The 130,745-nt window shown below is 40.7% G+C and overlaps 2 protein-coding genes across 4 annotated transcripts; one reads left to right on the top strand and one right to left on the bottom strand.

Annotated features, from left to right (window-relative positions):
• Positions 1-11,200: 11,200 nt before the first annotated feature.
• On the top strand, positions 11,201-43,849 carry SNCB (synuclein beta; the record flags this gene model as incomplete). 3 transcript variants are annotated; one of them, XM_081317082.1, is made up of 5 exons in its annotated part: positions 11,201-11,330; positions 33,254-33,295; positions 34,130-34,248; positions 37,539-37,628; positions 43,767-43,849. In XM_081317082.1, the coding sequence occupies 5 exons, from the start codon at positions 11,210-11,212 to the stop codon at positions 43,797-43,799; spliced, it is 405 nt and encodes a 134-aa protein (XP_081173208.1). The 3 variants fall into 3 exon arrangements, with proteins under 3 accessions (XP_081173208.1, XP_081173206.1, XP_081173207.1); XM_081317080.1 differs by lacking the exon at positions 33,254-33,295 and having other exon boundaries at positions 11,210-11,330; XM_081317081.1 differs by lacking the exon at positions 37,539-37,628 and having other exon boundaries at positions 11,210-11,330; positions 43,767-43,799.
• Positions 43,850-60,381: 16,532 nt separating this feature from the next.
• Positions 60,382-101,928, bottom strand: LOC308663345 (glutamate dehydrogenase 1, mitochondrial-like; the record flags this gene model as incomplete). The annotated part of the gene is made up of 11 exons (XM_081319687.1): positions 60,382-60,498; positions 60,733-60,795; positions 61,679-61,894; positions 64,223-64,303; positions 66,445-66,582; positions 67,128-67,265; positions 89,458-89,637; positions 89,889-89,983; positions 91,512-91,575; positions 97,775-97,830; positions 101,904-101,928. The coding sequence occupies 11 exons, from the start codon at positions 101,926-101,928 to the stop codon at positions 60,382-60,384; spliced, it is 1,173 nt and encodes a 390-aa protein (XP_081175813.1).
• Between the last annotated feature and the right edge of the window lie 28,817 nt (positions 101,929-130,745).

Raw genomic sequence — 130,745 nt, 5'->3', positions numbered from 1 at the left:
CTGCAGCTGAGTACTGAGCTATGGATTCAATCTATAGCTCAGTTCTAGCTGCAGAGATCTTGCAGAACTGAGCTATGGACTGAATACACAACTTGATTCTTGGCTGCAGTGGCCTTCTGGAAAGACCTGTGACTGAGAAATGCAGGCCTGGCTGCAGAAGACACTGCAGAAGTGGGCCAGCGAGGAGAGGTCTGGCTGCAAGGTAAGTGGGTGTGGGGCATGTAGGGCACCTCCACACCCCCACCCCCACCCTAGCTTGCCTTTTAGGCATGTGTCTCGCCCCAAAACTAGGGCTTATCTTTGGGGTAGGCCTTACTTTTGGGGAAACCAGAATATAAAGGCAGGTTGGTGTAGTGGTGAAGATGGTGCCTTAAAAACCAGGATGCTTCAGCATGACAGTCAGCAGGGTGAACTTGAATCAGTTGCTCTCTCTCAGTTCAGCTTACCTCACATGATTGTTGTTGTGAAGAAAATAGGTGGAGGAAGGAGTATTAATTATGTTCACTGCCTTGAGTTACTTATAAAGTAGTAAAGGTAGAATAAAAAATGTAAATAAATAAATAACAAATAAATGGTTAATAGTTTTCCAAAATAAAGTAGACCTTTCAATTATGCAATCAATAAAATCCAGCACTGAACTAATTAATCAGATATTCAGGTTTCTGAAAAGAAATATATAATATTTATATTTATATATAAATATATTTAAATAGAATATAATAAATAGAAATATACACTTGAAAAACAGTGTTCAGTGTTTTGATTTGGCACCTATTTTATATGGGCAGGGTGATTGAAGTTATTTATAAACTGCATGAAAGGCAATAATTCAGCTAGCAGAAAAGATAAGCTTCATTCATTTCCTGCATGTCCTGCATCTTTCTTCACACACACATTCACACACGCACGCACAAACGCAAGCACACACACGTATTCCTTGCCAGGAAAAAAGTGCAACCCTGATTTCAAAAATACAGAAAAAGCAAAAAATTTTCAAAGGCTGTCAAATTCCAAATAACCCAAACTCTTCACTGATAAATTTAATATACAGAAATAACTTTAAAAGTATAAAGCTTTATTGTCATTTGTTTATACAGCAGGAAATAATTTTTAAAAAGTTTCTAGTTTCTTTTGTTTTCATAACCAACAAATGTAGCTTTAGGTTGATTTCTTCTGATCTTTTGAGAACCAGCTCTTAACTACAATGATTAGATTCATACACTGTGTTAAGTATGCTATGATTTCGTTTGGCATATTGTGTGAAATTGGCATTGTGTTTCATAATTATATTTATGGCTTTAGAGCAGATATGTCAAACTTGCGACATCATATGACATCGCGCTACGTATTGGGAAGGTTTTGCCATTGCCGGCAATGGGGTGGGCACAGCTTCTGCATGACACATCTGGCCCACAGGCCAGCAGTTTGACACCCCTGCTTTACTGTTTTGCATCAATAGCAGTAGCACTTAGACTTATATACTGCTTCATAGAGCTTTATAGCCCTCTCTAAGTGTCAGCATATTGCCCCCATCAATCTGGGTCCTCATTTTACCGACCTCGGAAAGATGGAAGGCTAAGTCAATCTTGAGCAGGTCAGGATCAAACTGAGGGCAGTGAGCAGAGTTAGCCTGCAATACTGCATTGTAATCATTGTGCCATCATGCTTCATCAATCCAGGCACTTGAACTTATTAAACAAATTATAGTTAAGGAAACACAGAGATATTATTACAGGTGACCCCTACAAGCCTAAGTCTCGGTAATCCACCTACACAGAGAGAATGCAAAGCAGCTGATTTGGGACTGAAACTGAATCAGTGACAGAAAATGTAATATCATTGAGATTCATGCAAGCTTTCTCAGATAAACACCCCAGGAGATATTTTAGATGGAGAAGTCAGAAGTATAGAAAAGAAAGGACAGAATTATGTAATAGAGAGCAAATCGGAAATGCAGATAAAGCATTCGAATATATAGGAATGATGAGAAAAAGATAGTAAGAAAAGATTATACAGATCAGTGAAGAAGAAGCCTTAAATTGTAAATGCTTGGAACTTAAAGTTTAGTTTAGTTTAGTTTAATTAAATTTTTATACCGCCCTTCTCCCGAAGGACTCAGGGCGGTGAACAGGGCATATAATAAAAATACAAAAATACAAAAGTTAAAATAGAATTAAATTAATGCCCAAAATAAAACAATAAAATATACAAATATTTAAAACCCTAAATTAACTCCCCATCAGGCCAGGCCAGCTTGTTCGAATAAGTGGGTCTTTAACCCGCGCCAGAAGGAGCGGAGATCCGGTGCCATCCGGAGCTCAACCGGCAGTTGATTCCACAAAGCCGGGGCGCCCACAGAGAAGGCCCTCCCCCTGGGGGCCACCAGCGGGCATTCTCTGACCGGAGGCACCCTGAGGAGGCCCTCTCTGTGGGAACGCACAGGGCGGAGGGGAGTTGACGCCGGCAGCAGGTGGTCCCCGAGGTATTCCGGACCCATGCCATGTAAGGACTTAAAAACCATCACTAAGACCTTGAACCTCACCCAGAAGACAACCGGTAACCAATGCAGCTCGCGGAGCAAAGGTGTAACATGGGAGTACCGGGAAACTCCCAAGACAACTCTCACGGCCGCATTCTGTACCAGTTGGAGCCTCCGAGTGGTCTTCAAGGGAAGCCCCATGTAGAGAGCATTGCAATAGTCAAGACGAGAGGTCACGAGCGCATGAGTGACCGTACACAAGGCATCCCGGTCTAGATAGGGCCGCAACTGACGCACCAGGCGAACCTGAGCGAAAGCCCCCCTAGTCACGGCTACTATATGATCTTCTAAGGTAAGCCGCGAATCTAGGAGGACTCCCAAGTTGCGCGCCCTATCCACGGGGGGTAAAGACTCACCCCCCATAAAGAGAGATGGAACATTTTGAATGTCCCGGGATGCCGGAATGTACAGCCACTCAGTCTTGTCAGGGTTGAGTTGAAGTCTGTTCCTCCCCATCCAGACCCGAACCGCCTCCAGGCAACGGGACATCACAGCGAGGGCATCACTGGGGTGGTTTGGGGTCGAAATAAAAAGTTGGGTATCATCAGCATATTGATGATACCCAACTCCAAAACCACGAATGATCTCACCCAGCGGTTTCATGTAGATGTTGAACAGGAGAGGCGAGAGAACCGACCCCTGAGGAACTCCACAAACGAGAGACCTAGGGGCCGATCTCTGCCCCCCTGCCAACACCGACTGCGAACGTCCCAGGAGATAGGAGGAGAACCACCGAAGAACCGTGCCTCCCACTCCCAATCCCCTGAGACGCCGCAGCAGGATACCATGGTCGATGGTATCGAAAGCCGCTGAGAGGTCTAATAGGACTAGGACAGAGGAACATCCCCTATCCCGAGCCCTCCAGAGATCATTCACCAGAGCGACCAATGCCGTCTCCGTGCTGTACCCGGGCCTGAAACCCGATTGGTACGGATCCAAGTTGTTGCAGAAGCGAAACAGGAATCCATCTGAAGATATGAACACCCTGGAAGCGCAAACATCATGATGGGACAGAAAATAAATCAATGCTACAGCCCAATGTTTCTCATGCTGGCTGGGGAATTCTAGGAGTTGAAGTCCACACATCTTAAAGTAGCCAAGACTTAGAAACACTGCTATAACATCCTGAGATGTGTAATGTATTGGGCTTGTCTTGTTAAAGGAACACCATGTGGGTTAATTGCTGGAAGGTGCTTGAGCAGGGAAGCTGGCTAATGGCTCCCAGCTCCCCAGACAACCTGTCTTCAGCACTGCTATTGGTTGCCTCTAGGGCAGCAATAGGTTGCTTTAAACCTATTGGCCGCCACCTAGAGGCCAGGGTATAAATTGCTGCATTCGCAGCCCTGTTTCTCAGTTCAGATCCTGCAAGCAATAAACGATTATCTTTGCTGAACTCACTCGCCTCATCTTTGTCATTAAGCAACGAACCCAGTACATAACACTGGTGATGAAGGTGGGATCCTGCTCCTCCAACTGAGCTGAAAGTCACTAGGGGAGAGGAAGCGCATGCCTGGTGGGAGAAGCTATTCCCCCCCCTTACGGTCGGCTAGCACAGCCACGCTAGCAATGACACACCCAGAGGACCAGTCCCTGGGCAACGGAGGAGCAGGATTCAAAGACGCCAAGCACCAGCTGCGAAGACCAGCAGAAATGGCCAAGGTTGGAAAGCTGAGAGAATTCAACATTAAGCAGCCAGAAGAGTGGCCCTCGTACCTGTCCAGGGTTGAGAACTACCTTCGAGCGAACCAGGTCGCCGAGGACAGACTGAAGGCTGCCATGCTCCTCTGTGTGTGCGGCCCAGCAACGTTCAACTTAGCAGAGAACCTGTTCACGCCAACGCCGTTGGAGTCCGTATCCTTTGTGAAGAAGAAGCTCAGAGAACATTTCCAGCCCAAGCTGTCGGTGATCGCTTGGCGCTATGCTTTTGAGCAAAGAATACAGCAACCAGGTGAAACCGCAACTGAGTACATCGTGGCCTTGAGGCAGGCCGCACACCTGTGCCAGTTCTCCGACATCGAGGAGACACTACGAGACCAGCTTGTCTGCGGTCTCCGCAACCAAGAGCTACAGTAGAAGCTTTTCGCCAAAGAGCTTTTGTCTTTTTTCAGATGCACAGAAGGAAGTCATGGCGAACAAAGCCGCCGCCAGGGCCATACGAGCCTTTCGGTCCGCCAAAACTGCACAACGCAAAGAAGCCATCCACCGCGAGGATGCCAAACACACAGAAGACCCCGAAAACGACACAGAAGTCGACAAGTTACACAGACAACTCGACCAACAGCATCGCAGCAACAAGCAACATGAGGCCACTTACAAGGCAGTTCCCTTCCTTAGATGTCCAGGTTGTGGTGGCCGCCACCAATGCTTGGACTGTAGGTTCCGGACAGTCACGTGCCAGGCCTGCAGGAAGACAGGCCACATCACGTTCATCTGCACAGGTCACCAGAGGGACCGGCCATCGAATCGCCAGTCGGAAGATCCGACCAGGAGAGGTACTGGGGCCCCGGGTCAGTACAGTGTGGGGTTTTGCTCCAGCAGCAGAAGCATTTGCCATACTGGGGCTTGCCGTCCAATTAAGCCGAAGTATAGACTCCAGGTGGAGTTGCAAGGGGTCCCCTGCGAAATGGAGTTGGACACAGGCTCCGCTGTTTCTATTATTTCCCTTGAAACATTTAATTTCGTTTGTAGTCGCAGTAAGAAATGGGCCAAGCTGAGGCCTTCTGACATTGTACTAACTGATTTTCAGAATGCCAGAGTCACAGTCAAGGGTGAGGCCACACTAGCCGTTAAATTTAAGGGGTTTTCAGGGCACCTGGATGTTGTCGTAGTAGGGGGCCAGTGAACGAGCCTGATAGGACTCGATTGGTTTGATGCACTAGGCACTAGTGTTTAAATTACATTTTTAACAAAGGCAGTAGAAAAAGCAGATGAGAGAGAGAGAGAGAGAGAGAGAGAGAGAGAGAGAGAGAGATGTCCAGAAAAGAAAATGACCCTCCCAAGACAGCCCATTTCTAACATGTTTGCTGTGAATAAGTCAGGGTAGATATAGATCTTTTAATCAGTTTGCTGAATACCTTTATGGATAAACCAACATTCAACAGCTTAATGGCTCACATCTCTTTTGCTCAGGCAGACAACAATACTATGTTTGGGGCAGTGTTTGATGTATCTGCCCACCCATATAATTAGTAAGTTGCTTTGGTTTTAAATTCCTGTCCTCATAGTCAAGCATGTTGGTCCCTCACTATACTATCTGCAGCTTTTTCCTGCCTGTCCAGAAACAAACTATTTCTTTTTTTTGGGTCAAAATGGACAGCAAGAACCCCCCAACAGGTTCATTCCTCCAAAACATCTGCTTTGTTTAAAAGTACCCAAACAGTGGTACCTGGAGATTCAGAAGAGGTATTATTATTATTTCCAAACTTCTGAAATTCATACATTCAGACAGATGAAACAGAGCTACCTTTAAGGATATGCAATGCATCTATCCTAGCTTCACCACTCCAGAGTGGAACAGAAATCAATATACAGGTTTTTCAAAGAGCTCACAATATGTATCTTGTTTCAGAAATCTTTATAATAACAACTGCCCCGATGGATGTCTGAGCAAGCAGAGAAGAGCTTTGGCCATTCTAAGCCAGCATGATAGCATTGCAATTGTTAGGACTCAGACTTATTTGTGTACATTTTCCATGAACTTGCAGTTCTTTCACACATTGTACATTGCCCCAATTGGACACAAAGCTCCAAAATGTTTCATGAATTTATTTTTTTATTCCTATAATAATGTCCCATTCCTGTGTCCTTCATTTGAAAGTCTTATATGTTCCTCTATATTCATTGACACTTGTATTCATTCAGGTGTTCCATGATCTAATCTCAGTTTCTTCAGGAGAAAAAGCAATGCAAACCCCCTAATAGTAATGTCTGCTTCTTGTAACTCAAGAAGTAAATTTTTCCTACAAATGGAGACTCAGCATTAACTTGTTTTCAACACTTTTCTCCATGGAACGTTAACCCATTCTCCTGTCAATCATGTCATCTGCAATCCAATATGGTACAAATACATAATGCAGAACAACAACTATCAAAAAGCATGAATTACGTAATTCATTTATTATAAAATGTGCTCCTACAAATCTGTTATATTACATCTACTCAGTGGAGTATAATCTTTTAAATTTTACATAAAGTTATAACCATATAAATTGCCTTAAAAAAAGTTACTAAACGTAGTTTCTGGCTATTATGTCTTTATATTTTTATGTGATTATAGATACATGTATACATAATGTAAGGTAACTCTTACGAACTCTAGATCTGAAGGCACTGTGAAAGAATTCCAATGGCTGCTATGTGTTACATGTAAACCTTATTTATAGTGGAAATCAAAGTTTATTTATTCACTGTATTTAGTGTCTTTTTTCTCCCCCCTGCATGGTATAGTACAGGGGTGTCAAACTCAATTTCATTGAGAGCCGCATCAGCATTGCAGTTGCCCTCAAGGGGCTGGGTGGGCGTGGCCTACTGGGTTGTCGTGGCCTACTGGGTGGGTGTGGCTAGAGTGCGTATGGCCTACTGGGTGGGCGTGGCTAGAGTGCGTATGGCCTACTGGGTGGGCATGGCCAGCTCTACATCGTTCACATCAAGGGTGCCTATGGGGGCCTGGGCAGGAGTGGGACAGATCTGAGGGTCTCTGGCAGAAGGAGGGTCTCTGGGCCAGGGCCAAGGCAGCGGGGGCCGTTCCCTCACTGTTTCCAGGATGGCTTCGCGGGCCAGATGAAACCACTTTGCAGGCCGGATCCGGGCCCCGGGCCTTGTGTTTGACATGTCTGGTGTAGTAGATTTAAATTATTGGGATTTGATGGGGGGATAAGAGGGATGGCTTCCACCTGCCTTTTGTTTTGGGAATGGAGTAATATTTGTTTCCATCCTGGTAAAAACCGGCCCCCACACTCACAAACATATACTGTATGATATACATATTTAAATAGTGATACATTCAATATATATCTAAGCAGACCAAAATCTGTCTAATGGGACTCTTCTTTGCTCTCCTTCGTCTTGTGCTTATTTTCATGTGTTGCAAATACTATCAAGATAGTCTCTCTAGCCCCCAGAGCCAATATACAGGAAGGTGGAGGAAGAGAAGAATCTGTTTCACTGACAGATGCCAATCTCTCTGTATTGACCAAGGTTATTGGTTTAACCATCTAAAACTGACCCCAGATTATTACAAGATTTTTAAATTTAGCAACATTCTTACATTAAATCTAAAATTTGTATTAATTTGTCAAATGGGATCATTGTCTTCAGATCTGTGTATTTATATTCGATTTATATAGTTCTCATCTCAAAGAAAGTGGCTGTGAACAGCAAACAAACAAGAAACAGCAGAAAACCAACAAAACATCAAAATGAATAGATAATCAGCAGCCAAGATAAAAACAACAACCATAACTTTTCTTACTTTGGACACATTATATGAAGACTCAGCTCTGTGAAGAAAGCTGTAAGGCTGAGAAAGAGAAGAGGATAATCAGAAGCAAGGTGAATGGACTTAGTTACAGCATCAATGAAGGGATGCGGTGGCTCAGTGGGTTAGGACGCTGAGCTTGTTGATCAGAAGGTCGGCAGTTTGGCGGGTCGAATCCCGAGTGCCGCGTAACAGAGTGAGTGCCTGTTACTCGTCCCAGCTTCTGCCAACCTAGCAGTTCGAAAGCACGTAAAAATGCAAGTAGAAAAATAGGGACCACTACGGTGGGAAGGTAACAGCGCTCCATGCGCCTTTGGCATCTAGTCATGCCTGCCACATGACCATGGAGACGTCCTCGGACAAGCACTGGCTCTTCGGCTTTGAAACGGAGATGAGCACCGGCCCCTAGAGTCGGAAACGACTAGCACGCATGTGCAGGGGAACCTTTACCTTACAGCATCAATAAGTGCACTATTGGAGATCAGGGTCAAAGTGTGATGGAGAAAGTCTACCTATGTGGTTGCTATGAGTTAAAACAAACTTTATGGCACTTAATCATATATATAAATATTAATATGTGTGTATATACGTAGAATAGAATAGAATAGAATAGAATAGAATAGAATAGAATAGAATAGAATAGAATAGAATAGAATAGAATAGAATAGAATAGAATAGAATAGAATAGAATAGAATAGAATTCTTTATTGCCCAAGCGTGATTGGACACACAAAGAATTTATATATCCAGCTATGTACATTTTTACTTAGTAAATCCTATGAAAATCAAGGTGACTTTTCAGGTTGCATTATGAAAGATCTTTATATGACACAATTTTTTTTTAAATTCCATTTATATCCCGCCCTTCTCCGAAGACTCAGGGCAGCTTACAAGCTTAGCAGTAGCCTTCATTCTATGTATATGCCTGCTTATTAGGGCTTTGACACACACCCCAAAAAGTCAGCTTAATTGCCCCCAACAATCTGGGTCCTCATTTTACCTACCTCGGAAGGATGGAAGGCTGAGTCAACCTTGAGCCTGGTGGGATGCGAACCTGCACTAATTGCAGGCAGCTGGTGTTACTTAAGGAGGCATTAGCCCACTGCTCCACCAATTTGCTTGTTCCAATAGGCCAATCAGATGCCAAGGAAGGAATTTTTTTTTCTGTCCTGAAGGTCAACCACCTCCTGAAGCCTATGTAGACTTAACTATGCCTCCTGCCTCCCTCAAATGTTTACTCTCACCTTCTTCCAAGTGGCAGGGCAGCTTTTCAGTCCAGACTAGCTAGCCTACGGCTTCTTAGCCACACTAGAATCTACTTAGGTTCAGAGCCTAGAAAAAGGCTGGCTTGACCAGGCCACTTTCTAAAACCTCCTTTTCTGAGCTAAATCAATGCCTATTTGGACACTCAGACAAGGCCTGTGGTTTGGCATCCCGCGGCTGCTTTCTGAGCTCAGGGTCTGCCCGCCTCCCTCTCTCTACGCCAGGGGTCTTCAAACTTGGCCCTTTGATGACTGGTGGACTTCAACTCCCAGAATTCCTCAGCCAGGCACGCCTGGCTGAGGAATTCTGGGAGTTGAAGTCCACCAGTCATCAAAGGGCCAAGTTTGAAGACCCCTGCTCTACGCGGTATCTAAGAGCCGCCACCACCACCACCACCCCGCTAACCTCTCCACGGTGCCCCACCCCTCGGCTCTTCTCATTGCTCGAGCTCCTTCTCAGCGAAGGGGCAAGAAGGTCTGTTTGCCTTCTTTCCAATCTATCCCCGGGGTCAAGTCACCGGGCCGTAAGGTAGACCGGGGAGGGGGGGTGTAGGGGGGGCGGGGGGGGGGTCTTGCTGCTGCTGCTGCATCTGGGCAGGACCGAGGGGCGGGGAGCCCCGATTGCGTGCTCTGATGAAATCCCCTCGCCGGCGGTTATAGGGAGACGGCGGCTCATTGCAATATTCAGCAGCGGTAGCCACGGGAGGCTCCGCCTTTCGTCTGCTCGCTCCTCTCCGCCTCCTCTCCTCCTCCGCCTCCTCCTCCCCCCACCCACCCCCCACCCCACCCCAGCTGCTCCATGGCAGAGCTGCCCTGACTCCCCCGCTGCACCGCGCCGCCTGCCCAACGGCCCCGCCCGCCAAGCCGCTCCGGCCCGGAATGATCTGAACCCTCCGACGGACACGCAGCCGAGTCCACCGCAATCGCCGATCGCAGGTGAGGGGCGCCTCGGCACGCTTCCTTCCTGCCCGCCCGCCCCCAAAGAGCCTGGAGCGTCCGCTTGGACGGGGGAAAGGACCGGGAGGGGGGGGGGAAACGGCAGGTCGGTCATAACGCTGGCCCTGAAGGTGAAGCCCAGGCTCGGTCTCTGCGCAGAGGGTGGCCATCGCTCTCCGGCAAAAGCCGAGCCTTTCCTCCGCTTCCTTTTGGAAAGCGGAGCCAGGAGGACTTTGATCGGTGTGGGGAAAAGGAGATGATGGCTCGTGGTCTCGGGGAATTCTTTTCCACCAAAAAAAAAAAACCAACCCGCGGCCATTCCTTTTGACTCTCCCCATTTCCTCCTCTGGTTTCAAGGACGCGGAGTCACCCCCTCGTTTTCGCCGTCTTCTTCGTGGGCGAAAAAGCATCCTCGCCTGCGCGCGGCTCTCCGTGACCGGGAGCGATGCTTTTGAGGAACGGGGCTGGAAAGGGGTGGCTTTCCGCCCCCGCGGCTGCAACCCCTGAGTCAGGCGAGGTAGGCCAGATCTAGGATGGCAGATCAGGGCGAGGGGGACCAGCTGTTGCAGCAGTGATAACTATCACCAGACTTGTTGAATTTTTTTTGGGGGGGGGGCGAAGGTTACCCTTCCCTGAGCGACCAACCTGGACTCCAACAATGGCTATGGATGTGCCCAGACTTCCCCACCCTCCCTTCCGCTCCTCTTTTGGAGACCCAAGAGAGAGACGGTCTCCTGTCTGTTCCAGCACACTTCCCTGGCAGGAAGGTAGTGCTTGCAATGAGATATTGCTGAAGAAGATTATGAACGAGGTGTTTTTGTGACTACTGTACTGTGAAGTATATAGAGCCTGAGCTAGTCCCCATCTCTTTAAAGCCTGACTCACCCACCACCATCCCCATCCCCGATCATCTTATCCTCACTGGGAGCAGCAGCGCCCTTTGCTGAAGCCATCTTCCACCCCGTGTCTTGTCTCCGTGCAGAGCTCAGTGCCGGGATGGATGCGTTTATGAAGGGCTTGTCGAAAGCAAAGGAAGGGGTTGTTGCTGCAGCAGAGAAGACCAAGGAAGGGGTAGCAGTGGCAGCCGAGAAGACCAAGGAAGGCGTGCTCTACGTTGGTAAGGTTGCTGCAGGCAAAGCTGCAGAGCTGCCCCTCTCAATATGCGCCCCCCCCCTTGCAGGGAAACAAATCTGCCAAGCAGAGAAGAAGGATTAAATAGGAGGAGGAGGAGGCAGGCTTCCATTGGTTAGGGTTTTATCATTATTCTAGTTGATTTTTCCAAAGTGACAAGTGGCTTCTCTTCCTCAATAATCATTTCTGTATACGGAATGATTATAGATAAGAAACAAAAAAAAGAGTCCAATGGTATGATTCCTTTCTGAGCTTTCCTGTATCCAGTCTTTGTGATTGCCTTCAGTATCCAAAAGATTTCATCTTTTAGGATTCACCTTTACCTATGAGATTATGTTTGATTTCCAAGTAATTATCAATGTGTGTCTCCTTTTCTTTGTGATTGATCAGATTTCTCATCCAATTAAGAGACACAGGTTGAATGCACTGGTTTATTTAATTTGGGTTTAGTATGTTTTGCGAACCCAACCTTTAAAAAAAGCCTCTCTACCTTTTCCTTCATGGTTTGAGGCAGCTTCAGTTCTGAGATGTGATTCCCTTTCTGTAAAGATGCAATTCCAGTCATGAGGTGAGTGTTCTGGAATCTTTCTGCTACTCCACACATAAGATGGAATGCTTTCATTCTGCAGGGGGGGGAACATTGGGGTATCTTAAGGCTTAAGGCTATATAGTTCCTTGGGAAAAAGCAGGGATGTGACTGCTTATGAATTCATCTTAATGTTAAATTTCAGCCAGTTCGATAAATTCACCAATGAGCAGCCATTCCCAAAACACTTGAATAAATCATGCCTCCACTGATATTATTGATTGAGATCCATTCCCAAGTTCTTCATTCCAGAGATTCATCTATCAACTTCTCATCTTCATTCCATTTTGTCATTCATCATCCTAGTGCTGACTCACAACCTTCCTGTATATTTGCTTTTCTTCCTTGTAAAACTAAGCTCAATAAATAAAATAATCATCGAATGAGTGCAGTTGTAACTAATTATAATTGTGATGTCATTTGCAAAAAGCAAGGCAACAAAAACCTTCAGCAAGACCATGAATTTCAGATAGTCTTTGACTTACAACCATTCATTTAGTGACCATTCACAGTTACAACAACACTGAACAAAATGACTTATGGCCATTTTTCACATGAACATTACAGCACCTTTGTGGTCACGTGATCAAAATTCAGATGCTAGGCAACTGGCGTGTATCTAAGATGGTTGCAGTGTCTCGATGTCACATGATCACCTTTTGTGACCTTCTGACAAGCAAAGTCAAGGGGGAAGCCAGAGTAACTCAACAACAGTGTTACTAACTTAACAACTTCAGTGATTCACTTAACAACTGTGGCAAGAAAAGCCAAAATTGGGGCAAAACTTACTTAACAACTGTCTTGCTTAGCAATGGAAATTTTGTGGTTGTAAGTCAAGATCTAGCTGAACCAAGGTCAAAAGGAAAAAATTTAAAATAGTAATTTATAACAGCTTTTTCTCTGATATATTTACAGAAAAAAAATAATGAGAGAGAGAGAGAGAGATGTGAATGAATCTAATGCTTTAAATCAGGAATTTAAATTAGGGAAAAAAACCAGTTGTAATAAACAAAAAAAAAGCAATATGATGTAGACCCTACTATCTCCTAGCTTGGATACATTCCATTCAACTCTTTTCTTAATTTGTATTCCTTGGCCAATTAGGAATTTGGCCTTAACTTGATCAGCTCACAATCCAAACATCAAAGGCAGACAATAAAGTTGATTCGAGCTAAATGTGAATCCAGGATTCCCCCCCCCCAAAAAAAACCTCTACATTTTGCCAATCCAAATCATAAAAACATCTCCAACTGTGATCTGCCATCATGGGGAGTACTAGGCACCACTTAAGAGAAATGCTGGTTAAACTCTAGAACGATAGACTAGCAATGGCTATTAGTCTTTATAGCCGTATAATATCTCTTGAATTGCAAGCACCAAGTTTTAAATTCCAACTGTTCGAGAATGGTCAATCAAATTGGGACAGATCGTCCTGCAGAAAACCGAGTTACGAGTTCACTAAGATTTTTTGGTACATAATCAGCTGGTCAGTCAGTCAATCAATCAATCGAGTAATAGTGCAAAACAACTATACTAGCCCACCTAATGTGTGATTTCTGAATATATATTTGGTTAGCCACTGCGTGCCACAGGAGTAGATTCAAAGAGCCCTTCACTGATGCAGCTGTAGCTGCAAAGACTTCACCTTGAGAGAGAGATGGGTGGTCTCTAAATTTTTACACACACACACACACACACACACAACAAATATTTTGTGCATTATTTACACATACAATAAAAATAAGAATACACAATGGTGTTGTCCTGTAATTTTTTCCATCCTTGTGATCGAAATGAATTAAAATATAATTCCCATATTTCCTGCCAACATGGCTTCCAAACCTTGTGATTGGAGAATTTGTGATTGTAGTTATCTTGAAACTAGCTCTGTATGAGCCTTATATTTTTTTCTTCAGCTAAGCCATCATTTTTGCTTTGTTCACAAAACATGCTTTCCAGGAGTTAACTATGCTTGTTGTAAAACTAATCTGGCTTTGCATGATCTGCTGAACACTAAAATAACCAAACAAGGATAAAGGAGAATTGATTAGGAATATGGTGTGTCTTGTTGAGAAGAGCCACACTCAAGTAACATTCCTTAGCAATATGCTAAGCCCCATTTAATGCTATTTCAGCTCAGCTTCATCCTCACTGGCCAACATCAGGCAACACAACTAAGCAAGCAACCATATTTGTAGATTTGCAACCTTTTTGATATAGATTCTGGTGGTTTCATATGACTTGCCTGTCAACACTCAACAGTTTTTTGTTTTCATAGTTTTGTTAGTCAAACTGGAGGATCCATTGTCCTGGATAGTGCTCGAATGAGAGACCACCAAAAGGCTGAAAACTAAGTGCTGCTACAAAGTCCAAAAGGCATCTTGAAAGAATGCAGTGCTCTCCCATTTCTGCACAGTTCCCAAGACAACTAACTGGATATGTCTGGATAAAATCACCAGGTCTTGAGCTCTGCTCAAAGTAGATTTGACTTTTATTTTATTAAAAATAAGCTAAATTCATATTGAACCATGAGTTGTGGCACATGGCTTCTCCTTGCTACCCATGTTTCATTTCTTTCCGTGCCCATATACATTGAAAATGGAAATGGAAATAGAAGAGAAGCCAGAAGAGAGAATTAATTTCAGGATAAGCCTCCCTTCAGGATGCACATAACATGATGAACCAACCAGTGCACTTTGATCTTTGTCTATGGCAATCTGTCAAATCCTCAAAGAAGGCCAGGTGAGGAAACATATACTACAAGAAGTACTTGAACTCAGCTTTATTGATTTAGGATACACCAAGAGAACCTTGAACCCCCAACAGTATTTTCTCCATCCCTCCTTTAAACCAAACAGAGTCAAGACACAGAGTTTTGAGTTTCTTTCTCATGCTTTCTGGTTTCTTAGGTTATGTTCATATTTTGCTAATGGTTTCCACATAACTTCTTCGGAGTCATCTCTGTGGTCCATCTGACCTCAAAAGAAAATAGAGGGCCAAATTGCACCTTAGTTTAGTCTCTTATGAATGTAGCCAGGATACCAACAATTCCATATTTGTCCTGCCTCCTGGCTCTCTCTCATTCTTCATCTTATTCTCCCTATTGAGAGAACCTGAGATTAGCTAACTGCCCCTTTCCCCATAAGTTTTTTTCCTCTGCTGTGACTTTGCATTTGACTTTAAGCATAATGTGGTTTGTTACACTGTAGCTTGCATAATTTGGAACCCAACTATTGGAGTTTGTAAAGCCTAACTTATGGATTTACATAATGTGTGCATATGTGGTAGCATGTATAGCTCTATAGGCCTTGGTTCATCCCTTCCGCCAAGCCTTTTCTGAGGAGATGCCAACAAAATGTATCCAGGCACTATCTGTCCTATTTCTCTCTTTCTTTGAGTGACAGGCTGCTATATGGATTGGTGTTGGGTTTTTTTGTTTGTTTTACTGTTTTTGTGCTATATATTCCCAACCTTTTGGGCACCAAGGACTGGTTCCATGGAGAGAGGTTTTCCCGTGAACCAAAGGGGTGTGGTTTCATGTGCTGCCTGCAGGCCCAACAATCTGGGCCCTCATTTTACTTACCACGGAAGGATGGAAGGCTGAGTCAACCTTGAGCCAGTGGGAATTGAACTGCCAAACTGCTGGCAGTCAGCAGAATTAGCCTAGAATACTGCATTCTAACCACTGCACCACCACAATGGCAAAGCACTTCTGAAAATCTTGTCAAGAAAACTGCAGGGACTTGTCCAGGCAGTCTGAGAATTGTACACAATTGAATGGAAGAAAAAAATAGCCACCTAAGCTGATCCAACAAACTCATATTAAAACAAACTATGGTTTGTGCATCCAGTCGAAGAAAACTGCTAGATTCTAGAATGCCATATTTTCATTTTTAAAGTTACAGCCCTGTAAGATCAAAAACCCCTTCATGGATTACTGCCTTGTCGTGGCGAAGGGGCTTGCGTAATTCAATGAAGCTATGAGCTATGCCGTGCAGGGCCACCCAAGACGGACAGGTCATAGCAGAGAGTTCTGACAAAACGTGATCCACTGGAGAAGGAAATGGCAACCCACTCCAGTATCTTGCCATGAAAACCCTATGGACAGTACCAAAAGGCAAAACGATATGACGCTGGAAGATGAGCCCCTCAGGTCGGAAGGCGTCCAATATGCTACTGGGGAAGAGCAGAGGGCTAGTACTAGTAGCGCCAGAAAGAATGAAGCGACTGGGCCAAAGCCGAAAGGACGCTCAGCTGTGGATATGTCTGGTGGTGAAAGGAAAGTCCGATGCTGTAAAGATTCTTTCTCCATAGGAACTTGGAATGTAAGATCCATGAATCAAGGAAAGCTGGACGTGGTCAAACAAGAGATGACAAGACTAAACATCGACATCTTAGGTATCAGCGAACTAAAATGGACAGGAATGGGTGAATTTAATTCAGATGACCATCAGGTATACTACTGCGGGCAAGAATCCCTCAGAAGAAATGGAGTAGCCTTCATAGTCAATAAAAAAGTAGGAAAAGCAATACTGGGATACAACCCTCAAAATGACAGAATGATCTCAGTTCGAATCCAAGGCAAACCATTCAATATCACAGTAGTCCAGGTCTATGCCCCAACCACCAGTGCTGAAGAGGATGAAATTGACCGGTTCTATGAAGCCTTACAGCACCTTATAGAACTAACACCCAAAAATGATGTCCTTATCATCATGGGAGATTGGAATGCTAAAGTAGGAAGCCAAAAGATAACTGGAATAACAGGCAAGTTTGGCCTTGGAGTACAAAATGAAGCAGGGCACAGGCTGATAGAATTTTGTCAAGAGAATACGATGGTCATAGCAAACACTCTTTTCCAACAACCCAACAGACGGCTTTACACATGGACATCACCAGACGGTCAACACAGAAATCAGATTGACTATATGCTCTGCAGCCAAAGATGGAGAAGCTCTATACAGTCAGTAAAAACAAGACCAGGAGCTGACTGTGGCTCAGACCATGAGCTTCTTGTTGCAAAGTTTAGGCTTAAATTAAAGAAAGTAGGGAAAAGCGCTAGGCCAGTCAGGTATGAATTAAATCATATCCCTGTTGAATATACAGTAGAGGTGACAAATAGATTTAAGGAATTAGATCTGATAGACAGAGTGCCTGAAGAACTATGGACAGAGGTTCGCAACATTGTACAAGAGGTAGCAACCAAAACCATCCCAAAGAAAAAGAAATGCAAGAAAGCAAAATGGCTGTCTGAGGAAGCTTTGCAAATAGCTGAGGAAAGGAGGGAAGCGAAAGGCAAGGGAGAAAAAGAAAGATATGCCCAATTAAATGCAGAATTCCAAAGAATAGCTAGAAGAGATAAGAATGCCTTCTTAAATGAACAATGCAAAGAAATAGAAAAAAACAATAGAATAGGGAGGACCAGAGAGCTTTTCAAGAAAATTGGAGAGATGAAGGGAACGTTCCATGCAAAAATGGGCATGATAAAGGACCAAAATGGCAGGGACCTAACAGAGGCAGAAGAGATTAAGAAGAGGTGGCAAAATTACACAGAAGAACTATACAAGAATGAGCTTAATGTCCCTGATAATCACAATGAGGTCGTCACTGACCTCGAGCCAGACATCCTAGAATGTGAAGTGAAGTGGGCCTTAGAAAAGCTGAGCAACAACAAAGCTAGTGGAGGTGACAGTATTCCAGCTGAGCTATTCAAAATCTTAAAAGACGATGCAGTAAAAGTGCTACACTCAATTTGCCAGCAAATTTGGAAAACTCAACAGTGGCCACAGGATTGGAAAAGATCAGTTTACATTCCAATTCCAAAGAAAGGCAGTGCCAAAGAATGTTCAAACTATCGCACCATTGCACTCATTTCTCATGCTAGTAAAGTTATGCTTAAAATTCTACAAGCTAGACTCCAGCAGTATGTGGATCGAGAACTACCAGAAGTACAGGCAGGATTTCGAAGAGGCAGAGGAACTAGAGATCAAATTGCTAACATACACTGGATCATGGAGAAAGCTAGAGAGTTCCAGAAAAACATCTACTTCTGCTTCATTGACTATGCTAAAGCCTTTGATTGTGTGGATCATAACAAACTCTGGCAAGTTCTTAAAGAGATGGGCATACCAGACCATCTTATTTGTCTCTTGAGAAACCTATATGTAGGCCAAGAAGCAACAGTGAGAACTGGACACGGAACCACTGATTGGTTCAAAATTGGGAAAGGAGTCCGGCAAGGCTGCATACTGTCGCCTTGCCTATTTAACTTATATGCAGAGCACATCATGAGAAAGGCAGGGCTAGATGAATCAAAAGTTGGAATTAAGATTGCCGGAAGAAACATCAACAACCTAAGATATGCAGATGATACCACTCTAATGGCAGAAAGTGAAGAGGAACTAAAGAGCCTCTTGTTGCGAGTGAAGAAGGAGAGTGCAAAATGTGGGTTGAAACTAAACATTAAGAAAACCAAGATCATGGCATCTGGCCCTCTCAATTCCTGGCAAATAGATGGGGAAGAAATGGAGGTAGTGACAGATTTTATTTTCCTGGGCTCCAAGATCACTGCAGATGGGGACTGTAGCCAAGAAATTAAAAGACGCTTGCTCCTGGGGAGGAAAGCCATGGCAAATCTAGACAGCACACTAAAAAGCAGAGACATCACCCTGTCAACAAAAGTACGTATAGTCAAGGCTATGGTCTTCCCAGTTGCAATGTATGGCAGTGAAAGCTGGACCATAAGAAAGGCTGAGCGCCAAAGAATTGAAGCCTTTGAACTATGGTGCTGGAGAAGACTCCTGCGAGTCCCTTGGACTGCAAGGCGATCAAACCGGTCAGTCCTAGAGGAGATCAACCCTGACTGCTCTTTAGAAGGCCAGATCCTGAAGCTAAAACTCAAATACTTTGGCCATCTAATGAGAAGGAAGGACTCACTGGAGAAGAGCCTAATGCTGGGAAAGATTGAGGGCAATAGAAGAAGGGGACGACAGAGAATGAGGTGGCTGGATGGAGTCACTGAAGCAGTAGGCGTGAGCTTAAATGGACTCCAGAAGATGGTAGAGGACAGGAAGGCCTGGAGGAACATTGTCCATAGGGTCGCGATGGGTCGGACACGACTTCGCAACTAACAACAACATAACAACAAGATCAAAATGGAGATTAATTGACTAGAAAAATGATCCAATTTAGATGGATGTGGAGTTGGCAAGACACATGATAATTCATTTTTGAATTCCTGTTAAAATTGCTATTCTTTCCACCCCACCCTATAGATTTTAAAAGGAAGCTAGAATATTCAGATTATTAAGGGATTGGATAATTGATGCTGTGGTCTAGCATATGTCGCAGCCAATTTATCTGCTTCTTTGTGAAAGAAGAAATCTTTCTTATAATAAAACCCTAAGATATTGATGTCTTTCTTGAAGTCTTTTAAATAATATTTATTAAAAAACCGAGAAGTCCTGGCTTCTTTAACAGGTTATGAAAAGTCATTATCTAGTGGAATGATATAGCAGACTGACCAACTCATGACTTGTTGATGTTCTGAACAACAGATCCTTCAGTATCCTGATACAGAATATCATACTGATGGAACTTGATCCAAAACATTTCTACCTTTCCCAATTCCATTTACAAACATGTAGATCTTAAAACCACAACTCTCAGCTGTAATAGTCTAGTTCATTTATTTTCAAATTGTAGGAAGAATTGCAGATTGTGTGGTGTTCCAAGGGAAAGAGAGGAAACTGTCAGACTGGTGGAAATTTCCTCCAAATATGGCTAAGGAAAGCGAAGGTAGAGAGAAATCAGGTTAGCAGGGAGATGCAGAAAAATGTTTCTGTATTTGCACGCAGAAGCTGTTTTCACATGTGGAACTGGGTTCAATCATCGGTATAGACTCACCTGTGAAAAAAGTAGTTTGTATCTGGGTAGCTGCAGGATATTGGTTTAAGGAGTTCATACTCATGTAAGTAGATTGATGGGATGCTGGATTGTACCACTTGCAACTATAAATGTGATTATGGAGTCATTTTTTTAAGAATGCCCCTCTTTATTGAAGAAACAAACTTCCCTTCATGTACTAATTTTTAGCACACTGAAGTAGCATTTTTCCTTGAAATGCTAGCTTTCTATACTCAAGGAAGTTATATTGGTATTCCCCACCTATCAAGCCATTCTTCTATTTCTTTTCGGCTATAGGCCAGGTCAGACCAGGCCAGGCCTTTCTCAGGTATTTGTCCCAGAAGGAACAATTGTTACAATCTTGTGACCATTTATACAGTTAGTCCTTAATTTACAAACATTCATTTAGCGACCGTTCAATCTTACAACTGAAAAAAAATTATTTATGGCCGGTTCTTGCACTTACCACTTTTCCAATAGCCACATGGTCATATGATCAAAATTCAGACACTTGGCAATTGGCAAGTATTTATGATGGTTGTAGTGTTCCGGGGTCACATGGTCACTATATGTGACTTTCCCAGCAGGCTTCCAAAAGCAAAGTCATTGGGGGAAGCCAGATTCACTCAATAACCAAGCAATTCATTTAACAAATGCAGCAAAAAAAAGTTGTGAAATCAGGCACAGTTCACTTAACAATCACCTCACTTAGTGATGGAAGTCGTGATCTCAGTTGTGGTTGTATGTTTAGGACTGTCTGTAGGAATAAGTCCCATTGAATACAGTGGAGCTTCTAATTATGCATACTTAAGATCAGGCTGCATCTATTCTGCAATTAGTATTTTCTCTGGCACCCTCTGGAGGTCTTCTATGACAGTGATGTGTGGTTGGAGTGGAATGGGACAATTCGCCACTGCCAACTCACCGTGAGACAACTAGCCGTGGGACAATTGAACAATACAATTTAATTATTTTAATTTTTGTCATTCACATTTCATTCTGTCCCTTCTTTTGCACCCTTTCTTTTCCAAAATTTCTTTGATATTAGTGCAACCCTTGTCCTGCAGTGAGTTGCCCATGGTGAGTTGGCCACGAGTTGTCCTAGACTCTGGCTGCAGAGCAAAAGTATGCTTGCTCTCTGCTTTTTCTAACGTACTGTTTGAACATTCCTCACTATACATTCTACAGTATAGGAAAGCTGTATAACAGAATGCCAGGTTCTGAGTTGCATGTGGAGATAATGTACTGCAGATGTTTGTCCTCCAGCACATGGCATAGAGAGTCATGGAAAATGGGTTGAAGGTGGAATTAAGTTGTTTAAAGACTCTGATTAACAAGAAAACCTTTTGTTATAGAAAATCCACCCTGCTTGCCAGTAATTAATTACTGTAATTAACTTCTGCATGTAAGCCAAATAGTAGAGAGAAAACACCATTTTGCCACACCTTTATTTTGTTGACTATATGAAGAAAAGGTTGCTTAAATAGACTTAGGGTTTAATTAATCTGTGTAGACTGTGAACGTGGGCTTGACTGGAAGGCTAGCGATTGTATAACGTGGTGAGTACAAGAATGAAACGGGAAGGTGGTAGATGCAATGGAAAATAGGAAATCAAAAATTGCACTCTACTGCTTTTGAGGACAGTTTCCCATTGCTTAGATCTGCTTTACATTTTTTCTTGGATGTTTGACCTTGTAGTTGGCTGCATCAACATGTTTCTTGGAACAGGCCCAGCAGAGCAAGCAATCCACAATGCTGGAAGTCTTGGACCCTTTTCATTAATTATCACTATGACCATTTTGTAGCTTTGGCATATTTTATTGGCAAGGAATTTAATATCTTTTTCCAGATCACTAATTAAAGGAAAACACTGAAGACCACTGGGCCTACAACTGATCGCTCTGGGATTTTAATATAAGTACTACTGCTTTCTGCATGCTTAATAACTGAACTGTAGTTTATTGATCATTGTAGTGCTATTTCCTTAACTGGAATGCTCCAAGAAAGCAAGTGGGATCTCTTAAAGCACTCAGTTATAATAATTACATTACCCTTCTGAACTTGTCTGTGAGTTCAAAGAACAGCTGGCAGATGAACAGGTAGGGAAACATGAGTATTAGGAGATGAGATGACTAACAAATTTCTCTAGTTGTGCCAAGTAGATACAATAGAAGAACAAAACACTGAACGTTTTCTGTACTGAATATTCTGATAATTTTTCCAATCACAGATAGCTCTGCTATGGAGAACAGGGACAAACATGTTGGAACAGCAACTTGTTCCTGCTATAATCTGAAACAAGAGGATATGGGAATGGATTTCTGTTAACTTAATCTGCTAAATGGTTCACCAGATTTGTTTCGAGGGCTCCATCATAGAATATGGATAACTCCCTTGACTTCCATTAGGTTTCATGCCTCTGCCATTTTTTAAAAAAAGTTTAAATTAAAAGAATGAGGAATCTGCCATTCTACACAGTAAAGTACTAATCCTCTGGATCACCTTGATTTCTAGGAATATTTATTGGCTTTCTTAGAAAATAAGAAGTAATGGGCATCTGCAGTCCTGTCCCTAGTTTAGATGTGTGCCATGTAACAATAACAAAAATCCAAAAGTATAAACAGGGTGTGTCCTCCAATAGCAGGAGCTAGAGAGTGGAAGGCAATATTCATTATGTTGACAGGCCAGCAAACCCTGCCTTGCTGCTGTAGTCACCATTTTCCTCACATTTCCAAAAAGCTGGGAAGCCAAGTTCAGTGGCATAGGGTATTGGTGATTCCATCACACTGAGCCAATTGGAGGATTTATGTGTATTTGATTTCTATGTTGCCTTTCTTCTCTGGGAATAAAGGGTCCTTGGTGCTCTTAGTTTGGTAGTTTTTTGTGCAGACGTTTCATTACCCAAACTAGGTAACTTCATCAGTACTAGCATGGAGTGGGGTTTCCTTACTAGCACTGATGATGTTACCTAGTTTAGGTAATGAAACGTCTGCATAAAAAGTACCAAGCTCAGAGAGCACCAAGGACCCTTCATTTCAATCCTGGGCTACAAATATTCTTCTTTATCGTTGTCTGGGAATACTTAAGGCAACTAGGAAAATAAGCAAAACCCCCAATGTTTAAATATAATTTAATGTATTCAGTCACTTATCAATTAGAATGCCTGTTTATAATTTTTCTTTTTTTAAATACCGAGAGTAGGGTTTAGCTGCAACTTTGACGATTGATGTTCCTAGCCTGATAAACATGCAGGAGGAAGCCCTCTCCCACATGCCAGAGATACATGCCTTTGACAATGGGGACCTCTTCAGAAGGACCTCTCCCATAGATCTTAATAGCCAGACAGATTCATAATAAAAAAGATGATTCTTTAGTCAACCGCTAAGCCATTTAGGGCTTTAAGGCTTAAATTGTGCTGGCAAGCAACTGGTGAACAATGCATATTATTCAGTGCATGCATTATACAATCCCTATGCCTTGCGCTGTATTCTTAGTAGCAGCTACTGCATTGTGCATCAGTTGCAATTATTGGATACTTTTAAGGATAGACATAGGTTGACTTCAGAGACAGCTGTTAAAGGAGTAGCCCAAGTCAGCAAATCTGTATTCTTTCAGGAGGAATGTAACCTTATTCAGACCAGCTGCAGTGTCATTCCCCAATCTGTTTCTTATAAACTAATGGTGCCCCTGTCTTGCTCTGGATTTATTTCAGATTGTTTTTGCTCATTAAACATTTATCAAACTTCACCAATGATCAAGCATAGTAAGGAGCAACAGAGCTGAGTGTTACCAACACACTGCCCAAGAGGTTTTGTTGTGCTCCCAACGAGACAAGGCTGAAGACTATTAGGAACTATATCTGCATTGTATTCCAAGAAACAAAGCAGGTAGTTGCAGTTTTTGAGCAAACAGAAACAGTAGTTTGAAATTTATACCAAGCCAGACTTGAAAAGCCTCATATTCTCTTACAGTAGATCCCCTCTCTATTCCTCACAGTGTCCATTGATAATTGATGCTTGCTTATATATTCTACATCCTCACTTTCCTCTTTGGCAAATCCATTATTAGAATGAAATTTTGTAGCCTGAGAGATTTCATTCTCCCTAATCCAAGCCAGGTTGTTGTGTGAACCCTCTAAGTCTGGGTTTGGGAGTAGTTGTCCTAGCATGATGTGGTCTATTTCATATCTGAGTGTTTTAGCTTTCTGGAAACCACCCAGAACGATTGTGTTTGGTGATTGGGTAGCCTTAAAAATTGAATAAATAAATAAATGTCGATCTTGAACCAAGTGGTTGTGGCACTGTCCTGGACATTGGGATAAGGGTAGAAATTACAAGCACACTTTAAACACTGGATATTTCTATTACTTTCCCATTAAATATGGATGTGTTGGACTCTAACTTAAACCATCCTTAGCCTGCATAGCCAGAAACACGTTGGCTGGGTGTGGTAGTAATTGTAGTTTATTACACACACTGGTGTACTGTGTTTGAGAATGCTTTCTTATTCAATTTGGACTTCTGGGATTTCAAACAGGGACTGGACAGTTATCTATCAGGGACAGTGTAGTGAATCCTGCAGTTGCAGGTGGTTGGACTTGATGATCTCTTAGGTCACTTACAACTCTGTGATTCTATAATTTCATCTAGTAGTTCCTATACATTTTTAATATCTTCATAACCACAAGTGTTAAGAAGTTGAATTCCATGGTTCATGTATCGGCAGGCTTTTAAGCATCCCGTTAAGCATCTATTCAGGAACAAATTACATTTTATTTTAAATGTGTCTTTGCAAATTGAGGGAGAGCTTATAATGAACAGGATCAAAGCAGGCATGTACAGAGAATGTAATGTCTTTCTTTGTGAGAAAAGTTCTTCTGAGGCAGGTATTTGTTCTGAAGAATAGGCAGAAACTGTATGTTGAGTGCAAAGAGGCATGTAACATTGCATGCAGCTTAATCCCAAAGCCAACTTCAGGCTTTCATATAAGAATGCATCAAGGGACTTGGGATGAGGCCAGCTGCCTCTTAGCTGATGGCTTGCATACTTCATAGATCATACTTCATAGTTCTCAAGACAGCATCTTCAATGCACACCTTTACACCATGGGGATGGAAGTGCTGATTAGCACCTCTTCTACTGTAGTCCATATGTAGTGAAAGGCAGGCCCCTTTGATTGTAGGTGAGTTACATCTTTACTTGGAAGTTGCTAGGATGTGGAGCACCAAGGGCTAGTTAGCAAAGTTAACCCTGTGCTCACTTGTTCGGAGGTGAAGGTCTGAAGAGGACCGGTTTCCTTATTTCCGGGAGCAAGCAGGAAAATACTGTGATACTTTATTCCAAATATGGCACTTTCTTTTAGACAGCTATGCAACTGGAAAAATATCTACTGACCCCGAGGAATAAAACTCTGCGTAAATGAGACATGCCCCAGGAGAATCTCTTTGGAATGGAGGTTGTTTACATGATCCCAGCTCACCCCCTTTGGCAGACAGAGAAGGTGTGTGAATTCCATGCCTATTGCTTGGCCTCTGGGCAGTTGCATATTTGTTTTCTGTGCCAAAAAGGGTATCAACTTCTCCAGGGAATCACCGGCAAATTTCCAAAGCGAAAAAAGGAAAAGAAAGCTTCCAAGTCACCTCTTTTACTAATTATATCATTAAATGGAAGCACTGCTAGTAGACAAAATCTCTAGAAACTAACCTACTCCCCTCCCCACTTAAAAAAAGAACAACAACAACAACAAAAAACCCCTGCTCATGTCAGTGATACTTCGGATGATCACTGCATCCAGGCTGTTTCCCATAGGACAGGGGTCTTCAAACTTGGCCCTTTTATGACTTGTGGACTTCAACTCCCAGAATTCCTCAGCCAGGCACACTGGCTGAGGAATTCTGGGAGTTGAAGTCCACAAGTCATAAAAGGGCCAAGTTTGAAGACCCCTGCCATAGGATCTGCTAAAGAGTGAGCTGATAGTTGTTTAGCATGCCAATGAGATAGCTTCCTCGTAGGGTCCTGATCTTCACAGACTATACCTATAATTAATGTAGACATGCCTCTATCCTCGTTATGGCTCGTTATGGAATTCACTGTTGGGAAGAATGTGGTGGCTTTTGGTGTTAACTGAATTTTCAAGGGCTGGTTGGAAGGCTGTGCTGCCAGCAAAATACAACTTCATAAAACTGGCACACATTTCTTGTAGTCCAGATAAATGCAAGGAGCCTGGCAAGAGGGAAAGAGCCCAGGTTCGCCTGGTGCGCCAGTTGCAGCCCTATCTGGACCGGGATGCCTTGCGTACAGTCGCTCATGCGCTCGTGACCTCTCGTCTGGACTACTGTAATGCTCTCTACATGGGGCTGCCCTTGAAGACCACTCGGAGGCTCCAACTGGTGCAGAATGCAGCCGCGCGAGTTGTGCTGGGAGTTTCCCGATACTCCCATGTTACACCTTTGCTCCGCGAGCTGCATTGGCTGCCGGTTGTCCTCCGGGTGAGATTCAAGGTGTTGGTAATGACCTACAAAGCCCTACATGGCATGGGTCCGGATTACCTACGGCAACACCTGTGGCCGGCGTCAACTTCCCTCCGTCCAGTGCGCTCCCACAGAGAGGGCCTCCTCAGGGTGCCTCCGATCAAAGAATGTCGGTTGGTGGCCCCCAGGAGGAGGGCGTTCTCTGTGGGCACACCAGACCTGTGGAACCGCTTGCCGGTCGAGCTCCGGATGGCCCCCGACCTTCGCTCCTTCCGGCGCGATCTAAAAACTTATTTATTCGATCAATCTGACCTGGTTTGATGGGTTAGGGTTAGGGTTTTAATATGGCTTTTAATTATTGTTTATATTCGGGCATAATATTTAATTGTTCTTTTAACTTTTGTATTTCGCTTTTATATTTATTGCCCTGTACACCGCCCTGAGTCCTTCGGGAGAAGGGCGGTATAAAAATCGAATAAAACTAAACTAAAAACTAAAACTATGGGTGATTCTGTGTATATCAGATGCGTTGTCTTGTTTGCTGCCACATGCTGCAAGAAAACTGATGGAGGAGAGCGTCAATTTTGGCATGGCTCACTGACCAGTGAAATATGGTCACATTGGAAGAAAACATCAACTGCTTGTTGCCTTTGAGGAAGGCCGTGGAAGCCCACAGCAGCCCAAGACATTTTGCTGCCTGTTGAAAGTCAGTCCTGATACAGTTTTTTGTGCTCTTGAGATAGCAGCACCTTCCTTTATTCCTACCCGCTTTCTTTTTTTTTAATAATAATTTTGTTAAAGATTGCAATTGCAACAGTAGAAACTAATACAAACTGAAAAAATAGAAGGTACAGAGAGGGAGAAAAGAACAAAGAGAAAGAGAAAATAAAAAATAAGAAACAAGAAAAAGGAAATATATAAAGAAGTGACTTTCAACCTGCATCACAAATACAATCAATTTTAGTAACTCATCACCTCTTAAAATACAACAAAAGTTTTCTTCTTTCCATATCCCACTTTTTATTTATAGGCAAATCCAGAAAATCTAGTCATTTCAGTTCCGTTGTCCATTGGGAGAGTTACTAGAGAAAACAACATATTATTTACTTGATCAAATAAACCAGCTTTATATTCCTTCCTTTTACTTCTGATAATCTTGATCTCTAGTCCAAATAATGTCCTAGAACAGCTGCCCCCAGCCTTTTGGGCACGAGGGATGGGGTCCACATAGAGAGGTTTTTCCGCCAATCAGAGGGGGTGTGGTTTAGTGTGCTGCCTGCATCCCATGGATGGTCTTCGCTTGTTTACGCGGCCCAGTTTCTGGCATGCCATGGACCGGTGCCATGGGTTGGGGATCCCTGTCCTAGAAGTTGAGTTCTTTTCATTATTTGTTTCTTCTCAAAAAAATTCAAAACTTTAACAAGCCTCTTTTGTAAAACCAATATACTAGAAAAATTATCCTTACCACTCTCTTGGTTTGTTATCTGTATCTCTCATTTTAATTTTTAAGACAAGCTGATTTATTTGTATGTTCAATCCAACATCCTTTCCCATGTCATTCTCATAGCCTATTATTCTTAAATCCACTTTCAAATCAGTCTCAATCTTGTCAGTTAAAACTTGTTCCCCTTCCATAACATCTTTTAAACAATCTGTCCATACGGGCAAGCACTCTTTTATTTATGGATTCATTGTTTAAAAATATTGTTGACTATTTCCAATATTTCCAGTATTATTCCAATATCCAAAAAGATATTTATCTGGCTTCATTCTATAATTGTAAATTGAATTTGGGTGTTCTTCTTTAATTATAATATTTAGTTCCTGTAATTCTCTATGTGTTCAAGTTTTATTTTTAAGACAAAACCTTATTTGAGTCGCTGTAGATCAGTAGATGATTGAACATCAGGAAGTTGTGCCCAAAGTGATTGCCCCTCTTAGAGGAAGGCTTCACTTCTCATAGAGGAAAACCTTGTTTCACTGTATTTCCCACATAGCAGTTAATGGTGAAACCTCTTAATACAAGATGGAACGTTTCACATGGTTTTAAAGTAGGAGCAACTTTATACAGCTTCCCTCACTGTGAGGGAAGCAGTGAGGGAAGCTGTGCATATTGGTAACTTATACTGTGTATGCATATTAATAACATATTGCAATTAAAAGATGGAATATAATACTTAAGCCAGGAATAGGCAACTTGGAACTCTCAGATATTTCAGTTACAATACACACAAATCTTGATTGTTGTCCATAGTGACTAGAGCTTATAGGAATTTTAATATACAATATTTAGCTGGTGCCCAATGTTACCCAATGTTTAGTTCCTACCTTAATTCTGCGCACCCTTATGACTCACCTTCTATGCAAGCTACTATCCCTCAGTACACTCTGACTAAGATTCTGACAGTCCTGAAAGAATCACATATTTTGCCCTTTTTTTCATTTACCTGGCATTTATTAACATCTCACAGTGTGGAACTTCTGCTTCATCCTGGAAAATGTAACAGAAAGTAAGCTCCATAAGCTCTTTTGGATTCTTTGGTGTGCAAGTATTTATTTATTTATTTATTTATTTATTTATTTATTTATTTATTTATTTTATTATATTTGTATACCGCCCTTCTCCCGAAGGACTCAGGGCAGTGAACAGGGCAATACATGTTAAAAAACAAGAATACAAAAGTTAAAAAAGATTAAACAAGATGCCCAAAAACTATAACAATAAGTTAAAATACATAAAAAACAATAAAACCCAAACCCATCACCCATCAGGCCAGGCCGGCTTGTTCGAACAGGTAAGTCTTTAGATCGCGCCGGAAGGAGCGAAGGTCGGGTGCCATCCGGAGCTCAACCGAAGATGGTTCCATAAATCCGGCGTGCCCACAGAGAATGCCCTCCCCCTGGGGGCCACCAGTCGGCATTCTTTGATCGGAGGCACCCTGAGGAGGCCCTCTCTGTGGGAGCGCACTGGGCGGAGGGAAGTTGATGCCGGCCGCAGGTGCTCCCTGAGGTATTCCGGACCCATGCCAAGTAACAGTTTTTATGTCACATAGTTTTTATGTCCCAATCTTGACAAGCAATCAGTGGAAGGTTTTAATACTATAGAAAAAGCTGTGCATTATGGAAGGCATATTAACAGGGCATTGCTTCTCACCGCTTCTTAGCCTCTTGGGTAATTTGCAGATAGACCTTCCAGAAAAATAACAGAATCTGGGTTTTACTATTATTCAACACTAACACTGATTTAATGCCAGAGCTCATGGAATTCCCTAATGGACTTGAAACGGACGAAGCTTGTTTGAGGATAGAAAAGAATATAGTTCAGCATTTTAACAATCATGAAGGGTGTATGCTGTACTATTAGAAAGGCAGAGCATGCAAATTTCAAATAGTATTCCCTTTAGAATATTAAAGAAACATTCTTGGCTTTTGCTGATTTTTCAAAGAAGCCTAAAATAACTACAGAAGGGCCCTATGTTTCAAGAATGGAGTACTAAAGAAGCGGGGGGGGGGGGGCAGAGATATAGTTACTATAGTTACTAAGGATATCTGTGCTTTGGTTTTAGTGCATGAAGCTCAAAAGCAGAATAGCTGTGCTATGTCCATGATCCATGCCTTGAGATTTGGAAATTAATTCATGGGTAGGAAGATTTTGTCATTGATTCCTAATAAAGTCACAGGATTTAGTGATTTAATTTAATTTAATAATTTAATTTGTATACCGCCCTTCTCCCGAAGGACTCAGGGCGGTGAACAGGGCAATACATAATAAAAAACAGAATACAAAAATTAAAAAGTGATTAAACCATTATGCCCATAATGATTAATACATATTAAAATTAAAACTATTTATAAAAACTCAACCCCATCCCGTCAGACCAGGCCAGCTTGTTCGAAAAAGAAAGTTTTGAGATCGTGCCGGAAGGAGCGAAGGTCGGGGCCATCCGGAGCTCGACCGGTAAGCGTTTCCAAAGGTCTGGCGCGCCCACAGAGAACGCTCTCCCCCTGGGGGCCACCAATCGGCATTCTTTGATCGGCGGCACCCTGAGGAGGCCCTCTCTGTGGGAGCGCACTGGACGGAGGGAAGTTGACGCCGGCCGCAGGTGTTGCCGTAGGTAATCCGGACCCATGCCATGAAGGGCTTTGTAAGTCATCACTTGAATAAGCACTCATAGTGCCACTGGCTGATCTAGCAAGGGGGAATGAATAGTGACAAAATATTACAATCTATGAGTAGGAAAAATGAAATATATTTCTTCATTTTTAAATATTTATATCCCCTGGAGACTGCATTTCTAGATGGCATACAGTAATTAAGAGGCATATTATTTGAAGACAGACAACAGGGATTCCTCCCCGAAATGAATCATATTTATGCACATTTTGTGATACGTGCATGCATATGGGTATAAATACAGTGATTTCTGGAATACTCTTAATTTTATCCATGAGGTTCTAGGAATAGCTAACCCAAATAAAGCCATTAGCTGGTCTTTGTTATACTGGACAGTTTCAAGACCGCAGAAACTGATATACAGTAAACAGCGTCATTGTTGAGTATCTTCTGTGCACAACTGAAGTAAATCTTGGCCATATATAATAATACCTTTGAGTCAGTTTTGACTACAGGTGCCTGCATGGGAAGTTTATGTAATTTCCTAGGTGGCATGTTCAGATGTGCTTTGCCATTGCCTTCTTCCTGGGGCTGAGAGGCTAAGAATGCTGACAGAGGAGAATATTTGTAGTTCAGGGTTGAAATGAGTGTCCTTGATGCTCTCTGAGCTTGGTTGTTTCCTTGCAGAAGTTTCATTACCCAGACTAGGTAATATCATCATGCACCGATGTTATCTAGTTTGGGCAATCAAACGTCTTCAAGAAAACTACCAAGCTCACTGGGTGGGAGTGGCCCATCTGGCTTTCATGCCTAAAACAAGATTAAAACTCGGATTTCCTGCTCTTAGTCTGCATTGTAACTACTTAGACCAGATTGGTTAATATGGAATTAATTTTCTGAGTTTTCACAATATACTGATAGCAACACAATTGGCTCATATTTTTCTTTTCTGTTAGCCTGTCTAGATCGCCATTCTAGCATCTTATTTAGTAAGTCAGCAGTATTGCCACTTAAGAGTTCTAACTGATTTCCTGCTGGTTCAGTTGTATTTGATCTTTTCTCTGAATTAGTTGTAATGTCAGATATCTGTCTACACAAATTATCCTATTTCAGACCCACATTCAACAGGTACAGCTGCATTAGGTCTACAATGATGACTCATGATTATACAAGAACTCCTAAAGCACTGAAGGAGATACCAAGTAACTTAGCTTTGTTTGTTTTAGAAAATTTGAATTCTGTTACCGTGAAGAGAGTTTGGTTAGTGCCTGTATAACTTTTGCTGAGATGGCAATTCTATATTTGGATTGAACTATTTTATATTGTAGACCAGGGATGCCAAACTGCCGGCCTGCAGGCTGGATACATCATGCCAAAACTGCACCCACCCCATTGCTGAAAAAAAAAGTCACGATACATTGCGAGATGTCACGTGACATTGCGGGTTTGACACCCCTGTTGTAGACTAAGGCAGATGAGTGAATTTTCTTTACAGCACTCACTGTAATTTATGCAAGGAACTAGATGCTTGGGGGGGGAATGTGTTCTGGTATAGCCCTCTCACATGCTAAGATTAAAAGTGAAAAATTTGCATAAAGAAGTCTGAAGTGGCATAGCCTAAAGTATCTTCATGATCATATTATGCAAATTTTAGCTTTGAGAAAGTTGTTAATTTATGAAACAAAATACTAGTAACTGGGTGCTATTAGAATATGTAACATCTCATATCCCCTCTTCCTGCCTCATTTCATAATAGCCAATGACTGCCTTTTTACAGTAATTTCACATGACACACTAAACTAAAAATATTGGCTAACAAGTATAATTAGCAACCATACTTTAGCCCTTTCCCACCTGACACACAAGGTGCTTTAAACAAAAATTTATGGCTTATGTGTCATCTAGACCTTGAGTATAAGATGCCCCCAGACAAAATGGACAGCACATAAATAAGTCTCTTATTGGACACTCAAGCAGACTAGTACTATAGCTTTGAAGCCCCAGGTTCAGGCAATCCATTTACAGTAGGAAGAGAGGCTGGCTGGGAAATTCTGGGAGTTAAGGTCCGCACATCGGAAAGTTGCCAAGGTTGATACACACTGCCTTAGATTATCCAGAAGCACAGAGGAGCAGAGAAGCAACTCTTCCTTTCATCCTTAACTCGTAACATTTTCATATAACGCAAGGCCCAATGCTGCCCTTGCCTCATCTTTTTTTCACTACCCGCCTTAGTTGTAAAAGTTTCATAATGTGATGCACATATTTAAGTACCTGCTCCCAAATGTTATGATAAACTGTCCAGAGGAATGTTTGTCCTAATTGGTTGCTTGGAATTAGTTAGTCCACAAATTAGCAACTGACAGCTTCTATATTTGAGGGAACTATTGCAAGCATGATTTCATTGATTGATTGATACTAGCCATCCAATTTATAAAATGTGGGGGTTGGGCAGAGATATTTCATCCCAAGGTCTCTTCCCTCTGAAATGAGTCTCTGCCTGAAGAACTGGGATACCAAATTTCTTTCCATGTTTCCTTGAGAAGGCAACTTGAAAAGGGCAAGCTAATGTGTGTAGAATGAATAAAATGCAAACTGAATTTAATATATTTGTCTGTAAATGCTACAAGATTTGTGTTTCGCTGTAAGAACTCATATGGCTACCCTTCCAGAAACTAGATAAATGTCAAATCTTATACTTTTTTTAAAAGGAAAGCTATTTCCTGGAGAAAGTAAAATGTGGCTAGAAATAGAATAAAATGAATTGCTTATCATTATTTCCAGTGAAATGGCATACACCTGTCTATTGTTAACTGTTCATTCTTTCTGTCTCTTTAGGAAGTAAAACTCGGGAAGGTGTGGTGCATGGTGTGACCTCAGGTAATGTTTATTGCTGTTTCTCTTCTCCCCCAACTTTAATCCTGAATGGATAGCTGTATTAAAACATTGACAAGTCAATAAAATAGTGATATTGTTAAAATCTCTCTCATAACTAAAGCTGGACAAAGTGTTCTAACTACTTGTCACCTGTTGGCAAAACTGCCTAAAAGGACTGGCTAAGATACAGTGGGTGTGCAACTTGACTCAGCTTGACAGACACACCAGGCTTTATATCTCATGTCAAAGGATACATTTTAAAATTGGGCTGAATTAGGACACATCTATGAGGGGAAGATTCAGGAATTTTAATAGATGGAATGGCTGCTTTAAATTACAGCAAATCTTCAGGCAGTCATTTTATAGCACACGTTTATAATTCCAAAAATGCAAAACAACAACCCAACAATCAGATCCAACACAAAACTACCCTTTCCCCCCCACCCCAAAGTTTCACTCACTTGGGGCAAGGTTTTCACTTGAGACATATTGCATTCCTGCTAACAGTCCAAGTGGACTTGAACTGGAGAGCAAAATAAGTGGCTTGCTTAAAACGAGACAGTGCACACTGAAGCAGTGTAGAGTCCAGAAAAGACATATGTGCTGCAGGAAGAAGATAGACTTAATAGCGATAGCTTTTCTTCCATGGCCTTATAGGCTGTATCATTGTATTGTAGTTGTACATCTTCACAGTACTGCCAAATTATATTCCAAGTCAACATCTTTTTTCTTTAGCCAAGCTGTGAAAGGCCACACATTGTGCATCCAGTATAATGAACTGATTGTATGGTCTCATAAGGCTTAGAACTTTTTCTTTCTGTCTTCTGATTTTCATAGTTGCTGAGAAGACAAAGGAGCAGGCATCACAGCTGGGTGGAGCTGTCTTCTCAGGAGCTGGCAATATTGCAGCTGCCACAGGACTGGTCAAGAAAGAAGAATTTCCCACTGATGTGAAGGTAGGCCTCCTGTACCCTTCAGGTGGCTATAAGAGCTGTTAAGAATCATTCTAGAGGCGGAAGAATTTCAAAATTACCATAGAAAGGAAGGATAGCTGAGCCCTAATAGATCTGAGTGGCATTTAATATTGATGTAAGATCTGTTACTTTAAATTCCCCAAAAACTGAAGTTTGGCTCTGTTATGAATTTAGGCTGCATTCTTATTTTGGGATGAGGACCTATTAGGATGAGCAGGGGGGGGGGGGGAAATGCAACAACATTCCAATAATTTTGCATGATAGGATACCTTATTGCTTTGGATGAGGATTATACCTATAACCATGGTGTGCAGGAACGAGAATGCATGTATACAAGGAAGTGTTTTTGCATATATGGGTTATGCAGTAATATATTAACACAGTATGTCTGCAAATCTCTATCCTATCAATTGTACATACTGTAAAAGGTGGTGATATTCGTTTATGTCAGCCTGACAGATGGGTTTTTTTATGCTTCATTTTTATAACTTGTTTGATGAATGTATACATTTGAGCTGGCATGCGGCCAGAAGCCCAACTTTGTGCATCTTGAGGCTGAGAAAACCAAACAGTATTACAGAAATTGTCTGGCTGCTGCAGGACTGCCAATCTGAGGGGGGAAAAACTCTCAAATCTTGCAGCTGAGCTGCCAGTGAACCATTTGCTTCCAGCTTAGCTTAAAATAGCAACAGCTGAAGATGAAAATGAGGCCAGTGCATTCAGGCAGGAAGAGGCACTCTGCTCTACTCAGCAAGGGGGGGGGGGAAGGAGCCTGTGAAGTGTGATGTCGGACTGCCAATCACAGGGCTCTTCCCAACAGCCATGTTGATGCTTTCCTTCCATCCTTGAGATGGGAAGAAACAATGTCATTTAAAAAAATGTGGGCCCAGAGGCCTACCTGTTACCACAACCCTGGAATGTTATTGCTGCTTTCACAAGAAGCAGTAAGGTTACTTTCAGGAGAGCAATTGCTTAGCAGTGAGAGATAGAGAAGCTGGCAGGCAAAAGAGGATGGAGTGGAGTGGGCAAGAGAGGCTGAAATCAGTATGAGGGAAGGGCAGCAGCTGTTGTTAAGCTACCTCGCTGAGCAGACAGTGGCAAAGTGGTGGCTGTAGCTTTCCAGATCACCTACGAACACTTGAGGTGACACAGAAATGAATGCAGCATTTATGAATTTGTAAACAAACAAAAAATGTGCCATTCAAAAAACAAACAAACCCAGGGATTAAGACTAAAATAATTGTTTCTCCTATAACTGATACTTTACCTATGTAAAGAGCTTACAAACGGGAGTACAGACTTCAGAGAACTGCGCTGGGTCATTCACAAGACCAGTATTCTCTTGATCCAAATTGCACATGTACCCAAGAGCCATCTCGGTGGCTGCTACAGTATAAGAAAAATGGCCCTGGAGGCCTGGAACACAGCAGCTGGATAGAGAAGATGGCCCTGGAACCAGAGCTCTGCTGGTTTCTGATGAATTTCTTCTGTGCAGCTGGAATCTCTGCATGGAACAGCTTGGTTCTCCGAGAGAGAGTGGAAAACTTGTCCTCATAACAAATCGATGGGCATATATAGATGAACCCATAGAAGTGATGCTTGAGAAGGGGGGGAAAACCCTCTGGCCCATATGCCAAGCATGATTTTGTGTACTTTGGTCATGTGCTTTCTCACTGCCATTTCACTAAATAATCCTAAACATCTTAGCCATTTATCACAGAGAGCATTTGAGTCCCCCGATCATTGTGCTTAACCTCTTCGGTGCTTTTTAAGCTTTCTCTCTGCACTTTAAAAGTGCAACTGGAACTGTATACGATAATCAATATGCGGTTGAGCCATACAAGTTTATTAAAATGTTGAAACCTATTTTCAGTTCATTTCCCACTGATCCCTATAATGGAATTTACCTTTTTTTCCACATCTTCTGCACATCTTCCTTGAACTAGGGCCCATACTGTTTTTTTCTCTTTAGTTCACATAGGTAATGTGAAATTTGCATAGGGGTGGGTGGCTTGTCCAATGTACAAAACTTTATATTTAACAGTATTTACCACTTGGTTAACCACTCGTGTAGTTTTAAAAGATGCTTCAGGAACTGTTCACAGTCATTTTTGGTTTTTATCCACCTTATCTGCAAATTTAGTGAGATCCCTGCTCTACTACTAAATAAAGATAATTTACGAAGAAGCTAAATCAGCACTGATCTTAATACAAATCCTTGAAGGACTCCAGTTGAGAAAATTGCCCATTTATTCCATAGTACACCCTTTGATGAGGAACTATAGTTTTGGCAGGGTTACTTCCATGTACCTGCTGGCACTTTAAACAAAAGTCTAAAATACCGATGAAGCGGGATTTACCTTTGTAGAATCCATGCTAATTTTTTTCAGTAGGGCTTAGTTGTTTTTTCTTTTATTATCCTATCTGCCCGTTGTTCAGAAAATTAATGAAGCTTAATTGCATAATGAAGATATCAGTTCTGTATCTTTTTTTAGCAAAAACAAATGCAAAGCATTCATTCATTCCAGATTCATGCAATCTTATATCTTCCTTGAACATCCCAGTGAAAAGAAGGATGTGACTGGCTAACATTGCCAATTCATAAGATAAGTGGAATACCTGCTGATTACTATTAACTGCTCTAAATGATCTTCCGTCATACAATAACATATAGGACTACAGAGTACATCATTCTATCAAACAATGGCAGGGTTTGCATAACATGTTAAGCTATGTGATTGGCTAGTTTGAGAATTAGATACTATAAATCCAGCCAGGGTTGTTAACATATAATTCATGTAGGAATCTAAACATTTCCAGTAAACCATTGTTAACATGTTTGGCATGTCCTGCAAATACAGCCATTACTTTCTCCGGTGTCATTATACCTCGTTACCTAGTCTTTTAGTTTTGTTTTTTTTTTTAGTTGCTAAGTACGGTATTTTTCAAATATTCCTGTAAAATATATGTTGTCTATGAAATTTTGTGAGAGTATAGTTTATGGAAAAAGAGGCAGTCCAGGAGCGGGAACTGTGAGAAGCAAGACTTTCAGAAAGACTGATTATAACTTTGCTTGGGCATTTACTCTTACAGTTTTAAAGATTGTTTTTGCCCCAATCTAGTAATTAGATACCTTTCTGAAATCCATGTGATGCTTGTTCCTTTGTTTGTTTAAGAAGTTTATTTTTTGTTTTTTGTGGAAACCTTCAGAGGACATATTGGAAGTGCTCTGGCAGAAGTAAGTAATATTGGCTGTCATTTTTCATTTGCAGCCTGAGGAGGTTGGTCAGGAAGCAGTGGAGGAGCCCCTGATAGAGCCACTGTTAGAACCTGGCAGCGAGAATTATGAAGAGCCACCGCAGGTGAGTGGAGCAGAATTAGAGCAACCTGATCACCAAGTAGGAATAAGGAATTCTAGGGAACAAAGAGGTTTAGCCTTCTATCTCCCCACCCAGGGATGCGGGTGTATACGCTAAGAGTACATCTTCCAAGTAAAACATGAAGGTCATCCTAGCTGTCAAGCTAAAGCAAGCAGGCACCTATATCAGGCAAAAGCAATATAGGAAGTCACTGGAGGCAGTAACAACAATCATTTCATAAAGTGTAGGAGAAGGCAATGGTAAACCCCTCCTGTTTCACCAAGAAAATCGCATGTCTTGACAAGATAAAATGACTGATGATACACCAGGCTAATTAGATTTACTCAAGTCACTACTGAAGAAGGGCTGAAGCTCTTTCAGAGTACTAAACAATATTTATGATGTGGATTAAATGTTTCCAGGCTTTTAATTGCTGATACTGTTATAAAAGGGGGAAAAAATCCTAAGTTATAAACACAGAATTACAGTAGGAACATGGCATATACGAAACATAAATGTGGAAAAGCTGAACAGTTAAAAGGTGAAATTAATCAACAGTGACATCTTAACACAAAACTGAAACAGACTGGAATTGGGAACTTTTAGTCAGTACATCATGTTTACTATTCGGGACATGTAAAATAAAAAAAACAGCATTGCTTTCATAATTAGGAAGGCTATAGCAGAGACAGTACTGGGGTATAATGAGCAAATGAACAAAGAATACAAAGTAGACCATGAACAACTCTTTAACATGATGATTATCCAAGTTTATGTTCCAACTACTGATGCAGAAAAAGAGGAGACTGGTGAGTTTTATGGTCACGCTGAATCTGAAATCAATAGAACATGTAAACAAGATGTGCTGCCTTTGACCGGAGACTGAAATGCCAACATTTGAATCAGTGAGGAAAACGTTGCCAGATTTGGAAAGCAGAAATGAAGGAGACTGATTTACCAGTTTCTGCCAATCCAATGATGTCTTTAATGATAATGCATTGTTTAAACCAAATTGACACCTCTATACGTGGAACAGATCACAAACTGCTCACGTGCAAATTCCACAGGAAAGAACAAAGCCAACCAGCTTCCACAGTATGATTTTGAGTTCATCATTTGCAAGAATATTAGGAATTGCTATAAAGTCCTAAAGCTAATCGAACCCCTCCCCAGAGAAAATGTGGGTTGAAATCAAATAAATTGTTAAGGATGAAAAGAGACTGTCAGACTTAACAACTTCTTCATCCCCAGTTTCTTTCCCTGTGATAAAAAGTTTTTTGACTCCGGAGCAATTAATCTGTCTTGAATTTGCTTCTCTTGTTTAGTTAAACTTGTATTGATCTGTGGTTTTAGAATAGCATTTTTTGTATAAAAATCTCATAAGGTATCAGGAGTCATTTTTCTTCTTTGTGCAAATATGGAATTTATCCCAAAAATGTGTTAATCCTTGGGAAATCCCTGCATCAAAGCTTTAAGGTGTCTTTCAGGATCTCCTTTTTTGAAATCTTCTGAGATGCCTCTGAATTTTAATTGCTGAAATTCCAATATATCTTTTCTATTTCTTGGCACTTTTGCTCTTAAGACTTCCAACTGTGAGATTTTATTGCTTTCCTTTCAAGCCTTTAATTTGTATAACTTGAACATTCTTTGCAATATTCCTAATCTCTGTTTTAAAGTCTATTCTCAAATCCTCAATTTGTATTTTCAATCAGTTTCCATATCCTCCATTTTATTCATCCCTGTTTGTGGTATTTAAAGTTTTCATTCAAGTCCTGATATTTTGATAATGAGATGGGCAGGATATAAATATTTGAATTTCTAGCTGCTTAAACATTTGATGGAGCATGTCTGAATCCAATTCTTTTCACTGCCCTTCTTCTTTTTCCTTGTCCCCTTTCTTTCTCTGTATGTTATAAAAATATCTACCATACACAGTATTTGCTTATTAGATCTCTATATCCAACCACTATTGTTTCCAGGTTTAATTAGTGAATCAGTTGGTGGAATGGGATGGGATAGGATGATAAGTTCTTGCTCTTATTTTTTTATACAATTTTTGTTTGACCAACTTCCAATAAACATTCTGTTGTAAAACTTTTACAGTACTTCTATCTCATCCCTTTGCCAGTAGTCAGTCTTTCTGTATTTTATACAGGAAAATAGGAGAAATAGCTGAAATGAGACACTGCTTTGATATACAAATGCTCAAAGGCAGCTTACATCTAGTCTGTTGTTTAACTGTCATTGTTCTCCATCAGTCACAGGCATTCACAGAAGTAGATCTAACTGCTACATGAGCTCAGTGGAATCTGTTTCTCCAGTATTTTCAGTTCTGGAGCACATCTTAGTTAAAGAAGGGTTTGTCCAGCATAATACTGCTGTTGTGCTGCAATCAATTCTTCTTTCCTCTTCTCCTTTTGTTCCAGCATTGGAACTGTTGTGAAAAGTAGTCAAAATCATTGTATTTGTAAAATTTCATGAAGAGAAGTAGTTGCCATTATAAAATTCAATAGAGGGGAATGGAGATTATTTAAATCTTTCTGCCAAAGAAAAGAGAGGGGGAAAAGTGGGTGTGTGCATGGGAGTTCACAATGTTGGAAGTTGGCATTGAAAAAATGTACTTATATGGGTACTAGATAATAAAAAAATATGGGCTGGGAGAGACCAGAAACCACCGGGCTATGCTTTCTTAGCTTAACCTGTGGCTTAAGACATCTAAGGAATAATAAAAACACCACAGACTTCAAAGTAGGGAGAAGACTCCTGTCAGGAAGCCACCAATGCTTATACTGCAACATTAAACCAAAATTAACTGCAACCAAAATGGGGAAAAAAATAGTATTAATCATTAAATCTAAATGGGATTCTTTTAGTAAAAGGACAATTTCCAATAAGCTCCAAACATATCAAGCTGATATTGTTGGTTTACAAGAAACAAATAAAACAAGACCACACTGTGTTAAAACAGAAAAAGTTATATCAAGAATATACAGCATCTGGGGGGGAAAAAACCAGAATAGTAATTTATCTTAATTCATCTTCTTAAGAATTATTAGAAAAACAAAATAGGATAAAAATGGGCAAATTTTAATCTTGAAACTGAAAAAAGACAAAAAATTAATTCAGAAAACGTGTGTATGAAAACAAGGTTTACAGTATATCCTAATAGAAACTGCGGAGGGTATAATAATCGCTGTTAGAAACATGAAGAGTGCTACATTCTAATTTAGTCAAATCAGCTAAGAGGAAAAATGAAAGAAGGAAAGCTCCAAGAAAAGTCTTCTGGTATTTAGATAATTTTAATATGTGTGCGCACACACACACACACACACGGAAAACCCAAAGAAACTTCACTCTTACAGATCAATTTCTTTATTGAATATGGATTATAAGATATTGACTGAATGCATCTGTGAAATGATATACTTAGATCAGAAAGGTTATATTTCAAAGAGGAAGATGATGAATAAATTTATTATAAACACACTAGGATATATCAACCAACATTAAAAAAAACCCAGCAATAATATTTTCTGAAGTAGACAAAGCCTTCAACATTGGGAATGAGGGTTTTGGGGGTTTTTGTTTTAGATCATAGGTGTCGAACTTGCCACATCATGTGACGTGTTGCAATGTATCACAACTTTTTTTGCATTGCCAGAGGTGAGGTGGGCACAGCCTCTACATGATGCAACAGGCCTGCGGGCTGGCAGTTCGACACCCCTGTTTTAGGTTAAATGAACCCCAGTGAAAAATTCAAAATTTGGTGGAGAGCATATATCAACAAACTCTGAAGATTGTGGCAATTGCAATACTCTCTGCAAGCTTCTCAATATGTAAAGATGCATGGCAATGAGGTCCACTTTCCCTTTTACTATTTGTAAATTGTTTGGAAGTCCTAGTAAACATCATCTAAAAAGATAAAACAAATAATCAGAACCTAAATTCAAGGAGAAGAATACAAGATGAAATGCTATGCAGATAACATAGTATTAATAATTATACAACCACAAAATCCGTACAACAGTGATGCAAGTAGTTAAAGAACTTGGCTGTTTCTCTAGATATGAAATTAATGAAAAGAAAATTAAGATAAGGCATTTAACCTCTAATGAAGAAGACTGTCAAATAATAGACTGGCTATGAAATAACAAAAGACTTAGTAAAATACCTAGGATTCTACTTGACAGGATGTAATAAGATATTTCAAAACAATTACAACAAATTATGGAAAGAAATAAAATAAAACATGGAAAGTTGGAAATATCTAAAACTTTTCTGGTTAGGCCTCACTGCAATAACAAAAATATACTACCCGGTATTTTTTTTTAACTTCAAATAGCACTGATTGCAATTTCAGAAAGAAATCTGCCAGGCTGAAAAATAACAACTAATTTATATGAATCTGAAAAGATGTATTCATATGACAGTGTTTGTTCAAAATGTAGGATCTCTAAAAACAAGTTTAAGTCCAGCATCGCTGACAAACAGTTTTCATCCCAAGGGCAATTATAGCAAAACTGATTTAATTACATATGCTAACATGACATATTGGACTAGAAAACAGATTAAAGACACAAGAAGTGTTCAAAGAAGGAAGATATTTACCATGATTAATATACCTGCTAATAACTGGAAAAGTAAAAAAGTGATATCAAAAAAGGATGGACCCTGAAAAGATGACAGAATTTGAAATACAAGTTTGAAAAGCCACCTGATGATTTTTACCTTCATTCTTGAATATTAAAAAAAAAATAACTATATGCTTGAGAACTTAAAAAAATTGGAAATAAATGCAAAAAGCTAAATAAAACTCTGAGCCAAGAAAGTTATAAACAAATTAAGGTACCAGACAAATTTGCAATGTTATATTTTACTATAAGACTTTGGAAATAATTATATAAATAATTGTGTGAAAAATTGTTTTGTCTTTCCTAAGTTGTAATAGAAATTTGAGATTTTGCAATTTCAGAAATTGGGACACTAGAAGGAACTAAAGTTTCCAGGCAGAAAAGGAAAAGAGAAAAAAGTGAAAGTTTGCCTTTTATCTTTGGTTAGTAGTGGAATTTACAAAATGACACAAAACTGTATGACATTTGAAATAGTCCAGATTTTTCAAGAGTGGGGTCAGAAATTAGCACCTATAATATATCAGCAACGATGTCACCTTCTACGGACAGACCATATCCCTAAGAAGTTAATAAAGGAATAGCACATGTGAAAGAGAAGCCTCCAAAGAGATTTACAGGATAACGAGGAGAAAATTTTTTTGCTTGATGTAGAAATATTAGAACTAGAAGTACTGAAAAACAAAAAAGAAAAAAGCATGGATTATAAAACAGAAAAGACAACTGAAGTAGAAACACAAATGACAAGCAAGAGAATGACCTGACCTTTTACTGGATATACAAAACAGAATGGTTACTGCATTGAAAAGTAAAGTGTAAATACAAATGATTAAACAAAAAAGAATGATCTGGATAATGCCTTTTTATTGGATTTACAAAAGAGGTTTACTAACACTCAAAAGAAACCTTTTGGATGAGAAAAGGAAAAATTGAAAAGAGATATATCCTCTAACATCTGAATGAATTAAAGGTCAAGATTGCTAGAAGTAAAAGGAAGGAATGTAAGTTGGCTTGTTCGACCAAGGTTAATTAAAATAAGGCATATGTTTATAAAGCTCTGCTAACTTTTTAGGGATGTTTTGCTAACACTAGGACTAAAAAGTTGATAATTTATGGATTAGCATATAGATAAGGATGGATTTTGGGGAAAAAGAGATATTTCTAACCTTATGGGGTGGTTATTAAGTTTGCTTATACTTGTGGTGGAGATTAGAGAAAATAACTTCTTTAAATATAATTTTATCGTTTTGTCCTGCATTTTCCTTTTCTTTCTCTTGAATCTTTTCTTCTTTCTTTTTCTCTCTTAGTTTGTATTGGTTTATTCTATTGTAATTTTGTAAGTAGGCAGTTCTGTTGAGTAAACCATTATAATTGATAGGATAGGGACTGCAAGTAAAAAGGAGAAGAGTGGATTTGTAGGGCAAGCTTTTCTGTTATCTGATCTAGAGCTGGGTTATTTTGCCTCATGTCCTTCTATTATCTAATACAATTAATGTTTTCAATTTCTTTCCAGGAGGAATATCAGGAATATGAGCCAGAAGCATAATGGCCACAGCTGTTCCCGACACTTCCACCAGCAGCACAATAACAATAATTTCTTCTACCCTATCCACATCCATCTCTCCAAAGGAAGGCCTTGATGCAGATGGTAATGGAGAGAACCCCCATACCCCATCCTGTCATGAGTTCTTCCTCCAATTCTGCTCCAAGAGACTTCATCAGGATCAGTGTTTTATGTATTGTGGTCTTTAGCGTTAAAGAGAAAGAATACTGAAGACAAACCCTGACCGCAGTGGTTTGTGTACGTGTGTACATTTCAAAGCCCAGCCTTACTGCCTGACTCCCTCCCAGTGAAGTAAGGCCAGGCTTCATGTGTCTGTAAGCAGCATGTTGTATCTTCTGTTTTTCAACAGAGCATTCCATGTCCTTGACTGGGTCCTTGCACTGGGCCCACTGTACATTTGCTTGCACGTGAATCATGCCAACTCCGTTCCGTTATCATTGGAACTTTTTTAAAAAAAATATCTCTGTCCTGGTCATGTAAAAGAGACTTCCTGATTTTAACGGTGCAAAAGTTGTGTCTATGTACCCTAAACAAAAGCAGCATCTTTCCTTTCCTGCCCCCAGCGCTCTGTATATTTTGACTGTGGCATGGACATATACATTCCACTGTCGCTGTGTGTGCAATCCTGGGTTGCTGCCATTGATGCAGCTACCCATCTCCATGAATAAAGCCAGTTCTTGACTGTGGCTGTTTTTCTGCTTCCACGTGGTTCTTAAGTCAAGAGGGGGAGCAGTTATCCTGTGTTTTTCTGAAAACAAGGTAATTTTCAATGGGCCAAGTGTCCACATTGCTGGCTTTTCAAGGCTTTGAAAACAGTATAATTAATGTCTAAGGGATAAAACAGATATCTGACAAACTAATACAACTTCAGTGAGTTTTTTCCAAATTAAAGTATAAGCAATCAGTAACCAAAATGGAACCTCCATTGGAAATGCTGAACAGGTGATACATGTTTTTTCATCCTAGATGAATAAGCTAGAGGTTTTAAAATTGAACAGCCAATATTATATCTATCTCTTATTGTGCAGCCATATTTGAACCAGAACTCTATACTGTAGTGTACATGATTTAAAAAAATAAAACTATAAAGGTAGAAAAATATAGAAAATACATAGAAAATAGTCAAAGGACAGAAATATCTTTCCTGAAAGGTTATATATAGGGTTTAGAGCCTTTAGAAAGCAGGCAAGGAATATAATTGTACATGGTACAGAGAAAATAAAAATATTTTTTTCTCCTCTTATAAAATTAGAATCTAGGCACTTCCATTGAAGCTGATTTGCAGGAAGCTGAAAACAGATACAACATACTTTATAAAATTTGCTGTCACAAGATACAGTGAGAGTAGTTTAGACTACTTTTTAACACAAATTCATTGGAAATGTATCACTAGCTATCATTAAGCCATAAAGCAGCTTCAGTCCCATAAGCCATCAATAGGGAACCATTATCAGAGAAGGAAACTATTTTGATTATTGTATTTATTGGCTTCTCAGAGGCATCTGATTGGAGACAGAATGCTGTACTAGATAAGCCATAGATCCAATCCAAGAGAGCTGTTGTATTCTTAAGATATACATGTCAAAATATACATACACAAATACCCCTATTCAGCCTTAAAATATTAGGGCAACACTGTTTTCTGAGATAATAATTATTAGAAATTAATACAGTCCGGGTAACACCAAGCCTGCTCCTAAGTAGTCGATCTAGTAATCAGATTCCAAAACAGTTCCACTGCCATTAATTAAGAATAATACTATTCATGTGACTGATGAAGACAATATGTAATAAATCTTGATTAAAAGGGTATTTTATGTACTTTTTAGTGGGAAAATCACGCTTCAGAAAAACTGCCACAGGGCAGAAAAATGTGTGCCTTCCACTTTGAAATGCGAGAAAAATTAAACAGTCTTTTTAACCACAAAATCTACTTTTGTGGCTTGAAATCCCTACCAATTTACCTACCCAATATCTGAATAGTTGCTGAAAGATAAGAAAAATATTGTAGCTGCTAATTTCCATGTTATTTTGTTAAGTTATAAATGGCTTAATAATTGTGCAGTTTCTTATTACAACTTTTATTTTAAAATCAGTACCAATCCTACATTGTCTCTTTCCTGTGATAAAGCTTTCTCGATAAACATTTCAGTCTCTTCTAATTTGTCTATTTGTCTTACATACCTACATATCAAGATTACAGACCTGTTATCCCTAAAGCTCTTAGAATGATGGTTCTATGTTTGATATTTTAAGATACATTACTTTGTGTAGCAATTCTGAATTGCCCTTTTGAATCCTGTATGTTCTTTTGCATTTTTAACAGATGCCCACAATTGTCAAGAAAAATATGTATTTCCTGCTTAATTAATGACTCCACACACAATAGGACAGCATGCTATGCAATTTGTCTTGCACAACTTTAGCCCCTAGTATAATGTCACATCTAACGCCAGCAATTAAACTACTAAATGAAATAGCCACAAGGTTGATTACAAAATGATTTCATAGACTATCAACTTGAACTTTGATTTACTAGCAACAAGAAAAAATAATTTAATCTATTCATTCAGAATGTGACCTATTGGAACCTATTTTCTTGCAATTTGTTAAAGCTCAAAATATACAGCAAACAAAAGAACTAGAAAAATATGTTGTTAATAAAAGTTATTGATATAATTAATGGATGAGATGGGAAATTTGTGGCAGCAAAATGGCCCATGTACCAAAGTTCTAATTTGAAGAGGTAGGTACCAGACTGAATAAACTGCCAGGATGATGCCTCAGTAATAAACCTGAGATTAGGTTACAATAATCCCAAAGGTTGCAAACCCAACAGTATTAACTAAATAATTAGTGTTATAAAAGTTACCCCTCAGCGAATTGGAACTTACTATTAATCAATATGTAAATAAAAGGAAAAAGGATTTTAGAGCTGCATCAACAGAAAAGAGGCAATGGGGAACTATATACATGCACTTATTAAATTGAGAAGTTTCAGATGCTATGAATTGCAGATATTTCCAACAATCGCATGAGTATATGTAAATAAAGTTGTCATGAGTACTATACAATACTATCAAATAGAACTTATATTTCCCAAAGCAGAATTGGCCTCAAACTTCACTTTGAATGAAGTAATGGAAGTAAAAAACATTGGTCTCCATCTGTGGAAAAAGCTCAGTTGCTCCCATGCAGAAGATATGCTTTTATGAAAAATGGTAGTGAATGATAGAGAATTGGTCTGGAGAAGGAAGAACATTATTTAACAGAGGTTATCAACATCACCCATGATGATAAAGATTGACACTTGAAAAAGTGAAGCAGTTCCCAAATGGGAAGGTACCCCTAGTCCATATTTAGCAATCACAATTGAGACCAGCACCTGGTTGCTAAGCAAAGCAGTTGCTAAGTGAAACTGCAACTGTACTTATGACCTTCCTTCAGCTTTTGTTTGCTGTACAGACCTGCAAAGATCACAAATGCAAGGACTGATCATAAAGTTTACTGGATTGTTGCACTCTACTTGGGACTGCCCTTGAAGAGCATCCAGGATCTTCAGCTGGTGCAGAATGCAGTTGCGCATAGTTATGTGTGCCTCTAGAATGGCACACCTTACATCTCTGTTCTGCAAGCTGCATTGGTTGCCAGTTTGCTTCTAGGTGCAATTCAAGGTGCTGTTTTTGACCTTTAAAGCTCATGGTATGGGACCAAATTATCTGAGGGACTGTCTCTTCCTGGTTACGTCTATATGCCCCACAAAGTGCAAAGCACTTGTAGGCAGTCCTTGACTTACAACCACAATTGCAACCAGAATTTTGATCATTGACAAGGTGGTCATTATGCGAGTCATGCCTGATTTTATATTTTTTGCCATGGTCATTAAGCAGATCACTGTGGTTCTTAAGTGAATCATGCATTCATTAAGTGAATCTGTTTTCCTCCATTAACTTTGCTTGCTGGAAGCTGTCTGGGAAGATCTCAAATGACAATCATGTGACCCTGGGACACTGCAACCATCTTAAGTACATGCTGGTTGCCAAGTACCAGAATTTTGATCAGGTAACCACAGGGGATGTTCTGGTAGTCATAAGTGTGAGGACCACATAAGTCACTTTTTTCAGTGCCATTGTACCTTTGAATGTTGTTAAGCAAATGGTTGTAACACTTGTTGTAAGATGGATGTAAGATGAATGGTTGCATAGAAGCATAGCACAATAGCAGACATGCATTTTGAAGCACAGTAAGTTATCTTGTTCTATTCTAATAGCGAATGGTGATCTCAACATGGGAGATCCACAACAGCTGTTTTTTATCCTATGCCAGGTGAAGAAAAAACAAAACACAATGCTGTCTGAAAGGAAGGGCTGCACACGCTTGGCGGTTGACAATCTGGAACAACAAATTATAACATAACTTATAATATTGACCTTTGGCATTGTCAGTACTGAACACTGAAATGCCTTCACCATTACATTTTTATGCAAGAAGTAAGGTCTATCCCCACCCTTCTGGCCTTCAGGAAATGCCTTAAAACTTTGTATGTATGCTGGTTGGCATAGGGCCCTGAAGGAGGAGCTGTTGGCTGGAGGTGGCTAGTAGCCGCCACTGTAGCCATCACCACCACCTCTCTGCTTCAAACCCACGGTTTTTAAGTTTGTTTTGATCTCTTGCAATTTTAATCAGCATGATCATTGTTTTACTTCCATATGTTTTATGATGTTTAAGCCACTGAGGAGCATATGAATTAGGTAGATATATAGAGATAGATAGACAGATGGCTGTGTTATCATTAACTTGTCTTCAGATGACATGGGACATACAATTAGTACAGGTAAGCCAACAACAACTCATTGCTCTGGACTATTTGATATTTAACCTCTCGCATGTGCGGGGGAACCTTTACCTTTACCTTTATATTATATTCATGCACTCAATTCAGTTGTCACAATTAGTTAATGACATCTGCAAGAAACCACAATAACACACACGTTAATTAATAGTTGCAGCTGCTAAGATCCAATTTCAGATGGAGAGGACGGGGACACATTGGTGGGGGGGGATCTGATGTTCTCCCATTGGGTCTCCAAGCTAACTGGCAGAGCCAAGTCTTTAGGCTGTTATGAAAGGTCAGGAGGGTTGGGGCTGGCCTAACATTGGGGGTAAGATGTTCCAGAGGCAGTTGCAGCAGCAGAGAAGGCCCTTCTCCTGGATGCTGCTAGCTAGAATAATTGGGCTAACGAAACCCACGTCATGTTTCCTCTGCCGGCATGGATGGGATGGGCCAATCCCAGTGGGATGAAACAGTTCCTCAAGTAGCCTGGGCCCATGCCATGCAGGGCTTTAAAGCACCTTAAATTGCACCCAGAAGCAGACTGGCAACTAATGAGCTCATGGAACAATGGTGTTACATGGGCCATTCTTTAGACCCCAAGAATTGCCCAATCAGCTGCACTCTGCACCAGCTGTAGCTTCTAAATGCTCTTCAAGGGTAGCCCCACATAGAATGTATTACAATAATCCAACAGCGAGATGACTAGGGCCTGAATGTCTGAGCTCAGGGAGTTCTGGTCTAGCAAAGGCTGCAACTGCCACACAAGCCGAAGCTGTGCAAAGGCTCTCCTAGCCACAACTTCCACCTGCTTTGCGAGTCCAGGAGAATCCCTAAGTTGCAGATCAGATCTGTCTAGGGTAGGACCATCCCATCCAGAGTCAAAGATGACAAAGTCCCTCATCTTGGGACCCCATTCAGTCTTGCAAGAGTCCAGTGAAAGCCTGTTGTCCCCATCCAGGTGCCCCACAGCCTCCAGGTAGCACAAGAGGGCAACAATAGCATCACTTGGGTCACCAGGAGTGGAAATATAGTTGGGTACTGTCAGCATACTGTAGATACCTCAACCCATGGTGATGCATGATCTCAACCAGCGGTTTCACGTACATGTTAAAAAGGAGCAGAGAGAATATTAAGCACTGTGGCACGCCACAAGACAGTTACCCAGGGCCCGGATCTCTCAGTACCTAGTCACACCAATTAGGACCAGCTTTGGAGAAAGGAGTCAAACCAGTGCAAAATTGTGCTGCCTAGCCCATCTCCATAGTTGACCCAAAAGAATACCATGGTTGATGGTATCAAAAGCCGTTAAGTAAACCTATTGCCCGCAATTAGTATTTTTTGCCAGAAACCAGAAGTAAATACTGGGTTTTGGCAGAAAACATTGTAAACTGCAGTCACGACTACAGGATGCTGCAAACAGCCAAAAATATGGGCCATTTGCTAAGCATTCAAAATGAGATCACGTGACTGTAGGGGGGAACAACATTGGAATTTTGAATCCAAGTTTTAAGTACCCTTTGGGGGGAGGTCCATTGTAATATCTAATTGTTGCTAAGCAATCAGTCATAAGTCGAGGACTACCTGTCTAGGCAATCAACTGATAGGTGGCAAATGTAATCAGGTCCTCAATCCATTGAATAAATAGAGCCATACGTTTATCTTTCCAATGTTGCAACATCAGTCTTTTAGACATAGCATGGGTACAGAGAATCTATTTAAGTTCTCCAGTTGTCAAATTCCATATACTACATATATAGTTCAAAAGAATATTATTGTCTGAAAATTTTAGCTTTTGTTGCACATGACATTTATATAATCCACTACGTTCTCCCAAAACTTGGTAAGTGTAGGGCATTGTAAAAACATGTTTTAAAGAAGCATTATCCTTATTACATCTCCAAGAAAGTGCTTTTTTGACATATCTTTTTTGTACAAATATAGTGGAGCTCAATAGCCATAATTTGAGGCCTATTGACATCCTTGCTATCAAATTTAATTTTACTGATATTACGTTATTGAGTTATATGCTTTGGGATACACACATCTCTATATGTTTAATGGATTCAGTAGAAGTACAGAATTGGTATTACTTAAATGGATGGATAATTCAATTTTTACCTATTGGGATCAATTCTTATTTGGACAAGTTAATAGAATAATCTGTTATGTTGCTAAAGGTATCTATCTATCTTTTGCATCAAAACTGGTATAGTAATATGAGGGTTAGAAATAACAAAAGAATGTCATCTGCAAATAAAACCAATTTATATTCAATATGAATTATGTGCTATTCAAATCTCTGTATATTGTCTAATAGCAAAAGCCAAGGGCTCCACATAGATATTAAAAAGCAAGGGTGAAAGTGGATATCTTTGTTTAGTTCCTCTGAATAATGGAAGATGTCATTAACCTTTACTTTGTATGTGGGCAACTCATATAATATCTTAATTCATTTTACGAATTCCAAAGGGAATCAGAATTTATTTAGTAAATAGTACCTTTTAGGTATTTTGTTATACGTTTTTCAACATCTAATAATAAAATTACAAATTGTTATTTATTTTTACTCAAGTCTATAACTATGTTGTCTTCTAGTTACATAGTTTATATAAACTATCATTGAACATTTTTAAGTAACAAATGATCACTTGCTATAATCTATTTGCTAACACTGCTGTTAAAATCTTTGTATCAACACTAACCAATAAGATTGGATGATAATTAGCACATCATGTGTGATTTTTACCTGCTTTTAGTGTAACTGTAATATAACCCTGTTTAAATACTGGTGATAAAATTCTCTTATCAAATATCTCTTCATACACTTGACAAATTTTTGGCACCAGAACATCTATGAATGTTTTATACCACTTGATAGGGAAGCCATCTAATCCTGTTGTTTTACAGCTTGCCATTTCAAAAGAAATATTTGTTTAGTGTCTACCTTAGATAGTGAAGCACATAAAAGTTGGTTTTGTGTAATTTAAATGTGGCAAATTAATTTTATTTTTAAAGGCCTCATATATCCTCATTCAATACATCATCTGGCTTATTATATAATTCTGAATAATGTTCCTAGATATATTAATATTCTATACCTCTGACAGGACTGATTTATAGTTTTATGAAATATCATAAACCATCCAGAGATCGTACATGGTTGAAAACTTCAGATTGAAAAAAACCATCCGGTTTTCATAAGATTAGGGATCTCCTGAGAGACTGACAGTTTTGTCATAAGAAGCATGCTCTAAATAATAAAAATAAGGCTAAAGAAATAAATATTACAAACCAAAATGTAAACATCCAACTCCACCCCATTAGTTTTGAGTGGGGTTCCATCTCTGTAGATTTTGGGGAGTCCACATATGCATGACGTGGCTTCCCCAGGGTAAAGACAGTAGTATTGTGGCATTGTCCTTTAGTAGTTGCAATAAATCAATGACCTTTTTCTTTTAATTGCTGGTGGGATCTCTCTTCAGCGTCTCATATGTGGCAGCATCCTTCAGAAGACTGTTTACCTTGGCCTTGTAATCATCTGTTTTCAGGATAACTCTAAATCTTCTTTTATCAGCTGGCAGCATGGCACAACATAGGAGAACAAGCCCATCAGGACAAGATTCAGCAGCCCATCTGAATTTAAAAGACAAAGGCCACTCTTTCAAATACAGCAAAGTCCACATTCTGGGCAGAGAGGACCACCGGTTTGAAAGAGGGGTCAAAGAGGCCATCTATGTCAACAGAGGGGGAGAGATATGACATCATTTATCTCCAGTCTACAACACAGTCCTTTCAACAGTTCAAGAAGGCTCCACACCCATTTGCACTACTTAGGTGACCCTGATGACACAGATAAGCCTCCAGGGGCTTCAATGACTTGCTAAAACAATGCAAATGACCAGCTGTCTGCAAGGAGTATAAATCCCATTCCCAACCATCCAGTCAGAGCTGAAGAAGCTTCTTGGATGAGAATAAAATGTCTTCAAGAAAAACAAGAAAGTCCAGTTGCCTCATGAAAAAAGCTTTGGGATAATCATGACCTGGATGACTGAGAATCTCCATAGAAATATCACAAGGAAAACACAAACATAAGAGCTACGTACATGTAGAACAGGTAAAAATAGTTGGCATGAATATCTCTTTTGCTTATTCTTTTTTAAAATAATATTTTATTAATTTTCCAATTTTACTTTTAAGTATTTAAAAAGCAACGTGGTGGCTGGGTTAATCAATAGTTCGATAACAAAATCTTTAGTACAAATCTCAAGTTACAATATCAAATATTTCCTCTTTTCCCCTTAACATCTAATATCTCACATTTAAGCTAATACAGTTCTTATTATATCAATTCAGTAAAAACATTATTACATTTATCAATAAATTTTTAGCTTATACATATCTTAATTACTTTTTACATTCAATCTTCATAAACAATCCATATCCTGCTATTATTTTTTCCCAATTTTTAGTTTTCCATCAATATTTCAATTTAATCTTTGATATTTATAATTTTCAGGCTTCAGGTAACCAAGATTTCCCTTATAGAACAGAATCTAATAACAGAATCTAATATCCAAAATACACATTTTATCTATTTGAATATAATCTTGTTCTATTTCCTAAAAGTTATCTATTTCCCACCATATTAAATCATCTACTTAATAAAATATCCCCTTTAATAAATCAAAACTACTATATATATTGCCTGGGTTACATCAAACATAGTCATAATATTTTTTTTGTTTTGGGTCTAATTTTTAAATATTAAACAGATAAAATCTGTATTTTCAATTAATTTCCAAATATTTTAAATCTAATGACCAAAATTCCCCTTATCTCAACTTCTCCTTTCAACCCTCTAATTAATGATATAAAATCCCCTCTAATAAATCAAAACCCCAATTTTCTTCAGCCTTATTCTGGCTTTCTTCCTTTGCCAACTAACCTTCCATATCTGTGCTTTTAGATCGTCAAATAGATCTCCCTCTATTATTATATATGTTATTTGAAATAAAGACCATTTAATTGCCATTTTTTTGGAAGGGCTAGCCCATTTGTATTCATTAAGTTGTCTCCCTATTATTCCAATTCCCCATGATTGCCCTGATATGTTTATCTTCCATTCAATCTGATCTCCTTTCTCAAATTTCTTCTGATTTATATAGAAAGTCTTTCCATTTTCAGTGTTGTCACTCCCTTTTCCTGCTTTTCCATTAACTGTATTTGTTGGTCAACTGAGTCCTCTGTCTTAATATTTGATTGTTCGACTTCTTCTTTTATCTTCTGCGGTTAGTTCTTTGGTTGTAGTCAGTGCTTGGGTTTGTGTATCTAAGCTGGAATCTTGTTCTTTTACGTTAGGTCTTATTTTATCACAAGCTGAAAGAATGGTTTCATGTATTGCTTTCAACATGAAAAGGATCTTTTCCTGGTCTTCATCTATATTCATTTAATAATGTGTTAGGTTGAGGACTTTAAAATCAGATGTTAAAAATAATTTTATAACTAGGTATGGGACCTCTCTTTCACGTGTTTATAGATAGTCTTTATAGTAGAAGTCATTTGTCAAGAAAGATTTTATAGTCCAAGGTATTTCATCATCTCATGTAGTAACCAATATTCCTCAAATAAAGAGATAGGAAGGCAATTCCCCACATATAACTCTGAAAGTCAGTAAAGGTTTACATTCATAGTTCAAATAGGCCAGTTATGCCACCCAGCTGTTCTCTTTACAGCTGAGTTTCTCACAGGTGGTGCCAAGGTCAAAAGAGTCTTATCTAAAGTCTGGGCTTTGCCAAGTCTCTTTGATGAAATAACAAGTTGTAATACCAAACCTCGCCACAAGATGTCACCAATGCCGTTTAAAGTTTTTTAAGTCCAAAATTTTTATAATCCTTTTTCCAATTTTATTTGTTTTTTGTAGTCTCCAATAAAAATAGGGAAAATTTTGGTCCCCGAGTTTCAGGAACATATAAATCCAATTAGATTAAAGCTGTTCTTTTAGTGCTTTAATTCCCCTGGGCAGTCAGTCGCCGCTTTTCTTAGAGGGTGGGATAGAAATTCCTTTCCCTCTCTCCTTACTGGGGGAAAGATACTGTACTTCGGGCAGCTTTTACAGGAAAAGAAAATACTTAGGTTAAAGAAAAGATCGGATGTCACCCAGATTCATCCGCGTTGCTTTCAAAGTGCTTGGTAGTGAGTGATGAGCCATATTACTATGGCCGGTCTTTCCTCCGATGGTTTGGAGGCTTCCCCTCCTTGCTTGTCGCCCCTACAGGGTGACTTTCGACCCTTTCCAGGGTCTCCCGGCGGAGCGAAACCAAACGCAGAAGATGGAGCTCGCCTTCCAGCGGCCGCAGCAGCCGCGATAGCAAACCAGAAGTCTCTTTTGCTTATTCTTATGAGCTGAACTAAACCCAATTCAAAGCTTGCAAGTAATAGAAATTAGATATACAAACACACAACATGTTGTTCCATGTTCCATTAGTCTTAAGGCACCTCTTCTGTTTCGTTGTTTAAATAAATCATCCTTCTATTCCAAGCAGATAATGTCAATGCTTAGCAAATGAAATGATTCTAGAGACAATTCCTCTTAAACTAGAGGGAGAAACCTCAGTCAATAAAAATAATATCACCATCATCTGGTTGTCATCTAGGTTTTTGTAGCCCAGATCTGGCAGCAATAATGAAATTCTTTGCCCCATTAATGAGGAATTCAACAGCCCCTTTAAAGTGTTCCCAGCATATGAAAAATAAATTCCAAAACGGCTATTTTATCCAATTCAGATGTGATTTCTGGTCTGCTCCCCAGCTTCAGCTCACACACTGTTCTGAAGCATGGCTTCTAAAATGGCTTACAGACTGATGTTGTTATCGGAGGATCTTGAGGGATGATTCTGGGACACTTCCTAATCCAGGAGGGCCAAATAAACAAGAGAAAGCCTTTTCCTTTTGTTGCTGAGTTGGAAAAATGACAGTACAGAGAGAGTAGACTCTCAGGGCATGTCAGTTGCCGGCCATGTCTTCAACGGAAGACAAATAAGACAATAAGCTGTGCCCTTCATTTCTGAAGGCAGCCAAAAGAAGGGTGAAGCACTTTTTCTTTTGAAATATAAGGATAAAAATTGTGGCTTTTAATTTACTACTTTTAGACTTGTAGTGGGTGGTGTTGGAGAAAGAAAGAAAGAAAGAAAGAAAGAAAGAAAGAAAGAAAGAAAGAAAGAAAGAAAGAAAGAAAGAAAGAAAGAAAGAAAGAAAGAAAGAAAGAAAGAAAGAAAGAAAGAAAGAAAATTTCTTGACCACTAGAGAGAGCTGAAGTTAAACATGAAGATGTCTATCTGAGCTGGAATCTGTTATTAAAGACATTAAAGACATATTTCAAAAGTCTACACGGAAAATCAAATATACAATAAACTCTCCACGGTTTAAAGATGTTAATGATACAGAGGAGATTAAAAAAGATTATCAACCCACTGTATTAACTATATAAATGCTGGATAACACAAATAACCTAACTGTATCTTATAAATCTGACAGCAGTTTCTATTATGATGATGATTTGAATAAAAGCTTTCCAGTGTAACTGAAACAAGAGTGTCAAATAAATTTACAACTCTTAAGAGTAAATTTTGGGATTTTTTCCTTATGGACATCAACAAGGTTGAGAATTTTTGAGAAAGAAAGATATGACTGACATCTTAGAGATGGAAACTTTACAGGCTGAGAACTCCTTGAAAAAAAGTCACACACTTGTGAGGGAAATAAAATTCATTCTATGAAGACAATCTGGAAGGAGTGACTTAAATGTAATGATTTAATTAGGGTGGATTTTTATAAGCTTTGCTATATGTATTGAAGGAAAGCATTAAGGTAGCTTTGTATGTATACAATAAGTTTGTAAATGTATGTCCTCTTGTGTGTTTTTTTGTTCCTTTTGTAATACTATGAAAGCCCTAATGTAGTTTTGTGTTTTGTGTTTAAAATTAAGGGTTTTTTGTTGTTTTGTTTTCATTTTTATATACGTATATTTGAGTATTGCTTAAAGTTAGTAAAATATCAAAACTAGGGAAAGTGTTTTCTCCCTTTAGAGTTAAAAAAAGATTGACTCTATGTAGAGGATTCTTTTAATATGAATTAGGATAAAGATTAATGAGTCAATAGAGGTATATATTATTCCCCACAGCAATGAGAAGCATAGATGGTTACACTACCCTTTTATCCAAAGATGAGAATATATTTAAGCTAGCTTCTATTTTGAAACTTGGTGCTGGAGAAGACTCCTACGAGTCCCTTGGACTGCAAGGCATTCAAACTGGTCAGTCCTAGAGGAGATCAACCCTGACTGCTCTTTAGAAGGCCAGATCCTGAAGTTGAAACTCAAATACTTTGGCCAGCTAATGAAAAGGAAGGACTGAATGGAGAAGAGCCTAATGCTGGGAAAGACTGAGGGCAAGAGAAGAAGGGGACGACAGAGAATGAGGTGGCTGGATGGAGTCACTGAAGTAGGCATGAGCTTAAATGGACTCCAGAAGATGGTAGAGGACAGGAAGGCCTGGAGGAATGTTGTCCATGGGGTCACAATGGGTCACAATGGCTTTGCGGCTAACAACAACATTTTGAAACTGCATCCAGATTTTGTACTTGCAATGAAAAAGAAAATGAAAACTTGGTTTTTGTTAATCAGATAGATTTGTTGTTATAGAACTAGTTTGTACATAAAAAAGGTACAAGTTTCCCCCGCACATGCGTGCTAGTCGTTTCCGACTCTAGGGGCCGGTGCTCACCTCCGTTTCAAAGCCGAAGAGCCAGCACTTGTCCGAGGACGTCTCCGTGGTCATGTGGCCGGCATGACTAGATGCCAAAGGCGCACGGAACGCTGTTACCTTCCCACCGTAGTGGTCCCTATTTTTCTACTTGCATTTTTACGTGCTTTCGAACTGCTAGGTTGGCAGAAAGTTTGTACATACTGTTGTGTAAAAGCAAAAAGTTGTGACTGTAATGTTATCTTCTACTGTGCTAAAGAGTCGGAACTTGGCGCCTTTTTCTTTTCTCACACTATCTTCTTTCTTTTCCCTTCCATCTTTTTCTAATTTTCTATTGCTTTTTAAATTTCTCTTTGTGTTTTATATTTTGATAGACCCAATAAAAAATTTTTGAAAATAAAATGTTCCCAGCATATAAGGTAGTAGCATATTATCAAACACTATAAAAATCACTTGCAATGCTGATGGACTGACTTTTGCCGTGTGATTAAAGCCTAACTTTAAAGCCAATGCTAATAGGCCACAATTTTTTAATAATAGTGAAAGATGGAGAAGCCTACATGTCATCACATGGCTTATTTTTCAATATTATTATTTTTTCTCGAAAAACCTTTTGCTCTAAGGTTTTGAGCAGCATGTACTGAAACCTGATATAACAAGTTAACAGTCTAAAGCTGCTGAGGCTTGTCAGACTTTGTAATCAACCTTTCCAATTCTGATGATAGACATGATACCAAAGTTTCCACTAACCAAACTTATGATCATGTTTACAAGAACAGCTACTACAAAATATTTATACAATCATTTTTTACATATCTGACTTTTTATACTCATCTCATGCTTGAGTTCTAATAACAGCTCAGTGTTTTCTGAATTGTTTATACTTAGTGTGCAACTGCAGATGCAGCCAAATTAAATTAATTTTAGAAAAAATAAAGCCTGCCCAACTCATTAAGTCCACAATATATTTGCTGGAACATTTACATAATCATTTCTACTGTCAAAGAACTAAACATTCTTTTCCAAGAGAATATGGTTTTGTGAATCTTTTATGCTTTTTGGTATCAAAGTTGCCTTCAAATGTAATTCCCTCTGGAACTCAGTGCACTCATAGGAAAGCTAGAACTTGACTTGAATATTTAACATGCCTTACTGCAGCCAAATCAGCCTGAATGAGATGAAAAACAATTTCTACCAAGACAGACACCAATTATACAGTATATAGTGATAATGCAAGGTTAATTTGACTCCCCCCCTTCAGCCTTCCTGTCACAAACGATTACCAGTACGGTATCTGCCCCTTTCTTAGGCTTATCTTTTATGGCTATCATCGCAGTCTTTTTCCTTTCCTATTCCCAGCCTTTCCTTTTCCCTCCTTGCTAAAGTCAACCCTGCCCTCTGGTGGCAAAACTCTTTTTATGATACTGAACTTTTTATGACCAAAGACTACCACGGCAGATGTCAATGAACAAACAAATTATGAGCCAGGTGGGAGAGATGTAAGTACCTATAAGTTACTTAGACCTAATTGGATATGACCTATGGGATTCCTGCTGATAACATTTACAACTGGGATGTGATTAGCCAAGTGCTAAAACATGGGGTGACTAAATCTACAACCCTTAAGGAATGGAATTACTTCAAATGCTTTGCATACTTTTTACATATTACAACTCTGCTCATTAAATTTGTCTATGACAATGTTACATTAGATAGTAATCTTTTCAACTTTATTAAAACACTTTAGGATGCCTTCTAGCAATTATAACTGTGGCATTCTTAAAGCAAAAGAAACAATGACTCACATTTCCATTCTGTTTCCAAAGTCACTTACAACTATTGTCTGTCTGTCTGTCTGTCTGTCTATCAAATTTATTCATTAAATCTTTAAAAGTCAACCTCTTGTCTAAGGGCAAAATATCTGTGTTTGAAACAGGTTCCTCGTTTTTGCCCATTGCTCAATGTTGCCCATTGAGTCACAATTATAGAGCACAGAGCTGCCTTGTTTTTTGCCAAGTCCTAAAATTCACTAATAATAAAAGAAGTAATTTCTGCTGTTGCTTAGAAAAAGAATGGGCAAATGTGCATACAAAAGTAACTTAACAGGTTTATCAAAGTATATTATAGCCTACTATAACATTGTGAACCAGGTTCCTTAACTTCCATTTATAAAGAGATCTTCCTGCTGTTGCTAAACAGAGTACAATTACATAAAGGTGTTTGCCCAGCTATCCAAGGCAGAATTTTTTTTCATTAGTCCTGCCACAGCCACACATCCATTCAGAAATGTGACTGGAAAGACTAACAGAATATTATCCAGATATTTGGATAGACCTTTGCCATCACATTTCCTTACTACTGTACAATATTCCATCAGTGTTATTCAACAATGCAATGATACAGTCCTTTGAAGGTACAAGTTACAAACTGCAATTTAAGTTGCAAGATCTTGGGAATACATTGTATATAGGAAACAAACTACAATGAAGATACAGCACAGAACACCAAGTATATAAATACTGATTATATGTATGATATTTAAATTTAAAATAAGGTTTATTGCAAGGAATAAACTTTGTCAGAGTCAGAATATCAAGTTGACAACTTAAAAAAACAAAGCATTAATTCGTAATAAATCTCATCTACAGAGGTCACAAAACAGATAGAAAAGTGTTATCACAAAAACCAAAACAGAGGTAAGAGTTGGGGACAAGTGAAATAGCAGCAACACAGAGTTGCATAAAAACAAAGCACCCACCTGTACATCAAAACTCAACCTCAGAAAATAATAATAATTATATATCAGAAAGTCTGTGAAAATGAAAAGAATGAGAGAAAAGAGAAAAATATTCTGTAACATAACAGCAATATCTAGGTCCAGCTTAGAGGTTCCTTATCTTCTAAAGTAATACATACTTTTTTGTTGTTTGTGCTTTTTAACCAGCAGGTTAAAGGCCAGCAGTGGGTAGCTTCAGTAAGTGAAACTTGCCTCGATATAAGTCTTAAAGATCTTTTCAATGGCACAAATATAGGCAGCTGTTCTCTGGTCTAAGCCTAGATTATACTTTGTCGCTACACTCATGATTTGCTAGAAAATAACATAGAAACATAAGCAATGTGGTCTTAGTATTCTGATCTGAAACCAAAACCTAAAAAATAATTATTGAATAAAAATGGTACCACTGCAATAATGGCAACTATTTCAGTAATGCATGATTGGATATTACAGACATACAAGGATCAAGTAAAAAGTCTACCATATGAAAAACAAAATGATCTTTTTAAAGACAGATGTAGAGAAATGCAACGCAGAAACACCTACCCTGGCTGAACGTTCCATGGTGAAAGCTAGTCCAGAGTGAACAATATCCTTCTCTGAGGCACCCTTTAAAAAAAATACAAGCTTAAGAAAAATACTGTATATCGTTCTATTTCTCTGTCAATACTTAGATGTGATTATTTCTCACTTATTTTTGCAATGGATTTGCAATTATGAGTCGTAAAATACATAGACTATACTATTACCAACCTAACTTATCTCAGGTCATTGATGTGAGAACAGTCCATGGATGCTGGCTTACAACTTGAGACATAACAGAAAGCTCTTTTCTTATTGCATTGGCAGGCTGTTTCAGAGGCCTTCTTCTAGATCAGCGGCCTCCAACCTTTTGGGCACCAGGGACAAGTTCTGTGGAGAAAGGTTTTTCTGCGGACTGGAGGGAGTGTGGCTTTGCGTGCTGCCTGCATCCTATGGATGGGGCTTCGCTTATTTGTGCAACCCTGTTGCTGGCATGCCGTGGACTGATACCAGTCCATGGACCTCTGTACTAGATAATGCTATTTGGGCAAGGGCCACCCAGTTGAATTACCTGTGGTAACTAGGTCTTCTTTTATGCCTGTTAATTCCAAGAAAGTGGATAAGGGGCTTTCTAGGATGTCATCCACCTGCAAGTTGGATTCTTGCCTCTCCTGCCTTCTTTGGTTAACTGTGATGGGGTGGGGTAGGGAGTGAGTTTGTATCCTGGATCCAGGAGATGGTGAATGGTTCCTTATGTGAAGATTCAATGCCCTCATCACTGGAAAGAGATGTTGGTTCCTTCCATTCTTGGATCTATAGGTTTTAGACAGCCACCATCCAGTCTCTTAACATTTTCTTTTGGATGAAAGTTGTGTCTTCATGAGAAATAGTGCCCTAGACATCTTTCTCTAAGAGAATGCTCCAAAAAGGAAGGGAAGGGGAGCAAAGGGGAGTTAAATACATAACTTACTGCTATTCTAGCTTGGAATTCTGCTGTGGGTATAATAGGTATACTTCCCCTGCTTTTCCCAAATTTTCTCTCCAGACTTTGTTGCACTGACATCAGCAGATGGTAGTTAGAATCACGCTCATATTTGAAAGTAAGACGCCCATAGCTGACATGGTTGAGATTCTTCAGCCATTCAAAAAAGGAAACTGTCACACCACCTGCATTTATGTACAAATCCTGCCATAAACAAACAAACAGTTTCAGTTACTTGATGCATTCTCTGTAAGAGAATATGTTACAAATTCATAAATCCATTTAGAAAAGCAACACAAAAATTTAAAAATAACAAATTCATATTGTTGCTTGAATTCTACTTCCTGAGAATAAAAATGAATTCAGGCACCTATATTATGACACATTATTATCTTGCAATGTGGAAGATAAGAGTAGCCAACAGAAATTTATTTCCTGTGCTGTGGATGAATGATAATGTAGACTTCAGAAGATTAGCAATTTGCCCCTTCCCTTCTTATATCAGCAACAATGTTTTAAGGTACTGAACAATTTGAAGTTACAATAATATTAGGAAGTCAGCCATTCAGAGCCTCTAAGTAAGTAAACAAATATATTACATTATCACTAGAATTCTGGTCTTTAAGGATAAGGAAGAAACTATAAATTAGGGAGCAAAGGAAGCAATGGTAATATCCTAAACTATTAAGAATCATAGTTACAGAAAAAGAAGTAATTCCAAATGTTAGTAAGTGGCCAGAAACCAGTTACAGACTTCTCATTTTATTCATACTTGTATCATATGGTAGGTTTCAAGTTCTGTAAACTTCTGAATATTCACTGGTCCCTAGAACAGAAATTACTTCCTGAATTGACCAACTGAAAATATTTTAGGTCAAATGAATTATGGAAAGCCCCTAAAACATGTAGTTTAGTATTGTCTGGTCAAATACAGCATGACGGCATTTTCAGCAACACATTTTAGGACAATACAATGAATACACCTTGCCCACAGCATAGCAAGGGGATTGTACTATTCTATCTCCACCATCAATTTAAATAGATCCATTTGATCCTTTTATTCCTGCCTTATTAAACAAACATTGTACACTGAGCCAAAGTTTTCAATGAACTCTTTCTTAGGGTCCCAAGAACTCTTTCTTGTTTAATCATCACACCTTCACGTAATATATCAATTAAATGTGCCTGTTAGTCACCTCTACTATTTTCCCATCTGTTCAGTTTGAAAAATAATTTCTTTGAGATTTCTCTGCTCTAAATAATTTACGTATATTGTCTCTGAATATGGACATTTATGATGTCCATCTCAACTCCAGAATCTTTTAAACACAGAACTTGGGACCCCAAATGTAGCACTAGTGTCTTTCTTCTCATTTGTAAGTGCCCTACTTGAGCAACTGAATTATTATTGGGGGAGGGAGAGGAAGTTTCCTGCAAAGCACAATTCCCCATTTAATTTTCACACCTAAGAGGAAGACTCCATAAGCTTACTTAAAAAATAAAAATATATTGCAACCCAATACTGTATTTTAAAGTACACACTCCTTAGAAAAAAATAAAAATAAACAGAGATCATATAGAAAATCATAAAAGAATAGAGAAGTTCCCAGCAGACATTTTTTAAAGAATTCTCTTAGCATGTTCTCAAAATTTCATACATATCCTCAGCTAAAAAAATGTTGCTGGTCCTTGATGCATGCCTACTTCTGATTCATATCCTTCAGAGACTTCACTATTTACCTTATTGCACAGTAAGGATACTTACTCCTGTATTCAGCTATGGTGAAACTCAGTAATGAATCTAAGATAACCTTGTCATTAACAAATTACTGTGCAGTCCCAGTAAAGGTTTAGTAAACTTTTTTGAAGTTCATATAACATCTAACTTTTAACATATTTTTCCCCTAAAAATCTGAGAAATGCTGTTATTATTAACACAGTCTAGGTTAAGAGAAGTGGATAAAACTTCCATCAATGGTTAATTCAGAAATTCATTTATTTAAAGTATTCAGAACTACAGTAATAAAAGGAGCAGTACAATGTATCACCTCAGTCCTAACACTAGAGGATTTAAATATTCTTTATTTCACTCCAATGGACTACAAATATTTATATCCCACAGGACAAGGTTATGGCATCATGGACAAGGTTTTAATTTTACAGTACATATTCAGGCTAATTTATAAAAAAATACAACACAAAAATAAATGTAATAAAATAAAGCCATCAATGTATTTCTTAACCTCATTTTGCTGCCAAATTCAAAATTAGGAATTAATATACAAGCAGAGGTAACATTCAAAAATCCATACAAAAAATATGCAAGTTGCCTTGCGTATTCAATTTTTGTTACATTGCTCTGGGTATTTTCAATGTATTGTAAAATTCAGTCATGTTTAACTGCATTCTAAAAGGATTGTCCAGTTTTCCAAGGCGCTACAAGGTGGAGAATGCCCAATAGCAGTATATATGCTAAAGGCCCAAATACCAGAGCAATGGGCATTACTGGAGCCAACAGACCTGCAGACATACCGGAAGTACAAGGATTTTTCTCTGCAAAAAGATGTCATGAGCATCTGGAGTTGTGGGGCCATTAGCACCTTCAGCAATAATCTGTGAGGCACGAAACAATAAAAGAATAAACCAGAATTATCACAGCTAAAACACAAACTCAAGTTAATTATATGTGATATGAAGTAGTTCTTTGTCTTATCTAAATCTCCTGCAATTAGTTTGGTTGGTTGGTTTTACTTTATAATGTTTTGAGATGAGTAAAATGTTTCCCAGTCTATTTTTTCTAGGTCATGAATGATTTTACATACTTTGATATCTTTCTTCATTTGCTTTTTTATAAAAAAACTAAAATGTCTGTAACATTAAAGGAAAATATTTGTAGCTCAGGGTTAAAAGGAGGGACCCCTCATGTCTGTAGCATTCTAATTTTCTCTCATCATGCAACTCATAACTATGAGTTACCTCATGCATTTTTACAAGAGTTAAAGGCAATCCTCAATTTATGACCGATCACTTAGCGACTGTTCAAATTATAACAGAGCTATTTATGATCTGGTTTTGAAATTACTGCCACTACAGCATCCCTGCAATCATTCGCTTTTACAATTAACTGCAGGGATGCTGCAGCACCCCACCCTGCCTATCTCCCCCTCATTCCTCCCCAACGTTAACTCCACGGGCCTTAGGCCTACTTCTCATCCCACCAGGCCCATACCATCTTCCCTCACCCATGCACTCATCTTTGGAAGATATCTGGAGTAACAGATAACCCTTGTGATAGGGAAGGAAGGTAAGTTGCCCCACTTCTCACTGTCCCCGGCCACATGGCTCCATCCTGGAAGTGGGCGCCAGCAGTTACAATGAAACAGCAACTGAACCATCCATGCCAGTGGCTTTCCTCCCACTGGTGGCTTTTCCTACTTGATTCAGTCTTTGCCCATCCCCCATTGCCAGGGATGGGTTTAGCCTCCCCACCCGCCCCACTCGGAGCACCGATCCTACCAGTCTGCAGTTGCCAGGGATTTTGGTCTACTGTCCAAGGGACTATCAATTTAAAAAAAAGAAAAAGGAAAAAAAATCCACTGAAGTCCACATGCTGATGGGGAAGGGTTTTAAAGGAGAGGAGGGAGTCACACATGTACACACGCATGCATGCACACATACACATATGTCTTAAACATTGCAAGAAGGAGAATTCCAAGCTTCTTTCTTGCCTCTGTGTGTTGGTGCATTGTCAAAAGAAGTCTCCCTCCTCTCTTTAAAATATTGGGCTTTAAAGAAGGCGAGTGTCAGGTGTAGGAAATCTGGAGTCAGGATAGAGATCAAAAACACTAAGAGTTTATTCCATGCAATCTACACACAAGAATCTGATCTAGAGTTTGAGTCCTACCTTAGCTATGAATGCTGGCTGGATAACCTTGGGTGGGATACAAATAAATAAATTAAATTCAATATGAATACATCTCAAACATTGCGAGAAGAGAGGAAGAGAACTTGAAGTTATCTTCTCCCTTCTTGCAATGTTTGAGATGTTTTGGTTATAAGTCAAAGGCTACTTACGGTATATATCCTTTTTAAAATGCAGCAACAAGAATACATAGTGCTCTATATGCAGACAGTAAATATTTCCATGAGGGCAATTAAATGTTTTTAGTTTTATTTTTAGATACTTTCTTACTGATCCATAACTGGGAACTTACTATTTGTCATAGGCACTGCATATTGAGTTGTCTTCTTTACTGAGTTCAATACAGGTAATCCTCAATTTACAACAATTCATTTAATGATCACTCAACGACACTGAAAAAAGTGACTTATGACCGTTTGTCACATGACCATTGCAGCATTCCCATGGTCACATGATCAAAGTTCAGATGCTTGGCTACTGACTCATATTTATGACAGTTGCAGTGTCCTGGGGTCACATGGTCCTGGGGTCACCTTTTGCGACCTTCTGACAAGCAGTCAATGTGGAAGCCAGATTCACTTAACACTGTTACTAATTTAATAACTGCAATATTTGCTTAAGAACTGTGGCAAGAAAGTTTGTAAAATGGGGCAAAACTCACTTAACAAATGTTTTACTTAGCAACAGAAACGTTGGGCTCAATTGTGGTCATAAATTGAGGACTACCTAGTACATATTTTTACCATCCAATAAACCAGTCCTCAGATTTTTTTTTCTTACTGGAAACAAGACTGATGTTTATGAGGCAAAAACAACTGTCTCTAAACAATACCTTTGCTTGGACACGATGAGCGTTTGCCTTTGTGAGCTGTTTCTCAATAGCAGCCGGAATAAGGATATCACAAGGTACCTCAAGGGCACTGCCCTCAAGTTTCTTAGCCTTTGGAAAACCAACAATGGTGCCATGTTCCTGGAATAAAAATTTCAGTTAGCCAGTCCAAGAAAAAAAAAGACAGGGAAATATATTTTTCTACACTATTTAGTAGTCCAGCTGTGCCTGAAACAGGCTAGGGTTTATCTGCATTGGATTATTTATAGAGAAAAAAACTTACTGGTATCCCCATGTTCAAGTAGTCTTCCAGTTACAACCAAAAGTGAGCCCAAAATTTATGTTGCTAAATGAAACATTTGTGAGTTTGCCCCATTTTACGACCTTTCTTGTCATAATTGTTAAGTGAATCATTGCATTAGTTAATTACATGGTTAAGTGAATCTGGATTTCCCACTGACTTTGCTTGTCAGAAGGGTCGCAAAAGCTGAACACGTGACTCCAGGACACTGCAACTGTCATAAATATGATCCAGTTGCCAAGCATCTGAATTTTGATCACATGACCATAGGGATGCTGCAATGGTTGTAAGTGTGGAAAACAGTCATAAGTCACTTTTTTTCAGTGCTGCTGTAATTTTGAACAGTCACTAACTGAACTGTTTTACATTGAGGACTTCAACATACTTGCTTGTAGTGTTGCAGTTCATTGGAATCAATTCCATTGATGTTATAGATGGCACCATCTACTTCTTCAACACATATACAGCATGCTCCATATCGCTGCAGGTATCGCATTGAATGAAAACCCACACTGCCAAATCCCTGTGAAGGCAAAATTGAAAAACATGGAGCAAAGTTTTAGTCAGCAACAAAACACACATACAGCATCCTGACTAATAAAGATCTGCTTCTGTTGTGAATGTTCCCTTGACAGCTGACAGAACTCAGACACCCCCAATATATATTCTCTCTGGAATATTGTAAACAGCTCCAATCTATATCTTGGAATAGAAAAGAGCTGGAAGGGACCTTGGGGGTCTTCTAGTTCAGCCCCCTGCTCAAGCAGGAGAACCTGTACCATTTCAGACAAATGATTGTCCAGTCTCTTCTTAAAAACCTCCAGTGATGGAGTGCCCACAATTTCTGAAGGCAAGCTGTTCCACTGGTTAATTGTCCTCACTGTTAGGAACTTTCTCTTTAATTCAAGGTTGCTTTTCTCTTTGATCAGTTTCCAGCCATTGTTTCTTGTCTTGCCCTCTGGTGCTTTGGAAAATAAATTGACCCCCTCTTTGTGGCAGTCTCTCAAATACTGGAATATTGCTATCATGTCATCCTATTTCTTCCTAGCCAAACCCAGGTCCTGTGGCTATTCTTCAAAGATGCCCTCCACTCCATTTTCTGATAGCCAATGGGATTTACTCATCTCTCCTCAGATCTGGCTTAAGTTGAAATCTGAAAGCAGGATTTTCTAAGTAATGCAATTGGCCTGAAGGTAATATCTATTCCAAAGGTGATATATTCTCTAGAGAAATTATTAGCTTTTTCTTATTGTACTAGATTTAATTTCTTTTTCTTTATGGTTTTTACTTTTGTTGTCCCCCTTACAGTATTTTCCTATGGGAGATACTTCTAAGCTACTCTCTGTAATTTCATATTTTAATTCGCTCATCACTAAATGTTTTCCATATGAATACTTAAAATTAACGATAAATATTTAGCTTTCCTCTTAAAAATAAACATTAACATTTATTTACCTCTTGTGAGACTGATCTATCTCCAAAAGAAGGAGGGCTCATTTCCCCAATCATACATTTAATGCTACAGTTCTGGAGATGACTCTCTCAAACTTATTTCATTGTTACTCAAGTTCTTGTTCTTTTACTTCCCCATCAAGCACACAAACAGTAGGATCCAACACAACAGTGTTGGGGGTTGAAAAAAAGATACCAGGCAAACACATACTCTGGATTACAGGTGTCAGCAGCAGTAACTAACAAGCAGTTACACTAAGGCAGAAAGGTAGAATCAGGGGGTCTATAGGAAGATTTCTGGGAAAGGAAATTTGAGACCTCAAATCTTTCACTCTAAAAATACAGTCTCGCTGATAAAGCTGCTTATTAGGCATTTTAGAGTTGATTGTACTATTGTGTATTAGACATTTATCCAGGCAGAATTAGTCAAGCTGAAGAATAATTACATTTGTAACAAAAATCCGCAAATTAAGAATGTGCTTTCCACCCCCCCTCCCGATTTCTAGCCTGATGCCTTATTACACCAAACTGGCTCTTCTTGCATATATGTGTGCTTTTAAGTCAGCACTAACTCTTGATGACTGCCTAGACAAATCCCTGCAGTTTTCTTGGCAAGATTTCAGAAAAAAACCCTACTTGTCAGGCATTTAAGAATTGATTGCCCTATCTAAATACATTAGACATTTATCCAGGCAGAATTAGTCAAGTTGAAGGATAATTATATTTTTAACAATCATGACAGGTTTAAAAATAGACTTTATTTTTTCATTTCATTTTGAAATATGTTTCAATTATTCTATTTAGCTTTCATTAAAAATGTTTTACTGAAACTGGGTATTACAAGTTCTGTGGTTCTCCAAAAGTAACAGAACTCAGCAACTATCAAACCTAGTTAATTGTGCCATCATGGCAGAGGGTGCCTTCTCTTCTATGATTTTTTTTCCTTTATGTTTCTTTCTTTCATATTGTTTGGGAGATACCAAGTGTGTAAAATGGGAGGAACAGAAAACCACTTCAGAAAAGGGAGTTTTAAAATGAGATTCATCTTCTATAGTGCCCTGATTGGTAGATGTCTTTCCTGCTTACTTGTGATATATTAAAGGTGGACAGTAGCATAGCCAGAGGGGAAAACCAACAATCCTGTCTATAAACTAGAAGCACGTTCAGAAATCAGGAAAAACTTTTCAACAGACTTAATAGGAGGACAGGCTGGAAATAGGGTGCAGTTAATTTTTTACTGCATTATTCTGTACTGACTCAAGTTGGATGTCCTTTAATTCAGTAGTGCAGAGGTCCCCAACTTTTTGGGCACCAGGGACCGGTTACATGGAGAGAGGTTTTTCCACAGACTGGAAAGGGCGTGGTTTTGTGTGCTGCCTGCATCCTGTGGATGGGGCTTTTCTTCTATGTGCGGACTGGTTGCTGGCATGCTGCAGCCCAGTACTGGTCCATGGCCCAGAGGTTGGGGACCCCTGCAGTAGTGGAGAGAAGCCCTGAAAAACAAAAGCAAAGCCAACAGGCATAAGCAATGTTTGTTCACTCTTCAGAATTCCTGGAATAGCAAACCACAAAGGCGGGATAAAAATCTATTCAATAAGCAATAAATAAAATACATAAACTGTTGTTTCTTTGTATGACTGCAGCATGTAGGACTTGTGGGGGAGGGCTTCTACTAGTTAAAGAAAATCTTTAACTACAAGTGCTGAATTGATTATTTAAAGAAAAAACAAATTTAAAAATCTGTGCTTTTTTCAATTGTAATAAAACCAGGCTGTTGCCTCCTCCCCCCCCTATATTATCCGTACAGGAAGGACGTATGCTTAGATCAGTTGGGATATTTAGCTTCTTAATGAACTTTGCATTCATTAAAACATCCATTGTTCAATGAACTTTAAAAAATCCATAGAAAACAGCAAAATACAAGGATAACACTCACTATAGAACTTCCCAATAAGATATCAACGACTAAATCACATTATATGAGCAATTCCAATTTAGATTTAACCGTGAAGAATGGAAAAAGAAAATTCAGGTGGGAAATAACTCACAGTAACTCAGCTCTTCCACTTTTGCCAACTGCTTGTATACTAACTCATTTGTGCCCCTCCTTGACTTCTTTGACAACTGGAGAAGAATAACAATGCACAAAGACTCCCAAAGAATTTGAGGGCTTTCCCTCCAAATTTAGTTTTCTTGATAAGTTAATTATAGTGAGTGAAGCATTTCTTGAGGGATTGCTCAGCAAACTCAATACAATAGAGGTGACTTAGAGAAAGTTACTTATACAAACTCAGCTTTGCTCTGCTTGCCAAGTTTTTCAACCTGAGGCAAAAAAAAAAATTCTTTCCTAAGAGAGGTTGGCAAATTGCCAGTTTAGAAGAAATATATTAATTCTCTCTGAAAGAGAGCTGGTACTCAAAAAGGTATAACCCAAGTAAAACATTGGTTCCAATAAACACATCTGAAGGATATGCTATTTATTGTGCTCTAATATAATGGACTGCAGAAGATGGTAGAGGACAGGAAGGCCTGGAGGAACGTTGTCCATAGGGTCACGATGGGTTGGACACGACTTCGCAGCTAACAACAACAACAATATAAACACTTATTTAGTACCTCAAGGTCACAGTGCCTTAAGTAAAAAGCTGGCCTACTATTGAGAAAATTCCAGTTAAAAACAAAAGCCATTATGAAACTTATGAAATATATTTTGATCAACTACTCACCTTTCAGCATAACCTACTTCATAAGACCACACCCACAGTGAGCATGAAGCAGGATGGAAGGCAAGAATACATTTAAGCTCTTTGGAGAACAGATGGGGGGTTGTCTTGCCTGAACGCCTTTTCTCAGCATGATGATGGGAGAATCCACAGATGGGTTGATCTTGCCTTTCTGCCCTAGAGACTAAGTCAATTAACCTTTGCCACGTCTCTCTCCTTCCGGCTAGGAATCCCCAGTCATGATGAAGGCGCAGCAGTTGATGATTATACAAGGTGGTGGCTCAATTTCCCCTGACAGAGGACCGGATGGACCCTAGTGGGGGGAGTGGATTCTCCTTCGTCATACTGAGAAAAGGCATTCAGGTAAGACAACGCCCCTTCTCCAGCATGACGAGTGGAGAATCCACAGATGGGACATACCAAAGCCTCACTGTCCCTATGTGTGGGAAGACGTCTGGGCCTGTGTCCCACTATCTGACACTACTCTTTGGAGAACTCTCCTGCCAAATGAAGCGCCTGCTGAGGCGAACTTATCTAACTTGTAATGCCTCACAAATGGGGAAGGGAACGACCATGTTGCCGCCTTGCATATCTCCTCTGTCGATGCCTGCGTTGCCCATGCCGCTGAAGTTGAAGCACTGCAGGTGGAATGTGCGGTAATTCGCTTTAGGGCTGGCAAGGAGTGTGCCTGGTACGCCCCCGCTATGCAAGCCCTAATCCATCTGCCTATAGTAGAGGAAGACACCTTCTGACCCATGGAAGAGGGCTGGAGTGAAACGAAGAGGGCTTCAGATTTTCGAAAAGAGGCAGTTCGCTTAATATAGCAACGCAATGCTCTACGAACGTCCAAGGTGTGCCATTTACGTTCCAATTCACGGGACGGCTCTGGACAAAAATCTGGCAGCACATCTCCTGTGTTCTGTGAAACAATGAGTTGACCTTGGGAACAAATGAGGGATCCAAGCGTAAGACCACCCTGTCCTTGTGAAAAATGCATAAGTCATCTGTGACAGAAAATGCTGCCAATTCCAAGATGCACCTACCCAATGTAATGGCTACTAGGAAGGCGACCTTAAGTGTCAAAAACTGCAGAGATGAGGTTCTGATGGGCTCGAATGGAGATGAAGTGAGAGCCTGTAAAACCTTGGACAGGTCCCAATCGGGATATCTGTGGACCACGGGAGGCTTAGTGTTGATGGCTCCTTTGATAAAGGACCGCACCATGGGATGGTGAGCCAAAGGTTCTGAGTTGCCATATGTGAGCACTGTGGACAGAGCAGTGACTTGCCTGCGAATAGTGTTGGGTGCTAAGCCCTTCTTAAGCCCCTCCAGTAAGTAATCCAATATTCTGGGAACAGGAACGGTAGCCAGATCCAATTATTGTTTCCCACACAGAAATCCTTCCATGTGGAATCATAGATTCGATTGGTAGAAGGCCGTCTTGAAGCCTGAATCATATTAATCACACCTCATGGTAGGTCTCCTCTGCTAGGAGTTGCCTTTGAAATGCCAGGCGGTTAGCTGGAGCCACTGAGGCTCTGGATGTTGTAGAGCCCCTTGGCTGAGGGAGATCCGATCTTGAGGTATCCTCCACGGAGGAGATATCGATAGAGCAACGAAGTCGGCATACCATGGCCGTCGTGGCCAATGGAGAGCAATGAGTATCACCTCTGCCCATTCCTGCAGTATCTTTCAGATAACTGCTTGGATCAGAGGAAGAGGAGGGAATGCATACAGGAGTTCTCTGGGCCATGGGCTGCAGAGGGCATCTACCCTTTCCGCCCCTGAAGACAGGAACCGGGAGAAGAACCTCGGGAGCTGAGAATTTGCCTGAGTAGCGAACAAGTCCAGCACAGGATGACCATACCTCTCCGATATTTCCCTGAAGAGATCTGGGTGCAGGCACCACTCTGAGTAGTCCACTGTTGCCCTGCTCAAAAAATCCACTTAGCAATTCATCTCTCCCGAGATGTGCTCCACCTTGAGGGACAAGAGGTTGGTCTCTGCCCAGGTTCCCAATAATTGAGCCTCGGCCCTGAGGGACCTGGAGTGGGTGCCTCCTTGCCTGTTGATATGGGCTTTCGCTGCAATGTTGTCCATGAGGACTAGAACGTGTTGCCTTGCCACTGTGTGGCGAAAGTGGTGTAGGGCCAGAATAGCTCTGAGCTCTGACCAGTTTATGTTGTGTTTCAGTTCTGACCGGGACCACCAACCTTGGGCCAACTGGGAGTGGAGGTGTGCTCCCCAGCCGAACAAACTAGCATCCGAAGTTAGGATGAGTCGGTTGGGCTCCTTGAATAAGGTCCCCCTGTCCATCACTGGAGAGACCCACCACTTGAGGGACTGCAGGGTCTGTGATGGGACCCTTACCTTGTGGTTGAAGGAACTGGTGCCTAGTCTCTTAAACAGGAGCAAGAACCATTCAAGGGTTCTGGAGTGGAGTCGAGCCCAAGGAACTACTGCTATGCAGAAAACCATCTTTCCTAGCAGTTGTGAAAGAATTGCCAGGGCGACTACTCACTCTCTTTGAATCTGGGCAACTAGGGATTGGATACTGTCCTGACGTTCCTGAGACAGGTAAAACTTGCACCTCCTTGTGTCTATCACTGTGCCCAGGTGAAGGATGCAGGTGGAGGGAACTGTCTGGGTTTTTTGAAAATTCACCGAGAACCCGTGGTCCTGGAGTCTTGATGGACAATGCCAGGTCTGACTGAGCCAATTGCACTGAGGAGGATTAGATAAGGATGTCATCCAGATAACACTGGACACGTACCGGAAAGGCTCTCAGATGCACAGCCAGTGCTACCAGGACCTTTGTGAATAACCGGGGGGCCGATGATAGGCCGAATGGTAGAACTCTGTATTGAAAGTGGTGGCCTGCGTAGCAGAACCTGAGGAATTTGCGATGCCCGGGAAGGATGGAAATGTGCAGGTAGGCCTTTGTCAGATTGATTGATGTCAGGAGGTCCCCCTTTCTGATGTCCGCTAAGATGGAGTGGAGCATCTGCATCTTGAATTTTTTGTATACCAAATGGGTATTTAGTTTCTTTAAATCCAAGATCACTCTCCATCTTCCCGATGCCTTCGGAATGAACAGAATGGAATAAAAACCCTGTCTTTTTTGCTCTGCAGGTACCCGATGGCCTGAATTTCCAGATATCGAATTGCCTCCTTCATGAGGCACCGTTTGACTGGATTTTGGGAAGATGGGCAACAGACAAAATGCCTCGGGGGAATGTAGTTGAACTCCAGAGTCAAGCCTAATCTTATGGTGTTCAGGATCCAGAGATCTGTAGTGATAGTCTCCCATCTGTGTGCTTAGAGGGCCAACCTGTCCCCTATGGAAGAGGTACTCTTGTTGTTACTTAGACCGTTGGAAAGGACAGCCTCCCGTGCCTCGAAAGAGCCGTTTGGCCTGAAATTGCTGTCTGCATCTGTCCCTGTTACCAGACCTGTCGAATCGACGTTCTGGTCTGAGGGGTAAGTGCGGGAGTAATGCGTAAAATCCAAGCCCGTGTAGGACAGGCAAAAGGACTGCCTGCGGGCATAAGGGGTAGCTCTCCTGTCCATTCTCCTGATCAGAGGTGGCATGATCTTACGCTTATCCTTATTCTCTATGAGATAAGGATTCAGTGCCTCTCCAAATAACTGGCCCTCCTTGTAAGGGGCCAAGGCCAACCTCCACTTGGATTTAGCATCGGCTTGCCAGTGGCTGAGCCACAGAAGCCTGCGGGAGGTGATGTTAGATGCTAATGCCCAGGAGGAAAATCTGGCCGTGTGCAAAGAGGAATCAGCCATGTACTCAGATGCAGCCACCAATTTATTTAGATCTTGGTGCATCCGTACCTCTTCTGGTGGAACCCTAGCCTGCAATTGGCGAAGCCAGAGAAGAGAAGTTCTGGCGAAAAAAGAAGTGGATGAAGCTGCCTTCACTGTCCATGCTAAGGCTTGATGGGTCCTGAGGAAATTAAGCTCCGCCTTCTTATCCTCAGACTTCAGAGCCTCTGCTATATCTCCAGGCACAGCTAAAGACGAAACCAAGGGTGCTAAGGGCTCATCTACTGTGGGAACTGCTAGCACCTCTGACGGTGCTGGAGCCGTATTAAATAACTTATCTGTTCCCCCTGTGGATGGGAAGGTACCTGGCGCTCCCCATTGTCGCTGGACAACTTTTGAGAAAAAGGGGAGGACAGGGAATGTCCTGTTGAGTAAAAGTTGGTTCCAAAAAAACCTGACTGGTAGATGCTTGGCTGGTGGAAGGTTCCACCTGCAAAACACTTTCAGGACCAAGTTGAGCAGTGCTCCTGGCCTTGCGCAGCAAGGATTTGAAGAGAGCCAGATTAAACAGGCATAAGTCATCTTCTGACATCCCCTGCTCTCTCTGGTCCTCGTCCCCTGTGAATGTCATCCTACTTCTAGAGGAATGTGAGGGGGAAACCTAACCCCTGATATGCGCCAGATTCCGCCTGGGGAAAATATGACACATTGCTATGAGATATTCCGATGCTATCGATTCAGGCCGAGCTGCCTGGTGCATGGTTGAAGCTATGCCTTGGGCAATGACCTGAGAAATCAGAAACTGTAGTGTCTCTGACAGTTCTGGCTCCTGAGCATCTGGAGGACGAAGTCCTGCCGCTGTGGGAGTGAATGTGGCCTCTGGGCCCAGAGGCCTAGCTGTAGGAGGAGGAGCAGGGATCTGAAGGCCGAGCCTTTCACTAGGAGGGGAAGCCAACTCCACCTGTTCCATCACAGGAAAATTGAACTGACCTGCCTCACCCTCTGGGGACCAGGCACTAGGAGCGGCCGAGGGAGAAGGAGCTTGGTGAGAGCCAAAAACCGATGCCTCGCAACTTTGGAGAATTGCCTTTCCAATGCCTGGTGTCTCCTACTTGCTTCTTCCTCCGTCACTTTGGAAGACCTTTTGCCAGAGATAGCTCTGGACTTGAGCTTCCCAGCCGTCTCCTGCTTGGCTGATTTGAGCTTCTTGCGTCTGGGCAAGCTGCTGGAGGTACCTTGTACCTGAGCTTCTGTAGATTCGTCTGCCATTATGACACTAGAGATAGTCTGGAAATGGCAATCACAATGCGTTTACAAAAGCAAGAACTCAATAGTAAGAGCTAAGTTGTGGTTAGCAGCAGTGGCAACACAACCAACTTAATGGGATAGCCAGCACACACGCTATCCTGGAGGTGGCAGCAAGACCAACTTAATGGTAATGGCCAGCACACGTAAAGTCTTTTTGTTGGCGGCAAGATCAACTTAATGGTAACAGCCAGCACACATACGAATCCATTGGTGGCGGCAAGACCAACTTAATGGTAACAGCCAGCACACGTAAAGTCTTGTTAGTGGCAGCAACACCAACTTAATGGTAACGGCCAGCACACGTAGTCTTGTTGGTGGCAGCAAGACCAACTGAATGGTACAGCCAGCACACTCCAATATTCCTTTGGTGGCAGCAAGACCAGTCAATGGGGTAGCCAGCACACTATGAGCAGTGGCACTGCTAATGAATGAAGGTAGCTAAGGCAGGCACTCAGCCACGCCCTGAAGCCTTGGAAATGTCTGACCGATTGCTCACCTCCTTAAAGCAATGAGCCACTTGTTTTTTTTTACTAAAATGAGAGCTGCTCAGTAGCCTGAAAGCACCTTGAAAACAGGTTTTTTTGTTTCTCTGAATGCCTGGTAAAGGTTTCTTCTTTTTCAAAATGGCATTTTCAAAATGGCAGTTGTCAGTAAAAACACCTCCTGCTGCGACTCGAGAGACAATTAGCTGATTGTAATAGTATATTCAGCAGCCAGGGTAAGAAGGCTGCTAGCTGAATGTGCCCAAATAAAACTGTTTTGCTGCTAAATAAACTTCGCTGAAAGGGAGGATTTCACTCCCCTCGGGAGCAACTAAAGTGGTGTCCAAAATGGCGGCCGCTGCACTAGTGGCTTGCTAGAAACTAAAAAAAAACAAAAAACACACACCTTAAGGCTTCAGCCAAAGCCTGTAACACACAGCGTTTTGAATATCAGCACGGAAATCAGTGCAGAAAACAATAAGGGAAGGAAGGATACAACCTGGGAAGAATCCAAGATGGTGTTGCCTTCTGCTAGAGCCAACCTTAACCATGTCTCTCTTGGGCTAAGACTAAGTCATGACTGAGGATTCCTAGCCAGAAGGAGAGAGGCATGTCAAAGGTTGAAAGGCAAGATCAACCCATCTGTGGATTCTCCACTCGTCATGCTGGAGAAAGGAAGGTACTGTAAAAATCTTATTATACCATATATTTTTGTAGATCATGGCCTTCTTTTTCAGGGATATAGCACGTTCACCAAATCAAACAGACATTCTGAATACTCACACACACCCTTCTTTTTCTTAAACAAGTGAGGCCCAAAGTTCAAGTAATATAAAAGGCAGCAACAGACATAGGATGGCACTGTTCATAATGCTAACACATCCCAAATCCAAACTAATAAATCCAAACAATGTAGGCTGTGATTGTTCTCTAGCCATCAATGATTAAAAAGTATAATCAAAGAAGTGTAAAAATGTACATGAATTTTGCTTATTCTGAACAATGTAACTATCCTGATGGAATATCACATAGGTTTTCTGAATGTCCTTTATGTGACCCCTAGTTGCTGCTCAGTAGCTGCATCATATTAGGAGTGAAATACAGTAAGCAACACAGCAGAAAAGAAAATTATCTTTTCAGGATGGGTTCTACTCTCTGAGGCTTTAGCTGAGAGTTGTACATGATTATAAAAAGCACCACTGTTTTTTTCCTCTTCCATAGTGAGCAATTCTGGATGCCATTCAGACCTTTTGATTTGGTCCTACATTTCTAGATTAGCACTATAGTTTAAAGATTGTCTAATTTTATGCTCTATAACAAAAAGATTGGAGTTAATATATTGAAGTTACCAACAAATTCAGCTAGTTTATAATTTGACTATAATGTTACAACATTGTATTATAAGAAAGGCATGGAAAGAATGCAGATCATGGCTTTTGGAAGTCCTTCAACTTCTTTACTAGTAATGGCCATTTGCAATGTCCATGTTTTTCTCTGTAATGCAGTAAAGTTGGGGGGGAGGAACAGAAGCACACAAGGATTTTCCCCCAAGGATCAACAGAAATGTGTGTGCGCACATGCTGCCTCTGCATGTGTTGTGACTCAGGGCCAGCCTGTGGGCCCGGCAGCCGGCTCGGATGTATCGGATGACTCAGATGAGGGGGAGGAGGGAGACGAACCGGCTGATGATGGCTTGGAGGCTTCGCAGAGCCCTCAGCCGGGGCCCTCTTCTCAGCTGCGTGAGTCCGATAGTGCGGAGGATGATGACCCACAGCTGGCCCTGTTCAAGGACGCCCGACGCAGGAGGCAGTCGAGCAGGAACAAACAAAGAAAGGCTGTGGGACTCCTCGGGAGGAGGCACAGGGAGACCACGCCCTGAACTCTAAATAAAAGGAGTGTTTGGGGAGGGGCTGGTTGCTGAAAGCAACCCTTCCGCTTGAGGATTCAAGTTCCTGTGTTTCTTGTTCTGTTGTTTTGCTTGTGAATTAAACTTGGCAGACGCTTTGCAGCCTCAGACGCTCTCCAGTCTCTACTACTTGAACAGGGGTTTGCCTTATTACAAGGCCGGTAGTTGGCTGGTTCAGAACAGTTTGCTTTCAGCCTCCCACCCCTTACTACTACGATGGAGCAGCTTCTTGCCGAGAATGCTCAGCTCACCCAGCAACTCACTTTGCTGGCAGCTCAGGTGGCTCAACTGCAAGCTCAGGTACATGCTGCACCCCCACCCAGGAGGAAATGTCAGATAGCTATGCCGGATAAATTTGCTGGCAATCCAGAACTGTTTCCTGCCTTCCTGGGACAATGCCAGCTTTTTATCAGCGTGAGAGCAGCTGATTTCCCCACTGACCGAGATAAGGTGGGATTCGTGTTGAGCCTTCTGTCGGGGGATGCAGCTCGTTGGGGCACGCCTCTGCTGGCACAGCCTAGCCCTTTGTTGGATAACTTTGGGGGGTTTTGTGACCATATGCGCCTCATGTACGAGGACCCGATTAAGGCGCAGACTGCCACCCGACGCCTGAAAGCTTTGAGGCAGGGTCAGCGCCCCCTACAGGCCTATATCAGCGATTTCCGGCTGCTTAGCCAGGATTCCGCCTGGAATGAGGCTGCGCTCGTGGATGCCTTCCAGGATGGCTTGTCAGAGGAGATGTTGGATGAGCTGGCCCGCGTGGACATTCCCTCAGACCTGAATGGGCTGATCCATCTTTGTCTGCGGATCGATGCCCGGCTGCAGCAGCGAAAGAGTCGCCGTGCCACCCCACAGACCCCTGCCGCCCCTGTTGAGCGTGAGCCCCCAGTCCAGAGGGAGGAGCCAATGGAGCTGGGTGCCGCCAGGTCCCGTCTATCGGTGACGGAAATGGACAGACGACGATCGGGGGGGTTGTGTTTTTACTGTGGGGACCCTGGACATTTGGCTGCTTCTTGTCCAAAGAAGCGTCAGCGGGCATCAGTGACCAAGCCTGCCCCGAGGAAGTCTCCTGCTTTGCTGTCGGGAAACGGCCCGAGCCCGATCTAGACGGTGTGATAGATCGGGCGACCCACAACGACCACGCCGAGCGACGCCGTTCCGATGGTGCCTGTGAACCTCCACGGCATTTGATTTTGGAGGCACGTCTGATCCTTCCTGGCAAGCCAGAGGGGATTCCGGTCCATGCCTTAATTGACTCTGGGGCTACCACTAACTTCATGGACTCGGCCTTTGTGGCCAAATGGGCTGTTCCCCAGTGTCCGGTGGATCCGCCCATGCTAGTGGAGACTATTGATGGTCGAGTGCTCCTGTCCGGGCCTATTACGGCCGCCACGCAACCCGTGTGTATGGCCATCAGTTCCCATGTGGAGGCCATCCAGTTCTACATCACTTCGGATCTGCACTTCCCCGTGGTCTTGGGACTGGCGTGGCTCCGGGCGCATGATCCACAGATCTATTGGTCTCAGAACTTGGTCACCTTCCCAAGTTTGCAGTGCGTGGACCACACCCGCCATATCTGTGCCGGCCAGGTGGAGGGTTCCTCAGGGGTTTCCTTGCCTCCCGAACTGTCCGACTTTGCTGATGTGTTCAGCGAGTCAGAGGCGGACCAATTACCCCCGCACAGGCCCTATGACTGTTCCATTGATCTAGTCCCTGATGCGCCTCTCCCAGTGGGGCGTTTGTACTCCATGTCGGAGCCCGAGTTGGCTGCATTGCGGGACTTCCTGACAAAGAATTTGGCTCGTGGTTTCATCCGGCCCTCGTCCTCGCCAGTGTCTGCGCCCGTGCTCTTCGTCAAAAAGAAGTCGGGCGAGTTACGGCTTTGCTGTGACTACCGGAAACTCAACGCCATCACGGTGCGTAACCGCTACCCGCTGCCCCTCATCCCCGAGCTCTTGGACCGACTCCGGGAGGCTAAGATCTTCACGAAACTGGACCTGCGTGGAGCTTACAACCTCGTCAGGGTTCGGCCGGGTGATGAGTGGAAGACGGCGTTTGGTACTCGCTATGGACATTTCGAGTACACGGTGATGCCGTTTGGCCTGACCAACGCCCCCGCTGTGTTTCAGCATTTTATGAACGACATCTTTCGAGATCTGTTGGACCAGTTTGTCGTGATTTACCTGGACGACATCCTGATTTACTCCCCGTCGCGTGAAGCGCATCATCAGCATCTCCGTCAGGTCCTGCAGCGCCTCCGGAAACATCGGCTGTTTGCCAAGTTGGAGAAGTGCCAGTTCTACCAGGTGACCATCGATTTCCTGGGTCACCGCATTTCTCCTGAGGGCATCGCCATGGAACCGAGTAAAGTTGAGTCGTTGCAGAGTTGGCAACCCCCGCGTCGCGTGAAGGATGTTCAGCGACTTCTTGGATTTGCCAACTACTATCGAACATTCATCCCTGGCTTTGCTGCCTTGACAGCCCCCCTCACCCGGCTCCTGCAGAAGAAGACTCGGTTCCAGTGGAACGCCCCCGAACAACAGGCGTTCCAAGCTTTGAAGGACGCCTTCATGAAGGAGCCCATCTTGAAGCATCCTGACCCGCAACGGCCGTTTGTCGTGGAGGCGGACGCCTCCGACATTGCCATTGGGGCCGTGTTACTCCAGGCAGCGACGCCCAACGGTACCCTTTTCCCTTGCGCGTATCACTCTCGGAAATTGAATCCCTCGGAGCGCAACTATACCATCTGGGAGAAGGAGCTGCTGGCCATCAAGGCGGCGTTCGAGGCTTGGAGGCATCATCTGGAGGGGGCGCGGCATCAAATCGAGGTCCGGACGGACCACAAGAATCTGGAAAGCCTGCAGACCGCTCGGAATTTGAACCAACGCCAGATCCGGTGGTCCCTCTTCTTTGCGAGGTTTGACTTCTGGGTGCGGTACATACCAAGCGGGCACAACCAGAGAGCGGATGCTCTGTCCAGGAAGCCCGAGTACACCCGAGTGGAAGACAAGCTTCCGCCCAGGACAGTGATCCCCGTCGAGTCTTTTGCTGCGGTGCGGGAGCCGGTGGATATACGGGCTCGGATCCGGGAGGCGCAGCAGCAGGAGGCGTGGGTGGCTCAGCGGAAGGAAGAGGTGGGGCCAGATTCGCCTTGGTCGGTCACGGATGGACTCCTGTATTATCGTGACCGGCTCTATGTTCCAGGAGGGCCACTCAGGGGACTCGTCCTCAGCCAGTGTCATGATAACCCGGCTGCGGGGCATTTTGGCCTGTTCAAGACTCTGAACCTGGTCTCCCGTACCTTCTGGTGGCCCCGAGTCCGACACGATGTCCAGTCTTATGTCACCTCCTGCATCCCATGCAGGCAGGCCAAGTCAGCGACAGGGGCCCCGCCCGGTTTACTGCAGCCGTTGCCAACACCCAAGAGACCCTGGGGGGCTGTGTCCATGGACTTTCTGACGGATCTACCCCCATCCTCCGGCTTCACGACAGTGTTTGTGGTGGTGGACATGTTGACCAAGATGGCGCACTTCATCCCCTGTCGCGGCTTACCGTCAGCTCGCACCACTAGTCGCATGTTCATCCAACAGGTGTTCCGGCTGCACGGCCTTCCCGATAGAGTCGTCTCCGATAGGGGGGCCCAGTTTACAGCCCGCTTCTGGCAGGAGTTGATGCGGGCGTTGGACATTAAGGTTTGCCTCTCGTCCGCGCATCATCCTCAGACCGACGGGGGTACCGAGAAGGTCATCGGCATCTTAGAGCAGTATCTGCGCTGCTACGTCAACCTGCAGCAGGACAATTGGGTGGACTATTTGGCCATAGCCGAGTTTGCCTTTAACAACTCGCAGCACACCTCCACGCAGATGACACCGTTCTTGGCCAACGTGGGTTATCACCCCCGGTTTTTCCCCCTTTCTCCCGTGGACTCACCGGAGCCGGCAGCGAACGAATTCATGGCGGAGTTACAGGCGATCCATCGGTTGGTGCGACGGCAGCTGGAGAAGGCCAAGGCCGACTACAAGAGGTTCGCCGATCGGTCGAGAAGGGATACGCCTCCACTATCGGTAGGGGATCGGGTCTGGCTGTCCACCAGGAACCTACCATCCACTCGGCCGGCGAGGAAGCTGGACCACCGTTACCTTGGACCGTTCCCAGTCGAGGCCGTCATCAACCCGGTCGCCTATCGTTTAACTCTGCCACGTTCCCTGCGCGTGCACCCCGTCTTCCATCGGTCCTTGTTGGTCCCCGAACAACCGGCTTGTCCACTTCGCCAAGCGGAACCTCCCCCATCAGGACCTCGCGATGACGGCAGCAACCCCGAGTACGAGGTCGCCAGCATCAGGGATTCCCGCTGGCTGAAAGGTCGCTTCCAGTACCTGATCGAGTGGAAAGGGTACGGGCCGGAGGACTTCACATGGGAAGACGCGACCGCCGTTCATGCCCCTGCGTTGGTGACTGCTTTTCACGAACAGTTCCCATCCCGACCGCATCCGGATCGGCAGCCCCGGGGGAAGGGCCCTGCGGTGCGGGATAGTGTTGTGACTCAGGGCCAGCCTGTGGGCCCGGCAGCCGGCTCGGATGTATCGGATGACTCAGATGAGGGGGAGGAGGGAGACGAACCGGCTGATGATGGCTTGGAGGCTTCGCAGAGCCCTCAGCCGGGGCCCTCTTCTCAGCTGCGTGAGTCCGATAGTGCGGAGGATGATGACCCACAGCTGGCCCTGTTCAAGGACGCCCGACGCAGGAGGCAGTCGAGCAGGAACAAACAAAGAAAGGCTGTGGGACTCCTCGGGAGGAGGCACAGGGAGACCACGCCCTGAACTCTAAATAAAAGGAGTGTTTGGGGAGGGGCTGGTTGCTGAAAGCAACCCTTCCGCTTGAGGATTCAAGTTCCTGTGTTTCTTGTTCTGTTGTTTTGCTTGTGAATTAAACTTGGCAGACGCTTTGCAGCCTCAGACGCTCTCCAGTCTCTACTACTTGAACAGGGGTTTGCCTTATTACAAGGCCGGTAGTTGGCTGGTTCAGAACAGCATGTATGTTTTTCTGCTTTCCTCTCATGGTGAGTAAATGTGCATTGAGAAAAATGGAGTAGTGTAGTCTACATAACCTCCACTCTGAGTTACAAAACTGATCTGGAAAAGAAGAAGGGATTTAAAATGGAGGAGTCAACAAGATTCCAAGCACCGTCTGACTGTTTTTCATTGGAAAATGGTGGAAGAATTTTTTCTACTTTATTTTTTTGCAGTTTCTACAGATTTTGGCTATTTTCTATTTAATCTTTCTTTTGCTAATTTCTCCCATCATGCCAAATTTGATCTCCTTCTGTTGAAGTCTTTTTACATCCCCGTGGATTGGAAAGAATAAAAAGGACCTGTTCCATGGTAGAGCTTCTGGCTTAGATTGTGCTGTGAAATCTGAGAAGCCTTGGTGACATTTTAAAAGCCAAAATTTATTAGCCTACAGAATAATATTACTAGTCTATCTCTACCTGATACACTATGATAGGAGTTGAGCAAATTGCTAGAAATTTGTCCTAGCCAATTATACAGCCATATGGAAGCTTATAGCAGCTTAAAGCAGATGGTAACAATTTACCGGTACTTCAACAGAAACTCAATAGAGGTGTGAATACATTCTATTCTGAATGGTTCCATGAACAGGTATTTTTATAGTTTCAGATATTGTGATCCATATATAGAACAAAATGAAGCTACTCTGTGTAGACACTGTTCTGCTGGAAGGTAGATGACAAGCAGACAAAATGTTACAGGCATCAGCACTGCTGGCTGAGGAAAAAAAGAAAAGGACAAATCTGACATGCACTACCCCTCTCTCTCTCTCTCCAAAGAATTCCCAGGGCAGCATATCTCACTAGCCTGACTATCCCTAATCCCCCCAGTGCTCTTGAAAATTTTCATAAATAACCTAGATGAGGGTTCAGCAAATTTACCGATGACACAAAGCTAAAGAAAGCTGCTAACATCTGAGATGACAGCTTCAAGGTTCAAAAGGCTAATATTAAACTTGAACTCTGGCCTCTATTTTTCAAAAATGTAGTTCAAGCACAAGATATAAAGGGTTGTGCACTTAGGTAGAAAGAACCAGATGCATAGGTACAAAATAGCAGGAGTCTAGTAGCACTTTCTCCAATTAATATTTTATCAAAAGGCGTAAGCTTTTTTGAGCTGCAGATACAGATAACCTATCTTCCCCATCCCCTCCATCTTTCACCTCATCCTACATTAGTCTACCCATTCTATGCGTAAAATCAGCTGCAACTCACAGCCTCTTAATAAAATTTGTTAGTTGGCAAAGCTCCTACCAGACTCCTTTTGCTTTTTGCCATCACATGCTAACAAGACTTTCCTCTTACAAAGTACAACTGTAAAGACCCACCTCAGCTAACCATCCAAGAAAGCAGAACTCTTGAAACAGGCATGGGGGTAGTGACAGATTGGCTGTGAAAGTTGGACCATAAGAAAGGCTGAGCGCCAAAGAATCGAGGCCTTTGAACTATGGTACTGGAGAAGACTCCTGCGACTCCCTTGGACTGCAAGGCGATCAAACCGGTCAGTCCTAGAGGAGATCAACCCTCACTGCTCTTTAGAAGGCCAGATCCTGAAGTTGAAACTCAAATACTTTGGCCACCTAATGAGAAGGAAGGACTCACTGGAGAAGAGCCTAATGCTGGGAAAGATTGAGGGCAATAGAAGGGGACGACAGAGAATGAGGTGGCTGGATGGAGTCACTGAAGCAGCAGGTGTGAGCTTAAATGGACTCCAGAAGATGGTAGAGGACAGGAAGGCCTGGAGGAATGTTGTCCATGGGGTCGTGATGGGTCAGACACAACTTCGCAACTAACAACGTGACAGTAGGGAAGTCAAGGCGGGATCTGGAGAAAATCCCGCTTAAACGGTATGGTTAAACCAGCAATATTCCTCCTAATAAGAGTCATAATGTCCATTTGAAATTCAGCCAATCCACAAGTGGCAACAATGTGCGGGTAACTGGCACAATTGGTGCGCATCTCAAGGTCTTCTTCAGTTTCATTTCTCTGTAACCATTTCGCTGATAAGGGAGACACATTCCTTTCTCAAGTGGATAGAGGCGGGAGAGGAAAAGTAGAAAGCAAAAGTTATCCCAAGCGAATAATTATTCCCCCTCCCCCCCAATAGAATGGCAGGCCCCAAAACAAGAGCACAAGGAAGACAATAAGAATTTGGGGACCTGACAACAACATACATGGGACATGACTCAATTGTGAGGCAGAGCATAGATTTAATATGAGCCAGCAGTGTGCTGCAGTTGAGATCAGAAAATAACTGAGCATTTCTAGTTTATCCTTGAGAGTTCAGACTGAACCAGAAATATTGACAATACGGTACAAGAAAGATGTTGAAGAAAGAATTCAGAGAAAAGTGGCTAAGATGGTGAAGGGATTGGCTTACAACAGCAATCCTGGCAGGCGCAGATGCTATCCTTATTTGGCAGCATCCTGCAATTACATGATTGATATTTGAGACCTCTGCCAGCTTTCCTGTTGACTTTGCTTGTCAGAAGCTGGCAGTGACTTCCGGTGGCTCCGCGGCGACGGAGACAGCCTTCCCGGGCTGCCCGCGGCTCAGCTATTGTTTTTTCGCCCGAAACAGCGCCGATCAGCTGTTCGGGCGAATTTGAAGCCCCCTCCTCGGGAGAAGAGGAGGGGGCGAGCTCCCAGGTAGGGGTAGAGTTCTCCAGGGCCGCCTGAGCTTATGGCTTGGGCGGCTGAAGGATTGAACTCCCCCGTAGCCTGGGCTGCTCCCAGCTGGCCGGCGCCTCTGCTCCTGATTCTTGGAGCAGAGCCAGGCGTCTGCGACCACCCCTGCCTGAAGGAATGACTATGGATTAAAGGAGCAGGCAGAGCGATACAAGAGGAAAAGGTGATATTTTACTCTCCAGCTTGATGGCCTTTTTTGGATTATAAATATGAAGTGAAAGTGCGTCGCATTTGGTAAAAGATGGCGGCTAAACCACCCCCTAAAACTCTTCGGAGTGCTGGAACTTCTCCTGTGCAACAATCATTACTGCAGGCGCTGCATCCTCCTGATGTATTGACATCAAAGGACTTACAAGATGCTCTTGAAAAACACGCCCAGGTAATTTTGGAATCAATTAATGCTAGATTTGTACAGATGGAGGAGAAATTGGAGAAATTGGAGGAGAGAATGGAGGAGAGGATGGAACAGAAGTTCAGAGTGATGAAGGCAGACATCTTGTCTTCAGTGTGTAAAGTGGCTCGCTGTGTGGAAGAATTGGAGGAAAAGCTAGAAGATCTGACTCAAAAGAATGCTATATTAGAAGCAAAAGTATTGGAGAATGAAGATAAAGTGGAAAAGGAACTGAGTCTTGCTCAATATTACCAGATGCAGTTTGCCATTAGAGTTAGAGGCTTAAAGGAGAATACCAAGGAAGATCTAAAGCAGCTGGTTTCTGAGGCTTTTGAAGAAGTGTTGAAACAGCCAGCATCTGAAATAAAAGGAGGCATGGATAAAGTGTTTCGTGTGAATTCATGGATTGCTAGACAGAGAAAGTTGCCTAGAGATGTGGTGGTATATTTTGCAAAAAGGGAAACTAGAGATGAAGTTATACGAGCTGCTTATGATACTAAAGTTGTGATTGCTAATCAAGAAGTTTTGGTCTTAAAAGAAATTCCTCCAAAGATTTTAAGGAGAAGGAAGGATTTTACATTCCTTGTGCAAGAGCTCAAGCAACGAGATATAAGGTTTAGATGGGAGATCCCAGCTGGGTTGATGGTGACGCACGAAGGTAAAAGGTACCGTCTGGTTACTGTGATGCAAGCGCGTGATTTCTATAATAATGTTTTAAATGCAACGCCATTAACATCTCTGGAAGCTGAAAAGGGATCTGGAGAAGGAGTGCATCAAGAGGTCGAAGGTGGTCAGATAGAAGACAACGGTGTTGGAAGAGATCAAGATACAACTTCGTCGGATGATTCAATAGAACAGAGGGTGACGCGTGCTGCTGCAAAACGAGCTAAGAAGAGAAAATAGCAGGATTTGCAGAAGTCTATGGAATTTCTACGACGTATTCATAGTCAAGTATGGGAGGTGGGAAAAGATTTGGGTGTAGACGCAATATATTTTTTACATGTGGTGGTTTTGTGGAAAGGGTGAGGTTTTTTTGGATTAAAGTTTGGTGGAATATATAGAAGATTTCCAAATGGAGGTTAAAGTTTTGTTCGCAATTTTTTTATTGTTTGGAATAATTATAGATGTGCTGGAAGAGGAACGGCCGATTACAGAAGACTGGACTTTAAAGTTTTCTGATTTGGTTGAGGTGGCGAAGATCTTGGTTAATTTGAAAGATTATTTGTAAGAACGTTATATCATGTAATGGACAAAAAGGGATGGAGTCTATTTAGGACAAGTATAGGTTGAGAAGTATTATATAGTATTTGAATAATTCTTTTTTCCTTTTTTTTCTGTTCTTTTTTTTCTCTTTCTATTTTGGGGTTCTTTTTCCTGTTTTTAATGTATATTTAATATTATTAAGGTTTGTCTTATTCTATATAAGCTAGAAAGTGTTTTTTTTATTTATTTTAGTTTTTTATATATATTTAATATTGCCAAGGTTTGGTTTATCCTATATAAGCTAGAGAGTGATGGATTTTAGAATTTATAGTTGTTAGTACATGGTTGCTTATGTTTGCCTTTCTTTTCTTTTTTTCTTTCTCTTTTTATATATATACCTTGTATTCAGCTCTGGGAAGTCGGGGGGGGGAGGGGGGGAGGCAGGGGGGGGAGGAGGGAGGGAGGGAGGGGGGGAGGTAGGGGGGGAGGAGGGAGGGGGAAGGGGTTTTTTTTAAAGGAAAATTGTATTTTAAAACTTTTCAATAAAAAAAAAAAGAAGCTGGCAGTGAAGATTGCAAATTGCAATTACTTGACTATTCGATGTTGCAACATTGGAATTGCAAGCCAATTATCAAGTACCCAAATTGCAATCACATGACTGCAGGGATGCTGTGATGGTTGCAAGTATTTCTCATTCAGTGCCATTATAAAATTCAATCACTGAATAAGTATGAACACTACTTGTACAGTAGATTCAATCAGTCTGCCTAACCTTAGATCTTCTCAGTGCCTTCCATCCTTCACTCGTTTGTTAATGTCCCAAACCTTTGGCACATCCCTCCCCACTTTCAAGTATCCCAGGTCCCTCCCTCCCTCTCATCACAGCAGATCATTTTCTCTCAGTCTCACTGGTAGGTAGGTAGGTAGGTAGGTAAATAAATAAATAAATAAATGATGATGATGATGATAATAATAATAATAATAATAATAATAATAATAATAATAATAATAATAATAATAATAATAATAGGTAAATAAATAAATAGATAGATCCAATCCTCCCTTTGATATGGAAGTCAATTGGTTGGCCTTGTGCCAGTCATTTTCTCTCTCAGCCCTAGCTTCTATCCAGCAACCTGCACCTGATAAGCATGATAAATAATAGTCCACAACTTTCAATGAAAACATCTTCAGTGGATAAATTTGGGATAGTAACACTATGTCTGTGTGTATGCCCATATAATGAATCTCATCAAAAATGCTGTGATCGTAATAAATAATCTATATGATACTGTACAAAATATGTAGCTATACATAAACAAATTATCTGGAGCAAGGTAAAATATCAAAATCCAAATTTTTACAATATTGTTTTAATAAATACAAGCAAATATCCCAGTTCAATTTGTCCAATTTACCTATGTTACCACTTTTGAGGGCAATAGAAGAAGGGAACGACAGAGAATGAGGTGGCTGGATGGAGTCACTGAAGCAGTAGGCGTGAGCTCAAATGGACTCCAGAAAATGGTAGAGGACAGGAAGGCCTGGAGGAATGTTGTCCATAGGGTCGTGATGGGTCAGACACGACTTCGCAGGTACCAGCAACAACCACTTTTGAAATGCAGCATCAGCCCCAATTTGTAAGGATGGACTTGTTAACAGTAACCTGTAAGAATGAGATTATATCTATCCCACAGCACCTAAATACTATATTTACCTGCAAAACAAATGTTTTCCCAGAGAAACCAGTTTTGAGGCCAATAAGATCCATATATGTTGCATTGTTGATGTAGTTTTCAATTCCATATAGAATTCCACGGCCTGTGGCTGACATGCGCCCATGGATTCCTCCCTGACTTATGGGTTTCCCAGTTACACAGGCATATGAGTTGATATCCTGCAAGTATCAATATGAAACAATATATAACTATACCAACTAAATATTTTCCCAAGGCCAGAAAGCTGAGAACTGTGTCATCTCCTGAAATATGTGTAGTTACCACTTAAAAAGAGAACAAACTTGAAAAAAACATAATACAACCAAACATACAGCTTCTCTTTAAATCAAATCTTCAGAGAAGGAAGCAAGCTGCTAGGTTATTTAGAAAGCAGGCACAACAAGCTTTTTGTCTAAAGAATTAAATTTACCTTGTGTCCAAGTGTACAGGAGTATGTATCAGCAATCCAGGACATCTCCCTTTCTCCTGTGTTTATATCAGGGGCAGCTACATCAATTCCTGGGCCTGCTCATATTAAAAACATATAGAACAGTCAATTTTATGACTGGTCTCTTCTACCACGAATCACAAATGTTGCCAGAATACATCAATCAATTGTGCATATGTGTGTGTACAAACACATGTATAAAATTGAACGTATGTTTAATTTAGACATTTTCTATGCAACCCTATGTATGTTTATTTAACACAGTAGTACTGCGTTTAGTAAATAATGGATGCAGCTGTATTATTTTTCATAAAGGTTGGAAAAAGAGAACTGAACATATGAAATGGACTAACAAATTTTGTATAAAATAGTCTAAATTTATTATCTGCATAAATCTAAAGAAAGAAATGAGTGTGTCAGAAGTCCCATTCAGTTCAAATGAATATATTTTTAGGCGAAAGACTATAGGACTGCACACTTGTTCTTCTTAACTGAGAAGAATTAGAGATAAATAGAATACTTACAAGTCCATCCTTCACCCACTAAAATATTATTCAGTCACATTTATACTTTGTTCAGTAAATATTTCAAACAGTGCTGAAATTTATATTTTTAGTTATTAAGCAGTTGAGTATTGCAATCAATCAGCTAGTGGGCACAAATCTTGATCCCAAATCCTAAGACCTAGAAATACCGTAGTAACAAAACTTTTTCTTTATTAAAAAAAATAATCACTCTAGATATGCTCATCACTGTGATAATCATTATGGAACCAAAAATAAAAAGAGATGCAATTGAAAATAAACTCTGCACCAGAACAGAAAGGAGAAGAAAAATAATAAGCAGGAAGAAAAAGTTCAAATGACTGGAAAAATAGACCCCTTTAAAAACAAGATATGCATATATTTTCATGTTAACCTCTGCAAATGTTTAAGGATAAGATGACCAACAAAACAGCAATAAAGCTACTACATTAAGGGAAGGAGCTGAGGGAATCTTAGTTTTTTTCTTTTTACGGTCCTGTAATCCCTTTATTTGGGATGGAGTCAGGGCGACTGAGTGGAGTCGAGGGTTTACTGGTTGGATGCCCTTCCTTATGCCTAGGCAGAGTTCACAGCAGGTATTTTCTTTGCTCCCTAATAGAGAAACCTCTGCCACTGCTATGATTGAACTCTCAACCTTTCGAGTGGGAGACGAGCATCTTCACTTCTAGGCTGCCATGCTGCCTTTGAGGGGATTTTGGTTAAGGCTCTTAAATTAGGCAACAATGCTGAAAAATACTGGATTTTCTTTAACAATGAAAAATGGATATTAACAAGGAGTAGAATTCTGCAAAATTTGATTCTTTTTCTATCCTAAGTGCTAATTAAAGAATACAATTTTCAGATTTTAATGTCAATTCAAACCAATCTGGTTGCCAGATAATCCGTAAGAGATGGCAGGCATTATTCTAGCTCATGCTTTTATGTGAAACTCAGTCAGGGTGCTGGGTCCTGTCATTCAACATAATAGGAGGACAACAGATTGGAGGATGATCTCTTAACCTCTTATGATATTTGGGCAGCTTGTGAAAGAATCACTTTTTTTTTACAAAAATGAACTCACCTATAAAACCTTTCTTGGCCAATTCCAATGTGAACTTTTTTGTTATTTGCTCCAGTTCATTTTCCTGTGTAAGAATATCAATATTCAGTTATTATTATATGCTTTGTCCCCCTTCATGGATTACTGCCTTGTCGTGGCGAAGGAGCTTGCGTAATTCAATGAAGCTATGAGCTATGCCGTGCAGGGCCACCCAAGATGGACAGGTCATAGCAGAGAGTTCTGACAAAACATGATCCACTGGAGAAGGAAATGGCAACCCACTCCAGTATCTTTGCCATGAAAACCCTATAGACAGTACCAAAAGGCAAAACAATATGACGCTGTAAGATGAGCCCCTCAGGTCGGAAGGTGTCCAATATGCAACTGGGGAAGAACAGAGGGCTAGTACTAGTAGCGCCAGAAAGAATGAAGCGACTGGGCCAAAGCCGAAAGGACGCTCAGCTGTGGATGTATCTGGTGGTGAAAGGAAAGTCCGATGCTATAAAGATTTTTTCTCCATAGGAACCTGGAATGTAAGATCCATGAATCAAGGCAAGCTGGACGTGGTCAAACAAGAGATGACAAGACTAAACATTGACATCTTAGGTATCAGCGAACTAAAATGGACAGGAATGGGTGAATTTAATTCAGATGACCATCAGGTATACTACTGCGGGCAAGAATCCCTCAGAAGAAATGGAGAAGCCTTCATAGTCAATAAAAAAATAGGAAAAGCAATACTGGAATACAATCCTCAAAATGACAATGATCTCAGTTCGAATCCAAGGCAAACCATTCAATATCACAGTAGTCCAAGTCTATGCCCCAACCACCGGTGCTGAAGAGGATGAAATTGACCGGTTCTATGAAGCCCTACAGCACCTTATAGAACTAACACCCAAAAATGATGTCCTTATCATCATGGGGGATTGGAATGCTAAAGTAGGAAGCCAACTGGAATAACAGGCAAGTTTGGCCTTGGAGTACAAAATGAAGCAGGGCACAGGCTGATAGAATTTTGTCAAGAGAATACGATGGTCATAGCAAACACTCTTTTCCAACAACCCAAGAGATGGCTTTACACATGGACATCACCAGACAGTCAACACAGAAATCAGATTGACTATATGCTCTGCAGCCAAAATGGATAAGCTCTATACAGTCAGTAAAAACAAGACCAGGAGCTGACTGTGGCTCAGACCATGAGCTTCTTGTTGCAAAGTTTAGGCTTAAATTAAAGAAAGTAGGGAAAAGCACTAGGCCAGTCAGGTATGAATTAAATCATATCCCTGTTGAATATACAGTAGAGGTGACAAATAGATTTAAGGAATTAGATCTGATAGACAGAGTGCCTGAAGAACTATGGACAGAGGTTCGCAACATTGTACAACAGGTAGCAACCAAAACCATCCCAAAGAAAAAGAAATGCAAGAAAGCAAAATGGCTGTCTTTGGAAGCTTTGCAAATAGCTGAGGAAAGGAGGGAAGCGAAAGGCAAGGGAGAAAAAGAAAGATATGCCCAATTGAATGCAGAATTCCAGAGAATAGCTAGGAGAGATAAGAATGCCTTCTTAAATGAACAATGCAAAGAAATAGAAGAAAACAATAGAATAGGGAGTACCAGAGATCTTTTCAAGAAAATTGGAGAGATGAAGGGAATGTTTCATGCAAAAATGGGCATGATAAAGGACCAAAAATGGCAGGGACCTAACAGAGGCAGAAGAGATTAAGAAGAGGTGGCAAAATTACACAGAAGAACTATACAAGAATGAGCTTAACGTCCCTGATAACCACGATGAGGTGGTCACTGACCTCGAGCCAGACATCCTAGAATGTGAAGTGAAGTGGGCCTTAGAAAAAATGAACAACAACAAAGCTAGTGGAGGTGACAGTATTCCAGCTGAGCTATTCAAAATTTTAAAAGACAGTGCAGTAAAAGTGCTACACTCAATTTGCCAGCAAATTTGGAAAACTCAACAGTGGCCACAGGATTGGAAAAGATCAGTTTACATTCCAGTTCCAAAGAAAGGCAGTGCCAAAGAATGTTCAAACTATCACACCATTGCACTCATTTCACATGCTAGTAAAGTTATGCTTAAAATCCTACAAGCTAGACTCCAGCAGTATGTGGATCGAGAACTACCAGAAGTACAGGTAGGATTTCGAAGAGGCAGAGGAACTAGAGATCAAATTGCCAACATATGCTGGATCATAGAGAAAGCTAGGGAGTTCCAGAAAAACATCTACTTCTGCTTCATTGACTATGCTAAAGCCTTTGATTGTGTGAATCACAACAAACTGTGGCAAGTTCTTAAAGAGATGGGAGTACCAGACCATCTTATCTGTCTCTTGAGAAACCTATATGCGAGTCAAGAAGCAACAGTGAGAACTGGACACGGAACCACTGATTGGTTCAAAATTGGGAAAGGAGTCCAGCAAGGCTGTATACTGTCGGCCTGCCTATTTAACTTACCGTATATACTTGAGTATAAGCCGACTCGAGTATAAGCCGAGACCCCCAATTTCACCCCCAAAAACTGGAAAAAGTTGTTGACTTGAGTATAAGCCGATCCGCCGTTCTGCAAGCCTCTGCCGCCAGCAGAGGCTCGATCCGCCATTTTGCAAGCCTGAATACACAGGAATACCCTGTGTGGCCGCGGCTCTCGGGGAAGCCCTGGCTGTCCGCTTCCTCGCTCCACGCTGCCATTCGGGGCCCGCGCGTTCCCCGGGCAAATCGCGGCGCCCAGCAGGCGAGGAAACACGCCCGCTCCAGTCGCCCCCCCTTCCCTCAGGAGACGCGAAGCAAGTGACCGCCCGGAGCTTACCGAGGACTTGCTTCGGTGCTTCCAGGATCGCACGCACCTCTCCCAAGCCGCCGCCGTCCGGAGACCTGCCGAAGTTTGGGGAGGTTTGGGGAGGTGCGCGCGCACCTCCCCAAACCTCCCCAAACTTCGGCAGGTCTCCGGACGGCGGTGGCTTGGGAGAGGTGCGCGCGATCCCGGAAGCACCAAAGCCTCGGCCGCGCACAAGTCCTCGGTAAGTTTTTTTGTTGACTGGAGTATAAGCCGAAGTGGAATTTTTCAGCCCAAAAAGTGGGCTGAAAAATTTGGCTTATACTCAAGTATATACGGTATGTGCAGAGCACATCATGAGAAAGGTAGGGCTAGATGAATCAAAAGTTGGAATTAACATTGCCGGGAGAAATATTAACAACCTAAGATATGCAGATGATACCACTCTAATGGCAGAAAGTGAAGAAGAACTAAAGAGCCTCTTGTTGCGGGTGAAGGAGAGTGCAAAAGTTGGATTGAAACTTAACATTAAGAAAACCAAGATCATGGCATCCGGCCCTCTCAATTCCTGGCAAATAAATGGGGAAGAAATGGAGGTAGTGACAGATTTTATTTTCCTGGGCTCCAAGATCACTGCAGATGGGGACTGCAGCCAAGAAATTAAAAGACGCTTGCTCCTGGGGAGGAAAGCAATGGCAAATCTAGACAGCACACTAAAAAGCAGACATCACCCTGTCAACAAAAGTGCATATAGTCAAGGATATGGTCTTCCCAGTTGCAATGTATGGCAGTGAAAGTTGGACCGTAAGAAAGGCTGAGCGCCAAAGAATCGACGCCTTTGAACTATGGTGCTGGAGAAGACTCCTGCGACTCCCTTGGACTGCAAGGCAATCAAACCGGTCAGTCCTAGAGATCAACCCTGACTGCTCTTTAGAAGGCCAGATCCTGAGGTGGCTGGATGGAGTCACTGAAGCAGTAGGCGTGAGCTTAAATGGACTCCAGAAGATGGTAGAGGACAGGAAGGCCTGGAGGAACATTGTCCATGGGGTCGCGATGGGTCGGACACGACTTCGCAGCTAACAACAACATAGGCTCTATCAGGGATGCCAAAAGAGTAATTGTGACAAAAGCCTGACATCTACATTTTTTTGAGGAATAAGCTGCATCCTGGCAAGACAAAAGTCTTTCAGCATCACTACTTTGCTTTAACAGGTAATTCTTTTAAAATTCCTTTTATGTACTGTAAAGAAAAAATATAAATCCAGCTCAAAGGATTTGGGGTGTGTGTGTTTAAGGAGCACACTATTGTGTTGGTTTGCCTCTTTCGTTCAGGGTCCCTTCCAGTTGATATTGATTAGGAGAGGTTCCACTATTGGCCCATAGTATGTGGGGTGCCACAGGGTTTAGTATTTTCTCCAAGGTGCTCATTCATTGCCATGGAATGAGGTAATCATATATCTGTAACCCTGGAGATTTATGTGATGCTGTGAATATCTTATCCCAGTGTCTGGAAGCCAAGAGGGTCTGGATGGGGAACAACAGGTTTCAGTTAAACCCTGGTAAGATTGAGTGGCTTTAGGTAGTGGGGTCCACCGGTTTCAAAACTTCACCATCTTTGGTGCTGGATAGGGTTGCACTAACCTCCCAACAGTCATCATCCTAGGCTAACGACTCCAGCTCAAGGAGCAGGTGGCAGTTATGGTTAGGAGGGCCTTTGTGCAGCTTCATCTGGTGTTCCACTTGTACCCATTCCTGGATTGACAGGTCCTATTTACAGTCATTCATGCTCTGGTCACCTCCAGATTGGACTACTACATGTGGCTGCCCTTGAAGCGTATCCACAAACTTCAGTGGCATAAAATGCAGTGGTGTGAGCAGTTATATGCACTCTTAGACCAGCATGTGTTACAACTCTGCCTGCAAGCTGCACTGGTTGCGAGTTTCTTCTGGGTCCGATTTAAGGTACTGGTTTTACACTTTAAAGCCCTTCATGACATGAGACTGGATTATCTAAGGGTCCACCTCTCTATGGTTACATCAGCCACTAGATCTGGCAGAGTAGGAATGTTGTAGGTACCACTGGCCAGGGACTTTCATTTGGTTCATCTCAGGAAAACAAGCCTTTTCTGTCGTGGCACCCACTTTATGGAACATTCTTCTCTCTGAAATTAGACTAGCATCTTCCCTTTTGTATTCCAACGTAAGTATTGCTTATGTTGTCAGGTCTGAGGCTCCAAGGCAACCTGCTCAGATGGCTCCATCGTAGTGTCCATTTTTATCCTCTTCTGCGATGGATATTTTTGCTTTTTTATTATTTTGCTAATAATTTATTAATAAGGGTTTTTATATAATGCAAGTAGAAAAATAGGGACCACTACGGTGGGAAGGTAACAGCGTTCCGTGCGCCTTTGGCGTCTAGTCATGCCGGCCACATGACCACGGAGACGTCCTCGGACAAGCGCTGGCTCTTCGGCTTTGAAACGGAGATGAGCACCGGCCCCTAGAGTCGGAAACGACTAGCACGCATGTGCGGGGGAACCTTTACCTTTTACCTTATATAGTACATATTTTTGTACATGTTTTTATTTATTGTTCATATTAATTATTGTTTGCCACCCAGGGTCACCTTTGGTGGGATGGGCGGCTATAGAAATCTGTTGATAAATAAGTAAGATTCTAAAGGATTCAGTTGTTCTTAGGTTGTTTTACAAATTCATATTTGGTCTTCCCCATTTCACTTTTACAGTGATTCACTATCCATTGTCTGATATGGGTATATATTAATTCAAATTTTGCCACACACAAATTCATCCTCAAAGTTACAGTATGTCATGAGACTTAAGGGTGGGGGCCTGGTAAGCTCATGTCCTGCTGGCCGCAGATCTGTATTTACAAGGAAATTTGTGGCTGGACTGATGAAAATTCTCAGGAGCAGAGTTCATTGAGATAACCCACAAAACCCCAGATAGCTGCTCTTTTTGAGCAGACTGCAAGAACTGTTGTTTTGCAAATCGCTTTTGAGTTGAGTTATGGCAATTGAGGGAGACCATCAAACTCATTCATAAAGCAGACTTTTAAGGACACAAAACTCAGTTAAGCTTTATTTGTTTAAGGTTGAAATAGAAAATTAGATATAACTGGTTTCCCTTTCCGGACTTTGTTAACAACGAATGAATGACAAGGCCTTTGAATTTTGTTTTCTAGTTAAGAGATAAGTCATGGGGTGAAGATAAAATATATTGTATTAAAGAGTTAGTGATAAGCTATTGAAATTGTTTTTAATTGCTGGGATGAAGGGGTGACTTGCTTTTTTTCCCCTTTCTACTTTTTTTCTTTTTTGTCTTTTTCTTTTTCATAACTCTATATTTTTGTAGTTTGTATAAGTTGTTATTTTCTACTTGTAATTCTCAATAAAGTTATCTAAAACATTTTTTTAAAATGAGCATGTCATCATGTCCTGTTCTTTTCATTCCAGGGAAGAACCTATACTTACTGAATAATTCCTTGGCTCAATAGTCACACCAGCCTTTGACCCACCAAAAGGAACATCTGAAATACACCATTACCAACAAATTAGCATCTTATATTTTTATTTCTTATCCAGCCACAGAAATGTAACAGGACAGCAACTTTTAAGAACTGTTGAGAGAGTACTGCCTTATAATTCAAAGTTTTTCTTTACTTGGAAAATAGCAAGTAAAAATAACATGTTAAAATACATTCATGATGAATATATCATAAGAAGAAAATACAGATTTAATGATTTTCTTGCTCAGTATACTATATCAATACAGTGAAGCAATGCACGTGTTCTCTTTTAAATTTCAAGTCTCTTGATTTAATTGGTATTTCATTAACCAACACTGGCTACCAAGATTCTTCTTAATGACGATGTAGCATGATCAATTAGCAGCAATGCCCATTTCCTAATTTGCTTAAATACAGTGCTAACTCTGAAAACATATCATCCACATTTCAGAATTTGCTATTTATTAAGTAATTTTTGGTGTTGGGGAGGGGGCATCGCATGGTGATAGAGTATGATTTGAATTAAGGCAATTTTGGGTTCAACATCTGGCATTTTCAGTTAAGTGGTGTAGCGCCACCCTTGTAGGGACCGCTTAAGTCCGGACCCTCCCGACCTGCCCTCCAAGTGGCCACCAGCCCAAAGAAGTCTTTCACGTTGGTACCTCCGCCTAACAGGGTACTTAACACGGTGGTATTCAGTCACGACTGGCAGCCACACACATGGGGCGATGATGGTCTTTGATGACAACAACTTGCCTAGAATGATGGTAACCAATCTCTGGCACTGGCAGAGGCCTCCCTTGTCCATTCTCCTCGCCCCTCTCTGACCTCACTCCATGTAATCCCTTATCTCTCCCAGCTGATCCGATAAAGAAAAAACCCCTTCCCTAACTCTCCCTCTGTCTAACTTATTCCAATGAGGGAAAGGAATTAAAACTCCCCAAACTACCCTCTCTCCCTCTTGTCTGGCCTGCCTGCAAACAAGAGAAACAATAAAACTTCACCTTCCCCCCCCTCTCAAACAGCTCCAACCAGCCACTCTCACCCTCACCCTCTCTCTTTCTCTCTGGCCTGCTACAAGCAAACAGCTCCATCTATAATTAGATCTCAACTTACAACTGTCAATGAACCTGGAATTATGAGTGTAAATGATTGCAGTTCTTAAATAGATCACTACATTAGTGGACCCAAATTTATGACATATTTTGTGGTGATCATTAATCAAACATGGTGATTGTTAAGTGAATTTATTATACTTAATGGGCATTTTTGGGAGGAAACCAGAAGTATATGCTATAAACTGGCAAAAAAAGTTTAAAAATGTGATTATGTTTACAGGACACTGCAAACAGCAGTAAAGGTGAGCCAGTTGCTAAGTGCTCAAAATGCAATTACGTGACTGCAGTATGTGTTTGTCTATGTGCGTGTGCAGTTGTCATAACTTCAAAAGTGGGTTGTAAGTACTATATGGGGCATCTGTCACAACTCTGGTCTCTAAGCAATTGGTCTTAAGTTGAGAACAACCTTTATACTGACTCAATTCATATAACATAGTGAACCTCAAAATAGTCAACCTAACACAATGTATTAACTCAATTATTACATTATTTTCTCATTATCCCAACTCAAATATGGCATCTCCATTATGCAGTTATACAGCAAACTTTTTTAAATTTTCTATTCTCAATTTTTTTTTCACCAGACCAATAGAATACCTGTTATTCAACTATTATTCTATTCATATATATATTCTACTTAAAAATGTGACATGTTCTTTAAGTTACAACTGCTAGCAACATCATGATCATATTTGTGTAGTTTCACTGCAGCAGTATGGAAGTGATTTACTTCTGCTTTCTTCCAGTTTTTTTCCCCATTAATATAAACTACAGCTCTGGAACTTTTTGGTAGTTTCTCACCCAGATTTGACTCTACTTAATTATTCGGAGATCCATAATCAGTTTAATGTTGCTCCCTAGTTGGGTTACCCTTATACACGTTTGTTAACACCCTCAAAAAACAAATAGTAGATCATTTAAACATGACTTTCCTTTAGGGAAGCATGCCGAATACCCCTGAGCAAGGCCTCTCCAAATGATCATTTCTGTTGTTCTTAGTTGCGAAGTTGTATCCGACCCATCGCGACCCCATGGACAATGTTCCTCCAGGCCTTCCTGTCCTCTACCATATTCTGGAGTCCATTTAAGCTCACGCCTACTGCTTCAGTGACTCCATCCAACCACCTCATTCTCTGTCGTCTCCTTCTTCTATTGCCCTCAATCTTTCCCAGCATTAGGCTCTTCTCCAGTGAGTCCTTCCTTCTCATTAGCTGGCCAAAATATTTGAGTTTCAACTTCAGGATCTGGCCTTCTAAGGAGCAGTCAGGGTTGATCTCCTCTAGGACTGACCGGTTTGAACGCCTTGCAGTCCAAGGGAGTTGCAGGAGTCTTCTCCAGCACCATAGTTCAAAGGCCTCGATTCTTTGGTGCTCAGCCTTTCTTATGGTCCAACTTTCACAACCATACATTGCAACTGGGAAAACCATGGCCTTGACTATACGCACTTTTTTTGGCAGGGTGATGACTCTGCTTTTTAGTGTACTGTATAGATTTGCCATATTTTTCCTCCCCAGGAGCGTTGGTTGCAGTCCCCATCTGCGGTGATCTTGGCGCCCAGGGAAATAAAATCTGTCACTACCTCCATTTCTTCCCCATCTATTTGCCAGGAATTGACAGGGCCAGATGCCAAGATCTTGGGTTTCGAGCCCAGTTTTGCACTCTCCTTCTTCACCCGCAACAAGAGGCTCTTTAGTTCTTCACTTTCTGCCGTTAAGAGTGGTATCATCTGCATATTTTATCTACAAGTAATAGCAGTTTCAGTTTCCATTATCTTCCTGGGAATGATGTTAAGGTATAGACCTATAATTTCCTGAATCTCTCTGCAAGCCCTTTCTAAAAATTGAGTTACGTTGGCCAATCCTCAACTATACAGGACAAATATAGATAGGTTGCATATTTTAGTTAGATCTACAATCTCAACTTTAAGCTCAACTCTTGGGTGAATTTCATCAGGGTCCAGTAATTTGTTGATGGTCAATCTTTCAGTATAGCCTGGCATATTGCTTCTACTATCTCTGTATGGCTAAAACAGAACAGGAGCTCAGGCTCAGGGAACTGCCCAACTTTTCTCCTGTGAAGATGAAAGTAAAAAAATTGTTCAGTTTCTCTATCTCAAAGGTGCTTTTTCCAAAAGACAACTAGATGTCCTTGCTTTTTTTTCTTTGAAAACATTTTGCTTCTTATCCAAGAAGGTCCTCAGTAATGAACTGAAGAAGCTTCTTGTATGTGAAGCTAAACGTTTTCAAAGAAAAAAAAAAACAAATCAAGGATATCTAGTTGCCTTTTGGAAAAAGTATTTTTGGGACAACCATGACCTGAATGATTGAGAATCTCCATAAACATTCAGCTTCTCTACAATTTGCTTTTCTCCTTTTAGCATTCTCTTTCACCCCTTCATCCAAAGGACCCATGGCCTCCCTGGCTGGCTTGCCACTTCTGTGAAGAATCTTATTATCTAATATTGATTGATTGATTGATGGGACTTATATCCCGCCCTATCTCCCGAAGGACTCAGGGCGGCTAACAACAACAAAATTAAAGGTCTCTGTACAATAAATTAAAATTAAAAATTAAAATAAATTAAAGATTAGGGTTAAAAATTGTAAACATAATTAAAATCCCTGTCAGTCCAGGTCAGCCAGGTGGAAAAGGAGTGTTTTGAGGTCGCGGCGAAAGGACTGGAGATCTTGGGCCATCCGAGGCTCAGGGGGGAGCTGGTTCCACAGGGCTGGCGCTCCCACAGAGAAGGCTCTTCCCCTGGGGGTCGCCAGCCGACATTGTCTAGCCGACGGTACCCTGAGGAGGCCTTCTCTGTGTGAGCGTACTGGGCGATGGGAATATGCATTTTTTTGAAGGCAGAAGATAGGCGTATACACAATAATTTCTGTGAATCTCATCATTATGAAATTTTCAACATACTGACTTCCAGGTCTGTTCTGCCTATCTTTGATATTTACTCATATAGTGCTAACATACCTACTACTGCACACTTGTATGTCATCAAAGCAGCCAAAGCTTTTACTTCATCAGCACTAACTGATTTGCTATATCGAATCCCTGGAGAAAGAGAAACAAATATATATCAATGTATATGGAACATATATATCCACTGAAAACACACTTTACTATTTTTGTGAACTCTGGTAATAAGTGTTTGAGAAAGCTACACAATATGTATCAAAGACTCTTTTATAAGGCTTTTATATAGATCCTTTATTTGCACACAAAATTTCCTGTCTAGAGTTGTGTTAGCCTGATGTATTTTGTTTCTTAATTTCCACATTTTGTTAATGAGAGGAAAAGTTATATACTGGTAGATAATTGGGGAAAAGAGGGAAGATGAACTACTCAGCTTGAATTATACTTTGATATATATCTTTAGTAAACTCTATTAGCCACTTGTGAAAAGTATATTCACATCATGATAAACACTTTACAAGCCAACCTATGATTGGATGTATTTGCCATTGCTTTAGACCAAGACCAGTAGGAAAGACTATGTTATGTATTTTCCAATTTCCTCCAAAATACCTAAGGGTTTTCCATGACTTCCAAATGTTTAAATTTTAAAAACATAACTGTCAACTTTTCTAAAACAATTCATAATTTTAGGACCGTATTTTTAAAAAATCTATTTATAATATTAAGTGTTTTAAAAACAATCTAGATAATACTCTTTGATACTCTTCCATCTCTTTGATGGAAACTAATCAAAGAGAGAAGCAACCTAGAACTAAGGAGAAATTTCCTGACAGAACAATTAATCAATGGAACAACCTGCCTCCAGAAGTTGTGAAGTTCCAACACTGGAAGTTTTTAAGAAGAGACTGGACAATCATTTGTCTGAAATGGTATAGGGTTTCCTGCCTGAGCAGGGGGTTAGACTAGAAGACCTCTAAGGTCACTTCCAACATCATCATCATTATTATTCACTAAAAATGGAACATCATTACTAATGGTTAAAAAAGAAAAAAAATCAGTTGAGCAGACAACAGTACCATTTTATTAAACTAGATGGCAGCATTAATGAATGGAAAGTAGCAAAGTTCATGCCATTTTTCAAAGGAGTTCTATTTTTAATACCAGAAAAAATCCACTGTTTGTATTTAGACCTATCAGATTTCAGCTGCAAAAATCTGGACCACTAGACTATAGTAAAAAGTTAGTCAACCTTTTTTTGGCTGCTTACCAAATGATAAATAAAAGCTTAGTTGAGATAATCTGGATTTTTACACCCCACATCTATCAGATTTATTTTGCTAGAAAGCAAGCAGTTTACATACTGCTTAATAACTCTGAACACTAGGCTTCCTTAAACAGCAGGGATTGGTAACTACAACTTAACAGATCTTAAAATAGCCAGATATCTACTTCTGTGTCATCTTGCAACTACCGGTACTTCCAACCTTTGTTTATAAACCTTTTTCCTTCTTTCCATAAAACACAAGTTCACTACTGATAGTCACATAGTACAGATTGTCAGATTTTAATCTGTTTTTGTTTGGTTTTTCCAGATGGGTATGTTTATTTTTAACAAATTCTAAAGATATAATCAATTAATATATTAAACACCAATTTATTTTGAAATTTGTATCTGAAGTCCTTCATCTGCCAAGCAGACAACTTAAGTAACTTTTAACGCATCTAATCCTATGCACAGATTTGCACAAGAATGAACCCTAAACTAGTGTCCATTATATTTTAAATTCATTGTGTGAATCCATAATTACCTTGTGGTGGTGAATATCACATAGACCAATATGCAAACCAGAGTTCAGTCAATCAGAACTAAGTCCATCCAACACAACCAATAAAACGGTATATTTTACTCAATACGTTGGAATATCTTCCAGGCCAGTTGCTACTTTAGAATATCTACATTTGCTGTGAAAGCGCAATTAACTTCGTTTTTATCGTTTGCTTAAATTTACCATACAAGAGGTGCTCTTCAGGCTCACCTCCTTTGCAGGGCAAACGGTGCTGGCTGTGTTGGGCACGACAGCCCTTGATCACCTCCCAACAGCCACTGTCTCTACGAATCGGGAAGGCCACCTCCAGGACGTGGCCGCAGCACCGGATTGCGTCGAGGACCCCGCGAACCCGCAGCACTCGTTCATTCTCATCCTTGGGAGTGCGAAGCCGCTTCACGAGTTCCTTTTCAATCACACGCTCCGCCCGGTCGCAGTAGTTTTCGACTATGCCCAGAAAGCTGGGTTCTCCCTCAGCCCCCTTTGCGTGCTTCCAACGGCCGGGCACGAGCGCTTTCCCGCCACTTCTGCCTAGAACGTCCCCTACGGGTGGTTCTAGTTCCCATGGAAACAAGGCCTGGTATTTCTGAAGCCCTGTCGAACGCCGGAGCCCCCCTCGGGGCTGCCACGAATAATCCCGCCCAAAGGCCGTTTCTCGCAGCCGACCCCACGCCTTCAGCAACCACCGCATCGGACGCGTGAGAACGGAGGGCACTGCCTTTTTTTATTAGGCAGAACAAGGTCAAATTTTACTCGGCTCTGTCGCGCAGAACAAAAGGTGAGGCGAAGCGAACGAGCTAAATTGAATAGGGAATGTCGAATGGGGAAATTTTGATTGGACAGGAGACCATCCAATGGGAAAAAAGGGCGGGAAAAAAGGGCCTTGGTTGTGGGGATAAAAGCAAGAGAGCAGGAAGAAGGTAAACTGTATGGCTAACGGAGAGTAGACGGCGGGAGAGAGTAGACCTAGCGCGGTGTTTTTTAAACTTGGCATATTTAAGATATGTGGACTTCAACTCTTAGCATTCCCCAGGTAGCATTAAAAAAAACCGAATGAAAAAGTTGTGATGGATGGTGTGGATGATATATCTTCAAAAATAAAGAGCTGAGAAAGGAAAAAAAATTGCAGTTATCATTTGATATGTGGATGTTGTGGAATCCAGGATGTAGATGTAAAAAGATGTGCAATAGGCAGGTATGAGAAATGAATAGTGTTGGAGTAAATTCAATCTAGCTGTATTTTTTCCTCTTCTTTTGTATGTTGTTTCTTATAATTTTATGATTTGCATCAGGTTGCTTTCCCCAACAGAATAGCATAAAGATAGTATATCTTTAACTTACATTTTTCATTTTCTATTTTACTTTCATAATGAGCTATTTCTTAGTCTTGTTTACTTCCAACTTAAAATTTCATTACACATGTTTAATGGAGCCCTGTTTTTCAGTCTGTACTGAGATAACTAAAAACATAGCCTCGCGTTAAGTTTGCCTTATTTTTGATGATTTGTACCATGTTTAATGTCGTTGCACAAATGATATGAAATATGTCATTTGTATCAAAATATTTAAATATCAAATTCCAGTTTATGTGAATTAAGTCATTATGGTTTATCAGCTATTTATAGTTTAGCTTGATATATTAACTCAGGTAATTGTGCCATATGAAACAAATCATGGTTTAGTATAATGTGTGAAGCCAGTGATAGTATGTTATAACTTGCACACTTTCAATCCAAACTGGATTGCCTGGGGTATTTTATATAATCTGAAACAATAAAAAACATCTTTAAAAAAGGAAGAGAAATGAGGGCATGGGACTCGCTAAGGAGAAATCAAGAACAGTAAGGTAAAATCAGAAATGAAGATCAATGATGGAAATCTCAAAATTGGAGCTGAAAATTGAACCTGTGTTTCGATTCCTAGGCAAGCTAGAATGTTGTTAGAGCTGGTTTTGTTCACACTCCTACTTATTCTGGCTATCTTTGAGAATATATAGCACTGAAAATCTTTTTCAGAATCTTTCCAGGTCAATTGACCCTAAAGTTACCAGCCTGTCACTTTGCCCTTGTGAATCGCATTTCTTAGGGGGTTTTTTTTAGTGAAACCTTTCCTTTTGCATGATCTTAAATTGACAGAACATTTACTTTCTTCACATTCTTATGTGTTCATTACTACAGTTTCATTCTTTTAAAAAAAATGATGGCTTAATATTTCAGTGGTTTATCATAAAACTGCTAGCTTGGTAAGTTTTAATTTTATTTATTAAAATCAACTTTATATCACCTATTCAGAAGATTTTAATATCATAAGGCAACCCATGGAAATCATCCTTTTTATATTACAAAACCATTATAAAAAAGAATAGGTCACCTAATACTCATCAGCTAGATGCAAACTATGTGAAAAGTAAGATTAACAGTGCCTTCCTGAAGTTTAAAAATTCAAAACTACTTATACACTAAATTGTATGTACTAATTTCAAATTTAAACACTAATTTCTTATGTTTATTCAGATACATGAGCATTAATGCAGCCTTTGGTAGTGTCGGTCTTTCCAAGTAGATGGACAAAGCACTTTTTCCCATTTGCAAGTGCAGTGCTTATAGTGGGTGTTTATGTCCACCAATTTCTTGATGGATGAGCAGTTTTCAGCAGTATTAATACAAGCTTTGTTTGTTAGACAATCCACCCACTCTGCAAGGCATTCTGTTCTCAATGAAGACTTCATCGTTATAGTCTATTGGTTGCACTGCTTGTCTTTCTCCTAGTGTTTTGCAAACATCTGTAGCCTGATATCAGTATGATGAAGAAAGCTATGAGAAGTAGAACAAGCGGCAACAACGTAACCCAAGAAGGAAAGATTATTATTATGGTTCATTACACAGTCAACCAGATGTGGTTCATTACACAGTCAACCAGTTGTTCAGACTGGATTTGGCATTTTTATCTACCTATTGAGTCCTTCCTAAGAACCCGGGATAGGCAGATTTTGATGTTTTATAGTGTTAAAAATATCACAGGATGTAAGCTGTTCTGAATAAAGCTGCCTTTTGCAATTGATTGAAGGTGAATTTATCAATGCCAAAGGTGTTAAAGTGGTGCTCCAGTTGTATTGGGATTATAGCCAAGGTGCCTATAACTATTAGTATTACCTTTGCTTTTTTTTGACACAGTCATTCTATTTCCATTTGCAGGTTTTTGTATTTTGTTATCTTCTCCAGTTCTTTCGCTCCTATTCTGCTGTCTCCAGGTACACTATCCAGATTTTTTTGTGTCTTATCAATTCTGGAGTGTGGTATGGGAAATGTTTGTCTGTTTGAATTCGAAATTCCATCAGTTCTTGTTTTCAGGCAAGTGATATTTCTTGCAGATCTTCCAATGCACCATGGATGCTACTTTGTAATGCCATTATTTGTAGTCAGTCTGTGTGATCTTACAGTTGCTAACTAGGTGCTCTTCTGTTTCTTCAACTTTTTGCAGAGGTGGCACTTGCGGTTGTTGCTGTCTTCTCAATTGTGGCTTTGTATGCATCTCTTTCCTGCTTTTAGCCATTGCCAGGTCTTGTTACTATCTGCTTTGCCTGGTACTTTTTAATTTACTGGCCATATAATATTTTGTCTTCTCATGTCTTTTCTAAGACAATATAAATATTTTACAGGTGTTAGCCTTCATTTCCGTTATTATTTGGATATCTTTCTGATATGTTCATTTATCTTCAAACTATTGCCTAATTATTTGGTTGGCTATATCCAAACTCAAATTTCCTAGAAGTCGGGAAAGAGAGCAATTATATGTATTTTACTTATCGCATGTGTCCACCAACAAGATCAATACTATCTCTTTAATTAGAAATATCCATTAAGATGCAATGTTTGCTATTTATTCCAAAGTTTATCTCTATAATTAGGAAATGTCAAAGTGTGCCGGAATTATCATTGTAAGGTTCAGAGAATTCCTTGTCACTTTTGAAAGTAGTCATTGCTTCTCAAGCAGATAAAATAGTCCTCATAGGACAGCTGACAAACTTAACCAGAATGGGAACTCTCCCAATATGCCATATTTTAAGGCTCATGTGATTAATTATTGGTAAGGTTCTTCCTATCAAGATTATTATAAAGGGATTACAAAATAATCACACTTTTAAATGTATTCTTCTATTCTATGCATGGATGAAAAAAATTCTGCCAGATCCTAGACTCATTTTTCTGGGACAAAGTATCTGCATGTTTCAGCAATTAAGGATCAAAAGGGCCATAAGCAGTTGATGTGGTCAGGCTTGAAAAAACAGATGAAAATAAAAAAAGCCAGAGATAGGATACACAGTCAAAACATTCTGGTGCTTTAACATAAGGCAGAAAAACCTAGGGAATTTTCTGTAATACTCAATGAAATAAGTTGTCTAAACTAAAAAAGAATCTGATTTGGGTATAAAGGCTTTATATGTCCTTATGTGCTGCTATTGGCCATGATGTTAACTGACACTGTCCTTATTGTCAGAAGGTGCTGATCTAAAATGTGTCTTACTGTATTTGGCTTCATTTTTTGTTTAGCAATTTGTGTAAATTAGATTTTTTTTTGCAAATCATGGCTTATGCTCAGCCAGTTTTATGAAAATGACATATGATTGAAGTAAAGCATGTGTGAGAATGAATGAAATGCTTAGCAAATATTTTGGCATTATAGATGGGCTAAGCAAAGGATATGCAGTATTTCTCTTGGTGGCTTTATGCATTTATGGATAAAGATAAAGATGTTGAGACTCTAGAAAGAGTATAGAGAAGAGCAAAAAAGATGATTAGGGGACTGGAGGCTAAAACACAAGGAATGGTTGCTGGAATTGGCTGTATCTAGTTTAATGAAGAGAAGGAGGGGCGGGGGACGACATGATAGCAGTGTTCCAATATTTCAAAGAAGAGGGAGTCAAGCTGTTCTCCAAAGCACCTGAAGGCAGGACAAGAAGCAACAGATGGAAACTAACCAAAGAGAGAAGCAACCTAGAACTAAGGAGAAATTTCACGACAGAACAATTAGCCAGTGGAACTATCTGCCTCCAGAAGCTGTGAATGCTTCAACACTGGAAGTTTTTAAGAAGAGACTGGACAGCCATTTGTCTGAGATGGTATAGGTTTCCTGCCTGAGCAGTGGGGTTGGACTATGACCTCCAAGGTCCCTTCCAACATTGTTGTTGTTATTAGTGTTGTATATAAGAGATATTTATGATAGAGGAAGGGCAGCGGGATGATAATAGAGGACATGAATGAATATAAAGTTTTATGTGTAGATGATGTGCTGTTGACAGTGAAACCAAGTTGGTGTTAATATGAATATTTATAATTAGTGTTAACAAAACCAAGGTATTGTGTTTGATAGGAGAAATGGAGTGAATAGTTTTAAGTTATACACAAATGATGAAAAACTAGAGGAAGCAAGTGAATGTATCAAAGATGGGAAAATGGATGGAGAATGTTTAGGATATATAAATGCTCGCAGAAAGATAGTGGATAGTATAACTATTGAAAGTAATGAATGAATGTTAGTTAAAAGAAGTAAACATACCATGTCCCAAAAATGTTTTTGCCCAGTTTGTGAGAGTTGGATATATATCCAGAGAAATGTAAAAAATTGTTGAATGGAATGTGAATGGGATACTTAAGATATATGCATGGGTAAAACAAGATAGTCAGAAATAAATGGATGCTGAATGAAGGTGGGTTGTATATAAAAATGAAAGACCAGTATATTGAAGTGATTTGGTCAGGTAAAGAGAATGAATGAAGACTGAATAACAAGGAAGAATAAATGAATATGTTGAGAAGAAGAGTAAGATGGAGAACGTGTGGTTTGAATGGTATCAGTGAGATCCTCAAAAAGATGGGTGAGAATGTTAAAGAATGAAAGACAGTCTATCAAGCAAGTATGTGTATAGCAGAAACAAAAATAGGTTGCAAAGATTAAAAAAGTATGGTAAATGATACTTTTGTAAATTGCTATTAACTGTAATATTTTCTTCTTTTGCCTTTATCTGCTTTTCATTTCTTTTGCTTACTATTTCTTACTAATTTTCTGTGTTCTCTATAACACCACTTTTCTTGAACAGGAAAAGTATTCTGAGTATCTATGTATCTTTGTTATCTATGAATAAATTATAATTAAGCAAACCACCTCTTTGTTCAGGTGATGATATCATAAAGGAATTACAGCTTGGGGAATCCATAACATCTTATTTGTTTGGTTATCAGATTTGGGGTTCAAAATATGTTCCTTTCTGTATTTTTGCAAGCTTAATAGCATCCTTAGCAGTGCCTAATATCATCTGGTGCTTTCTATATTTATTTATTTATTTATTTACCACTTTTAGGAATCACCCATCTTCCTCATAGAGCAACTCATAAAGTGACATAGAGCAATCAATTTAAACAGTTAAAGCGATGCTGGTATGAAAACAGTCAGGAAATCAATGGACTGGGGAACACAATGGAGGTGTTTATTTCTTATACACACTCTTAATGGAAGGACTTAATTTTAGCTTGCTTTTCATTAATTAAAAGAAATATGTATTCTTGTAATTGGAAACATGCACACATATATACAAAAATAGGTGTGCATGTAGAAAATTATTTTTCATTAGTTCAGCCATTCCTCCTCCTTGAAGTCAAGACTTTGCCATCTGTCAGCATCACATCTGTTTTAAAGCTTGGCTTTTCTGCATGGCTGCCTGCATGAATTGGCGCAGCATTCTTACAGATAAAGAAAGCAGCCATCTGTGAAAAAAGGGGTGGAGAAACAGCTTCAGATATCTTTGTGCCTTTCTACAAGAGAAAGATCCCCACACCAACACCATGCAGCCCATCAAGCAAATCAAGCATGGCATATGCATCCCAGAGGCCACTTTTGCCATGATCTCTTCTATTTCCTGTTTGTTTCTCATCTCTTTTTAAAAGGTTTCCTCACATGTGGTACAGATGCAGAAAGTACTTTTTAGAAAATGAGTGTGTCTTGGACTGTTTGAATGAGGAGACCACAACTCTCTGTAGCAATGAAATTTCCTTAGAAGTTCACAAATCATGTTTGGGCTTAACTATTAGTATATTACTGTATTTCCTTCACACTGATTTTGTTTGTTTTATTCTTTTAAATATTGCTGGTTATTGACAATAAATGATTGATTTATAGGACATAGTAAGCAAACGTTATTTCTACCAATAACAGGACTGAATGCTTTTCCCTTTAACTGTAACAAATGGCAATCTGCCATTTACACATAATTAAAGGAAGGGTTTATAACCCTTCAGAAGGAACACTTTTTCTGAACATTAAGTGCTGTCTCCACTCCTCTATGTAGCAATAGTATACACAATTATGAAGCCCCCCCCCCCGCTTGGTTTTAAATACTAGGAAATACACACACACACACACCTAGAAAATAACTTCAGATGTCTTTTTTTCCTTTCAGTGCAGCAGATGCTCTTTACTATAACTAAATTTTCTGTTCTGTGTTTCTTATCTACACTGGTAAACAGAATAACAGAGTTGAAGGGGACCTTGGAGATCTTCTACTCCAACCCCCCTGCTCAAGCAAGACACCCAATACCATTTCAGATAAATCTCTGTCCAGTCTCTTTTTAAAAGCCTCTAGTGATGAAGCACCCACAACTTCTGAAGGCAAGCCATGCCACTAGTTTACTGTTGTCCTTGTAGGGAAATTTCTCCTTAGTTCTAGGTTGTTTCTCTCCTTGGTTAGTTTCCATTGCTTCTTGTCTTGCCTTCTGGTGCTTTGGAAAATAGGTTGACTCCCTCTTCTTTGTGACAGCCCCTCAAACATTGGAACATTGCTATCATGTTGCCCCTAGTCCTTTTCACTAGACCATCCTGCAATCGTTCTTCATATCTGTTAGCCTCTAGCCCCCTAATCATTCTTGTTGCTTTTCTCTGCATTCTTTCCAGAGTTCAATATGTTTTTCATATTGTGGTGACCAACACTGGATGCCATATTCCAAGTATGGTCTTACAAGGCCTTATAAAGTGGTAGTAACACTTCATGTGATCTTGATTCTATCCTTCTGTTAATGCTGCTTAGGATTGGCTTGGCTTTTTTGATGGCTGCAACACACTGCTGGCTCATATTTAAACAATTGTCCACTAGGACTCCCAGATCCCTCTCTGCTATTGATATTGAGCCAAGTTTCACTTAATCTGTACCTGTACATTTCTTTCTTGCCTGAGTGTAAAACTTTACTTTTCTCTACATTAAATTTCATTTTGTTAGATAGGGCCCAGTGTTCACGTCTGTCAAAAGCCATCTGGATCTTGAGCCTATTTTGGGGGGGGTCTTGGATATTCCTGCCAGCTTGGATGTTGTTTGCAGATTTGATGAGTTCCCCTTCTATTCCCTCATCTAAATCGTTTATAAAGACATTGAGAAGTACTAAAACGGAACCTTAGGGTACCTAACTGCTTGTTTCGCTCCAAGTAGATATAATTCCATTAAGAACTACACGTTGAGTGAAGTTTGTCAGCCAGTTACAAATCCATCTGGTGGTGATGCTGTCTATCCCACATTTTTATAGCTTACCAACTAGTAGGTTGTGGCAAATGCTTTACTGAAATCCAAGTATACTATGTCCACAGCATTTCACTAGTCCACTAATTCAGCCATTTTGTCAAAGAGAGATAAGATTTGTTTGGCATGTCCTGTCTTTGACAAACCAATATTCATTTCTGGTTATAACTTTGCTAGTTTCTAGGTGTTCGCAAGTCTGTTGCTTGATTATCTTTTCCAGATAACAATATCGGGTTGATTAATCTGTAGTTTCCTGGATCTGGTTTCCCCCCCACACACACTTTTTTTGAATATGGGAACCGCATCAGATCTTTTACAGTCCTTTGGTACTTCTCCGGTGCTCTAGGATCTCTAAAAGATATGGTTCAGTGGTTCTAAGATCACGTCTGCCAGCTAATTCAGAACTCTTGTGATATAATCCATAAGGTCCTGGTGATTTGAACTTGTCTAGAGTCGACAGGTTTACTTTTTCTTGCCAATTTTAATCTTAGTCTGTCTTTTACACTTCTGTTTTTGGTAGGTGGTCTATTTCCTCTTTTTGTGTGAAGACAGATGCAAAGAAAGAATTAAGTAGGTCTACTTTCTCCCTACTGCCAAACACTTCCTTGCAATCTTCTTCCATTAGTGGACCAATTTTTTCTTTCAATATTTTTGTCTTTTTTCTGTTGAAATAAACTTCTAAAATTATTTTTGACATTTGTTGCAAGTCTTACTTCACTCTGGTTTTCTGACTTAATCTTTGCAGCTTTCGCTATCTGCTAATTTTCTGCCTTAGTTTTGTATCCCTTTTTCCATTTTTGTACTTATCCTTTTTGTCTTTCAATTTATGAGAGAGTTCTTTCTGCAATCATGCTGGTTTCTTCTTGGATTTCTTATTTTTCTGTTTTTTCGCTATAAGATGTAACCCTAAATCTAACCCTAACCCTAACTTCATTTTCTTTGGCAATGGGATTTTCCAATATATCTTACTGTAGACTACAAACAACTCCAAACGAAAACATATCAACTAAGCTTTCCTCAGAAAACCTCTAATAATCTATCCCTAGCATTCGTTTTTTACCATGACACCAAGTTGAGCTAACTGTAACCCTAATCCTATCCCCATATACATTTTCATTGGCAATAGGATTTTTCCTTGTATTTTACTGTGGACATAAACAACTCCGAATGAAAAGATATCAGTGTCACTTTCCTTAGTAAACCACTCAGAATATATTCCAAATAGATCTCACCTGAACTCTAACCCTATCCCTTGATTCGTTTTCATTGGCAATTAGATTTTCCCATGTATATTTCTGTGGTCCACAACCTACTCTGAACAAAAAGCTATCACCATCGCATTTGTTAGCATACCCTTAAGAATCTATCCCTAGCCTTATTTTCTCGCCATGACTCCAAGTAGATCTAACGCTAATTCTAACTCTAGGTTCATTTTGACTGGCTATAGGATTTTTCCTATGTATTTTATTGTAGTCCACAAAGAACTCCTGAAAAGCTGTCACTGTCCCTTTCCTTAGAAAACAGCTAAGAATATATCCCTAATGATAGTTTTCATCCCTAGACCTAACCCTAACTCTTACCCTAGATTCATTTTAATTGGCAATAGATTTTCCTATGTGTTTTACTGTGACAAGTAATTTCAAATAAGAATCTGTAATTCACTTTCCTCTGAAAACCTCTAACTTTTTATCCTTAGCATTAGTTTTTGGCTATGACACCAAGTAGACATAACTAATCCTAACTCTAATACTAACACAAGATTCATACAGGAAGTTACAAGATTGAGAAATTTATTCACAAGATTTTCAGAAACGGGAGATTATTTTAAAGCCTATAGGAAGCAATGTCTAAAAGACAGGGATCAAGCTTGAAAAGCTAGACATGAATAAACTTGTTAGTACTTAGATATGAGAACACCAAGGTTGAAGCCTCAATTGAGAAGAAAAAGAGGATGGCATCGAATTATTTTCAGTTGTTGCTAAGAAAACTACATCAACATGTCTGATCTATAGATAATTAGATCACAAATGAATACTTATTCAATTGATTACACACTTTTCTTAAAATCAGTGGGGTGCCATTTTGTGACTAAAGTACTGTCATCTGATAGCAACCATTTTGAGTAAATAATTGCAGCCTATTCTAATGTGTATGAAGCTAAAACATACTATAGTTGCAAGAAAAAGTATGTGAACCCTTTGGGATTATGTGGTTTTTTGCATGAATTGGCCATAAAATGCGCTCAAAACGTCATGTAAGTCACAACAATAGAAAAACACAGTCTGCTTAAAATATTACTACACAAACATTAGCTGTTGTCATGTTTTAATTGAAGATAAGATGGAAACATTCACAGTGCAGGGTGGAAAAAGTATGTGAACCTTTGGACTTAATAACTGGTTGACCCTCCTTTGGCAGCAATAACCTCAACCAAACGTTTCCTGTAGTTGCAGATCAGACCTGCACAACGATCTGGAGTAATTTTGGACCACTGCTCTTCACAAAACTGTTTCAGTGTAGCAATATTCTTGGGATGTCTGGTGTGAATTGCTCTCTTAAGGTCATGCCACAGCATTTCAATCGGGTTGAGGTCAGGACTCTGACTAGGCCACTCCAGAAGGCGTATTCTGTTCTGTTGAAGCCATTGTTTTGTTGAATTACTTGTATGCTTTGGGTCATTATCCTGTTGCATCACCCATCCTCTGCGGAGCTTCAGTTGGCGGACAGATGGTCGTACGTTTTCCTGCAAAATGTCCTGATAAACTCTGGAATTCATTTTCCCATCAATGACAACAATCCATCCAGGCCCTGAGGCAGCAAAGCAGCCCCAAACCATGATGCTCCCTCCGCCATGTTTTACAGTGGGGATGAGGTTTTGATGTTGGTGTGCTGTGCGTTTTTTTCTCCACACATAGTGTTGTGTGTTTTTCCCAAACAACTCAATTTTGGTTTCATCTGTCCACAGTATATTTTGCCAGTAGTGCTGTGGAACATCCAGGTGCTCTTTTGCAAACCTCAAACGTGCTGCAATTTTTTTTTTTTGGACAGCAATGGCTTCCTTCGTGGTGTCCTCCCATGTACTCCATTCTTGTTTAATGTTTTCCTTATTGTAGATGTGTCAACAAAAATGTTAGCATGTGCCAGAGATTTCTGTAGGTCTTTAGCTGACACTCTAGGATTCTTCTTTACCTCATTAAGCATTATGCGCTGTGCTCTTGCAGTCATTTTTACAGGACGACCACGCCTAGGGAGAGTAGCAACAGTGCTAAACTTTCTCCATTTGTAGACAGTCTGTCTTACCGTGGACACACGAACATCAAGGCTTTTGGAGATACTTTTGTAACCCTTTCCAGCTTCATGCAAGTCAACAATTCTTGATCGTAGGTCTTCTGAGAGCTCTTTTCTGTGAGGCATGGTTCACATCAGACAGTGCTTCTTGAGACCAGTAAACCCAAAACAGGTGTGTGTTTTTAATTGGCAGGACAGTTGTCAGCAACACATCCAATATCATCACACTGATTGGAGTCAAGGTTGGCTCACTCCTGGCTCCAATTAGCTCTTGGAGAAGTCATTAGGCTAGGGGTTCACATACTTTTTCCACCCTGCACTGTGAATGTTTCCATGTTCTGTTCAATTAAAACATGACAACAGCTAATGTTTGTGTAGTATTATTTTAAGCAGACTGTGTTTTTCTATTGTTGTGACTTACATGATGTTTAGAGCGCATTTTATGGCCAATTCATGTAAAACTCCACATAATCCCAAAGGGTTCACATACTTTTTCTTGCAACTGTATACATATGTATATAATTATACATATAAGGGAGTCACTCAGCATTTTAGCATGGGAGAAATTGTTAGTCCTACCTGAAGGATATAATCCTAAAAACAACTGGGTGTCCAACCATACAGCGTTTGCGGGTTCAATGCAGCATTTTATATTTGGAAGCCAATTGAAAAATGATGCAGCCTTGAAAACCTATAATATATACCGTATTTTTCGGACCATAAGACGCACCTGACCATAAGACGCACCCTGTTTTTAGAGCAGGAAAACAAGAAAAAAAATATTCTGAACCAAATATATACTAGGAAGGAAGGAGGGGAGAGAGAGAGAGAAGGAAGGAAGGAGGGAGGGTGGGAGGAAGGAAGAAAGAGAAAGAAAGAAAGGAGAGAGAAAGAAGGAAGAAAGAAAGAGAAGAAAGAAAGGAGGGAGGAGGGAGGGAGCAAGGAAGAGAGAGAGAGAAAGAGAAGGAAGGAAGGGAGAAGGAAAGAAAGAGAAGGAAGAAAGAAAGGAGGGAGGGAGGGAGGAAGAAAGAGAAAGAAAGAAAGAAAGAAAGAAAGAAAGAAAGAAAGAAAGAAAGAAAGAAAGAAAGAAAGAAAGGTGAAAGGTACCGGTAGTTTCTTTTCCCTGAATAGGTTTTCTAAGAGCAATTTCAAACAATTAGCAGTGTTATCTTGCAAATGGGAAATCACTGCCAATAAACTTTGCAGAGAAACCTGCAGGGACAACTCCTCACAGCTTTGCTGGGGCAAGTCGCCTATGAGGTTTTGTTTAGCAAAAACTATTTCTTTAGCAGCGAGGTAAAAGAAAGAAAATGTGCGCACGCAGGGAGGGGGAGGCAGTCAGAAGGCATGGCAGGCACGTCCGTATTTCCTCCCCTGCCGACCAATCACAGGGGCGGGGCGGAGAATTCCACGTCTTCATTCAATCACGTCTTTCCAATGGAGCTGATGGACTGCGTTGACTGAACGGGAGAGAAGTGTTTTCGCTTACCTTCGGACCATAAGACGCACCTTGTTTTTCCACCCACTTTTGGGAGGGGAAAAGTGTGTCTTATGATCCAAAAAATACGGTACTTATAGTAGCTCTCACTTACCAATGGGCAATCTTCTCCATTTTGTTATACTATAGCTTCTAAAGTAATTATTCAAAGGCAGCCCTTCTAGAGGACATTGCAATAAACCTTTCAAGGTTTCAACCTTGAAACCTTGAAATAACAAGGATGTAAGCTGCTGTCTTCAGAGCTTCTTGCTACAGGAATGGCTGCAAAGACCTAGCCACAATCTTCATATGTCTGTACAGGTAGTCCTCGACTTACGATCAAAAGTGAGCCAAAATTTTCTGTTAAGACATTTGTTAAGTGAGTTTTGCCCCATTTTATGACTTCTTGCCACAGTTCTTAAGTGAATCACTGCATATGATAAATTAGTAACTCAGTTATTAAGTGAATCTGGCTTTCCTATTGACTTTGCTTGTCAGAAAGTCACAAAAAGTGATCACATGACCTTAGGACACAGCAACGGTCATAAGTAAGTTACCAAGCAGCTGAATTTTGATCACACAATCATGGGGATGCTGTCAAAGTCATCTGTGAAAAACAGTCATAAGTCACTTTTTCAATGCTGTTATAACTTTGAACTGTGACTAAACAAAATGTTGTAAGTTGAGGACAACCTATATATCAAAAATTATATGTCTAGGGCAGGGGTAGTGTGCTGCCACCACGTGGCTGTTTTGGAGAAATTACAATGTGGGCAGTCAGACCCTCCTACCCTATGATGTATTTCCTCTTCCCTCCCCTTTCTGGGATGGACTTCCTCCTCCTTTGTCCCCAGAGAATCCCATTCTCTTTTAACCAGCTAACATGTGAAAACAACAGCCATGTGCAAACGCTGGGAGTATTACCATTTTCTGACCTTGGAGATACCTTGGAAATATCTTGGAAATGCTGTACAAACGTCATCTTAATGCACCCCACCTACTGTATTTGACTCTACATGCAATAAAGGTATTTCTATATGATAAAAGGTGTTTTCCACGAATTCAACTATCTGGAGAGAGCTGTTAATGTTAAGGACATCTGCTTATCTAGACCATAGAAGTCTTATCAAGAGATTAATTAAAGTACAATGGCTTGGATCCAGAATAGGTAGGCAACCACGGCTCTTTTATGACTCATGGACTTCAAGTCCCAGAATTCCTGAGTCAGCATAGCTGACTCAGGTATTCTGGGAGTTGAAATCCATGAGTCATAAAAGAGCCGAGGTTGCCTACCCCTGGTTTAGGGAAACCCACAAGGAAAACGTGCTCCTAAGAATGCTACCCTATCCAGCTTCTGGAACATTTAGGAAGCCAGATAGTTTCTGGACAAACAGTAGTGCCATCTTGCATGCATTCAACTTCAGCTTGTTGTTTCTCATCCTAGATTCTAAGCATTGAGTCAATCACGCATCTCCTGTTTGTTTTACAGTGGAAGTATGTAGCTGAATATTGCTGTATAGGTATCATTATATTGCTGATACCTAATTTCAGGTTAACAGATGACTTCTCTCAGTGGCTAGATTTTAAAAAGAAAGGACAAGAGAGAAGCACCTTACAATGTCACAAGACAAGAGGTATCAAGTTCACTTCTCCTTCCCTACTACCATTAACTAACAGTTCACTCAGGAAAGAGCCAGTCCTTAAAACCAGCTTAAAAGAATGTCAGTGTTGACGGTGTTGAAAGATCCAGAGGTCTAAAGCAGCAGAAGAGGTGCACTATCCTCATCTATGATCTGACAATAAACCAGAATTTCTGTATCATGCACACACTTGAATGCTGACTTAACAAGATCCAGCTAACATGTTTCATCTAGGATACTCTATAGTTATAGCCTTAAGATTTTTTCTATAATTTTCCCTAAAGAGGGTACTAGGTAATAGTTACCTAAAATAGCCTGATCTAAGGAGGCTTCCTTAGGAAGGAATACATCAGTGTCTTTTTCAAAGCAGCTTGGACAATCCTCTCCCCTGAAGAGATATTGACTATCTCCCAGAAGTAACTATCAGCCACATTTTTTACAGGCTTCTCAAGGGAACCAAGTGGGGTGTGGATTTATTCTACAAGCAGTAGAGCTCATACTGCTGGGTGTCCTATCCATTTTCTCAGAATCAATCAGCCAAGATGATTTCCTGATTACCATGCAGGGGTATTATCCCAATCATTTTCTCTGACCCCACCTATCTCTCTGTATGGATCTGAGTGAATCTGAGCTATTTTACTGGCAAAACTTTGCATAAAACCTCACCTCAGACAGCAGGAATATCTTTTTACACCTTGCTCCTCAACAACCAATCCATTATGACTTATATAGCAAACTGTAGTTTAAAAAAACATCTTAGCATTATAGGGGAGTCTACCACTGTGTGCTTTAGCAATTCCTCAAAGCTTGATTGTCATAAATAAAAAGGGCTTCATATAACGGATTCTTTTTAAAAAAAAAAAAAATATGTCTCTCTCCAATCACAAAAAATGCTAACAGTTAAAAACATTATCTAGCTCGGGCTGTGGCCCACTACCAGGCCGTGTCCCATTCAGAACCGGGCCACAGAAGCAGCAGGTGAGCTCTTGTGTGCACAGCTCCATTTGTGTGAGCAGCCTGCCACTTGTGCAAATGGAGCTGCACAACGCATGTGCCCACCTCTCGCGCAAATGAGCTCTGCGCGCATGTTCACCCACCCCTTATACGGAAACCTCCCCTTTCTCCCCACCCACCCTCCGGTACGCAAAGCTGGAAAGGTTGCAGACCGGTGATCTATTTGAACCACGTTAACGAAGTTGTTAGAAATAACTTTCAGTGCAAAGCAAGAATAGAAACAAGTGTGTCTATATATACAGATACGTGCACATACGTACATACCCGAGGACCAATAAGATAAGACTATAATAGTAGAGAAAAGTCTTATACAAATAAAAAGATTTCCAGCTGGCACCGAAAAGATAACAAAGAATGTCAGAGAAGTCTCTCAGGAAAACTCCAGCAACCATGTGCTATCCTCCAAGTAGCTGTAGATCTTCCCTGCTCTCAGACAGGATATAGGAGAACTTCCAAAGGAAACGTTTTTTTCTCTTTCTACAAAGCGGACCCAAAATAGCTCACACCGAAATTAAAACCACATAGAACGAGCACAAAATGCAATGAAAATAGAGCTAGATAAAACAGTGGAGGAATCTTAAGTATGTGGCACAATACTATGAATTAAATGTAATTGTGGAAGCTGCAGAACGATGCTTTCTACTGAGTCAGTCTGCTTTGACTATTCTCTGATGGTGGAAATTAGCTCACCTCGTCAAATTTGTACACTGCTATCACACAAGGACTCCCAATGCCTAACAACTATCGACATCAGTACATAAATACTAAAATAAAGAGTTGATAACAGTAGTCCAAATTACAATTCACCATCGAAACAAAGAAGCAAGATAAAACTACTGTGTCAGCTACCCTTTTGGACATCTTTGCTTACAATAAAGAAAGAACATACGCGAGTATGGCCAGAGCACTTACAGACTTCTCTTCAGACTGAGAACATTTTTATACAACTCAGTGACTTTTTTTTACACTCGATTTTCACTGCTATGTTTGAATATTTGTGGTTAGAACCCCAGCATTTGTGGGTAATTAGAACAGGACATATGGACAAAATATGTGTAACTATTGCACTGTGTGTGATCCTGGGCATATATCTGCAAACTAGGGGGATGTCTGTATGGGGGTGTCATATGTCTCCCTACTTCTTTCAGGGTGAGTGAAGGGAGAGGTTGGGTGGGGGATGCAATTCTGCCTAAACTACAGCCTTCTTTGACACAGGCTTTGGGAGCATGTGTTTCCAGGCAATCAGTAACATCTTACTCATCCCTTTCTCCTATTGTTGTGCTGCCAATCTCACTTCTTTTCCCTGGAAAGGAGGATGGACCAGCTGCTAATATAGCCCTCATGCTGGTTCAGTGAGGAAAAACACCTTCAATTAAAGCTGCTTTGCCTCATACGATACTGAAGAGTAATACCTCAGTACAGAAAATGCGAGGCTTTTGATGGGGTCAAAAGAGTATGCTTCAAAGAGAGATTATTTGACTGGAAAAAATGGAAAAGAAACCAATGTAAAAGAATCCATAATCATGGTCCCTTGGCTTCCCGGTATAGGGACTGAATCATAAAGGCATATGAGGGATATTAGTCAGATGAACCAAGAGTTTCCTGAAAGATATTTATTTCTGAGTAAACAATGATAGAAAGATTGTGACCAAACAGAAAGACATTAAGTTAAATAGTGGTATTATTGAACAGTACTATTTATTTGGGGAACTTCTGATTAGATTTAATTCCCAGCTAATTACCAAAAGCAGTGTTTCAACAGCAATCCCATAGGTTTGTTTGCCCTAGATTGTATCAGTCTGTAGGTGAGGAAGTACCTGATATTATTCATTCCCTCTCTCTCTCTCTCTCTCTCTCTCTCTCTCTCTCTCTCTCTCTCTCTCTCCTCCCTCCCTCCCTCCCTCCCTCCCTCCCTCCCTCCCTCCCTCCCTCTGGAAATCAGGAGGAAAACACCTAATCTAATTTCCAGATTCATTTTCCTTACTCAAGAATAATACACATATCCCATCATTTGGTATATGCCTGATTTGGTCTGCAGTGGCATCAGTAGCTGGCATGATCAATTAGAGCCAAAGACAAACATGGGGGATTATGAAAACAGCTGATAATGAATGCAGGCAATTCAGCTTTCCTCCTCTGGACTGTAGGTGAGGAAGTACCTGATTAAATATTATTCTCTCTCTCTCTCTCTCTCTCTCTCTCTCTCACACACACACACACACACACACACACACACCAATTTCCCCATCTCTGAAGGATAAGTCCTATGCATGAGTTCTAGAGTATTTACTTTGGCTGCACTATTTTAAGTTCTGTCTAGTACTTCTCAAAGTATTTGTGAAAATTGACCCCAATAGCTATTATGAGACATATTACAATTGTCTGATTCCCCCCAATATCATAATGGTCTGACCCTGACATCTGTTATGGGCCATATTGCAATGTATAATATTTATTAATCTGGACACTTCCTCTCCAGCCTTAAGGATATTTTTAAGATGTGGGTTATAACTACCAAATACAATGATACAATGAAAATAAAATTTTATAATTTTATTTGATAGCTAGAAGCCATATCTTCAGAAAACCTACATTTAGCAGACAAGCCTAAATCCTTAATATTTCTTAAGAAAAGATTCCTTTTATTTAATTTCTAATGAAGCCACTATGCAAATTCTTAAACAAATGTTTAAGTCACTGAGTATTTATCTCAGAAATGAACATACAAGTACATCAGTGCTTTGCTTGTTGGATTATTCAACTAGTACAATAATTCATTCCATAGTCAAAAAAAATGATCACGGCCAAATTGAATTTACCTTAGCAACAGTTTTTTATACTTGTGATTGATACTGTGCTCTTGTTCACTAGATATATTAGTATATGTGCCACCTCCCTTTCGTTTCTGATATTTAGCATCACAGAAGCTTGTTCATGGAATTATGGGTAGTTGTTTTCCAGTTCTCTACAAGGATCTGGTGATTTATCCTAATATTTTCTTGTTGAAGGGAATATCAAGCTAATTAAAATATAATGGATATGCACAGCTGTGATTTAAGGAGAACTAAGCTGTAGGAGATTTTTAGGTAGTTTTAGTGTAGTCTTTGTTACCGGTAAGTCACAATGACAAAACCATCTTCTTTGCTGCTATTGCCAGTTCTAGCACCATAAAGGCAATGGTTGTGATTTTGAGACTCAGCCATCTTATGGAAAGATGTGGTTTTTTAGCGTTACTCCATGGCCTCTGATGCTGGCTATGAAAGTTATGGAAGGAAGGAGATGGTTTTATTCTCTTGTTGCTAAGATCTATTCGTGAGTAGTAAGGTAAAGTCTCACACAATGTAAGAACAGTAAATGAGATACACAATAGGGGAATTAATCGCAAATTTCTCTCTCTCTTCTTTCTCTACTTTGCCCTTGTTGCTGGAAATAAATATGTTATTTCTTGGATTGCGGAATTCACTGCCCATATGGGTGGCTAACGACCATCCTTTGCTCGGTGGTATTTATGGAGAAACTAAACAGCTAACAGTGTAGTGGTACTCTTTAGTGTTGACTTGCACCGGATAGGAAATTGGAATCCTGCTCAGTTGGAGGAGACAAGGCAGCAAAATTACATTATTTCTTTGCCTTTATTGTGTCTGCCAGTAGCCACTTGGCACTCCTGTTTAAGGTGAACCAGTCATAACTGGGTGGGAGGGATTACAGAATCATCTGCAGGCCACTGGAAGGAATATTCTTGCTAATCAGCAGATAAGGTTGCTTAGAGTCAGTCAGACCCTGACTGAACAGATCAAGATTTGGTGCCCAAGGCACAGCCTTGTAAGGTAACCTGAAGCTAGTTTGACAATGTGACTCTTGAGGGAGTGGACAAAATTCTCCAGTCTGTGAGTTTGGCTACCTGTTTGTAAAATACAGGCCTATCCAGGATGTTAAGGTTGCCTGGCTGATAATCTGCAGTTGGTCCTGTGTAATGTCTCTTTTCTGTGGGAGGGAGTGAAGAAGAAAGTTGTAGTTTGCCCTCAGCTTCAAAGGAAAAAAAACATACTATCCTGTCCTCAAGAAACTGTTCCTGGTTAGTTTCCATTAAGTCTCCAACCTTTCCTTTCAAGGGAAGGTGGTGGAGAGGGCAGTCAAGCTTCAGCTTCAGAGAACCCTGGAAGAAACAGATTATCTAAATCTGCTTCAGTCAGGTTTCAGCAGGGTTTGGTACAGAGACAGCAATAGTTGTGCTTGTTGATAACCTGTGATGGAGCCAGGAGGGAGATTATGTGTCTGTCCTGGTGCTCCTTAACAGAACAACAGAGTTGGAAGGGATGTTGGAAGTCTTCTAGGTCAAGCAGGAGCCCCTATCCAGGGGTAGGCAACCTTGGCTCTTTTATAACTCGTGGACTTCAACTTGCAGAATTCCTGAGCCAGCATGGCTGGCTCAGGAATTCTGGGAGTTGAAGTCCACGAGTCATAAAAGAGCCAAGGTTGCCTAACCCTTCCCTATACCATTTCGGGCAAATCCTTGATTTCTTAGCAGCTTTCAATACTGCCAGCCAACACTGAATTGGTTTTGGAGGTTTGGAGTAGAGGCACTGTTTTGGGATGAGTTTTTTTTTTTCCGTTGCTGGTTTCAGTTGATCTTGATGGGGAGGAGGATGAGAGGTGTTGTTCCTATTCCATTTGAATTTCTGCAAATTATTAAAGCCCTGGTTCTCCCAGGCCTTGGGTTAAGATGATGTCTGAATCTCTCTAGTTTTTGGCTCAGTCATTTGTTTTCTTTTTCTTTGATCTATGTGATTTTCTTTTTTAATTTTTTAATTCGAAGATGTCCAGAGTTGCTGTGGAGTCAGGCAGCTTACAATTAAAATAAATTTGAAATTATATTGAAATTAAAACAACTTCTTCCACTTCTGTGATGTCAGAGGATGGTTGCTACAGGTACCAAAGTTTAGTGGGTATTTCTTAGTGGTGACCAAAAGAGTGTGAAGAAAATGGAAACTTTATGGATAAAGTTTATTCTGTGTAATTATATAAGTTCAGGATGAGGAAACATTCACTTCACAAGGCACTCTCGTCTAGTCTGCCATTGTGCTCCCAAGAACCTGCCACCTTGGTAAAGACAAATTCTTATGCAAGTCACCAGTTAATTTGAAATGCAATTTTTAAATCGTCCAATTCTGGAATGAAGCTTTTGAAAACTGTATGGATGAGAGGGTGATGGATCCTGTCAAAGCCTATTTGTTTTGTGGGAGGTTCTTTAGGAGGGTTGTAATTGTGGAGAAATAGCTATCTTCCAATGGAACTACCTTTCAAAAATTCATCCTTGCATTGAAATGGACTTTTTGGAGGCCAGCCACTATGTGGAGGATATTTTTGATAGATTGTATAATTGATTTTGATGCATAATGATAGAAAAGAATGCAGTTGAAGTCAGTTAATTATTACCTGTTCCTTGTTATAACTGTTGATAGGCTTATGTGTATAGGAAGATTTGGACTGAATGAGATGAAGTCCTATCACATATGTCCAGGACAATTTCCTGGATTTGTGGATGTATGATTTCAGGGGTTGGGAGTCTATGGGCCAATTTACTTGTTTTTATCTCTTTGGAGCAAAATTCACCCAATGTGGCATCTTGATTGTATCATGCATTCAGAAAATGTCAAGCCACATAAGATGCTGTTGTATCACATCCATGACAATCTGCTAGACAAATATAGGTAATAGGTAAATGATGCTTTGGGGGACATAGAAGCATTTTTTTTACTAATTTTTGTCTATGTGAAATTAGATATGCAGCTGTGCCATATTTAATGGTACCATGCACATAAAGAAAGTCATTGATTGGACTATCCTGCATCACATCCAAGGTATGTCGGATCAATGGGTCTATCATTTGGCAGAGGCCAAAGTGAATGGTGAGGTTCAGTATTTTAGATCTGTAAGCCTAATTATTTGACAGGTTTGTTTTTGTTATTGTTTTAATAAAATATTTCCCTTGAACTCTGTGTGGCATCAGGAAGGGCATCCATCCAGTCACCCTGACTCTACCCCAATTAAAGGATTACAGGGTTGTAAAAAAGGGAGTATTTTTTCTCTTGAAGGGAACAATATTGTGATTTCAAAGACAGACCACTTAGGTTTTGTCATTATACAAACTTTATGATTGTGGACTTTCAAATTTTCATATGAATAAGGGATCAGGAATGGGGAATAGGTAACTGACTTCAGCCTTATTAGAGAAGACAGATTTTTGCTGGTAGGATTGATAATAGCTAATTTGAGAGAGCTGTCTTTTTTGGGAAGCTAAAAATTGAACTTTGTTGAGTGTAAGCACCATACTTGCTCACAAACTAATAGCAAGGTACGTGTATACATGATTTAATTCCAAAAGTGATGGCCAGTTGAGAACAGAAGAAAGCAGAAGATTCAGCCTTGCGAAAACTGTTAAGCTGCTTCTTACATGAGAGTTTCCACTTTAATATTCCCACATATATCTGTCTTAAACAAATTAGTGCTTCTTGTCACCTATAACCTACTGTGGCTTTTAAAGCTTTAGAGTAGTGTGGCATTTAACAAACTTTATTTTTATTCCATTTCTATATTTAGCTCTCTTATCTCTCTCCTCCCTCTCCACATCCCAGCCTTTCTTCCTCACTGTTTACTGGTAGGAGCATTTTCTGTCTTTGCATCTTCTGTGTTGCCTGGCAACCAGGTGCACAACCGATGCTGATTGGCTGAGGCAGATTCACCAAGCTCTGGAAGCATTGCACCTCCCCTCCTCATATAGGGCCCCCTTATAATCTGCATAGAAGGGGGAGCGTGGGTGGGGGAAATGGTGGGGGGGCAGGGGGAATTGTGAAAGACACTGTAGCAGAACACTCAGCTAGGAGATACCGGAGCTTCTCAGAGCTCATGATTTGCTCAAGTCTGGCAAATCCTTGGAAGCAATCACTGGCTCTTCAAGCAAACAGTTCATATCTCCCTTTATTTCTGTGATTGTGTAACGTCAGCCTATCCCAGAGCAACTAATTTTCTCCCTCCCCCACCTTGCAGGATAAGCATTTATATCCCAACCTTCATTCTAACCTTAACCATTTGTAATAATTGTAGGTCTTTGCTGTTTGGAGATAGCAAGAATAAGTTTCTTTCCATTTTTAGCCTATTCTTCTATCCACAGAGCCCTTAAAACAACTATGAAATATCCTAAAACCCCTTTAAATGACAATTCATATTAACTTATCAGATTTTGAAAACCTTATATGAAATGCGCATATCCTTCAAACGTAACTCCCATCTTTAACTTGTCCTTAAATTATAAGTATATTGATAAGCAGAAAGAGAGAGAGAGAGAGATTTGAAATGTGGAAGTCAAATCAAATTCCTTGTTTCCTGACACGTGTACAAAGCTTATGAGCTCCTAAGTATAGGCTCCAATGTACAAAAGTCACACAGTCCTAAAAATTTGGATTCTAGTTTAGATGTTTAATTCAGTTGAGAAGTGGTCATTTTGCTTTCACCTCTAATTTTTTTCATCACCCAGCTACTCAATTAGTAATAATTTCTACCATGTAATTTACCTATCAGCTATGGATCATGGAAAATGCAGTGTTCCCATTGCAACTAAAATTGTTTGAGACAGGAACTGGACCCTAGTGTATTTGTGGTGCTTTCCTATTAAGTGAGTTCCACTTAGGCTTGTAATTAAGCCTGGAATAACCCAGTCATTCTACTGAGGCTCACAGGGAACGAGGGAGGATTTATTATTTCTGTAATTTATTATATTTTATTATATATTTTTTTTATACCGCCCTTCTTCCGAAGGACTCAGGGCGGTGTACAGGGCAATAAATATAAAAACAGAATATAAAAGTTAAAATACAATTAAATATAAAGCCCAAATTTAAAATTTAACACAATAATTAAGAACATGTTTAAAACCCCAACCCTAACCCATCAGACCAGGTCAGATTGCTCAAATAAATACGTTTTTAGATCGCGCCGGAAGGAGCGAAGGTCGGGGGCCATCCGGAGCTCAACCGGCAAGCGGTTCCACAGGTCTGGCGCGCCCACAGAGAACGCCCTCCCCCTGGGGGCCACCAATCGGCATTCTTTGATCGGAGGCACCCTGAGGAGGCCCTCTCTGTGGGAGCGCACTGGACGGAGGGAAGTTGACGCCGGCCGCAGGTGTTGCCGTAGGTAATCCGGACCCATGCCATGTAGGGCGTTGAAAACCATTACCAACACCTTGAATTTCACCCGGAGGGCAACCGGCAGCCAATGTAATGGTGCTTCCTTCTGGAATTTTTACAGCCCAAGTCTTTTTATCATATCTATTGGGAGTATTTCCTCTCACTTTTTTGCCCTCATCTGGCTCTTCTTTCCCTAATTCATTCTTTCCCCCTATTGATGTATCCACAAGCAACAAAGGAAAAGTCAAGAAGGTTTCTTTTTTGTAAGTATTTTTTTCTTGACTATGGCAATTCCACCAGCCTTTCTTCCTTCCCCATTACTATAGAGCTTTTAGAGCAGCTAACAGAGCACACGATACTCAACCAGTTCCTGCTGGTAGAACTAGCCAATATCCTATTTGTGTGCCCACGCAAAAAGTTACCAGAAAAAAGCCACAGCCCTAAAGAAGACCGCATCAATCTTTTCTGTCTTTGAGATAAGGGAGAAAGGAGTGAGCCTCATCACTCCAAAGAAGAGGCGCTCTCATATTCATTGAATGAGCCAAGCAATTCGTTTCCTTGGAGATCAGAGTGACACTGGGAATAGTCATGGCGTATTGATACAGCAAGTCTAGATCTTCCTCAGAAAAAATGCAATCATGAAAGCAAAAAAAATGGCAAGCATTACTAAAGCAATAAAGCAAATGCATACCCCAGGCTGGGAAGCAAGGTCTCCCTTTTCGTTTCCATTTTTTCCATCATTACTAATCTTATTTTCAAACCCCAATCTACAGATTTCTTAAGGATGATGAAAATGTTAGTTAAAACCAGAAACACAGGAAAGGTATCTTGCAAAAATTTCCAGGTGGTATTCCTCCATCTTTGAACTGGACTCTAAGAACATGAAGGATTGTCATGGTTGTTTTAAAAAATGGACCTCTTTGAAAACATTTTTCTCCCTTATCTATCCTCCTTTCTTCCAGTTAAAGGAAAACACCTTCCTTAGTTCCCACCCACAAGGACAAATTTTGTCCAGATTCCTGCCTCCTCTTTGTAGGGAAGTTAGTGGAAAAGATGGTTGCATGGCATCTTCAGAGGATCCCTGATGAAATGGATTGTCTGGAGTCCTTCCACTCAGCTTTCAGGCCTGATTATGGGACAGAGACAGCATTGTTCACACTGGTCGATGATCTCTGTCAAGAGCCTTTGCAAAATTTCATGTTGTGCACCAGTTGTGTTTGTTCCTAGACCATGAGACCCTGCGCTCATTCACTTATGCCTAGTCATCTTGCATTTGGACCACTGCAATGTGTTCTACATCTGGCTACCCTTGAGAAGTATTCGGAAGCTACAACGGGCACAAAACACAGCAGCAGACAGTCCTAGGGGCCTCTAAAGTGACCGATACAACACCACTGCTGCATTAACTACACTTGTTGATGATTTGCTTCTGAATCCAGTTCAAGGTGTTGGTTATCACCTTTAAAGCTCTTTATGGCATGATTCTGTGTTACCTGAGGAACAGTCTCATTCCCAATCACTCACTTCATTGGAAGAGGTATGCCCGGACCCTGTTGGATAAGGAATTTTAGTTGGTAGCTCCAGAAGGAACCCTTTTGCTGTGGTTCCTGCTCTATGGGACACCATGCCCATCATGGTGACATTTGCCCTTATCCTTTTGGCCTTTTGAAAGGCTCTGAGAAGCTGGTTCTGCCAAATAGCTTGGGGCCTTGATGAAGATATCCTACACGCAAGGTGGTTAATAAATCAGGAGAAGATCCCACTTAAAATTAACAAAACAATGGATAAAAATGGACCAATATATAAATGGAAAATGTAAGTGGAATCTTCTACTAATATTTTAATTTTTAATGCTTAATGATTTTAATATTTTTAATGCTGCAGTTATTTTATATTGTGTTTATGATATTAACAGTAAGATGGGTAGCGTATACAAGAAAGAGAGAAAGAAAGAAAGAAAGAAAGAAAGAAAGAAAGAAAGAAAGAAAGAAAGAAAGAAAGAAAAAGAGAAAGAAAGAAAGAAAGAAAGAAAGAAAGAAAGAAAGAAAGAAAGAGAGAGAGAGCTGACTAACAGCAGGGCCAACGCAAATAGTTGATAGTATCTTCCTCTCAAGGATTTAAATTGGATATCACTTTCGTTTCTGTTTATTTTTTTAATAAGATCTGGAAAACATAATGAGCTAGTCCAACAGGACCAAGGAGACATATGGGTTAATGAATAAACATCACTGTCTTTTAAGCGATGCTACGGAACAGGTCAGGTTCTCTCTGGTGAAGAGAATTGCCAAAGGGACCATTAGGATGTATTCAGCTGTAATCTTTGCTGACAGTGAGCAGTGACCCAACAACCCTGTAACAAAAGGGCAGAAGAAGTCTTATGGAGCATTCCTAAAGGAAAAGCAGCAGATTTCAGCATTAACACCAAATTCCAGCGTCCCCCAGATCAACTTAACTTTGTTCAGAGGGCATTACAAATGCAAACTTGATCTCTGAAAAGGTAAACAGTGCCTTCAAAAAAAGAGGCCACATTCAAACGTTTCCCTTGCCAGCTTTTCATTAGACATTTTCCAGTCTGCTGAAGTAGGGGTTAGCTAGAATAAAGATGTTAACCAACATAAAACAGGTAGCAATATATTGCTTTAAGCTAACTATCTACTCTGCTCCACTGTTCATCCAACCTTATTACTCTGGAACCACTATCAAATTGCAATAGCAATCGTAAAGAATTTAAAATCAATAAGGTACCATGATTACAGTCAAAGGAGAAATAACTTTATAACGATATATGAGACTGGGGAAGTTGTTGGAATAATGAAATAGGAACATACCTTGCATCCTAAGGGGAAATCTAGAAAAGCTATAATAACCAGTAGCTTCTGGGACCTTGTGCAAAGAAGAATTCACTGTG

Source organism: Vipera berus (assembly GCF_964194415.1).
Source record: "Vipera berus genome assembly, chromosome: 2".
In the NCBI taxonomy this organism is placed as follows: domain Eukaryota; kingdom Metazoa; phylum Chordata; class Lepidosauria; order Squamata; family Viperidae; genus Vipera; species Vipera berus.
Note: the sequence above shows the minus strand (reverse complement) of the source record. Positions and strands in the feature narration are given on the sequence as shown.